The sequence below is a fragment of the Ceratosolen solmsi genome, unplaced genomic scaffold, assembly GCF_000503995.2.
Source record: "Ceratosolen solmsi marchali unplaced genomic scaffold, CerSol_1.0 scaffold16, whole genome shotgun sequence".
Lineage (NCBI taxonomy): Eukaryota > Metazoa > Arthropoda > Insecta > Hymenoptera > Agaonidae > Ceratosolen > Ceratosolen solmsi.
In genome coordinates, this window is record NW_011948451.1 from 694804 (window position 1) to 828351 (window position 133548).

A 133548-nucleotide genomic window follows, 5' to 3' on the forward strand; every position below is an offset into this window, starting at 1 on the left:
ATTTTATATCAATCGATAAATATTCAAATATTATATTTTTCAATTTTAATAATAATGAATAGTTTTCATCGAAATTTGACTATTTATTAATACAAGTATTCACCATTGCACGAAAAAAAATTATTTTTTTATAAAATTGAATAATAAATAAAGTTAAAGTGACGTAGAGAGTACAAAATATTTTATTATATTAAACTATTATGATTAAAATAAAGTTTTCAATAATTATTAATGCTCTCTAAAATTGCAAAGTAATTATCCATCATATAATAACAAAATTTGTAATTCGTAGCTTTAATTTTTTAATCGAAAAATGCCAAAAATCAAACTTATGAGACAAATTTGGAAATAGAGAATCGATTGTATAATTTGCGTTTTTAAACATTACAATTCCACATCCAATCTTCACATATTTAATTTGCAATTCTGTTATGTTTGTATTAGGGGGAACGTATTTGCTTATAATAAACTAAATTGTAGTAACGGCACGCACTCCCTTATATATATATAATTCAAAAAAAAAAAAAAAAAAAAAAAAAAAAAACAACCTTAACGAAGCCTACTGTACAACATCGCTTTTTAGTGTCAATGCGTTTATAAATCTGAAATTAACCAGCCGACTTGAATTTATAAAGACTGTAAGTCAGACTTCAAAAATGAAAAACTCATAATTAGCATTAATTTGCTCGTTGTGACGTACGTCAGTCAGGTATGTAATCCGAATAACTTTATCATCGTATACTTTACTTTTTGTACGTGTTTTTTCTTTCTACGTCAATTGTTTAAGAATATAATATGTACAATATCGTTTACAGTTATTTCTTATTGTTTTTATACGATTAATTTATAAAACCATTTTGTATTTAAGATTTCATTATGTTTTTATTATATTATTTATTATCGTAAGTGGCTATTAAATTTGGTCGATGTATTTGTGTTGTGGCCATATATTGAAGATTATGAAATAAAGATGTTTTGAATGTGCATAAATTCTATTTAACGAGCCTTTTGCGTTTATCTGCTTTTTCCTCAGACTGATATTATTTTATTTTTATGTAATTATACATAAATCTTAATTCCGAAATGTAGTTGCAACGCGATTAAATATCATTAAGAATTTATGTATACTGTGGAAATAAGCTCAATGACCATAATGTATAATTCATCTAATATAATAATAACTGAAATTTTCTTCGTACAGCCAATTAATTAGAACCTTACTTCCTCGTTTAATATCGTCATCACCATACAAGTCCCCTTCAAAATTACTGCAAATATTTATTTTGGACAAATTTATTCAAATCTCCAAGCATCTAATTATACTGTTCTTATTTATTTATTATAAAGCTCAATTAAGTAATTAGTTTATATATATATATATATATATATATATACATCAATTATATCCATCCCACTTCCTCCTTCGATATATATAATAGACATTAATTTAAGCACACGTTACTTTTGTATTTCGATTGCTAGTTAAGACTGATTATTCTGGATCTAGGATAAAGACATATGTCGCATATACAGATGCCAATGGTAGGATTTGCATTGATTGTAAACTTAATTTATAACTAATTTATAACGTAGAATGTCAGCAGTATAATATTGTTATCGCATAATTGTAGTAAGTTTAAAAATCAAAATCAGGACAATTATAATCTAAAATGTTTGCATTTAAAATTTGAAACTTTCACCTTTGCGAGAGTTAATTTGGTATGAAAATTTATACAGTCTAATTTATTAAAGAAAAACCATTGTCCTCGACAAGAAATTTATCTAAATCGAATACATAAATACCGAGTAAGTCTCGGTATTTATAATACTGTTTTACAATCTTTAAACGAATGATATAAATTATACTATTTTTCATATTATTATATGCTTACTATAAAGCTAATAAAGCTAATAAAGCTAATAATTTCCTGCTCCAGCATTAGAAAATTCACAATAGTTTTTAATTAAACTACCAAACCAACTTTAAAAATTGATTAATTGATCAAAACGATAAAAATGTGTGCTTTACAATTAATATTCAAACTAATCAATAGCAGCTGCGCATTTTCTAATCGTTTCTTTATAATTTACAATGAAATTTATAAATTAATTGTTTATATAAAAATGATTAGTAAAATGAAAATTGGATATTCACGATTTTATATTATATTTTAAATGGTATGCATATATAAAATGCATACATTTTTACAATTACAGAAACAAAAATAATGCAGATTATAATAAAGATTTATTCGATAGGCAATTAATTTTTATTAGTAATCCAGAAGCATATTTATAATGTTCGCATCAACATTTCATTCCAATAGCATAATTTTTAATTTATTAACATTTTGTTATGTTCCATTCCTTTAAAATTTCACTTAATATCGCCTTATTATTCAAACATATTTTACTTCTTAGTTTACTTAATAAATCTTCATCTAAGTTTTTTTTATTTTATGCTCTAACGCTATGCTTTATCTATCGTTATGTGCATAATAATTTAATTATTTTATCAAAGGTGCTTTATTATTTATATAATAATACACATATATATATATATATATATATATGCTTTTCTTTTTTTTAACATCTTATTCATGTTATATATACTACGTATTTGCTACTTAATATCTTTATTCTTTATTTTATGTATTCGAAATATAATTTAATACTGTGATTACTTTTCATACTTAAATAATATCAACTGAAGATTTATTTTATTTTATTAAGAAATATTTTGCCTTCGTTTTAACTCTCCACCGCTACTTATTAAATCCTAAATTATTTTATTCCATAGGGCGACTCGAGATAGCATGAAAGTCGTTTATAATTTCTTCGTTAATTACTTCAATATAATTTGCTTATATTATGCTCTCGGCACTTACAATAAATCGTCTTCTTTCGGCATTATCATCTAGATTTATGCGAATATATTTGGCAACGGTATAACTAATGATTATTCAATTAAAATTTTCCATTGATTAAATTAAAGCTTTCCAGCCTATTGCTTAATTTTACAAAACTTGAACTGCATACTTCAAGAGTGAGATTTTTTCAGTCAGACATTCGACGAAATATATTCGTCCGCTACTTTGTATTATTAATTTACATTACTTTTCGTGAAAGATACAATTAATATAAATATTAAAATCTTTGTAATAAGTAATAGAATTATATATAAATTAATCAATGTACTGAAGGATTCGCCTCTAATCCCTAACTGTCAAGAGATATTTTGAAATTTCTATTAATAATCTTGATTCAAACAAATAGTAATTCGAAGAAATAATATCCTATACATTAATAATTCATGCTTGCTTCATTATTTTTAAATTAAACATACTTTTATCAATTATTAACATACTTGTATGATAAATCTTTTAGTATTAATAAGTTAAATAATAATAATAGTCGGCATAACCTGAATATAAGATAAGATATATCTTACGTATAACACAAAACATTATGTATTAAAATTTATTACAACTGCACAACTTAACATCTAAACTCAAATAATTCGTATTCAAATAAAACTGTAATACACTTTAATGTAAATTATTATTTTATACTTCATTATTTATATATATATATATATATATACTTTAATAATTTAATATATTTTTAACAATTTTTTAATAGTTTTATTTATTAATATCGGGACTATTTATATACAAAATTAGTTTTATTAGGAGTAATTTAAATTCCACATTTGCAAATTCAATGACATTGTAAGCAATAATTATTTTGATTAATTTAAGAATATTAACTTGTATTTTAGTCGAAAAAATTGAAATATTGAAATGACGATTTTCAAATACCAAAATCCATTATAGAAAAGAATTTATAGGAAACCAAAAAATAAAAAAATTAATATAAATCTCAGAGCTCTCGGTATACGTTCAATAAATAAATTTATTAATACCATTTTTACATTTATAATAATACTATCGGCAATATTTTTCTTAGTTATTGATTTTGATTCTTAAGAAATAACATATGTTTATTTTAGTACTTTTCTTGTATATATATATAAAGAAGAGAGATGACACGGTGATAAATTTTTATGATAAGGCACTTATATTAGTAAGAAAATTGGAATACTTTAGGATTCGATAACTCGCTCGATATTTATGAAGCCGTTGAGCATGTATATCAAGTGGTAATAGAAATACCGTAGCTTATCAAAAGATTAATTGCCGAATATCCACTAAATGAATTTATGGTTAATTAAATAATTTTTTATTAATATAATTATATCGTAATAAAATTATCAAGAATAATTTGTCTACGTATAATTAAAACAATGTAATATAGATATGTATAATTTGTATAACAAATGAAAGTAGAAACTTATGAATACTATATTTGAAACCTATATGTATGATTTTGAAAGAAGTTTATATTTTTGAAAGTTATAAATAGAAGTAAAATAACATTTAAAATAATGTACAATATGGTTCTCAACATTATGTTTGAAATCAATACTTTTGCCATTATAATTTCATTACTTTTTACTACAAAGATAAAAATATAAACAAAATTACATATTAAGAAATACTATGACTGTTACAAAAATATTTCAATAAACCTATAAATATATATATATATATATATATATATATATATACTTAAATCTATTATTTATATATATTTTTTGTAAAAAAGATTATAAAATAATGATTAAAATAATAGTAGTAAATAACAATTTGTTTTAATTAAAATGAAAAATTTATTCTGCACACGAAGAATCGAATAATATAGAAAATTGTAAGCGCTATTAATCAATTACAATTAATTACAATGGTTAAAATTAAAAGTTAAATAAATAAATATAAAATAATAGTTATAATCATTATTTATTTAAATATATTCGAAATAATATTTAAATAAATTTCGATTCTATTGTCGAAGAATTTGCACTTTAGTATAATTTATTTTCTAAATTATAGTTTTCATAATTATCCCTAAAATATACACGTACAATAATATTATCAAAATCCATTACAAAATATAGAAAAATAAAAAAAATCTATATTTGTAGTTATTTTACTTTAATTGATAATAATATAAAAAGTATCCTGAAAAAGATTTTTCCGATCAAATTTTTATGGATTATAATTAAGATAGAATTGAAGTAAATTATTTACATGTATTATATATATTTTATATTCCGTAATTGTAAATTTAGAGTTTTAAATTTTAAAAATAAACTTTTCAGTTTTTATATCTAAATGGAAGCTAATACGTTACAATATAGTTAACTACAATTCGTTTTTCAAAAATTATATTTATGTTATTATTATAATCTTTATATATAATATATTGCTAAATATTTTACTTTAGTTGTTTAAATTTAAGAAATATGTTATAAACCACAGTAACTCCGTTCGAACGTAATAATAATAGTAAAAATCATTATTTTATGTATTAAATCATTTTCATTTGATGAATACTTTATAAAAATAGTTTATTAATGCATTAACAATCCTTTTATATAATAATTTGAATCAATATTTAAGTACCTCAACATTTTATTTATTCTTATTAAATATTCAATATTATCGATATTCGTATATGCTACCTATTATAATAAATAAATTATATAACCTTCCTTATTGTTTGACTAATTCTCTAAATATTATATAGAATAATTGCAACTATATTAGTTTATTATTACGAACTGCCAGTACCGAATGTTTATATTTAAATATTTAATTGTAAACATAAAATAATAATTTAATAAATTAATTTAATGTCTTCGTATAAGATATACAAACCTGAGTTATAACATATTTACAGAGTAGTAGATAAACATATTAAGAACGATTAAAAAGAAATGTATTTAATTAAATGCGTAATTGTTAATATGAACTATACAATTATATTTAAGATAATTTTACATTATATTAACCATTAAAATTACATATCTTAATTTCTATTCATAATTTGTCTAAAAAAAATTGTTCCTGACATGTATAAGTAAATTACTAAATAAATTACATAGCTATCATAAAGAATTTTTGAACATCACGATATTTTTCTCATTCTCGTACCTATTCAATTTATATAAAATTTGTTGAATATTAAATTATTTGGCATTTTTAAATATGTAACAATAATATAAATTAAGCAGTAACTATAAACAGCTTACTTTAAAATAATATAGAATTTAAAGATTTTTTTAACCAATCATTTGGAATAATTTTTCAACCGTATTAAAATAGCCTTAATTTTATTTATGAACTAATGTGTATAAATCGATCAAACATTAGCAGTGTCTATTAGAGAAAATCCAGATTATAAAATAAAAATGAGAAAATTAATTTATATGAAGGCAACGGATATAAAATAATATGCAAAAAAGAATCTAACAAATATTAAAACTACATCACAATGAGATTGAAAAATAAAAAAAGTTTTTTAAATATTTTTTAAAAATTAATAAATAGTTGAGAAAAAAAATATATTTTTAAATGACTTGACGCAATAGTAACGAAATTTTGAAGAATGTGCAAAAACGTCTTGTGTAAAAAATTAAATAATTAAAAGTTTGTTCAGAAAAATATAATTTATTCTTTCAGTAACAATTAAAATGTAAAATTCGTTGAAATGACAATTACAAAAATTATCTTTGTGAATTTTTTGAAAAAAAAATTCATCTTTATTACCTCGTTCACATTACTCTAAAATTCCTGTTTCGGGTAAGTATTTGATTATTTAATAATTTCGTTAATAAATTATCAACATATTATCAACATGTTAGTTCTCATCATAATCGCCATAAAAATTATTTATAAAGAAAAATCGATAGATAAGGCTAATTAAATAGAGATATATGAAATAAAAATCAATTGATAGCGATGATTTTTAGTAAACAGAAAAAATAGTATTAAAAATGAAGACACGTGTATATTTATTTTTATTTAATCACTGTGACTAAAATAAATAATTTGAAAAGTATAGTCATTGTCAATTGGAGTACTATATTATACATGGCAAGATGTATTGTCCTTTATCTAAGTATAAGAAAGCATTTATGGTATCCATAAGGTAAAAATTTGTAAAAAAAATTCAGTAGTATAAATCGAATGAATCATAATGAAAAATTTTAAATATTGTGTTATTTTTTCAGAAAGTACGTATATAAATTTAAGTATTAAGCAACTTCTAGTACAAGAGATTTTATCTCAAAATTTATTCTGAATTATATTAATCGATCGAATAATTTTAATTTATAAATAAATATTGTAGAAAATAAAAATTTAAATAAAATAATTATAATTGAAAATAAACGATAGCTGAGACTACAATGCTTGTGTATCTATAAGAATTATAAAAAAAATAATTTATATTTTATTAAAAGAAATATGTATATAATTAAATTTCAAAAAATTTTTTTAATAAATCCATTTCAATCGTTATAAAATATTATTTTAAATTAGAGAAAAAAGAAAGATCAATAAGTAGCTATTTCTTATGGCAATTTGACTAGCCAGATGTATCAATTATTTCGTTTGTTTGAAAAAATTCACCAAATCATTTCAAATAACTTACAAAAAAAAAAAAAAAAAAAAAAAAAAAAAAAAAAAAAAAAAAAAAAAAAAAGAAGACCTCCATAGCACAATTGATGTGTATTAAGAATTAATGTTTCAATTCTATTTGTATCATTATATCTAATTCTATATGTATCAAATTCTATTTGTACCAACAATACGTCAGTGATTTAATTACTCGTTTCAGATAAAACAATTGTTTAATTTCGTACTCACATTATTTTAATTGAGATAATTATAGAAATTCTAAATATCGTGGCTCGATGTAACTTGTTAAGAAATTAAAAAACAGTATATTAATAAATTTTGTTATATTTATTATCATTGATTAAATTCGATGATTTTGTTTGATGGAGTTAAAATCCCATGAAAACTATATAGGAACAACGGCATTTGCTAAGCTTAATGAATAAAATACGATTATATATATAATAAAATAGAATTAAAATTGATTTTAGCGATCAGAGTTTATTGACATGTTATTATGAATTTTCTAAATATTATGAAATAATTTAACAGTTGATATATTTATTATTATTCACTTAACGTCGAATAACTACATATTTTATACATATAGGAACTCTGGTAGATGTAAAAATGAATTTATAATTATCTTGATGACATGAATACAATAATGCTTATTCAAAAACTTATTTTATTTGCTTGTCTTCAAAAATTTTTTTCACAAAATTTAAAATAAAATTAATAAATCTAAAATATCTATGAAAAAATATGATCTTTAAATATTTAGATTTGGATCAAATTTAAACAGTTCAATTTTACCATTCGCACAGGTAATGCTTTTAATCTTATAAAAATTCAGTTATTACATTACATCATTATTAAAATGGCATTACACTTGAATTAGGTCATACACTTTAATTAAATATCGAGATATTTATTTAGAGTTTCTACTAACTTTATTATATAATCTTCATTGAAAGTAGCAAAAAGTTACATAGCCTTTATAACAAAACCAAGTGTATGAAACGTCAATAATACATATTATAGAGTATTATTTGAATTTATAATTTTTTTTTTTTTTTATTAAATTATAATATTATATTATTATATTAAATATTTAATTATATTTCTATTGCGATTGGTCAAAATTTTAATAACTGTCGAAAACATAAGAGAACTCACGCTTAAATAAGAAATTGTTATAATTATTTTATAAACGTCTCACATTTTATTGACCACATTGTTTCAAATAATATTTTTAAGTTAGTATCAGACAATTTCAATGACTTCCACTTTGAATACAAAATTACTATCGGTGTTATAATTTTTGTTTAGTGAATTTCAAAACAATATAGATTCAAAGACTATCGAGTTCTAAAGTTAGCTATTTATTGTAATACGAATACTTTATAAAATATAAATTATAATTTAAGAATATACTTTTAATTTCAACTATTTTCAATAATTGTGATGTTAAAGTATACTTTTATCTAAGAGTGTATATATATATATATATATATATATACAGTATTTGCTCAATATTTCATCTCAAAACACTTGACTGTAAATGTAACATACAAAAGAAATTAAATAAATTTAACAATCAATATTTTACATAAGGTAACTTAAGAAAAATCAATATTCATTCACCTTTGGTTATTTTTAACAATTGGTATGTAGAAAAATTGTTCTTGCATTTTACACATGTAGTTTCAATTAGTTTATTGATAAATAATTTACTTTTAAAATACTTGAAGGTTATCTTATATTAATTTGTTCAATACAATTTCATAATTTTAGATTAATTCATCGTGTATAAATATTTATCATTTGTAAATAAGTACAGCATTAAAATAAAACAAAAAAAAAAAAATTAAGAAAAAATTATCTTACAAAAATTAAAATTACAAATTCAATTTTTACATTAAAAACTCGATAGAATATATACTTTTATTGCATTTTTTTTTTTTTTTTTTTACAAAAAATAGACAAAAATAAAATTATAAATTTTTATTTCTTAAAAATGATTGAAAATCTATTAAGAATCTACAACTATATATTATTTCTTAAATTACTTTGATACATGAATATCAGAAAAAATATTGCTTTATACAGTTATTAACTAAAAATCGTAAAATATTTGAGACTTGTAATGCTTTTCTCAAAATTTAATACGAAATTTTATGCAATTAACCTTCTATTGTCGTCGACGTTTTCGTAAAGTAGCACCTGGGCTTGTTGTCTCTTCTACAAATTTTTCCTTCCTTATATTTCGAGGAGTCCTCCTTAGTTTTATTTCAGGTTCGACTGTTGCATGTTCTTCAGACGCCTCATGATTTTCTGAAGATTCTGATACCTGATGTAATTCATTTTGACTGCTTTTCCGTAAAGATTTTCGTTTTTTTAATGTTATATTTTTTTCCGGCTTTTGCTTCTTTGCTGAGCTACTTGACGATCGTTTGATTGGTGTTGAGGGAAGACTAATGTCCCCAAGTCTATAAAATCATATATATATATATATATATATTTTAATTTTTCAAAATATATAATCATAAATTATAATTCTTAACAAAATTTATATTATGTATATTGACATGAATGCATTAATAGAAATATTATTATTATGTAATTAAATTATAATTCATTCGGTGTTTTTTTTTTTTTAACAAATTTATGAAGTTTTTGTTGGTTTATTTAAAATTATGTATAAATAGAAAATTTTTCATTCATTCGCGGTAAAGATAGAAATGGAAAAGTACTTTTAAAATCCATCAAATATAACACATTAATCTAAGTAATTTTTAATCCATTTTTAGTATTATAAAAAATATAATATGAAAATAACCGCGTAATTCGTAATCTTCAAAATTATTTATGAAAATAATGAAAGTAATTAAAAGTTCATGTATTTAATAAATTATGTACCTTAAATTAAAACTGTCTTCGTTCTCATTCGTTTGATTGTTATTCTCATTGCTGCTTTCACCTTCGGTTTCCCTATTAATATTTTCCGGACAAGTAGCTGGTAAATTGACTGTTCGAGATTGTACGGCATCGGTTCTATTTTCACTATTAGCATTGAGCGCACTTATAATCGGATTTGGTTGTGATAAGAATTGCGACCTGATCAAGTTACCGCTATTATTGTTCTGTTCGCTTATACCGACTTTCGAATTGAACTTTCGAACGTCCACGACTGCGCATTTACTACAGTTAAATATTTTGTATACACCGACGAGATAGTCTGCGAGCTCAAACATATCCGATCTATGAGAAATAACAATGAATTGCGCGTTTTTTGTTCTCTCTTTAATATAGCTTGCAACGATAGATACGTTTTTAAAATCTAGAGCCGCATCTATTTCATCCATAAAATAAATAGGCGTCGGTTTGTAATGATGTAAGGCAAAAACCAAGGCCAACGAACTCAATGTTTTTTCACCGCCGCTCAGATTTTGAATATATTTCCAAGATTTTTTAGGTGGTCGAACACTAAATACAATGCCTTCGCTAAATGGATCCAATGAATCTACTAATTCTAATTCAGCATCACCACCTAATGTAATCATTCTATACATTTCCTTTAGCTTTCCAGTAATTAAATTGAAACCAGTGTTGAACTCTTGCATTCTCTTACGCACTGCCACATTATATGTATCTCTCATACTGTTCCTTGTTTCTGTAATTTTTTGCAATTTTTCAGATCTTTTTATATACAAGTCATTTTGCTCTTTAAATTGCTCGATAATCTGCATGTTCGGTATCTCCTTCGGTAATTTTTCTTTAGCCTTCTGAATTGAATTTGTGATGGACTTACTGTCTATTTCATCCAGATCTTCCTTCGTCAATTCTTCTAGTACTTCGTTTTCTTCGTTAGGAATTTCTTGGAGTTTCATACTTTCAATAGATTTCGTCAATTCTGGAATCCGATTCTTTAGTTCCTTAACTACCTTATTCGTATCATTTAATTTCTGATCCAAATCAATCTTTATAGCTTTCATTTTACTTTCACGAGATTGTAATTTTTCCAAATCTGCTTTTAATTTGTCAGCCAATTCAACTTTTTCAGCCAAGTCCTCATTTAATTGCTTTATTTTACTTATTAAATCTTTACCAACTTCTTCAAACTCTGCTTTTTCCGTTTGAATAACACGAATTCTATTTTCACAGTTTTTTATATCCTCTTCTAATGTTGCAATACGTTGCTCTGTTTTTTTCGAATTTCTCTCGGATGTTTTTATAGCAACTTGTAGCCTACAAATTTCTCCTTTGATTTTGTCAATAGACCTAGTCAAACTCAAAATTTTTTTCTGTTGGTCTTTAACGAGACCACCCGATATTTCTTCGATTTCTTGATTTATCGCATCTACTTCTTTCTCCGTTGTCTTAGAATTTTCAGAAACACTTTTCAACTTGTCTTCAGTTTTCTTAACAATCTTTAACAGCTGTTTTACCTGCAAATGAAAATTTTATGTTGTATTTTCACATTTTATAAGATTATAAATAACATTTGTAAACTAAAATTTGAATTGATTTTTATACATCATTAACAGCCCCATTATTCATTATTATAATTCAAATCTGACTGCAAAAAATATAATTTCTTTTAATAATTATCATAATTTTCTAAATTATATGTTATCGACATTATTGTAATTCAATAGAATTTTTTTCAAAGATCAAATAAATGAAAGAAGTAAATTTGAACGGTTAATGTCAAACTAATATTAAATAATTAGTTTTAAGGAAAATGAATATCAAGTTTTGGTATGACCAAATCAATTTTATACTTTAGAAATTTGTATTTTAAACTACTATATCGAACGTTTGTAATCTCTACTCTAAAGAATACTTATAATCAAGTAAACCTTTTCTGGATTGGAAATTGATGATGCAGCTTTCTTCTCTTGTTCCTTAAGCTGTTTAGACAAGTTCGGAATTTCCATATTTAAGTGGTTAATTTCAACCTTTAATTTGTCCTTGTCGATGATCATGTCCTTGAGAGCCGTACTCAAAGTATGTATCTGATTCTCTAGTGGCTGTTGTTTAGCCTTTGCCTTATTGTACTGCCCGAACAATTCATCTAAGTTAAACTGTAGCTTCTCAATATCGTCAACTGTCGGCTCACTTCTAGCGACCCTCTGACCCATACGACCACGTGATACTTGACGACCTCCGCCACTCATCGTACCCGACAACTCAATTAACTCACCCTTGTTAAACAAATAATAAATTTTATTGTTTACCAATTGATTTCTAAAAATTACTTTTAGAAATGAATAAATATTTATTTATTTTATTTTTAGTTATGAATAAATATTCCAACATTATTTTTAATAAAAAAAAAATAGCTATTTATATTAAGTATTCACAATTCGTTTAATATTGCAGTAAATAATTTTTTGATCGATTTTTAAATAATTTGACTTTTTGGTTAAGTACACATAATTCATAAATGCATTAAATTAAAAAATTCTAAATAAAATAATGAAATAGCTTTATATATATATATATATATATATATATATATATATATACATTTTTAATTTGGCTATAAAACTATAGAATAAAATGCTTAAGTTAAAATGTATAACTTACAAAGTAAAATTATAAAAACTTTAATAAATAGAAAGTTTTTTATATGCTGAAAAATGAATTTTGAAAAATCGTATTACTATAAATTATCAAGAATTATCACTTTCATGATAAATAATTTGATAAATTTTATTGCTCTATAGGTCTTTATTACCTTTAATGTAACCACTCGATGACGTCGAGCTCCATAAGCTATTCGAGTTGCTTGGTCTAAATCATTAGCAACTAAAGTATTTTGAATTGCATAATAAAATGCAGGTAAAACTCGTTTGTCTTCCACCTTTATAAGGTCAAAGAGACGATGAACATTTTCCGGGGTACGAATCTTTTCTTGACAATGCCGGATAAATCGTTGCTGTTTCTCCAGGGCAATGAAGGTGGCACGGCCAATATCATTATCTCGAAGAAACTTAATGCACTCGGTTGCTGTATTGACGGTATCCACAACAATATTATCAAGTGGTCCGCAAGCTGTCGATATGGCCACATCAAATTTAACGTCAATTGCACCAAGATCACCCTTAAAACAAATTATATTATTACTTTACACTTTACGGATATTATTTTAATAATTATTTTTAAACATAAAATTTATTTTAATCAAACTATTTCTATAACTATGTTTATAGAAAAAATTACTTACTAATCTACCAAAAATACCAGGTAGTCGTCCTTCCCTTTTCTCCGTCATAAGTGAATTAAGTATATGATTTCTAGATCTACCAGCTTGCATAGCTGATTTTTGTTCGTCATATTTTATTCGAGTATTTCGCAAACGCTCATTTACTTCGTTCTCAACAACTTTAAGATCATCCAACTCCTTTTGTGCATGTTGCAGGCTTTTTTCTGTTGCTGGAACTTTAGTATCTATTGCTGTAAGTTTCTTTTTACATTCAACTAATCTTTCACTACTAGCTGTAAAGGATTCTTGTAATTTATTAAATTTCATTTTTTCATTTTGTTCCTCAGACGTGTAAAGATCTAATTGTGATTTAGCAATTTCGTAATCTGATTTAGCTTCATCTACATTTTTCCTTTCTAATACAAGTTCCTTTTCCAATTTTGAACGTTTTTTCATAAGAGGTTCAGTCTTTTCTTTCAATCCGCTCATTAATGTAACTAAAGCTGCTTCTTCTTTTTCACGGTCAGCCATATACTTGTTCTGAAGATCCTCACATTCCTCTATATCCTTCAAATTTTTCACTGGCACTCTTAGTAAATCTTCTAATTTATTTTTTTCCTAGTTTATAAATCAAAATCAATATCTTAACATTCAATAAAACTTATTGTTTAAAATTATGCTAATAAATAGCGAATAAAGAGGATAATATATCAATATGTTTTTATCTATATATAAAGGAAAATTTTAAAAGAAATTAATTTTTCACTTACCGCTTTTACTGTATTAATATTATCTTTTCTTCGTTTGTTTGTTGCTACTGACTCAGCAAAAAGTCCTTCATCTTTTTTTCTAATTTCTTCAAATTTGACCGAAAGTGTTTCTTTTTCTTGTTGTAACTTATCCCATTTTTTTGATTTTTCTTTGAAATCTTTCGTTTTTTCATCTCTGTTCTTATGAATAGTTTTCATTTCTTCAGTAAGTTTTGTATAATCTGCAACCAATTCACTCTGAACTTTTTCTTCTTTAGCCAGTTGTTCAGAATTTTCATACCTATAATAAATAATTATGTTTTCATTTATTTTATTTAAGAAATATTTTTCAATAAATATTTAATATTGTACCTTTTGCATTGATAATATTTATGTTGCAACTTAATTATATTATTTTCTACTTTTAAATATTGAACAGCTTCTTGCATAGGCTTTTCTAACTCTCCTTTTGCCTTTTCAATTACTTTCAGGCGTCTTAATTTTTTTTCACGCAATTCTGATAGGAATTCCACTCGCTGAAATAATTTTTCTAATGGCTCCTTGTAGCGATTAGTACCAATAATATCTTCGAGAAATTCTAGCATACCAGTGTCACCTTCCGATTGACCTTTAGGTTTCATTAAAGCTATCTGCTCTACTTCACCCTGCAAAATAAATAAATGTATATATATGCATTTGTGCATGTATATATTATAGTATCATTCCACAAGTAAAATAATTAGATTAGTAACAACTGTACCTGAAGAATTAAAAATCGATTGTGATCTAAATCGATACAATGAGATCGCAAAATTTGAGCAATTTGCTTAAACTGGACTTTTTTACCATTAATTTCATAAAATGCTGTACCATCTTTAAATGCAGTTCTTGATATGAAGAATTCACTATTAGCTATAACGTCGTAATCTTGTCCATGCTGTTAATAATAGAATTAATTTGCTTAATAAAAATAAGTAGATTTATATATATATTTAAAATATTAAAGTAATATAGTCCACCTTGTCAATTATTTGCTGAAAATAAACAGAAACAGTACAACTGTTACAATTTGGATGTTCATTGGAATTATGTATCAATTCGGTTATCTTTTTTGATCTTATTTTATTAGCTCGATATCCAAATACAAAAAGCATAGAGTCTATTGCATTACTTTTTCCATTACCATTTGGACCCACTATCGATGAAAAATACTACATAAAATGAAAAAAAAAAAAGTAAATTGATTGCTTCAAACGATACTTTATAGATCAAATGAAAATATTTTATATTTGTATAATATACCTTATGAAAAGGGCCAATTTCTATAGTACCAGCATAACTCTTAAAATTCTTAGCTACTATTCTGTTTATCATTAATCGAGGACCTTTTGCATCGTATGCACCAAACAATTGTGGAGGTGGTGGGATGTAAATATCTTTAGATACTCTCCAACTACCTTCCTCATCATTTTCACAATTTACAACTTGTTGATAACTGTCAATTTCCATATCATCATCCGAGTCTTTATTACTTGAAAGATTTTCAGACGTCATTTTCACGTAAGCTTATTTAAAAAATCTTTAACACTTAATTACTTCCACTATTTAAGTATTTTAAATGAATAGATATATTTATTTATGGTCAAACGGCATAGTAAAGAACGTAAATAATCAAAAAGAAGTTTAGAGGTTAGAAACTTTGACATTTCAAAGTTAAACAGTCAACATAAACAGCACACATTGATTTCAAGAATATTATACGCATAAAAGAGTACAGTAAGCATCTAATGTTAAACAAATGAATTTCTTTTAAGTTTACAAAGTTATGCATTAAAATTAGCGCAACACATGCTATTGTACACGAAACAAACACAAGCGGCGGACAAGCGACGCTTACGGACACATTTTAAAATTAACGTTCATTTCAAGCTATTTATCACAATGGCGTCAGCGCTTGAGCCAAAATTTGAAGTTTTTTGTGATAATTCACCTCCACCCACGCCTTTCTCCAACGTAAATAATCAACGTAAATAATTTGTATTCACAATAAATTAATTTTTACCTAGGTGCTTTATTTATATATATATATATATATATAGATAGATATATATATATAGATATTTGTATGTGTATGTATATGGATGTGTATACATATATATATATATATATATATATATATATATATATATATATATATATGTAGAAATCATTTTTTAATTACCCTGACTTGATTTTTTTTTATTAAAACAACACAGAGTAAAGTCACGTGATGTATTGTTACTTTAAGCGGTTTTAAATTGAAAGCTTTAATACTTAATTTTACTTAAATATTTATTTAATCACAAGTACGCAAAATATATAATTTTAAACAAGTTCGTAAAATCCTATTTAAACATTCATTTATTTTAAATTATTTAAAATCAAGTCTTTAATTAATAAGTATTTCATTCAAGTGTTTATATTCGAGAAAGAGCGAATCAAATTCATAACTTTTTATGTGCGTTATTTCAATTTCGATATACAATTAAGTATTTCATATATCATCGTCAGTGTTACATATCAAATGTTCATGATGATAACTTTGCATACTTTTATATATTGAAAAATTGTATGACATAAATAAATCTTAATGCTACGAATATTTACAAAAAAATGTTAGTGCATATTACAGGAGAAATTTATATAAATATACTAGGGATGGTCTAGGGATTTTCACAAGTGATTAAAATTGGGGTTTACTTTTCTTTTAAATCAATCTAACTTCATTGCCGTACTTCGTTGTAGCAAAGCCATGTAATAGTAAATCTGCCTAGTTCTTTTTAATTTTTGAGTTCATTACATTTATATATGTTTCATTATATTTAAAATATCTCGAATGATCTATGGATTAAATAAGTATCATTTATGATTATGAATGATGTTAAAAAAGAATGGTGTTAAAAAATATTTGAACTTTGTTCTTCTTTCTTAGACGTAATCAATTAATTAATATTGTTTCCAACTATTCGCTTTCAGCATAGTGATATATAAATTAATAGGCACGTTTTCTCTTTTTTTAATATGAATGAAGCCAAATGAATCAATAAGTTTGAAAAATATAAATATAATATATATTACATTTTATATTGGCAATAAAATAATTTAAAAAATTGCTGTATCCAAAAGTTTGGCAAGAGAGGTATTTTAAACAAAATTTTAAAGGTTATGTGTGCTCTTCGTGTTATTCTTAATGACTTTTAGAAATAATATATTCGATTTATAAATATATTGTTCGAAATTCTTTTATTTAATTATTATATCGTATGGTGAAACAATAAAAATTCTTAAATTTTATTAAAAAAACTACCATTTCTTTTATTCGCCTAATTAATAAAATCATTTTGCATTGCTGAAGTAACGTTTTTGAAAAGCACATTGCATTTTTTTTTTTTTCTATTAAAGAATAATATAAATAAATGATAAAATGAAATTTATGTTTCAAGAATTTGCGATCAATCTATGATGTTCGCAAAAGTCTTAACATTTTCTCTTACTCCCCCCCCCCCTTTGTTTTTATTTATCGGTGCCCATGTACACATATACATTTAGATATATTTGTATGGAATAATCTGCGCTCTGAACCTGCATAAATAATCTAAAATTTCTGTCTACATTAAATATGCGACGAAACAATCTCATTGAAATAAATATAAATCGATAAATCATACTAATAAGCGATTATTATAAATTTACAATAAATGATTAATAATAATTAAACTAAATTTAACGAATGGCCTGGTATGTTATAAATTTTATTCAGATAAACATATTTTGAATCATAATACGTTCATAATCGAAATTTATCATCTGAATCGAATATTCAGATAATGTGTTTGCTAAAAAGTGTATATATACTATCTTAGTGATAATATTATAAACAAAAAAAGAGAGAATCCCTATGAATTTAATGTCCCTAAGAGCTTCGCGATACGTACAGTCGTGTTTAAAATTTTGCATGACTAAGCCCAATAAAAAATATTTATTTATTCAATAAAGAATGTAAAACAAAACAAATAGCAAATATTTATCGAGGTCGTATACTGTATCATAAAAGTAGACATACTTATTTTATTTTGATTAAAAACAAAACTCGATGTATTAATCTCGGTATAAATTGAATATAAATAATTTCTTTATGATAAACATTTTTTAATAAATAAATAAATAAATAAATAAATAAATAAATATATATATTATCGATATATATATATTATCCTGCCATTTTTATACTAATGTTAAAAGCTAATATTGAAAATAATACATTTATATTTTATTGAAATTAGTTACATCGGCAGTGATGGACACATCCAATTATTATTACAACACACGATATTTTGAATTATAAAGAAATGACAAATACTTATTGTCTGTATTATCAAAATGCTGATACAATGTAAATATACGAGTAATGCAATCAATTTTAAATATAACTAAAACATAAGAAAACAAAAACAAAACAAAACAAAAATAAAAATAAAAATAATGTCAGCTGTATGCATTTTCCCATAAATATTAAATGGCAATTGTTTACTTTCATGGCCATCGACTTTCCAAATTGAATAAATTCTATATTATAGAAATAGCGATTACGCATTCAAAGCAAATGAAGCAGTATCACATAATCATTGAATAACTAGAATATTTTAGAAATAAAATTAATGTTCCCTGTAAGTGTGCGCATATACAGGCATATACATGTGGATTGCGATATTTTTATACTACATTAAAAATAAAGTTTATACTGTATCGAAATTAGTTTCGCTAGCTGTGAACGGCATACCCAATCATTATTATTATCATTATTATCATTATTATTGTAACACATATAGTTTTGCGAACTACAAAGTACATAAATACTCAAATTGCACAGCATGCATGCACGTACGTACGTGCGTACGTATATGCACGGGCATATGCAATGAACTGGAAAAGGAAGGGCAAGAATTTTTCTTTCAAGACATAATCAATTCGTATCGAGCGACTGCAAAAAATATATCTCGCGGATTCGCAATTTCGCACATACCCCGTGCTCTCGCCGACGAGCGCAAACAAGTGGAGTTGACCTCACGCTCGGGCGCATAATACGCGTCAATGTAAGGCAATCCTTCGTGTATGAACTCACTTTAGCCCGCCACGATTAATCGCTTGCAGGAAGCCAAGGGAAAAGGCGGAGAGAGAACAGATGGAGGCAGCACTGCTGAAAATGGCCGACTGTGAGAAGGAGGAGGCTCACAATCTCGTAAGCAATTTGCCTTTGATCAGCCTTTATCTAATCATTATTTCTCCGGTGCCTTCGCTCTCGTGCGTTGCGAGCGGCCCGCTTTTATCCCCCCCGGGAGATAGTCGGGCGCCCTGTGTCATTATCTCGTGGAACGTACGCTTAAAGAAGGAATTTGGTAAGGCGCGCGCAAAATCCAAAGAGTTATGTCTCGCGAGAGGTTATGTTGATTTGTGTCAATCGGCCATCATCCGTCCACCCGTTATCGATTATCTTTTCTCAAACTCAATTTTAAACTACGCCAAAAGCATTCCCCAGCTGCCGTTTAAAAAAAAAATCGTCTTTTAATCGTACAAAAGATTATTTGATATGCAATGTTTATATAATATATAAACATTTGTATGCATATTTCTGCACAATATATATATATATATATTTATATATTTATATATTTATATATATATATATATACGTGTAGACGTATTTTTTACCTTATTATGCTTTTTAACACAAATCAATCTTTTGTTTATTTTGCCCGAGGCAAACCAACTAATCAATGATCTCTCAAAACTTCGCGTAAATAAATAAAGCTTATCTATTTGTAGTAGCTTTTGCATTTCGCTTATTTCACGATATCAAACGAAGCATTATGTATTAATTTTTCCTTTTATAGCAAATGGAATTCGAATGGGTTTTGCATGAGGAAGTTCATTCGTCGCTATCGCAGTTACGCAATATTTTAATGGTGAGCTGAATAAAAATCTGCTCTGTCCACATCTTGATTGGAACAACAAGGATTTTAAGTATCCGAATAAGATCGAACCTGTTATATGCAATTTCGTTAAATTTCATGAATTTAATTTGATATCCGAACCATTCTGTTTGTTATTCTTCTAATGTCTCTTATGCTTTCATTATTAATCAAAAGAAATAATGATTTTAAAATATATACATTTAAACATCGTATCGATATATCTTGTTTATAATACCATGCTAATATATTTTTAAGAATAGTAGATATCTCTTTTAGGTTTTTCAAACATTTTCGAAAAATAAAAAAAATTTAATAAAATGAAAGACATTCGGTATAAACTAAATAACATTAACAATGCTCAATCGCCATTTTTATATAATAGTTTTTTTTTTTTTTTTTAATGATTGGTAAATTGTCAATTTTAGTATTTAAAAGATTTATTCTTCTGTTTAGGAATGTGCGCAACGATTTCCATTGACTCTCTTTGGAAACGATCAGCAAAATAAGACTGACAGATTTGTATTTGCTGGTCATCACGACCAAGTCAAATGTGTTGTTGTTCTTACTGGTGATAGTATTACAAATGCTGTAAATATTAATCAAACTAATCTATCGATTATACTTCATTAATTATTTATCCCTTTGTATCCTTTTAATAATATCTTTAGGAAGTTAATTTTAAAGTTCAACGACAACAAAATGTAAATATGAGAACAAGTATACAGAATGATCACCCATGGAAATTACAGCAGATTCAAGATGCTGCCAACCACTTACAACAGGCAATTGCGCACATCGATAATGTTGACAGACATTACTCATTTAAGACTTCCGATGAAGTTATGCATGTTTTAGGTAATATTTTAGGCTGTTTACAACGTAGTAGAACAAGTTTAATTGTCCCCAGAAAAAAGAATTTAGATGATCTCATTAAGAGTCGCAATATGGTAAATAAATCTTGTACTTAATTATATTTTAATATATAAAAAGTTTATGGAATCTCAAATTATCTTGTATTCCATAGAAATCTTTGAATCCAAATTTACCCGAAAATTTAGCAATTAGTTTTTATATTCAAAGCTACAAGCTGGTACTTGCGGTTTATCAATTAGAAAATGCACATGGCAGTGTTAAATATGAAACTCAGCAGGCTGAATGTAGTGTGCCATGGCTTAATGAGGGACTTGTATTACTGACAATTGCATTACAATTATGTCAAAGATTAAAAGACAAGGTATTAATCACATTCATTGATTAATATTTTAAGAAATTCATAACAATCAAATTTAATAAACTTTCTTTCAGATCTGTGTATTTTCTCAATATAAAGACTTTACAGTAGGTTCTCGTGTTCCATTGGTAATGGAATTACAAGAGTAAAATGTTTTATAATTAAATTGATCGGAAGCCGATAGAGTTATTCTAATTAAGTAATGATTTGGATTTTAACAAAAGAAAGTGCAAGAGTGTACTTCGCCAATTACGTGCCTAGTTCTATTATTCACTTTATTGTAGTAATTATAACGCAATACTTTGCAAAATCTTATATTCTGTATGGAACGTAATGAAAGACTTACGTAATTAATTTTATGTGCGTACGCAATGGTATACAAATTGCTATATTATGTATTCTTACATAAAAAAGTAAATAACAATAACTAAAAAATAAAAAATAAATGAAGGGTCTCATTCGTTGAAGCAGTTTATTTTTAAATTAAATTATTCAAAATAATTAATAATGACATTATTTACATATTATTTTAAAATGTATATTATAATTTTTATCAATACGCGAAAGTCTTAATTTTATATTTACATAGTTTTGATTTTGATTATTTATATACATGATATTATATATTTATTTTATATTTTAATTGCCTTAATATTATCGGAAAGAACAGAAAATTACTTGATTCGTAAATGTTAGGCTGCTTCAATGGATCAAAGCAGTTTATAGATTTAAATAATTCGGAATTTGATCTCGCAAGAGGTTATTGTTAATTCATTCTTGTTATGCCAAAGAGGCAAATACTAAATAATATAAGATTATAGTGTTTAATAATAGAGAAGCGTCAATTAACTGATTTTTGTTGTTTTATGCTAAAGTTTTTTAAATGTTGGTGGGATGTTCATCTATACAATTTAAAACTTATTGTACTTCGTTTGATGCGACATGCAAACAAGCTCTTGAACTAGACTATGTATCAATTCTAATTAAATACATTTTAACTGAAAATGTTTCGAAAAAGCAACAAAAAAAAAACATATAAATCAAGTACTTATAAAACATGACCTCGTGCGCTGCTTTAATTCTACCGTGTTTGAATAGAGCAGAAAGAAATGGAAGAGTCGGAAGAGTTTTATTTCATTTTCACGTATATTGTAAATACATTTAATCACGATTATTAATCATCAATTATAGTTGAAAGATTTTAAAATTTTCATGAATCATTTTCATAAATTTTCAGAAGAATATGATTAAATTAAAGTCCATTTAATCGAGAAATGAGATTGAATAATATAACTTGAATAAATGCTTTACAAATTATATTGCATCATGCGAATGAAATTTAATTTGAATTCTCCCATGTAATGATTGCATATGTATGTGCACATGTATATATATAAGCATTTGTAAGATTTAATTACTGTTAAACATGCATGTGTGCATGCGTAAATCTGTATACAATTACGTTTGTAGTCGTTGCATGTTAATCAATTTAATAATTAATTAATAAGCTAATGCTGCAAATATATGTACTTTTTGTGATTATTAATTAGCTATGTAGTTTAAAAATTAAATATAAATACATATACTTATTGTTTAACTTATAAAATTATAGGATATATAATGCGTAGGGGTGTATTGATATCTTATTAAGTTTAGCGGCTAGTCACCAAGCACTTATTCGAATGTCGAATATTTCAATATGAAGAAAATACTTCATCATTGGATGCGTATAGATTGTATTTAATGTTTTGAAAAACGAAGAATAATAATTGTAGTTTACGGAAGAAGTGATTTTCTGCACCTGTGCATATTGTAAAATCAGACAATAATGGTGTAGACGTGCATCAAGGGGCTAGAGGCCCTTGCACTCAGTTTTTATTGTTATTTAAAGTATTTCACATATATGTAATAAAATTCTGATAATAAAACATTGCTTATTTATTTATTAAATTTATATTATTAATTAACTGAAACAACGTTTATATGATTGATTATTAAGAAAGTAAGATAAATTCTTAATTTTAAAATTAATTTTACATAAACGTAAAGAAATATTTTCAAACAAATCAAATTGATAAATTAAAGCATTATGTTTTAAATTACAGTATCTTTCTATTGAACAAAAAAGTTATTTAAAACGTATACAACAGAATTATTAAAAATATGCCTGCAAGGGAGCTTATGTAAATTTATTTTACTAATTTTATTATTGTTACGATTTATTATTTGTAATTAAAAGGAAATATAAAGTTTTTATTTAATAAGTAAGAATGTTAATTAATTAATTTTATGTAATGTTTAAGAAATTATATAATTGAAATTCAGTCACCTTTATTTTAATAAAGATAAAATTACAAACAATTGTAAATATAAAAGTAATAAAAAATGAATATGTAAAATTTATCTAATTTGTTGGATTTTATTATTCGACATACAAGTATATTTTTCGAAGAAGTAGCATAAATTTATTACATATATATATATGGGTAAGATGGATTAAAAACCAATACGTTTTAAAAATATTTTTATTTTACAAAATTATCTCTTTTATTGTAGAAATTATTATTTTTCACTGCAGAGTTCACCGTAATACTTGGATGCTATGGCAAATGTCTGGTCATGTGTATATTTTGGCCAATAATTCATGTGGATCGAAGCTCGAGCTCTATTATAGAGAATTATAGAACCTAAAAAAGCAACGAGGCTGCGCGGTGATACCTGTGTATGAACAGTACGAAAATTATTTTCAATTTGGTTGTCGATAAATAAATAAAACGAGTTATAATAACCTCTAATAATCAAATTGTGTAATTTGTAATTTTCTAAGGTAAAAAGGAATTGGTTATTAAAAAAAAAAAAAAAAAAAAAAAAAATAGGCGGCTTACAAAAGAATATGTAATTGATTTTTAACAATTAAGGCGGCAATCATAATAGTATAAAACTAATAATATTATTTTATATTTGATAAAGTAATCACTAATTTTGTATGTAACCGTAATTTCTTATCGTCTATATTTTATTATTATATTTTATCTTAGATAAAAATGTTATATAGATAAATAGAGTAAGTCTTTTATTTCCTTTTTAATTCGTTTTGAATTTCTTCGGAATGATAAACAGCTAAAAAGGATGATTAATTGAATGAATAAATAACTAATGTAAAGTTAAACATTTAACTTTAAAGGGATAAATAGTTTTTATTTTTTGTGCGTATTTTATGCACAGTCTCAATCAATAAGTTTTCCATAAAAAAAAAAAAAAAAAAAAAAAAAAAAAAAAATTGCTTCATCGAATTACTTTAGCCATTTGTTTAATACTCCTAATTTATCGCAAAGCAGAGGCGGCTTCCAACAAACCTGAAATTTCCTGAAAAAGCCGATGTTTAAGAGGAGCTCCAAGAACCAAGCGCCCGCGTATGATATGAGAAAAGGCAGGGGCCAGGTGGAGACTTTTATACAGTTTTTAGCGGATCTTGTTATTCGTTCGCAAAATCGAGTCAAGTCTTCGACCAGCGTGTCGTCAGTTATTGTCACTGGCAATCCAGCGATAGCTTCGGGCGTTTTTTGCAACGTGTCTTTAGCACGGAGGAAGGCCCACGCGGCATTTCCTTAACAAATGGGTTAATTTTAATGTCGCTTCGCCCCGATTATACAGGGAATTTGCGCGAGATTGTTTCACTTGGCATGAGACAATAGGGTTCGTCGAGCGTGTGCGATTAATTCTTAGGGGAACAAATCATTGATTTCTCTTAAAATCGATACTTTACTCATGTAATAGGACGCTCTTTCATTAATCCGAAGCATTTATTGAATAAGAATTATATCTTAATTTTCACGACATTTAGTCTATAACTATATTTCATAAGTTAAATGCATTTTTTAATCTACAATTATGGGTGGTTGCTTGCTGTAATAAATATAATTATTTGGAGAATATTGCCAGTTTAATAGGATTAATATTTTTATTTCAATCAATCAAGTTCTAAAATCAAGGCTAATGGAAATAATGAAATGATTAAATTTCAAGTATAAAGGAAATGTATTTTGATTTAATCGTATAAGCTATTATTACTTAATCTACTCTTTGATACGATATTTTTTCACGCGCTCACATTGTATTTTGTCCGCAGCCGAAACTTACCTACATAAGTTATTTGTTGTTTACCACCGGTTCCTGAAAGTCTGGGCAAACAGTTACCTCGATTCTTTGCCACATGCAGAATTATTGAAAGCAAATGTGGGTCACCTTCCCCGTAAAGTAACGTCGGCCGTAACGCAACCGTACGAAGTTGGCCTTTTCCTATAAAAAATACATGTCATTTACTATTGTTGAATATTTAATTTTTATGCGTTAAAAAAGTATTGCTTATTTTTCATAAATTCTATTTAATTAATATTTCAGGATGGTTCACGATTTATAAAAATCCACACAAAAAATAACATTCGTTGAGTTTTGCAAAAGCATATTGTTATAAAAATTCATCATAAAAATTTCATTTAGTTTATTGAAAAGCAAACAAAAACAAACAAAAACAAACAAAAACAGACAAAAAAAAAAAAAAAAGGAAGAAAAAAAAAATAAATAAAAACATATGCTCATTCGTGCAAGGATCATTAAATCGCTTAAGAGGTTCAATGATAATTTTCTACCATTTTTCAGTAATTTCCCATTAGATTTAATGACAATTTGCTCTGCTTTAAGTTTTGATGCAGCATACTCTCCAAATATTAATCTTTTATCGTTTTCTGGAATTTCTATTTTCGATTCTTGCTTATAAATACTAATAGCAACGATTCCAGCTTTGAAACACGATTGTAATGTCACTTCAGTTGTACTGCAATGTACCAATCGACCAACGTTTTCTTCAATGCACAATTGAGTGACGTTTTCAGTAGCTACGGAAATAATATTGATGTGATAAAAAAAAAAAAAAAAATAACAAAAAAAAAAAACCAAAAAAAGAAAAAAAAAAGCTCTTTTACATAGTTTATTTATGTAATGAATAAATTGTCTTAATTGCTTATTTATAAATGAAATTAAAAGCTTCAAACTCCAAATTGTTTAAAGATAAATCAACTCTTAGAAGTTTTCATCCAACAATTAATATAAACAATCTAATGATTTTATAACTACTGCTTAAATAATAATTGTTTAATCTTATCATTTATTTTATTAATTTTCATTTAATTGATAATTTACATATAATAAATGAAAGTGATTGAATTTGTTAATCAATTCGAAATAAATTAGCACAAACAATTGAATTTATAAATATAAGAAACATCATTTCTATGAGCCTGTGCCAATTATGTCAATAATGAAAACATATTTGTTTAAATCACAATATTTATATGATTAAACATGTAATGAATATCATTACTAAAATGTTACATTAGCCAATTACTATGTGATTATGATTTATGGAACTGTCGATATGCTTTCAGTGCTCTATTGTTATTTAATCGCAATATCATGATTAAAATGAATAAAAATAAATGTACGAATAGAAGGTTCTTTACCTTGAACGTTATTCTTTTGGAGTTCATCTACGTTTGCAGGATAATCGTAGCTTACAAATCCAGCGCAATGCAATACCACGTGGGTGTTTCGAAAAGCTTCCCGACAAGATTCCAAATTCACTAAATCGCACTCGTATAGCTTCAACTTACCCTTCGTGTCATTATAGCTCAAATCGTTATTGTTATTGTTGCATGCCTGCACTTTATCAAGAGCTCTAATTTCTGAGACAACATCGTCCTCCAGTAGGAATTTCAAAATATGCCGTCCCAAAAAACCACTGGAACCTTAAAAATAAATATATGCATGAGAGCAATATATTTAATAATAGGTGAAAGAGGGGCTAGGAGGGCAACCGATTGAATCGTGGAACTTTCAAATATACAAATTAACAAATAGATACTTCGACCGACGATATCCTTTTATTTATCAATTGCACTTTATTTTACTTGCTTAACGGTTTGAATTTCACATACTCTTTTCTTACAAAATAACTAATAAACAATTTGTCGACTTAACGGGGATAGTTTGAAAATCTATTTGAAAATCTATTTTAATACGATAATGTAATAACTTTATTATCATGACCTATTAAATAGAAAAACATGTCTCACCAGTAAGTAAAACGATTTCGCCTGCAACTGGATTCATATTAATACCGACGACTACACTTCATTTCAGTCTATTCGCGCGATTATGCCGATGCGCTAATTTTAAATGACCAACTTACAAACAGCTACAAGTGCATTTTTATATGACGAAATCTATGCACATCAATTATTATCATTGTCAATCATATTTGGATTTTGTGTACATTAATAAAACTGAATTGTAATATTAATTACCAGTTATCGATAGATTAATTTTATTGTTCAAGCTTGGAAGGTTAACTAACTGTAAGCATTTTTATTTATCCACATTAATATTCATGATAAACAATTGATATTTTATACATAAAATATTATTTAATGATTAATGTGCTAAAAAAAATTTCAAATTCTTTAATAAAAGGATTGTATGTAAAATTGAACAATATTTAAATATCATAGACTGCACAGACAGGTTTTTTTTATTATTCAATTAAGTAGTGGACAATGAACTCTGCGAACAACATATTTTTTATTCAATAATATCCCAGGATACCTATCATTAATTACTATCATAGGAATAAACCTAATGCGCAACCTACCTTCAGTTCAAACAAAATAAGGTCACTGTTCATTTAAATTTAGTATAAATACAAATTAATTATTTATGAAATAAAAGTGGCATTCTATTTGCAATTAATCAATTGTAATAAAATTACTATTTTATATGAATTCTTAATATATATTGAAGATTAGATTTCTTATATTAAATTATATTAAATTATAATTAAAATATTGATATTTAAATTTTTGAAAAAATTCTCAAGCCTTCTTTGTAATGTTTCGTTAAAAATGTTCAATTTAATTTTTTGTGGCATCATTTATATTCAATACTTAAGATATATACAATTTATTTAAACAACTTCTTATCAAGGGTGCAAATGATGGAAATAAAAGTGCTTTGAACAAATTTATGCGCCACATATGATCTCTCATAAAGACGTCATTATCATCAATGTAAATGTTCTTCTATAAATTTTTATTATATTATTGTATAGTAATCGAGCCTTGTGCATAAAAAATAAATGTAAACAAAAAAAACTCGTTAAAAACCGACTAAATGAAATGAAAATAGCCGTAAATTTAAAGAGTAAACACGCGAGCACTTGGAAGGTGGAAACGTGATCTCATGTTTCGAAATTTTATAGTTCGACAGGTGATTTATATGACTCCGTGTAAAAATTAAAGTTTTCTAACTGCGTCTCTTGGCCTCAAGACGAAAAGATGCAGCGATTTAATATTCTGCAATTATGCTCTCGAGAGCAACATGCGTTTCTCTTTGGTTTTTATTCACGTTATTGATTTTGGAAGGTACGCATACTAAAAATCAACTTTTTTTTTTTTAACATTTGTTTAAATTATTATTTTTTTAACCTACTTAAAATGAATACAGATGTTTGTAATGATGAATTATTTAAAAAAAAAAAAAAAAAAAAAAAAAAAAAAAAAAAGACATTATTAGCAGACATTATTAAGTAAGAAAAACTTTGAAAATACAGGATTTAATTGTAAAATATATTAATTTTTTTAAATTAATTTTAAATGTTGAACGAATAAAAAAGAAAATTAAAGAATTTTATGATAAGGCATAAATCTTGAAGAATAGCATGTATAAAGTAAGAGATAAACATAAATTCTTTCGAAAAGATGCTTTAGATGTAATAATGATTTTTATTGTGATACGTTCTTTATAAATATAAATAAAATTATTTATAAAAAAATGTATTAATAAATTAATGATTTTAGCTGTAAATAAGATGTATTAAGAATATAAGTATAATAATTTTAAAGCAATTTTACATTAATTTAAAAGGTTTTATCTTTAAAGGCAATTGTTAAATACATCCATTTAACTATCAAATCATAACTATAATTTAAGAAAATTTTCACAATAATTATTATTATATCGTTAAAAAATGCAAAATTATGTTACTTTTCAATCGCTTGAATTTATTATTATAATTTATAAATTTCAATCGTGTATTTCAATTATATAATGTCTGTATAGCTATATTATTTTTATTCTGTGCTTATTATTATTTGTGAAAGTTGAAAGTCGTCAAAATTTTAAAATCAAAAATATTTTATAAAATATACGCCGTTTAACTAGATTGATTTATATAATTTTTTCGCGATCAGTTACATCAGGTATATGCAGTATTTATATATGCCGTATATTAACATGTACTCGAAATATTTGTATATATACTCAGAAGTTTGATGCCGAATGAACGAGATGGGAAAATATCATGTAGATAACATTTAATATGAATTATTTACATTTATAATAAATCAACTATTTCAAATCACGTAATATAATTAAATATATAATACGTTATTTCTTTTTTTGTATCTTAGGTACGACAGATAATCTGCACGATACGGAAATGTATTGCGATGATGCATATCGTTCAAAGTACATCGTGTCAACGTCACTTTTTAGTTTATCTTCAGACACAAATGATACAAATAATATCCAAGGTAAAAGCATGTATATATCACCGTATAAAATGAATGACAACAACGAACAATATAGTGACAGTAGTAATGATAGTAGTGGTGAAAATAGTGTAGAAATTGCTGATGAAGATTTTAAAAAGCCTCAGATGAGTGTCAACAAACATTCATTATCAAGTCAACAGGTCTCTAGTGATGAAATGGTAAGTAACATTTTTAATATTAAAATAATTGAAACGATGGTGTTAATTTATTATAAATTAGCAATTATATCTCAATTCCTTTACAACTGCATATTAGCTGAAACTTTTGTACACACTTTCTTTCGAGCTGCGAAATTTCTCTATAAAAGTTTACAAATCATTATGAAATACTACTGGGATGTTATATTTAATGGTTAATTACTTCATCAATTGCGACTACAAATTTTAATACGAGTAAATAAAATTATGAGAAAAATAATTAAAATCCTAATATTACGTATTGGTAAATTATAATTTGTATTAGTTTTTCTCTATTTTTAATCAATATTCTATTATATTTTTCTAAAGACTATAAAGAATATTTGAAAAGATATTCATACTTGTTAGTATTTTCAAAATCTGTTATAAAAAGGTTTCAAAATACCCAAAAAAATATGATCGGAATGATATTGCATACATCAACATTAACAAATTTATATATATTAAATAAAGTACTCGAAGTTAATTAAAAACAAATATTCAAAGTATAAATTTCTGCTATAAAGAACATCAAACTTTACAAATTCATGTTGATGCTGGCAACTTAATTTACTATATTTGATATTAAAAAAATGTACATAACGGAAGTTCAGATATTCCATTCCATACGGTCACAAATATAATTTAAAATATTATACAATAATTTAATTGGTAAGTATTAAAAATTTTATTTTGGAAATATGATTGATTTCGTATTATTCTTAATGCAAAATTCTACGAATATTACTATCAGTATTTTATTTTCCATTAGTTGAGTGTCTGACGATTTGCATATGCGTCCAAATGTATCGATTTGTTATGTGTATACGTACGCGAATACATGGTGTTGTTTTGTACGTGAGCGCGTGCGTCAGTGCGTGAGTGCGTGCGCGCGCGTGTGTATCAAGGTGGGCTTGCGAGCGGACGCATGTATGTGCGTATATAGATGAAATGAGAAAAAAAAAATAAATGGAATAATTATATGAACTAAATATAATAAGAAAAAGAAGAAAGAAAGAGGAACAGAAAGATTTTAAGCTTACTTTTCATAAATTTTGAAATTTGAAATATATTCCAAATGAAAAACAAATGAAAAAACTGATGAAGGTAATCAAGAAATTGCATTACCATTACACAAATTCAATATAAATGAATATCAAATATATGCAGCTTCTGCGTAATAAAATCCAAAAACAGTTAACTCTAACCGTATAGGCTATTTGAGTAGAGTAGATTCGATATCGAAAAAAAAAAAAAAAAAAAATATATATATATATATATATAAACGCGCGCATACGAATATTACTCATACATATTTTCTCATACGTGATCACTTCTAATGCTCCTCCGATTATTTCTAATAAAATTAATGATATTTTAATACGAATACGATTAAGAATATTCATAAGGTACTCGATCTCATATAATGCAAGGATACTCGCGCAAAAGTCGAACAAAAAGATGTAATAAAGAAAATGTATTAAATTTAATGTACAAGCGCAATTTATTATTTACATAAATTTAAATGGTAAATTTGAACAATTTGAATGAATATTCAATGGTTTATTATTAATTATTAATGTAATAAATCAATGTAATATTTGCTATTAATATCAAATTTTTATAACAGAATATCCGATGTTATATGTCACTGGATGTATTTTCTCTATTAAATATATAATAATAAATAATACGATTATACCTAATAACGGATAGATAATGTTTCAAAACATTAATAGTATCCCGCTCTCCATTATTTGGCAAATGAAATTGAATTTCACATATAAAAGACTAAAAGGTTCAATAAAATATCAAGTGCCTTACAATACGAAATGAATCTACATTCCTCCCAGTTAATTATTTCTTATTTATAAAATAAAACCTAGATAAGCACATGTATAAACAGAGTCATTGCACCTTCAAACTTAATCCAACTAAAGCACAACTACGATAATACAAACGTGAATCCTGAAAGAAAGGTTCTAAAATTTTAAAATTCTAAAATTTATTTAAAAATCTAAATATTCTGTAAAATTATTAATTTTCGAATGAATGCATCAGCCATTCGATACCAACGTAATAATCGCGATGGTCGTTTGGTAATGAAAAACATCGTCTTCTACGCTTCCAAAGCTGTCGAATGAGCTGAAACGCGTTCGCGAAGGGAAACCTTTCTCTCGGGATGGCTGTCATGTAAATAAAAATCTGAATGAAAATTCGTCCGTCCAGCGTGACACATGGGCAGACAAAGTCGTCACGGACCAGCGCCGTCATCCCCTCATTGTCGTCGTGAACACCCAAATAAACGTGAGTCTCAGCGATGACGGCCATGCCGAGACGTCGGTGTCAAAGCGAAGGAAACGCGAGATCTTGGACGGAGGGAATGCGTGCGTCCATACGAGGCGGATCATCGGCGGGGTTTCGGTCGACAACATCGAGGACGTACCCTACATAGTGTTCGTCGACACGGGCTGCGCTGGCACCATTATAAGCAACATATGGATCGTAACCGCTGCCCATTGCATCGGCTTGTGAGACAATTGTTACTTTCATTAATTACTTGTGGTACTTTGCCAATGGGTGGGATATTGGCATTGGGTGTGCTTACGGGTACCATACTGGCACCCATAGCAAGCCAATGTTGCGCTTTAACAGATGGGAAAGGATGAGGTCTTCTTAATTATATTTACATGTATAATGCTTATTGTCCAATATTTTTCTCCAACCTTTATTGAATATTAAAAATTTTATAATCGCTTCTTACGTAGGTTTTTACTATTTCACCCGGTAGTGAGTGAGTGCGTTCATTTTTCTACTAGTCTGCTGTTTTCATTTTGTTTGCTTATCAATATAATGTTAATAATCGATAGTTCCACGCTATATGTGTATGCCAATTCTCATAAAATCAAAACATATTTTTCTTTTATTATAGTAAGAATAAAATCAAGCAATACTATATGTTTAATCTAACATATATTTGCATTAAAATATAGAGCTCCGGTGCTATCTAGCTAAAAGGCCAATAATTTTTTTTACGCTTAACAATTATTAAAATGTTTGTAAAAGAGCATATTTATTGTACATTTATTTATTTTTTTTTTTTTTTTTTTTTTTTTTTTATGTCATTAATTGTCATGTTAGAGCGATCTAAAAGGAAATAGCAATAGTTATCATAATTATATATATATATATATATATATATATATATATATATATAGCAGAAATGAAGTAGTTGAATACTAATGGAAAATCATTATCTGCATTGATTAAGAATTGCCTTCGAACAGATAATCACAATTGAAATTGCTTTAAAAATTAAAATGTAAAAGTATCGTACATTAATTTTATAAATATATATATAATATACTTAGCTCGGCAATTCTTACGAAGCTATTAATATTTAACAAAAGTCATTTTTTTTTTCATATTAAAAATAAAATTAGAGAAATCAAACTTTTTATTCTAACTATATAGCTAACATAAAGATAAAAAGAAGCTAATCAATTACTTAATAATCACATTCGAAATAGTAATATAAGACTCTGAAATAAAAGCTCATATATGTATGATTATAAATCCGAATGTTTAAATGACGGATTTTTAATCTTTTTCGTTACTTCTTCATCGAGAAAAATATAAATTGAAAAAATTAACCTATCTATCATTCACATTATACTATCGATATATATATATATATATATTTTTTATTTTTTATTTTTCTTTTATGTAAAAAAAAAAAGAAAAACAATTTTTTAACATTTAAAAGCAATGATTTATAGAGTAAAAATTATATTAATATACAAATCATCGTATATACATATGTGAATCATATGTACAATTAAAGAAAAGAAAATTACGGTTTCGTCAGTTTTGAAAAATTCAAAATAATTCCATAATCTTAAAGTAATTGCAGACATCGTGTAAATTTAGAAAAATTGGCAATTTTAATTTCCAATGACGAGCTACATTAATCTAAATGAGAAAATATTTTTTTAACCAACAAAGTCGCAAATAATTAGTAGTTTTTAGTCTTCCAGGAGGAACGGTTTTATTTTTCAATACATAAGCTAAATAATTTTATTTGAAATGTTAAGTGGGAGTAAAGATATGACAACGTCGCATTTCCATTCTTTCTCGTATGTAAAAGCTTATAAGCAAGGCAAGCAAACTTTCCAATAAAATTTGCACAATACGGCCAATCTTTAGTGCATTTTCTTTGGCAGAGATAACTTTTATTAATTAATCTAATACAAAAATTTAATGCAAACTGTAAAGTATAAGAATTTTTTATTATTATTATTCATTATGTTTAAAACTTGAGCATTTATCTATGAGAGTTTCAAATATACCGAAAATGGCGAGATAATAGCGTTTACTAAAATAACTGTCTGAAAATAAATTATTATTTTCAAATTTCCTATTATACAAAACATTATGTTTTTATTAATGTTTCAAATGAATTAACTTTAATAAACAATTTAAATGCCAAAAAATATTAATAAAAAAAGAACAAGTTTTGAAGGAGAAACTGTAACGGACATCTCATACGTATGTACGATTAATTAAAGTAATAAATAAAATTCATTATTTTTGTAGTAGATATTTTTAAATATTTAATAGATTTTTTTTTTTTTTTTTTTTTTTTTTTTTTTGTTCATAAAATAAAGAATATTTGTTCAATTGACATTTTTGGTAAATTAATTTTCAAAAATACATATTTTAAAAAATATATATTTTATTTGTTCGGCTTATTGATTCGTTTAATAATATTATTAATTTGTGGTAAATAATATTAAATGCTATTGTATCAATAATACTTTATAGTATAATAGAGGTAATTTATAGTTGGTCAATTATAAGTTTTAACATACATTTTTACTTTTATCCATAATAATTTTATATTTATTTTAGTGCCGTTAACTATTGGATATAATAAACGAACGATATTTGAATATGTGTCAATAAATATAATTAATAAAGAATAAAAAGATATATATATAAAAAAAAAAAAAAACAACTTAATTAGGGGTTATAATATTTATTTTGTTTGTGTATGAAACATTTTTATAATTATTTTTAATTTTTATTCCATTTAGATGAAATTATGTAAAAAGCAAATTTCAATGTACAATGAAATTATTATTTCCATTTATATATTTTGTGCTCGTAAAAGAAAATTGTTCAACATAAATCACAAAACATGTCAATCCGACCAATAAAATATTAATGAAATTTGATAAGATAGATAATATCAATATAATAACAGCATTATTGAGATAATTGTGACATCATAGCGTGTGTATGATTAAATATGATATATATTATTGAGTATCGTTGATCTCTTCATAATCTTAATATATATTTAAAAAAAAAATAGCTAAAAATAATATTATAATTATTGGAGTTCTCTGCTGGTCATACAGATATAATATTACAATTAATATTAATTAAATATTTGTTTATCAACGAGCGCCGTTAATAATTTTTTTTTTTTTTTTTTTTTTTTTTTTTTTTTTTTTTTTTTTAATGAAAATCATGCTAAGTAATCTATTAGATATCTTTTGTAACAACTCGACGAGGATGGGATCTGCGCACGTGTGTATACATATAAATCATGAGCTTATGTGTCACCAGTAAGGAGTTTTATTTCTTACAGAATTGCAGAATGGCTAGTCATATAACATGCCCAAAGAAAATATTATGGCTCTGGTCAATTAGATAAATTTGCTTTATTATTTTCTGAATTTAATATACCTGCATATTAAAAATGATACAAAATAATATTTCGAAAGTGCGAATTTTTTTTCGAAATTATTTCAAAATTCATTATTTAACGATTAATAAAAATATTTTATCTACTAATTGTAATTAATAAGATAAAGCTTTTATATATTACTATTCATTATGAATATAATTTAAAAGCAATACATTTTTTTTTAATTGTCAATATTAATTTGGAAATAACTACTTTTGACTAATCTACATGAATAAAATTAATAGTTTGTTGTGGGCAACAATTTTTGAAAATTAAATCCTATGTTTTAAATAAATAAATTGATATCTATAATACTGATAAAATCGTAAAAATATATAATTTTTTTTTCATTGCTCTATTAAATGCTTTTTTTTTTTTATTGCATACAAGGAAAACAATTTAGTTTGAAATATTATTAAGCGGAAGTAAAGGTATAACAATTCTAGCGTTAGAATATTTAACTAAAAAGGAATCTCTCAACCAATAGAGAAATAGAGACCCGCCGAATAAGGTCAACTTCTTACTAAACTCTGTATAAATGCTTTTCCATTGGTTTTTACAATAGTATGGCAGCCACAAAAAAAAAATCAAATTAAATTAATTGCCTTCTAAATTGCAATTCTATCATAAAACAATTTTTTAATTAAAATTAATTTTATCAAATTTAATTAATGTAAATTGAATTTTGCATTGAATTTAAATTATTTCATTTGCTATTTCTATTTACGAAAATAAAAAAATATATTATGTATTATTATATATTCCTAAATAATTGAATATTTTATGAATATTAAGGTAATATTTTTAACCATTAATTTATTTCTTAACAATTTAAAAAACTACAAATCGTTGTTAAGATTAATTAAATTTTATTGCAGACATATAATATATTTTTATGTATCATATCTAACAGTTAATCATATTTACGCCAGTATTATACAAAGATATATTAAATTTTCATGATGTAAAGAGATATACTTTTAAAGAAAAATAATCTCATAATATTTTAATACAAACAGATTTAATTGTAATTAAATTTTCAGCAAATAATATGTGAATTTATACAGCTGAATTACGATTTAGGTAGCAAGTTTATTAATAATTTAATTGTGTTAAAAATTATTTATTAACAATAAATAGTTACTAATTATTGTGACTTCATTTTTAACTATTATTTTGGTCTAATTTAAAATTATAATAAAGTATCATATGCAAATAAATGTTTTACATTAAAAAACATATAATTATTTTTAATTATATAATTACATTGTCTATTTAATTCTTTGTTTTTTTTTATATTAAATTTTACATATAAAAATAAAATATATATATTCAAATTTGTATTAAAACTCTGATTGATTTGTGTTTTAGTCTACTCACATAAAAGACATGTGTGTATATAATCCAATACGTTTTGTTTTATGACATCAATCATGTAACTCTTTGATTCCACACGTTAACTTTTAATGCCATTAGTCGCAAAATATTGTTATGGAATGTAATTATTTCAAACTAATTTTTATTACTTTCATAACTTACAAACAAATTATATTTAGTAATGATGCTTGAATGGCTAAGTATGAAACAATCATTTAATTCAATACAATCTTAAATGCCTTAAGCATAATATAAAATATAATTTATTTCATAATATTCGTCCATTAGGCTTAACTTCAATCCATACAGGATTATAGGATTATAATTCATATAGGAATATCCATAGAGCTTCTATGTCTAAAATGTCGTGTAAAATATTTTTATCTTGTATTTAAAAATGTACGTATATCTCATGCTTTTTTATTACAATAAATTACTCTTTTAACATGATTCTTTTATAGAAAATTTGTCAATTATTATTTCATTAAAAATTATACAAATTAATTGTACTAAAATTTCAAAATAATATTTTCGTAAATTTTTTCCTTCATAATTATATTGTTTATAAATTATAAATTAACACTGTCTTTTATGGGTTTATCGATATTTAATTCATTTTATATTTTAAATCACACACGCGCGCGCGAACACAATTGTTTATTTTGTATGAGAATTCATGGATAAAAAAAATAATATATATAAAGATTATTATCAAATCTAACGTAGAAAATATATTTATGTTTTCTTTAGTTTTATACGATACCACTTATGAATCCGAAGAAGTTTTAAAATTTTACAATGCTTTGTATAATATAATTTTCTACAACGAATAATATTTATTTCTAAAATAAAAACATAGAAATAAAAAACCGTATAAACATATACATTCAACGAAGCTAAAACTAAATCTTGTTAACATTGATTAAAAATTATTTGATGACTTAAATTATTCATTGATTCATTGAGTCATTCAGATATTAAAAAATCTATATTTATGCTTAGTAAGACTAAGTAATGCATAAGACATTCAAGTGAACGAACAATATATAGTATAATAGAAACCGTGACTTTTATAAATAATTCAGTGACTCATTTTTTTTTTTTTAATGTTGACGTGACTCTAAATAAAATACAATTATCTATTGTATATAAAACACTAAAAGTCTTGTATTTTATAATTAAGTTATTTCAAAAGTTAAAAATTGATCTATTATCATTTTAAAGAAATCATAACGAATAATAGACAAATTAAATATTTTAATTTGTTTTAATGTAATATACATTATTTATATCATAATTTTTACAATTATCACGGATATATAAAATTGAAAATCCTTGTGTTGATAATATATGTATAACATGAAATTTTTAAGGTTTTTTTTTTTGTTTTTTTTTTTTGAATAAAAAAAAATTAAGTTGTACTTTATTTATATTCTTTGTTTTAAATAATTTTCTGGATGTTTTAGAAGCCAGGTTTTTACACTATAATCAGGCTGGATCTGTCTTTTAAAAATTTTTAACTAATTAATTATGAAGTCTGTAGATTTTTTATAAAATAATAAAAATTTTTATATCTTTATTGAATATATATTTTGAAAAATTTATTTTTTCAACATGACAATAAATTACTCAAGTGAATTCGAAGCATTTAATGATACATTTATAAGAATTTTAATAGATCAGGGTTGTATTTTAATTATCAATACATATTTTTTAGTAATATTTTTACAATAAATTTATAAAAATGAAAAATTCATATTAATATATTGTTTCCAGAAAACCTCCGAAATACGTTTATGGTGGTAGCAAAAAACTTTTTACCGGCTGCAAGCATAAGATCGAAAAAATAATTATTCATCCAAATTATTATGCAAAAACATATAAAGCTGACATTACTTTATTAAAATTATACCAGCCATTTACATTCTCACCAGCTATTAAACCAATGTCAATGGAAAGTGAAATGCCAAAACCTGGAATTTGCGGAACTATTTCTGGCTGGGGTAGTACAAAAGTAAGATACGAATAAAAATTTTTTTTTTTTTTAACCACTATTATTCATTTTAATCATTCTGTTTCATTACATTAGCCCAACAAAAGAATATTTTAAGCTAATATTTATTAATAATACGTTGTAAAGTAAAATTATTCTTTATTAATGACAAACTTATAAACAAAATATTTTATTTTAATTTTAAATAAAGCGATTTATTATTTATTATTTACGACGGACAAATATTTTTACATTAAAATAATTATTCTTCAGTTGCTTAATTGTCTTTTGTTCAAAGATACTTATTAAAATCCAATGATTTTGATTGCAACCATGTAATATTTCATTTATTTATTGTTAAATTACTCGATCACGTATAAAACTGTTTGTTTTAAAACTTTTTTATTAAAATAAACATTTTAACTGTTGACAAATTTATGATTACAGTTTAAAAAATTAAAAATATTGAATTGATAAATCAAGATATGCAAATTTGTTATACTCTGACAAAAGTTGCAAAATTTAATAACATTATAGATACAATATTTCTCAATTTAATAATATTTGAGCAATAAAAACTTTTAAGAACTTAATGAAATAATTTTGTTAATTTTATAATTAAAACATCTTTTTATATTATTATTTGGGTTAGATAAATTTTTACATATGTTTTCTCATTGTTCCTTATTAATATTTTATACAAATGTACATTTAGAAACATTTATTTAAGAAAGAAACAGTACATTCTATCATAAGTAAAAGTGAGTAAGTGCAATTAGATTATGTTGTAATATTAACATAAAATCTATAGCATTGAACGAAACACTTTTTATTAAACAACAAAATATTTTATCAATACGGACAAAATGTATTAATACTTTATGTAATAATTAGCCTATTTATATAGATTTTACTTTAATGACTTTGACATTTACAATGGTTAACAAATATTGTACAAATGAATGAATTTAATGTAAAAGTAAATTTTTATAATGCACCTTAAAATTAACATTTCAATAATATATTTTGTGTATGCATTGTATTTAAATCATAACATAAATTATCGTAATAATAAATTGTTTTATCATTATTATTATTAATTAATTAGACATAATTAGTATAATAAATCTTGTTGAATGAATAAACTTAATGTAGATAGTTTATATATTTTAATTTGAAACCCGTAATGATTTACAATTAAGGAAACTATAATAGAAGTATTGAAATTTATTTAAGTACTTAAAAAATTTTATACAAGTACAAATGCAATACTAATATAATAGAAATGCTTTTAATTTCATAAAAACATTTCGAATGAAATATTACATAAATGAAAAAGAAATTATTTAAAAACTAGTTACGTTAAAATTTTTTACCGTTTTATATATTGTCAATGGCTTGATTTAGTACTTATTTAGATTTTATAAGTACTTTACTTTGAATAAATGCTACAGTTCCTAATCATTCGATTCTAAACAATGTACAATAATATTATATGATATACGATCGATAATAATATTATTTAATATACAGGGTTATAATTAAAATTGGAAGTATAACGCTTGTTTATAAATTATCGATAGAAGAAAAAAAAATTGTTCTTTGAAATAAGTTAGAGATGAGTAAAACGAGCTGTTAATCGTGGTGAAAAAAGAAAAAAAAGAAAATTTATGTAAAAAAAAATTTTCGTATATCCATTGATCGTATTGATCTTACTATAAATTTAATGCTAAATAAAATCAATTAATCACTATTTATCTAAACTAAAATAGTAAACAATTTATAAACAATTCAAATCCCGTTAATTTACAATGAAGTAAATTCACGCGGTTAATTATTATAAAAATTCATCTAACGAATACATTTTAATAACTTTACCACACCACTCATCAACGATAATTCTCGATTATTAAATTGTAACGATTATTTGTTACAATTAAATTAGTTCTAAGGTGTGCCTAACGAATGTAACTATAACTATAATTAAGTTATAACGCATCAATTGAAGGTGGGAGCAAGAATGGAGTATTACTTAAGGACGACCATGTTACCGATCATTAGAAAGGAAAAGTGCATGATGTTCCCGGACATCGATGTGGATCAATTCTGTGCTGGTTTCCAAGATGCCCATACGGACAGTTGCCAAGGTGACAGTGGTGGTCCCTTTATTGTAAACAATTTCCTGGTTGGAATCGTCTCGTTTGGCTATAAGTGCGCTTTACGTGAAATTCCTGGAGTCTATACCAACGTGCCCTTCTACCGGAAGTGGATAGAAAACATCACCGGCATCGAATAGTCACAGTGATTTCGAAGAATACGCATTTTTATTTTCTGGTAAATTATTATCTTACTTTAGTTCTGTTAAAACCTTTCCTCGTGTATAAATTTGTGTGAGTAATTTTCAAGAAAAATTGGTTTTGGAAAAAATACGTCACAAGGCATATTTATTATGAATTACATAATTAATTTCTTTCTTTAACGAGCAACTGAATATGTCGATCTAATATTATAAAATGCTATTGTAATAGAATTTCACCATTAAAGCTCTTGTTTTTCTAGTGATCATTCAATTTTAATATATTTGTCAATTATACATTGTAAATTATACAGAGTATTTTTAAAGCGAAGAATGAAACCTGAAATTTAAAATGTGTTTTAACGACTCCATTATAACGCATGTACATTTGATGGGAAGATCTAAATAAAAATTTTAAAATAAAAATGTTCTTCTCTTTTTGTAAAATATCGTAGTTGAACTATTTTAAATAATGTACTTTTTTAAATTAGAGTGTGACTTTGATTATTATTTTATCTTGTAATTAATTTTTTATGTAAGTACAAAACTTTACAAGCCACAGGAACTGATACTATATGAATAGTTAGTTACACGTAAAATGACGTTTATTGAATATCTACGTATAAATAATACAGACTTTTCTAGCGATAATAATAAAAATACTGGTAAAAACATCAACTACAATACTAATGTAATGTAACACTCGAATAAATATCGTTGTTTTATAAATAACGTTATCACCCGTGTTTGGTTGACAAAATGCTAACATTATGATAATTTTACATACATTAGAAAGAGCAAACTGTGCTTGACTGATAACTAAAAAAAAAAAAAAAAAAAAAAAAAAAAAAAAAAAAAAAAATTGTTGTGTGTATATATATATATACAGATGTACAATAAAAATCCGTTTGAATGGCATTTAATGGAAAAAAAAAAATGTAGTGTGGTAAACGTGTTAGTGCATTCGTACGTGTTCTCTTCATGATCAATGCACTTTGCGTAATAACCACGGTCAAAGTCACGGTCAGACCTATTTTTGGCTTTTGGCATATCAAGTGACGAAAGATGATAAGGAATTTGGTTTAAATAAATGATGCAAGCCTTAGCTAAAGTTTAATTAACATATGCATAACTTTTTCCCAAAGATTTTCTAAGAGATTTTAACAAGAAGCATTATCCAAACTAGATATAATAATTTATCCCGACACAAAATAAATTTAACTCGTGTGAATAATTCTATAAATAGAATTCGAGAAAATTGCTGGAATCTATCTCGGATGTTTATTAACAATCATCGTGCATTCAGAACATAAAACGCTTATTACAATGTAATAGCGAATCGAGTGCTTACTCTATTACATTTATATAAAGAATTTCTATTGAATATCTGCTGGAATATGTCAAATAAAGAGTTTACGAGTATTCATCGTAAATTTAAAATTACGGACGTTTTAGATCAGAACAGTGAACTAAATGTGACTCTAATGGAGCATAAAAAATTGTAAGATTGATTGGACAATAAAATTTCGGATTTATAATCGCTCACCGTACGCTTAAAAATGTGTACGATCTTGATCAATAGTGCGAATTGCCAGTTTATTTAGCGAAGTGTATCAGAGTGTAACAAGATTGTAATGAAATAAACGTAATTTAGCACATTGAATAGATATTTCACCTACGTAAGATCCTCGAATATTCTATTGCTTTGAACATTAATTGCAAAATTTTGTTTTCTATCGCCAATCTCAATAGCCCTTTAAATCACTTGCAGATTATAAAATGCGTTAAATGCTCTTTTTATTTTTAATCGTAAGATTTTTATCCTCGCTCAGTGTTTCATAATTAATCTCATATTTTTTTATAATTGAATAATGGATTTACATCTATTGTAATTATAGCAAAATTATATTTCAATATATAAATAGTATTTTTGTTTTTAATTTCATAATCGTCATTACTAATTATTGAATTATCTATTGTAATTTTCTTCATAATTTTAATAGTGGACAATTTTCTGAAATTACGAAAAAATTATTTCTACTATAAACAAATATTTCTTTTATAATTCGTCCCTTGTATTTTTTACAAATAAATTTGAGATGATTTTATAATAAGGCTGTTGGGAATGTTGTCCAAGCGGTAGCGAGTGTTAAACAAAAACAAGCGGGGGTGGTAACAGAAGATAAGCGCATAAGTGCATAAGCGAATAATACAATAGGGAAAGCTTATTCGGCGGCTGTGAGATTAAGCGGATACGTCTTACACTTGGGGATACATTCGCTCCCCCCCGTCCCCCGTCCCCCTCCCCCTCCCCCTCCCCCACACCCTACCCACCAATGCTCCGCCGATCATTTATTAATATTTTATCCACAGCCCCTCCACCCACCCGTATCCCCACCCCACCACGCCTCGTCCCGCCGCCAAACCGCTAATCAATCGATTCCCTCGATACATTAAGAATAACGGGGGATGGAGAAATATAGTCGCGCGAAAAGTAAAGTAACGTATCGACGTTCGTTATTTATTCACAAAGAGCGTCCCTTGAATAGAAAAGGATGAGGAGAGACGAAGGAAATGCGGAATTATTTTCAACACTTCTTCTCCATTATTATATACGAAAAGGACAAAAATCCGTAGCTACGGAATTTTCCACCAGATGCACGAAAGCTACCGTCGGTATTTCGTATTCCAGTACATTAGTCGTGTCTCCCTGCGCACGTGGTAGATTAGACAGCAGCATTATATAAGAGACATTATACGAACGTGATTTGCATCATAAAACTAGCTCAACTTAACAAAAAATTCCGCTCTTCAAATTGTTTCCAAGCTGTGTTAATCCAGTCATTACCGAATTACCGAAAATGAAAATCCTTTTGTTCGTTTTGTGGTGTGTTTTTGAGCCACCGTCACGCTCTTCAATGCGCATGAATAAATTGTTCATCAAATGTAATCATCGACAATTGTTGGATAATATTGCAGAACTTAAAGTAGTGCTAGTTTCACAAGATACACGTAAATACGATGGAACCCAACACCCAATATAACAACATGCCCAAGCTCCTCGTGTTTGCGATAGTTTTCTTGGAACGAACGATCAAATAGTTTAAAATCCATTGTCTCTTCTACTATTGTGAATTCAGTTAGTTTTCCTTCATTGGATTGTGTCCTACCAGCGTTACTATCAGCGTTCCTATCAGCGTTACTATCAGCGTTCCTATCAGCGTTACTATCAGCGTTACTATCAGCGTTCCTATCAGCGTTCCTATCAGCGTTCCTATCAGCGTTCCTACAAGCCCCACCATCGTATCTACAATAATGCTTTAACACCAAAATGGATTTTTATTCGTGCAGTAAAATGTTCTGCAAACTCGATACAATTCGCAAATCGCTGGAAATGCCATGAGCGATCCCAGGTGGAGTCATTCGACACGTTAAGAAGTACACATTCGAGACGTCAACAGACTGTAAAACAGATTATAATAAAGACATTATCGCGTATTTTTCCTACAATAACACACTGGCTAACGGTATCAGAAAAATGAGCTGAGAATGTTGTTCCGTTGGTTTCGATGATTAACGATTACGATGGAGAATGGGAGAAACTATTGTAGTGCTCCTATCGTCGTTACCATCACTGTCAGAATCAAAACAGAAGGGCGCAAAGCGCAATAAGTTCTCATCTGTTTATTCTTTTCGGCACGTGAGCTGGTGAGTTTGTTGACAGCATTGCTGCGGCCGTCGCTCGAAAGTCTTTGAGAGGTTGAAGTTGAGACGGAGAAAGCGATCGTTTTCCCAAGTGTACGACATATCGGCTTAATATCACCGCCACCGAATAAACTTTCCATATTATTATGCGCTTGTGCATGTGTAATAAAGCTTTCAACGAACTTGATGCTCTGACTTTACGTGCATCTTTTGTTATCAGCCCCGCTGTTTTTCTTTCTTTCTTTCTTTCTTTCTTTCTTTCTTTCTTTTTTTCTTTCTTTTTTTCTTTCTTTTTTTTTCTGTTTTTTTTTTTATCTTAACAGTTTACTATTTACCGCTCAGACCGTATTCCCATTCCCATCATAGTTAAAACAAAACTAGACAAATACATATTAAAAATTAAGCTTTTGATATTTAAATAATCTTTTTATTTCCCGCCACACAAGTGTAGACGCAAATGTGCATTTAGTCGACTCATATGATTGAAACTCACGATCATATGATTCAACAAAAACAACAGGTGTGTATCGGATATAATTGCTGCACCTTGAGCATATCGAATTCAGTCGTATTTAATTCATATAAGATTATTAAAGTTTCTTAATATGAAATTATTTTCTAACGATTTAGTTCTATTTATTTAACCACAACCTAAAATACAAAGCTGTCAATCGATTATAAACTATCCAAAGTGTTTATAAATTTGCACAGGTGATTAGTTAGTAATATTTGTAATATTTTCTATTCGATTTTTTACGATAAAGTATCAGTAATTAATAATGTGACAGAATTTGTTTCAACTACATGCACAATTTGTATATTAATTAATATGAAATAACAAAATTAATAAAATCTGATTACATCAAGTAATTTTCTTTCATTTAGTTTCACGCTAAATAAATATAATAATGGTATTTTTATTTATTTATTTATTTTTTCTGTTCAATCAAATAAATATGATCTATTTGTACATGTTTGTTGATAGATTTTCTGAGTATCATATAACTATATAAAAATCACTGGTATTTTATGGGTGCTAAATTAAAAATAATTACATTATCTGTTATTTGAAATATATGCATATATTTAAATACATATATGCACATATATATATATACATGTGTGTGTGTGTGTGTGCGCGCGCGCGTGTGTGTTCATATATGTATTGCTATATATATGTATATATATACACACACACCTTGGGTGATATATCTATCAAGTAAGGTTCTTCCTATCACAGCTATGACTGGTGAGCAGCAGATAAGAAATTGATATAGTATTGGTGCTGTTGTCTTATACCGAAGCTAGAAGTACAGGAGCTATAAGTGCTTAATCATCTATATATTTTATTTGTTGAAAATTAATATTTTCAAAGTAGATAAAGAAGATTTTATAAGAAATAGTAATAATGACAACTTTGAATTTGAATAAAGTTAAAATAATTAAAAGAGAGCTTCATGTTCCAACACTCGATGAAGTTAAGAATGGTAATGATTTGTATTTGGCTTATAATCTTTTCTAAGAGTATTCCTTATTTATCATTTTATAAATACATTACTTACTTGCTAATTAACAAATTGTAGTATTTATAAAGGCATTGAAAGCCAATTTTGAAGAAGTTGAAGTCGAAGTTATTGACTGCCCAGATTTGACTGAAGAGCCATTCACTTTGGCTGCTCCAGGTATTAATTCATATTTGTAAATAATTTACTTTAACAAGTAATTTTTGAAATTTAAAAAGAATTATACTATCACGATAATTGTTTATTGAATAAATCATGAATGCCTGAATTGATGAATTTATTGAATAATTATTTATTAATTGCTTTTTAGGTCTTGGAGGTAGACTGACTATAGTTGATGTTGGTGGTCCACCATATTTACTTCCACTCGCTCAAAAAGACAAAATTTATGACATTCAACCTTTATTAAAGGAGCTTAAGTATGGGGACAGAGCATTTGTTGCCGGTGCAGGTGCAGGACCTTGGCCTTATCTGAATAGCAACTGCGAGGTAATTTTCTAAATCCTTGATTTCTAAATAATTAATATAATACAACAAAGACATTTGCACATTGGGCATAATGTTTTATTCATAAGTTTATCTTGTAAAACAATCAAGCATTCATTCACTTCTTTTATTTAATAATATATTACTGCTTAACTCATACGATAATGAAATTTTGCTTAAATACCATAATATTTTAATGCATGATTTTTAAAATTTTATTTTATTATTTATATTTTTACATTTTTAGCTTATGATGAATGTTATGATTAATTCAAATAAAATAAAAAATGCAACTCATATTGCTTCTGTTGATAAAAACAATGAAACTTGTGTCTTAGAAACTTTGAAGGGAAATGAAACTCGATTTGCAGTTCTGGCAAATTTATTTCTTTGTGAAGGTATTCCTGGAAAAGTATTAAAAGTACACGTTAAAAAGAGGATCGGTAAGAGAGATTTCATAAATACTATGCAACAGGCCCTAACAGAACATTACACAGATAAACTTGTTGGTAAATTATTTTTATACATACAAAAGAAATCTGAGGTTTGAATGATTTTTATATTTAAAAAAAATTAATTTATTGTTTTCTTAACGTAGGTTTAGGAGGATCTTTTGTAATTAAAGAAGGTAAAGTAAAGCAGCATGTTATGCCAGACTTTTCTGATAAACCACTAAATAATCTTCAAGAATTGAATAATTGGCTACATTTTTATGATATGACAGCACCTCTTATAGCAGTTGGCACTTTCATTTCAGCAGAAACAGTGAGCTCATATTGTTTTTAAATTGTGATAAAAATTGAATTCATTTATAAAAAGGAACTTTATTAGCATTTACATTATTGATAATGAAATTAAAAGTTCTTTCTTATCAGCATGAGATAAAAATAGTTTCACAGATAAAGCTGTAAACCTATCCAAATACGGTCGAAATTAAATTTCATTTATTATATTTGTAGGATTTAGATCTACGAGTACAGCACTTTCACAGCTTTTCTCATCATGGGGAAGGTGGGCATTATCATATTGATACAACACCAGATACTGTTGAATATCTAGGTTATTTCAACCTTGGTGAAACATTGTACAAAGTCGATCAACCAACAGTGGCATTGCAATTTGGTAAAGACTAATTTTGTTGTAAACCAAAAACATTGAGATAATTGAATGCTATAAGTGCCTATATACTCGCAAAAATAATTACAACAATTATTGATTTTAATCAGAAAATATATAAAATTGTAATATACCACAATAAAAAATTAAATCCTATATTTTTTAATCAATATACCATTTTTATAAAATTTACAATTTATAAAGTCCTTATTAATAATGACTTTAATCTTGAACTATTTTAATATAAAGTTTACTATAGTTAAGGTATATATGACTTACAATAATAATATAAGTACTATTAATATAATGTAAAGTAATTAAAATTAAACGTCAAAAATGAAAACAACTAATTTTACCATATTTATGCATTATTTTGTTTACTGTAAAAAAAGAATTTAATAATAATTTTAAAACTTACCTCAAATATACTAAATATTTTAGTATTTGTTTTTCATTGTTAGTGATGTATACAACATTGTTTTAGCAGCAGTGAAGTATTGATAATATTTTTGTAGAATGTTATCTATTTAAATAATTACGTAATTGTTATAGTAATGCTTTATCTAATGTAAATGAAATAAAATATATTAAGCCAAACATTATAAAATCGTATTTAATTATTAAATAAGTTTATGAAAAAAATATAATTATAAATTACAAAATACAGTCTTATAATTTATCCATTATTTTTATAATTTATTATGAAAAGATTTTTTATATTTTCTTATTTAAAATTCTCGGACGAAACGTCGTATTTTTATACAACAATAAAAATATATAAATTGGAAGAATATTTGATTTGTAAATAGAAAATTCGTTTTTTTGTAAATCAATTATTTCTTATTTAAATATTTTGATGAAAAATAAAATATTAATAATATATTTTTCGATATAATTCTACAGTTAATTACATTTAAATTTGTAAATTAAAATGATTGACTTTGTAATAAAATATAATTTATAAAATCTTTCTTCAAATATATTCACAATTTAAATCAAATTCATTTATTTAAAATAATTTTTAAATATATATATATATATATATATATATAAGTTTGTATGTCTGATGTCTTTAAATTTGATATAAATTAAATTGAGTGCATATTGATATTTTTAATTATCATCATATAATCATCTTAATCGAATACATTTTTATAAATATAAATGATGCCACAAATTTCGTAAGATCCACGTGCATTTATTTTATATGAATTTAATGTTATTAAACAATGATTATTTAAAAGAAACATTTATAATTAAGTCTAATTATTTACAATAAATTGCTTTTATTCTTGTTATACAGTGCACAAGTTGATTGCTTTCACGGTTCACATTTCACAGCTGAAAAGAAGATTTAATATTTATTAAAATTAGAATTTTATTTTAAAGAAAAATGATAAGCCTGTTCCTAGCACACATTAAATTTTGCATAAAAATAGAATAAATTTGAAAACATGTTTTGTGATATATCTAATAATCATTTATTCAAAGAAAAATACAACTACGGTTAACAGTGAATTACGCCACCATACCATATATCCATAAGATAATATGTACAATGAATATTTTCTTTCTTATCCTCAGCAAATGTTATATTTTTAACTTGCCTCGGCTGAAAGATGATCGATTTAATTCGTAAATATAGTGTATGTATATCTAAATATACTTTATAGCTTAGATTACAACTGAACTGGTACATGTAATTGAAGGTTCTTCCTCGGAGCGACTAAAATTTGCCCATGTTTATGCTACATTACATTCGTTTATGCTATGTGTGAGACTAAATGTATTTCAATTTATAGTTAAACTTAAGACAAAACCACAATTACTTACACATTCATAATTTGTTTCATGAATTAAACAATGGCTGAATTACATAATAATTCTATATTGGTACTCTCCCATTTCTTCAATGCTTACAACGACGTATCTTTTCCATACTCAAGTTTTGTTTTTATACAATTACAAATAATAATTTAAGAAGTCAGATAACGACTTCTTGCAAATGAATACCATTACACAAACAAGGAAAATCTTATGTAAATATATATATATATATATATATATATATATATACACACATATATACTATACACACACACATATATATATATATATATATATATATATATATATATATATATATATTTACTTATTCATAACAGTGCCCACTTTTTTTTTATTTAATATCCTGTCGCTTAAATTTAATTTCTTTTACTTATATCTCCAGAGATTTTCTGACATTATGTACAAGGTAAAGCGTAACTCACGGCAAATTCGCACGTGTCATTGGAATTTGTACCATTAACTTCTTTTATATTCAGAGACGTCACCCACTTAAAATTATTTAAGTTTAAAATCGATTGATCGTGGAGTCGGTTTAATTGGTTTTCCTTTACTTTTTTTTATTTTTATTTTTTTTTTTTTTTTTGATAAATTAAGCTATTTGTACTTATAATATATTATGTTCTACAATAATATGGAGTACATAAATATCAATTATAATTAATAATAACAATGCTATGCATGTCTTCGATAATACAATTCAACATAAAAAAATTTCATTTAACTACATTTTATAAAATTTCAATTAATAATAGTTAACAAATACTTTTAACTACTCTAAATAAATTTATTCTGTTTAATTTCCCTTTGATGTACTCATTTATAAAAATATGTACTTAAAATTATATTTGTTCTGAGTACTAAAAAATTAATATTAAACAATTTTAAGAAAATAACGCCTCTTTGGGTTAAACGTAAATTATCGATGAAGTTACAATTTATATTTGATGTCTTTCTTTCACTATGCTTTTTCTCATTAATAACAAAGTACAAATAGTACAGAGAACTATCTCAACACCTGATAGTTTACTGGAATTTAGCCAACTAATTATTTAAACAGAATTTAGTGTGCTATTACTATTGTTATTATAATTATTATAATTATTATTATTATTATTATTATTATTATTAATAATATTAATAGTATTATTATTATCATTATTACTATTATTTTTTTTTTTAATTATTAATATTATAAAAATTCCTAGCTAAAACTGTACATTGTATTGTACATAAGAAACGTATAAATTTCAAAAAGTAAAAATGGTATTCACTTAATAGACATTCCCAGAATTTATATCAAACTTAAAATTAAACTGTAACTTCAATTATCGTCAACAAATGAAAAAAAATTTCAATTGCTTTGCCATATTGTCAAATTCATATTGTCAAATTTATAATTGATAAATTTAATAATAAGTTCATTTTATAAACCAAGTTTATAAATAGTTGGCGAAAATGCGGAGAGTAACTAATTATTTTGATTTCAATTGTAACATGAATTACTTTATAACACATTTCGTGATAAGAACTAGATATGATTTTCTATTTTTACACTTTTCAATATGAAGGTAAGCTGGTTATTTTTGGCTTGTTGGTGCGTCTCAATATATCGCTTCGTTTGTAAATTCGTAATTTTTAGAATTAAAAAATTTGATCTTCTTATGTACAAGGTTTCTCTTATATAATTTATCAGAATATCTTATGCAATTTACATTTGACATATTAAATATTCTCAAACATTCGTTATGTTCAAAGATAGCAAACGCATCTTATTACAGAGAATGTAAGCTTGTGTATATTACATGTATATAAATATAATTAATGCATCAAAATTTTTTATTTCATTTATAATAAGAAGTGCAGATCGTCTACCATTTTAATGACATTGGATCAAATTTTAATAATCTGCAAAGCTCTAACACTTATAAAATTTGTACAAAATTTTGTCCAAGACAATTGAATCAATGGTACATTTTTCAATTATTCTTACCACTAGAGGATAAAATATAAATTTATTTGAATTTATTGTAATTATCAGTTTTTTGTTTTTTTTTTTTTATGTTAAAATTTCGCAACTGTCATTCTGTGACGATATAAGAGTAATTTTCAGTAAAAAATTTTTTTTGCTTTGTTTTGATATAATAACTTTTTACGCGAGAATGCTTGCAATATATATTTACGATCTAAAAGCTCGAAGCAGTTTTTGTTACATGGGCGATGCTGCATATGTCGTGTATTTCATTGATGTAGTAGTGTACAATGTGCGAGGAAATAGTTTTATTTAATATTCTTTTTTTATTATTTTTTTTTTTTAATTTTTATTTTATTATTATTATTATTTTTTTTTTTTATTTAAATATCCTTTCAGACCTTAGTACGATGTCTGTGCGTGTGTGCATTTGTATTCGTGTGATTGTGTGTGCGCGTGCGTGCGTTTATGGTTTTATGATATTTGAAAAACTTAAAATCTAATAGCGATTAAGCTGATTCAAAAAAATTTACGTCAATAAAATATATCATAATAGAATATACTTCGATCTGCATCGATGCTTTCTTCAATGTAACCGATTTAATGTAAAATGTTACACAAGATTTTGTAAATTCGGCAGCAAAACTGACTGCACGTACTTTCAGATTTGTTCATCGAATCATACAATTGTTTAATACGGCCAATGACGTGATGATTATTCCTTCTCATTTCTACACCTAATCCTATGAACAACTTCGATATGAACACAAAAATTAAAACATTTCTTTCGAAAAAGAAAAAAAAAAAAAAAAACATGAACACAGGCAAAGTACAAAAGGATTGCTAATAGACAATTATTCAAATATAGCAGTAACTTTAATTAAAACATTTTAAAAATAGAAAAATTCTTTGTGAACAAATCAAATATTGTCAAAGTTCGTATAAACGAATAATTAATATTCGGCAATAATAGGAGATCGAACGCCACTTACATAAAAGAGTAACGTGTCGTTAATATGTTTTGGTTCGACACTGAAACCAATTGAGAACTAAATTAAACATGAGCATTCTTTAAGAGCGCAAATAACTTAGTCGGTAATAGCACATCATCAGCTCTTTAAAATGTCCTACGGTATATAATAAATAATCAATTTTAAGAAATTAATCTACATTGCTTATTCGTATACACACATACATATACAAAACAATACCAATGTACACGTACGTGTGTACAGATAATCACGTACGTATGAATCTCCTCGATCGGCGATAATACCTCCAATTCATTCGGTTCTTAAATAGTGCCCATGTCTAACATTATGATGATTTCAAACAAGCCTTAGGTTCCTCTGTTTGTTCGTCGTTTCACTACATTAACTTGTGTATATATAATAATTCGCAATGTGAGGGGAATCGGGTGGCGGATATGAACTGTACTTTCCTTAAAGTAGAACAAACCTCGAGACTCGCTTGGTCCAAGTAGCCGTCGAGCGGAATCAAATGTGTATGGGTACGTGGACGAGAAGTTCAGCGCGCGTCGAGAATACGGCGGCACACATCTCACAGGTGTACTCGATCGTGTCCGGTATAATGGTCTCCGGCACGGACTCTTCGACCGAGCCTATCAGGCTATGCACATCGAGTATGCCGTCCGACGTCGCTTCGACCTTCACGCTCAGCTTGACGCTCCCGGGGCTCGCGCCTATCTCCTCCACGTGATTCACCTTGTCCAGATCGGGAAGTATCGACTCTTGGATTATGTCCTGCTCGGAGACCACGTTAGCCTCAAAGGCAACCTCGAGGTTATTGCCGTCGACCACGGATTCGAACAGTTGAGTCGGCTGTACTTCCTCCTCTACGACCATCGCCCCGGTGTCTTCCTCCAACGTCTCATCCTCTTCGACGGTCACATTATTGTTATTTGGTAGGTCCGGCACCACGATCTGGGCTGTCTTCTCCTTCAGTCGTCTTGCCCCCGTTGTCTGTCTCCGCTTCGTCCTCTTCATGGCCACGCGCCTCTTTACCGTTGGCTTCTCCATCTTATCGATTTTTTCCTGCTTAAACTCGATTATATTGCCATTGTTATTGGTCGCATGATTTTGATTTGCATTAAGCTTTTGCAGCCCGGGCTCGACCTTAATATTGACCGTATCAACATCTGTCGAGGTCTCAGCCTCTACGATTTCACCGTCTCTTGGCTTTGGGAAAGTCGCCGGTGCGAGCTGCTGCCTGCCTTCCACATGGTAGCTCACATTCTTCGTGCGCGGACGATTTCTCTCTCCGCTTGGCAACTGACCGGGCGTCTTCTGTTGCTCGCTCGGTATGACTTTGGGCGTTCGCGTTACCATGGTCTTCGTCTTCTGTCCTTTTTTCACCCCATCGGTGCCAATTTCCACCGGGACGCGCGTCTTCTGCGTGTGAATCATCTTTGGTCTGCCTGGGTGATTGGCCGCTGGTACCTCGGCGTTACTCACCGCGGCTGGGGTTCCAATCTTCTTCTCGTCCTTCTTCACCTTCTTCTTGGGGGTTTTCGTCTTGGTCGGGTACGTTTTAGAGTTGCTCACAATAGAATTTATATTCTGCAGGGAGCTCTCGAAACTTTTGAGAACATTCTGATAGCTCTCTTCGACATTACTGCGGTGCTGTTTGGTCTTCTTGCCAAGCTTGCGCTTCGTGTTTTCGTCAGAGTCCGATGGCCCGTCGAGCATGTCGAAGGACTCGCTCACGCGTGAGCCAAACGACGAACCCTCGTGCTTGAGCTTGCGCCGACGCTTGTACTTACGCGGTCCGGACTGTGGCTGCCTACGCATGGCTGTGTTCTCGTCGCAATGCGCGACTATGTGAGCGACGAGTTCATCCGACGTGGGCAGCGTGTCGCCACAAACCTTGCACATGTACGGCGTCAAACTGTTGTGGCATTTAGGATCGGGGCCCGAATGGTGTGCCCTCACGTGCTCCCTCAGCACAACCTGGAAATTAAATTTTTGAAATTCGCTCTTATTCGTTTCTATTGTCGTTTCCTTTGCATCGAAAGATTTTTAATTTCCGTTCGTTCAGCAATTATTTGAAACTTAGAATTATTATTATCAAAAAAAAAAAAAAAAAAAACTTTCATTAATTTAATATATAATTCAAAATATTAATTGCTCAATGCTCAATGCTCAATGCTTATACATTTCAGGAAAATGAATACTTAACTCAAGGCGTATGAATTAATCGACAATTGCATTTTCCTTTATATAGTCAATTTTTTTTCTCGTCTATCGTATGGCTCAAAAGAAGTTTTAACCCTTAGAAAATACAATATAAATTTGCAACTAGTCTTACTCTCTGATTGAAAGCACGCGGACATATGGCACAACCATATGGTTTCTCTCCCGTGTGTATCCTCTCGTGCTTCCTGAGGGTACCGCCATCGGCGAATGCCTTCCAGCAAAACCGACAACCGTAAGGCCTCTCACCGGTGTGTATTCGGATATGTATCTGTTGCGAGCTGCGACTACCAAATGTTTTACCGCACTCTCTACAAGGAAACGTGCGTCCACCCAAATCTTTATTGTGCGAGTGACGATGACTGACCAAAGCTCGACCATCAGGAAATTCCTCTCCACACTCGTCGCAGGCAACCATTTTATTACGATGCGAGACCATATGCCTAAACAGAGTTATGTTCAGATTTAAAATTTATCATTAACTTATATCACTTGTCTTTATTATCATTATAAGTAATTTGAAAAACATCTTTTTATAAATAATTTTGAATAATCACTTGGGATAATTAAATAAATTTACTGAAAGATTCAAAATTGTCTAGTTAAATTGATAATCCATTTGCTCTCGAAAGTAAATTGTATAGTAATTTTATTTTAATTTTGAATTTTAACCCTTTACAATTGTATTTTTTAATTTTTTTCTTCTTCAAATATAGTCGAATAGCCAATTAAATTGTGACAACAAATTTATGAATTTCGTCATTAAGGAAATAAACAGACAGCTATATTATCTTTATAAAATGTATAAATTTACCTAAATATATATATATATATATATATATATATATATAAAATCTTCGATATCTATATTCCTTAAAAACTATTAACTATTCAGCATGTTAATAACAAATTAATAATACCTTCGCAACCTAGCTTTACTGTGAAAACGTTTTCCACATTTCGTGCAACCAAATGTCTTATCAGTGCTATGTATCCATGAGTGTTTTAATAAACTTCGTTTATCTTTACAAGTTTTTCCACATAGAACGCATGTATTAGGCGGTGCATCTTCCGCGTGCATTTCCCGAACGTGCTCTGCAAGTTCAGCGTCGTCGCGGCATTTTTCGCCACACAATAAACACCTGCGACTAGGCGACCTACTGTATCAGGCAAAATATTTTAATAAATATCATTCAGTTTTAGTTTTTACTCAAATTTTACTTTAAATCACGTTCATTTAATATTAAGATTCGAAAATTTAATATTAAATTTACCTAGCGTGTAGTTCAGCGTGCGCTAACAACGCTAATGCTTCTTCAAACCATTCACCGCAAACATTACAAACGTGATGTTGACTGGAGCCTTCCAGTGTATCTATTTCTTGCTTTATATGAATCCTAAACGAGATTATGAAACATATACAGTATATTTTAAGAAAATTCTTATTAAAAATACAAATATATGTACAAATTAATTTGTTATTTAAAGCATAGTACTTACTTTCTATGTCGTTTTAAAAGATCTAATCTGTGGAAGGGAACGCCACATGTGTCACAGAAAAATTCACCAAACCTTTCGTCGCCTGCGTATGTAGACTCATTTTCTATTTCATCTTGATCAGATTGGACAATGCCAATTCCATGTTTAATTCTCATATGTTCTTGAAGCGTATTAATATCCCAAAACATTTCACCACACGATGTGCATTCAAATGGACTATCTCCACCATGAATACGAGAATGCGATGCTAAAGCTTTTTCCCTTGCAAAACCAACTCCACAAAATTGGCAAACGTATGGTTTTGTAGTATCGGTAATTGGCCAACGAGACACCTGTTGCTCATTGCTTGTTAATTGATCTGTCCACCTATAAAATTTCACAAAATTAATAAAGAATTTAGAAATATTAAATAATTAATTCATTTGCCTTAATAAATAAATTATACATTAATCACTAAGTACTATACAATACAAGATGAGATTATTTCTAATTGATTCTTAGCTACTTATAATGTTTGTAAACAGCTTTCTAGAACATGCAATAATATAATATTAAATGATTTAATTATAATCAATGACTTGATTATAAATTATTTATGACATACATTTTTCTATTAACAATACGAGATTCCAAAATAGTAAAAATAGAACTTTTTTATGTATATAAATATATCATTAAAAGAATTAAATCAACTATTAAAACATTAATAAAATGTAAATAAGATGTAAATTATACGCACTTGCTCATATCTAGTTTTGGTCCATCATCAATAATGCGCTTATTTGCTCCAGGAGGAGCTTTACGCTTCCTAGGAACATTTGTTTGTATTCTCTTCCGACGACCTTTTATGGGATGATTTTCTTCTTCTTCTGTAGCTAACGGATCTTCAAGATCATCTTCCAAACCATCTCGAGATGGAGCATATGCATGAATTTTTAAATGATTCATTAAATCGGACTTTCTTACATAACGAGCACCACATAAATTACAACCATGAGGACGTTCTGTTTGATGCGTCACCATGTGATTCATAAGGTTTGCTTTTTTTCTAAATCTTTTACTACAAAAATCACATGGATAAGGTCGTGTATTAGTATAAGAATCTTGATCAATTGGCAAAGGTATTTCCATATCATCATATTCTAATAAATTATCATGTGAAACTTTTGTTTCCGGCACTTCCATTCTATAATTAAGCAAATAAATAAATAAATAAATAAATAAATAAATAAATAGTTTTGTATAAAATACAAATAATAAATTTAACTATACGCTTCTACAATCTTAATTCTAATAAGAAAAATACAATGTTTTATATATCATTTTGTTCATTAACATAATTAGTTATCAAGTGATATTAAAAGGCAGTTATCAAATGTTTTAAATTATTTGTAAAAAAAAATTGACAAATTCAAGCAAAATTTACCCATCGTCCGGACCGGATCTATCCCAATTATCAGTGATTACTTCTTCAGTAACTTGGATATTAAGATAATCATGACCCTGATCTTGTGGAACAATATAAATCGATTCCATATCGCTTGTCTGAGGAACCATTAAGATCTCTGTATCTGCTATAGGAGTAGAATCCTCTACAACAGATTCCACTGTTTCTTCTACAGTTACTTCTTCGCATGCTCCTACCACCTCCTCCACAGGAGCGTCTAATTCTGCTTCTAGGCCACATATTACTTCTTCGTGAATAACGTTGCCTACCTCCTCTACCCATTGTAGGGTTAAATCACCATTATCATCCATTGTCAATATTTCTTTTGCTACTTTATCACCGACACCACTGCAATACAATAGAAAGTAGACAAGTTAGCATCGTCTTTGGATCAATGCAGTCGTACCTTCTAAATAATCATTAAAACATTCAGTAAGATATAAATTGGCGACTTTCAACACATTTTAGACACAAAATTCTTATATACAGTTCCATGTCATCTCTTTGACAAAACACAATCATACACCCATCCAGCAACTGGGTACCAATCGAAGAAATAACCAACCAAAAATAATTTCAACTCGAAAAAAAATAACGTCGAGAAAATCAAATCCAATAGTCTGGTATGCGCACCTTCAGTTAATCTAGAGCAATCAAGTTCCGTTCTGTTGACATGTAAGGTTATAATTATATAGGTTATGCTCCGGGAAATTCGCGGCGATAGATCCTTTGCGACCCGTTAACATACGAATGTGAGAGGGATATTGCATAACCGGACGGCAGCGGCGAAGCCGCTCCACGAACACGAGGAGACACGTTCACGAAAAATTCGACGCACTAACATTCGGGCTGCGGCCGAGCATCGGCCATAGCCTCTAACTACCACTTTTTCATTCTTGCCATTGCATATACACAAATGAACGAGCAGCCAAACGTTGAAATAAACGCGAGGAGGCTGCTTCTGTCCGCAAAATATACACACGAATAATAACCAAGAGGCGAGACGTTGATCGGGGGAGGGCAAGCGTTGCCTTTTAATCAGCGCTCCATCCGCCGACGACGACGGGAGCCAAGACGCTTTCTCACTTTATCTTTCTCTTCCCCTTTGGTTCTACTTACTTTTAATAACACACAATTCCTTTTTCTCTCTCTCTATCTCTGTCCCTTAGTGATCAGGATATATTGCTGCTTCACAGTCGGCAAAGCGTTTTGTGTCTATCTCGCGCACACACACGTCCGCACAAGATCGGCCGATGAGTGCGAAAGTGAGTGCGAGAGAGAACAATCACGCACCTAACCAAGAATTTTTGATTACGAGGCGATGTTTTTACGGTTATTCGTGCTCCTTATCTATCTATGCTTAACCCAGAAGAAGGCTAGTCTCCAGATGAGAAAATGAAACACAGCAGGCACGACGATAATCCTCGAGCGGCACACACACGGCGTCGATCTTCGCTTGTTTTCAAAATCTGAAGGTGGGGGGACGCAAGCCTCCTTTATACAGCAGAGAAGGAAAGCAAATGTATGATGATGGGTTTCTTGCGTAGGGATTTCACAAAATGGCCGATGCGCGCGATTCTTACTTGGTCTTCCTTCTTTTTCTTTCTCGTGTTAACATTGATGGGACAGCGAAATGACGAAGGCTACGTTGCCACAGCATCTGATAATCTACACCCGCGCCTTCGAACGAACCTTTTTTTGCACACTTTTTGGACAACGCCAATACCATCGTTTATTATAAAATACTTTCAAAATTTATAAATGCACCCGCGAGTCATTATTTGCCACTGTATGTCTTCTTGATCTTATTCATTTAAATACAGGTAAAATTAAATAAAGCTATTTAATAGTAGGCGTTGAAGCATATATTTAATTGTAAATCTTGTTTGATAAATGTTAAAGTATGCGCGCAAAATAATTTCACTTGCACGGCAATGTCGTTTACTCGTATTTCAAATAATATTAAATTATTAATTTCGCTAGCCGATATTGAAGAGACTATAAATAAATAATTGACGATACGAAAAATTATGCCTTCGTAGATAATTAAGGATATTGTTTAAATTTTATTACGGTTTAATTTTTAACTGAAAATGCATTAAAAATTTAAAAAAAAAAAAAAAAAAAAAGAAAAAAAAAAAGGATACATAAATAAGAAATCGTAAACTATGAACGTAAGTTTGGCAACATTGCTCAAAGCTACGGCCAGGCGATTAGGATGCGGGGCATCTTCTTTATTCAATATTGAAAAGAAATCAAAATTTCTATCACCTCCAACGACAATTTACACATTCCCTGAATTATTTACAATGCTTATTTGTGTTTTTCTCTCCCCCCTTTTTTTTTTTTTTTACATAAATAAGAAAAAACAACGAGACTCAGCCCACACACATACATTTTTGTTTTGTTTTTATTGGCTTATTTTCCTATTTGCAATAGCTTGTCAGATAAACCGCTCGCGCCATTACTTTATAAAAAAATAAAAGCCAATTGTATACAATGCATCTTATGCCCTGATGTATGATTGGCCGATTCCAACTTCTAACGGCCTAACAAATGATTGGCCGAATAAATGAAAATGAAAGTACGAATCGACCAAGTATGAGATGTTAGGGGATTATTCAAACTTATTTAAGTAACGCTCGTTAATTTCTGCCTCAAACGGCAACATAAGAAAATTAATATTTTGAAAATAAACGTATTTCTGTCATAAGTTAAGGTTCTTAAGTAAAGTGTGTCCCTTAAAAATTATATGATTATTACCAAGTACGAAAGAAAATTTGGTAAAGAAGAAACTTGTTTTAATTAACCTCGTAACGAAAATCATCCGACATTTGATTTGACGATTTCTTCTGGTTTGGATAATTTTTTCCAAATTTCAAGAATATTTAATAAACAATAGTATAATTTCAGTTTGAAAGATGCTTGAAATTGGATACGACACGAAGTATTTTAACCAATTGTTATTAAATTTAAAGAATTAACGGACAAAAATAGTTTCTAATTACAACAGTAGATGGCGAATGACAGTTGAAAATTTGAAGTTTTGTATTGTAAATAAATCACTGTAAGCAGGTTTGTAAAATTTTAACAAATTACTTTAGCAATGCCTATATTATTATTTATATAAAAAAAATCATTTATCGTAGTATACTTTGTAATAAATAATTTTGAAAAAATACTTGTCAATTTGATTTTCTATATTTTCAATATATTCATACATATATATATATATATACACATATATATATAAGAATATTGTATGAAAATGATAAACAATATAATGTTTTAAAATAAAAACTTAATTAGAAATAAAATTGCACTAATTAATTTTTATACATATGATTTCATTAATTATTATTAAGAAAGTAGATGTATTTATTTTCAAAAAAAAAAAAATATATGTATATATATATATTTTTTTTTATTAAAGTAGTAATAGCATATTGAGAATATTTGTAAGAATTTAAAAATGAATTGTTTTTATGATTGATTTTATTTTGTAGATATAAACTTATATTGGCAAAATGGAGCTTAATAAAAGTAATAAAAGTACACCTAGTTCTCGAAGTGGTTATTTTTGTGATTTGACAGCTTCAGTTGTAAGTTTGGTATTTAAATTTTTATGTAAATTTTTTATTATAAGTTCACAAGTATGTATATATTTTTAGGGAAAGCAAAATAATTTCCTTTTTCCAATAAGAATTAAAACCACACCACATAATACTATGGGCTCATTTTCAGATGGCAAAAAGAACCGTAGGCATAAAATTATAATATTTTCCCTTTTATATTAAATAAAAATTAAAATACATATTTTTTATATAGACACTAAGATGCTACAGCCAATTTTGATTAAGGATCTACTTCAAAGTAATCAAAAAGAAAAACAACATTCTGCAATTATGTCTGGTATTATAATACTTTCGATATTTCTTAAGAAATGTTAATGCACAAAAGTATATTTATTTATAATCGCTTTTCTAGTTTCGACTCAAAAGAAAAAATCTCGTATATCAACACAGTCTTATTTAAATAGACAAAGTTGCTATAGACCTAAATCCGAAGGTTTTTAAATTTTTATAAATTAATAATACATTAATCACATGTAAAAGTATTTCCTAAAATAAATATATGATTGTATTTTTAGTTGAAAACTCCACATTCTTCAATAGAAAGTCATCCGATGGTAATAAAGTCCGCCGTCAATTGTATCAAACCTTGGATTATTCACAAAAGTCAACGGTCGATGGCAAAAGTAACACCACTAGAGCGATAAAGTCAAAGAAAAAAATGATTTTAAATCGTGAAGAACCCACAATTCATAGTAATTCATCAAAAAATTTAAATAGAGAAAGTTTTCTATTACCACTTAATACTATTAAAAATAGTTTCATCAAAAAATCAACTTCAAATTTTACACAAACTAATAAGCAAAGTGTAGAAAGTAGTACAAGTAATATGGATAAACATGGAAAATATCATTCAAATATTACAGGAACAGTAAGATTAAAAAATGATGCACAGAATAATATTTGTCCCGAAAGACAAGATAATATAGATATGGAACTAAATTTTTCATCATCTGAATTTGATATTAAGAATAACAAACAATTACATGTCACTAAGCAAGACAAGTGTACAATGACATGTCCTTCCATTCACAGAACTTTATTTTTAAACAAAAGTTTATCTGATGAAATCGAACAACAATCAATTACAACAAATTGTTCAAAATTAGCATCTAAAACAAATCATTCACATAATAGGTTGAAAATAACGAAGTTCCTAATATTTGTTTAGAAAATATAATGGTTCATAATCCAGCTATTAATTTCACAAATATGGATAGTTTACATTGTAGTGGTTTTGTAAAACTAAAATCTTTTTTAGAGCAATCTATTCAAGCTTGTGAAAATCAAACTCGCGTATTAAAACAAGCATTAAATGCTGTTAATAATATGCTGAGCAATACAATAACAGAAACAACAGATGCTCCATCTAATATTGAACTTGAAGTTGATGAAAAATCTAATGTATCTAATGTAATTGTAAATAATAACGGTAATTCAAATACAACAAATATTGTTGATAATTATTTGAAAAATATAAGTATTAGTGATAAGGAAAGTACATTAACTACAAATATATGTAAAGAAGAATGTACGGACAAAAATATTTCTAAAGTTGAAGAAAATTCGCAGGTTGGTATGAATATTTTGATTGATAATAAAGACATAAATAGGAAAACAAATAATTCGCCAGAAATCTTGAATGATCTCGTACGTTTATCGACGATTGGTGAAGTTTCCTACGAAGGTGACACATTAAATAAAAATGGTAAAGACGATGAAGAAAACAAGGAAAATGTATATCATAGAGAAAGCGTTAGTCCAAGGACACCAAAGAGTTTACCTAATATATCCAATGAAGATAGTTTTATTCTCTTAGAAAATGAATTAAATGTTCAACACAGTACGTTCCCATCAAAGTCTTTACCAGCATCACCAATAAAATATATGACTCCTGCAACAGTTAAGTTATGGGACAAAAAGGTACAGCGTCCTTTAAAAGAATACATGGATTTAAAAATGAATGGTACATTTTTGATAACACCAGATGTAACGAGATTTCAATCACGCTTAGAGTCAACCGATACCCCTCACTCTAGAAAATCACTTTCACGAAAAATATTTATGGAATTATGTGACCTTTATGCCGAATCTCCTGAATCTAAGTAAAATAATTATTAATGTACATTATTTTAATGTTTAAGATAATTTTATTTATTAAAACTTGAATCATATTATATATATATATACTATGTACATTTTTGTATAGTTTATATTAAATCATACATGCTGGCTATGTTAAACTTACTTAGAATATAGTAAATATAATTTGATAATGATTACAATATGCTTAATGTCTTTGTATATATTATTAATAAATAATGTCTTAGATTTTCAAAAGTTTGATATTTATTGATAAAATATTTATCAAAATATTGAAACATTAAAGATAAAATTTTTAAGTTTGTTATCGGTTGTAAAAATCAGTTTGAATCGTCAATATTAATAAATTCGTGTTCCGATTCAAACTCATCGTCGTCGTTGCTTTGGTTATCTTCTTCTAATACATTTAATGTAAATTCAGAGCGCATAACCATACTGGATAATTTTGACGTTAGATAAACTTTTTTCAATAATGCTTTTGTATTCAAATCATGAATATACAAATACCTATCTAAATTAGCACTAACTATATACTGATCTGTTTTATTAACAGCGACACCAGTTACTGCACCGACTGGACCCTTGTATGTATTTAACACTCTACCACACTTTCGTAAATCTACCATATTTATTCTGCCTTTACCACTTCCACAAATAATTTGTTTATCTTGCGAACAAGTTGATATTTTTGTTAAAGATTCTTCTTTAATTTCTAAATTAATAACAGGCCTTCTCTGAGCTTTTGTATCATACACACGTATGAAACCGTATTTACCAACCGTAACTATTTCCTTATTATTAGATAGAAAATGTAAATCGTTAATACTAATTGGAACTCTCAATTGCAACCAATCGTGAGAGACATTTTTTGCAGTAAAAATGCTGATTTTTTTCTCCAAGTCAAATAATTTTAGAGGATTTTCTAGACCTCCAGTGCCAATAATATTTGAACGAACATTAGCTTTTTTCATACAAAGCAAATTTTCACCAGCATTCAATATATATTCCTTATCTTCTTCATTATTTCTCCATAATTTAATATGACCAGATTGAACTGCAGTTAAGATTTCTTCTTTATACCTTGATATTCCAGTAATATTTCCTTCGCCAATATCACAAACAAATGACAATTTAAATGTTTCATTTACTGTATCATACACCTTGACACTTCTAATTCCTTTAGATCCACATGCTAAAAGAATGTCCTTTTCTTCACTGTTTCCCCAAGTCATGTAGGTTACTTCATGATTATCGGTTATGGATAGTAAGTTTTGTATATTTTTCATCACACATGATTTAGATGTTACTTTAACACCTTTAAATGTACCTGATTTGGCACCGACAAAAACATTAAAATTGTCTTTGTAAGACATTTTGTAATAATAAAAAACAAAATATTCCACCAAGAATAGGTTATAACAAGTTCAAAACGTGATTCAAAAACATCGTGTTCGCATGGTCAATGGCTACAAGTGTTGTTATCATACAGTATGATCCATCTATGCTGTGTAGATATATATATATATATATATATATATATCTATATGTGTGTGGGCGTGTGTGCGCGTGCGTGCGGGTGTGTGTGTTCGCGCGTGCGTTCGTACGTGTGCTTAACTTCATGTAAAAAATCTCAAAGCAGGCCGTAAGCTTGTCGGCAACATTAATAATTAAATTTATTTAATTAAAAAGATGGATTTAATCATGTCTTTCGGACATCATGCTTGATTTTATAAAAATTCACATCAATTAATTCAACTAATTCAATCTCAATGTCATATAAATCCTTGTATTATTTTTTAGATTTACAATTTATATTTGCGTTATTATATTTTGATTCTATATAATACTGATTAAATGAAACAATATATAATCTTTGCTTTGGAAATTTAATCTTTTACATAGAATAATGCTGTTAGAAGAAATATTTATAAATCAAAAAACTTTATATTTTATTTATATTGCAAGAATATGGCGGTTAAAGTAGATACTTTAAATCATAAAGTTTATGTTAATTTTTATATTAACGTTAAATATATTATTTAATTATATAAAATTATATTTAAAAATAATGCAAATAAAATTTTTTTTTTTAATTATTTCATTGTATTTTAATAAATATAAGAAACTTTATTATAAGTTTTTTTCTGTTTTTTTTTTTTTTTTTTTTTTTTTTCAAATAGACATTGGTAAAAACATAGTTTGGAAATTACATTAAAGCTGATTATAGTCTGGAATTAGTATTGAAGTATATACAGTTTAATAAAAAATAATCCAACCTCGGAATCTATAATAATATCCGATTCCATGTTTATTAATGATGGGTGAATAAATGATTTATATTGGAAATATTTGTTATGTGGTTTTGTAGCTCAACATATTTATATTTAAAATTTATAAAGATGAGATCTTAAATAAATATAGGTCGTTTGAAATAATCGAATACGATAAATTCTTTCCATATGATTAATATAGAATAGTCAATGAAAGTAAAATAGAAAATGGTAAAATTATTTTTATCGATTTTTATTGGAAAGTGATTATTTATGATTTAAAGTGTCATAAGTGATAATTGTTGTTAATAAAATGAAAGAATCATTGTTATGGTTTCGACTTAAAAGAAAAAAGAAAAAAGAAAAAAATAGTAATCTGTAGTTACCTCTAAGTCTATATATAAAATTTGTGAAAAGGTATAATTTTAACGGTAAACAATATTAGCATAAAAATAAAACTATAAAAATAAAAATGACGATACAATGTTTAAAAGAAGAAATAACGGAAAATGCCGTATTTTTAATGTTTAAAGAAATGCTGAAAATAACTTAATGTTGGTCAAATGTAACAATTAATTAAATATATTATTTAAAATAGTCATTTAATCTCTAAATATATTTGAAACTGATAAATTCTGGCATTACCCGCGTTAACATATTTTAGTGTGTTTTACGGAACAAATATATCAGCGACTAACCTCACCTCCATTCGCGTCGTACAATTTATTAATACATTCGGTCGTTATATTACATATGCATATATTTATATATATATATATATATATATATATATATATATACCTGCGCACAGTTGACCTTTCAACGTAACGTGACGGGTATCCATGTTTATATATATATATATATAGAGAGAGAGAGAGAGAGAGAGAGAGAGAGAGGGGCTCTGCTAATACACGCAAACGCGCGCGCGCGCGCGCGCAAGGATAAACGCATATGCCTATTTATCTATACACATGCGTGCGTGCAGACATAGTAGTAGAAAAAGGCGAGGGCGGAGAATACAGTGCGTGTGCGTGTTTTTATTTCGATCCGATTCATTAAGTTCGCTGTGTGCGGTGGCGTCGCCCGTACAATTGGCCCTGTTATTATGTGAACGCGAGTATTATGCGTATAATTTTAAGTAAAAGTTTGTTTCGCGAGACGCATAACCGTGTATAATCGTGCGTGACCCTCTCAAAAGGTGTTGCGCCTTCGCCGAGAGGAACAATCTGAAAATAATAATAATGGCACGTTCGAAACATCGCGCGAGCGTCGACGTCTGTGCCGATTGCGGCTCTCCTGGTGAGTCTTTTTTTTTCGTCCGATATCAATGATTTTAAACTTTACCGAGAGTGGGTAGGCGATGAAAATGAAAGTGACTTAAGTGGCCTTTTAAATGAGAGCTCAAACCACAATGATTCATCTCCTACCGATGGCTGATGGAAATAGCTTTCAGTTTTTGTTTCATATCTTTAAAATTTAAGCACTGGCTTCTTATTCATAAACATAATTCCAATTTATCCTAATAATATTTTGCCGATAATGCGTTTATTAAAGTTGTGGGGCAATCAAAGGAGTCTTAATGTGTTTTTTTTTCCTTTTGTTTTTTTAATGATTTTATTTAGAGCCAGCATGGGCTTCTGTAAACAGAGCTATTTTACTTTGTGACGAGTGCTGCAGTATACATAGAAGCTTAGGAAGACATGTTTCATATATCAAATCATTGACAAAAGGAGTTTGGAGCACAAATATGTTAAACGTATGTAATTGTCATTTTATGCGATTAAAGTGAGAAATTAATGTTATAATTAATTTTATAAATCTTATATATTATAAGCCTCATTAATCATGCTTATCTCTCTTTATTTTCAATCGAGCATTTTAAATAATGTACAAGTTATGTTTATATTATGTATAATGTTATTTGTAATATAAATCTTTATTATTGAATGAAGATTAGTTTAAAAATACTAAAGTTTAAATGTACATCTATCTACCTTTGAGATTTAATCAATAATTGATAAAACTTATGGAATCAATACATTAAACAGACTTGTATAATAATTCATGGTTAAATATTTAATTTCATAATTAATTTTTTATTTTGTATTACGTAAAATGTTTGGATCAGTTTAACATTGACATTTACTAGGATTACAAAATAATATTCATTTTTTAACCCGAATATAACAATAATATATATTATGTTAATCAATTTGTTAAAAAAAAAAAAAAAAAAACACAATTCTTTTCTCATTTTTTTCTTCTTTCTATTATTTTTCAAGTTATTGATTTAATTTTTATAGATGGTTCGAACTTTAAATGATAATGGAGCCAACAGTATTTGGGAGCATTCTCTTTTAGATCCCAGTAATTCTAAATTTAGCAGAAGAAAACCTCAGCCAAAAGATCCATTACAGTTAGTAATTTATATTTTTTATCTGAATTATATCATTTTGCTAGTTAAAGTAAATTTTTGGCACATGCACGATTACTTGTATGTTTCTATAAATTTTAGTCCCGTAAAAGCAGATTTCATTAAAACAAAACATCAAGAATTAAAATTTGTTTTACGGTCGTGTAAGGAAGAGTCTTGTAGCGAAGAGGAACTAAGCAGACAATTGCACAGCAGCGTTCGCACAGGAAATTTAGAAACATCTTTACGCCTTCTTGCACAGGGGGCCAATGCAAATTATTTTTATAAGGTACTGCAATAATTTTTCTTAACGAAGTAATATTAAATATCATACAATTGCATTAAAATTACATATGCAGGCTAGTGTCCATTTATGATCGGATGTATAGAAATTTTATATAGCTTATGGACGATGTAAAAATAACGATAAATTAATTTTGGTCCATTGAAACGAATGATTCGTGCCAGAAGTATGGATCGGGTGTGAGATTGAAATAATTTCAATTTTACAATTTTTCTGATTTTCATAACTATTATGAAAAGCTTATTTCTTTTTTGTTAATGCAAGAATGGAGATTACAATTGGTTTTTTAAATTGAAGGAAAAAGGCACTATGCCCCTGCACGTTGCGGCCAGAGCGGGTCAAGCTCTTCAGTTGGAGCTACTCGTAGCCAACGGAGGCAATCCAAGTATAGTAGACTCAAATGGACAGACTCCGGCTGAAGTGGCAAAGTAAATTAGCTAATTTTCATACAATTATTCGTTTAATTGATAAGAATCAATTACTTCGATGAAAATGAATATTGTGTTTCTTTTAGGCTGGCAGGCCATTTAGATTTGGCAGAAAGACTTATAGAGTGCATGTACGAAGTTACGGATAAGTTGACCTACTTTCTCTGTAATCAAAAACCTGATCATAAGTCTGGTGAGCATCTGATCATTCCTGAGTGGGCCGCTACTTTGGAGAGAAGCGAATTAGCTTTTGAAGCAAGAAACAAATTACAAATGGTAATAACCAGCTTATTTTATTCCATAAGCGGAACGAATAAAATATCTAGCCTACAATCTTTCATTAATAATTTCACGAATTCAATTATTATATAATTTAATAAATTATTAAATATACTTTCAGTTGTCAAATCATTTATTGGAAGAGCTCGCATCCGATGTTTATGATGAAGTTGATCGTAGAGAAACGGATGCCAGTAAGTAAAGCTCTCATAGTACTAATCTTGTAGGAGCGAAGATGAAAATCTAAAGTAAAATTTTTTATCTCAATTCATTTAAGAAAATGCGCAATTCAATATGTGAAATGTCGTTCTTTGCTTTACCCATGTACATATCAATTTCACTTATAAAATGAGATTTATTTTATTTCATTGTCATTATCATTAAAACTCATTAGAAACTTTGTTAGGATAAAGATCGTGCTACCTAGTGATCATGTTTAAATGTTATTAATGTGCATGAACTTTTCCAAATGCTATTCTTAAGGAGAGGTAAGTAAAAAATTTGAATTTCGCCAATGCGAGCATTTGATTGTTTAGCTTTGTTGTTAGCTACGTGCGATGTAGAAAGAGAGTATCAGCAACATGCAATCATTTCAATAATCAATCAGTCATTGAAAATTCAGCTTTAAATAGAAATTATCAAATTATTATGAAGCACCATTAATGCGAATGTCTCACGCAGAATTTATTGCATTCATATTGACTTTTATTTTCACTTTTATTTTTATATTTTATTTTATATTTTTATTTTACGATAGCATGACGTGATTAATTTTCATCACAAAACTTTATTAGCGCCTTAAAGTGTAACTGCACTGAATCTGTAAAAATTTAAGCATACATGAAATTAATAGAAATTTATTATTAGTTTGGCTATCATCCGCAACTCTTCCCGAAAGGTGTATAGTACCATTTCTACCCATTCACCCTCAACTTTCTTCTACGCGCAATCAAGGCCGTCAGAAATTAGCAAGATTCACTCCCAAAGAATTCGCCACACTCATTATTGATATTCTCACCGAAGTTGGTCACAGGCACACCGTGGCTAATAGTACGCCTTTACAGGGTAAATAATATGGCATTACAGATTATAGATCACAATAAATATCAAAACGAACTCTAATAATCATTTTTATTTATATCATTTAGATCCCGTCGTCTCCACATTGCGTAAAGAGCAAGTAGGAAAGTATGGATCGCAGATGTCGGATGATGAACCTCTGTACGACAGCGTTGCCTCGGACGATGATTACGCGGCTCTCGCAACGGATAGCACAGCTCGATTACCTTCCTCAATGATGACCGATAACGAAGTAAGCTAATGATCGTAATATAACTTTTTATAAAAGAGATAGAGCATTAACATTCGAGTACGAAGAAGACCAGTCGTTTGATCATTGACATTACGCTTGATTACGCTTGATAACATGAACTTGAAGGTGCCAACGTTTAAACAACGATTAAGGAGTCTACCCAGGGTGTGGCTTCTCTGTAAGCGGTGTTTCTAGGCAAGTTTGACCGATTCAAAATGTCTGTGCATGAGCCACTATGAGACGGGAATTAATTTACCAAATATCGTTTAAAAGATAGTTTAAAATATATCTTTCATACGTGCCAGTCCTATTTATTATAATTTTTTTAAATCATTGTCCCACCGATGGCCATATGTAAATTTTCAACGCACAATGCTAGAGCTGTACAAGAATTTTATAAACAGTAGCTATTGTGTCGATTATGCGTTAAAGTTAAATTTAATTTATATTATCCCCTAAATGTGAATAATTGTAAGATAAAAAATTTGCCAAGAAATTAACTTATTATGTATATTGAAATACGATTTTTTTTTTTTTTTTTTTTTTTTTTTTTTTTTTTTTTTTTTTTATTCATTTACATGTTTATCGTAAATAATGAATAATTTGTTGTTTTATTTGTTTTAGATGCATTTAATCGTTTCAAGCATTAAATTCAAATAAAATTTATATTAAGAGTTATTCTAAAATACTTCAATCTTTGAATAATTGTCAAACATTTTCACTCGCTATAAAAATTCTTTCGTACAACATGTTGAAGCTCATTTGATACACATATATGTATATATCGAATCCGATCGTTTCTACATTACATTGAAGTAAAATACACCTTTATTAATCTCCAAAATACGTAATTAGTAAAAGTTTGCGGGAAACCCTTGATGCTTTTTGCAGAAGGCATTGGCCCCAATGGCAAAAGGCTTGCCATCGGTTGTCGAAGTCTTAAAGAAACAACTGACATTATCCGAATCAACAGCAAGAGATCTCAGGGAGGAAGTTCGACGCCTTCAAACAACTGTTGAACAGTTAATGCTAGAAAATCGAGAATTAAAAAGCACGATTCAAGTAAATATGTCTACAAGCATTTCGCGAAAATGATTCAGATTTAATGATATATCGCGCGTGTGTTTATTCAAATGTTTGCTTTAGGCTCAAACCAAAGTCAAAGCACCGCCAGAAAGAATAATAAATGGTCATATCGAGGAGCATGACCCTGAATTAGAACCAGTTCTAGATATTAAGGCTTATTCGACGCCGATCAAAAACTGTCAACGACCAGCATCAATGTACGAAACTCGAGAGGGTCTCAGAAAACCACCAAGCTTTATGAATCAAGTAGGTTTTTTAGTTTGTTCGTGAATATTTAAAAGAAAAATTAATTATCTATAAGTTGTTAATAAACGATGCTTGCACTTAGCTGGATAACTAATGAAAAATCTACGAAAGCGCCGAGCCTTTCGTTGTAAGCTTAACTTTTATAGAGAGTACTGGATGCAGCAGGATGTGAAAAAGAAATTATGAAAGGCATTTGTAAGTCATGTAGAAAGGGCTTTGTTAAAATTCAAAGAGTACTTTTTACATTCCAGACGAAAAGAGAGTCGGAAGGACTGCCGCGACCTTGCACGACGCAGGGTTTGTGGGAATGCGGAGCGTCTAGTCTGCCGCCGAGCGAGGAAGTGACGAGGCGAACCGAGCAGGTCACGAGGCGTATACAGGAGTTGTGGATGGCAATGCAGGATCCGGCCCATAGGGAGGCCTTCGTCCCCTGTGCTGAGCGCATTCGCGTTGCCGTCGCCGAGCTCGCCGCCATTTTCCCCCAGGTACGTTATTTCTTCATAGATGCGGCTCATCAGCATCAGCATAATACTTATGTACGACTACCTTTTGCAACTATGGCCGATATAATACATAATTTATTCTTAATAATTTTATCGGCACGTTTGTATTTTATATATCAGTTAAAAATAGAAAATAATAGGCTATGAAAAAAAAAAAAAAAAAAAGAAATCATTTTATTCTATAATTCGTATATTTAACCAAAAAAAATTAACAATAACATAATTTATTATTATTATAACGCTTGGAGTCCCTTTTATAATATCAGCGAATACCGAAAAAAAAAAAAAAAATTTTCATATACATACAAATATTGATATAAGTAATCATATATTAATAATATATTTACTAAAAATTTTATCTTGTAAAATTTACGATACATCTGTTGTACCACCTTTTCTACTTTTAATAATAAATTAAAATGATAAATTGATTTAACATTGCAATTTATGTTTAAAATTCGTCGCAATTTTAAACGTTTATATTAACAAATAAAAAAAAAAGAAGAAAAAAAAAATGAAAATAAATTCAAGTCAATTAGAACTGCTTTGTATTTGCTTTATACTTAAATTTGTTATTTATTCAAAATCACTTAATTCATAATTATTTTTCTTTATCATTTATAGATAATTAAAATCTCTTATATATATATATATATATATATATATATATATTTAAAAAATTATATTATAAAATATTTCTTTTTAACTCGAAACGTTCAAAAACTATATAAAATTTCCTGTTTACTGTTAATTTATAAAATCTTTTTTCAGAACTCTATCGTTGATTAATAATGCTCTATAATTAAAAAACAATAAATTAGGTTAATTTAAATATTAAAAATATTTTAATAGAATTGTTAATAGAAAATAGCTTTTAAAGTCTTGCAATAAGTAAATTTAATGTATATGCACACACTATATACATATATACACATATACTTTTGAATATTCGTAGAAAAATTTATACTTTTTATTTATAATTAGATATTTAATTCAATGAATTAATGTAAAAAATTTTCCCATATAATAAGAAAGTTGACTTCTGCAAAATATAAACTCCGTACGATAAGGCTTTTTTTAACATTTCTATATTATTTTTAAGCTATAACATGAAAATATATATACTAAATTTTGAAGCTAATTAAAAAAAAAAAATAATAATAAATAAAAAATAAATAATTAATAAATAAAAGGAAAGTCGTAAGGATTTTTATCCTCGATTTGTCGATTGAACTGTTGTTCCTGGAAATCCTGGAAAACTGGCGTGAAGTATGAAATATTTCAAATTTACAAAAGTTTCGAGTCGAATTACCTTTAGTTTATTTGGCTCGATATGTTTCTCAGGCATTTTCTACGAACAATACGTCATTCGGGTTTTCACAGATTTTCTTGCGTAAATGTATATTCTTAATTCATTCCGACCTACATACATTTTGCTGTATAATAATTATAGATAAAATAACAAGCCCACGGTGAATATGAAATTTAAGATCAATGATATTATGAGCATATTTAATAAATAATTCTAAGAAACTGAAAATATAATTTTACGTCTCGGAAAATTTTTTACAGTTTCACTGTAAATATTAAAATTAATTCATTAAATAAAATAAAATCTGTAGGATAGAAAAATTAAATAAAAGCATAATTTTATTAATATTATTGGGATTTATCTTTTAGAATAAGTTGGAAAAAAAAATTTTTTTTAATTATGTAACGCCTAATCGATTAATTAAGAGTATTTGTTATTTCATTGGCTATTAGCAATCGATCGTGTATGGATAAAAAATTAATAAAATACGATTTACCCGGATTAGCCAAACATTGATATTATCAATACCTGGCAGGCATCGAGGATAATCGATATCGTAGATATTATTCGTGAAACGAGTGTACGCAAACTTAGAGGAATGAATTTTTTTTTTTTTTTTTTTTTTTTTTTTTTTTTTTGCAGAATCCAGTCGATGACAACATTAGATCCGCATTACGGCAACTCAATGGTAATACGGGTAGATTACAAGCGGAGTGCACTGCCCTTCAAAGATGTACCAGTGATATAGATCATATGGATCTCTGCCTTCAACAAGTTCGTTCCAGTGCCTACGACATTGCCAAAGCCACCAAGCTCCTTGTCACGCAGTTTCAAATATCATAATTATTAATGGATTACTCGCATTATAATCGGCATTATTGTCTCCTACACACTGCCACGGTCTCGCAATGAAGTTTACAATTTTATTTTGAATCGGATTTAATTTATAGAAGTTTTACGGTTGTCGAACTCCATTGCGCATCGTATGTATTGTTACAATGCGCGTAGGTGCCTATGTACTTACGCGCGCAGATATTAATCGGGAGGATTGTACGAAGCTTTACCGAGTCGTTAATATTAATGTAATACAGTACCCGTGCTTCAATAGAACATTTTATGGCTTTTATCCACTATAGAATCATTAAAGTGGACGAGTTTCCAAATTATTACTCTATTGGACTAACTGTATTCTGTAAATATTTGTGTATATTCATTGAGAGAAATATTTTTTATTAGGATCAAAGACGACTTATTGATCGTAATTTGTTATAACCAGTTGCCTGCTGAAGGTATCACCAAGACTGAATCAATATTTTCTTAATCATCATTTTCGTATTGTTTTTCTCATTATCTCCGCCTTCAATGCCAAGATTATCGAGATTTTCGATGGAGTATTTAAACAAAAACAAAAAGAAAAAAGAAAAAAAAAAAATTAAAATCGATTTGTTTCGAATTTTATATTACTTTTTTTTTTTATTTTAATTATTAAATATAATTATTTGTGCAATATAAAGCGTACCGCGTTCCATTAATACTCTGTGTCGGCGTTTTTCAATATTTCTTTTTTTTCTCTCGCGACCAATCAATTGTACCATAATTACTAGCAAATTATTTTACTGATTATTGCATTTGATATGCAAAACTACGTATCTCTTTAATTGGTGCTATATCGACCAAATTGGTCCCTGTAAAAATGTTAATCGTTAATTGTTGAAAGTTTAATCGAACACCCAAAAAAATCTGCCATTTAACGCGAACCTTAAAAAGTATGTACGTTTGCATGACAAATAAAATCATCTAACGATTTACAATAAACATACTGATATTATTAACATAATGTTCAAATAATATTGTATGAAATATTTATCACGTGTGTGCATCGTGTTTTTATTATATTAACTTGCATTATATTCGGTATATCATTTTATTTGTACAGTTATATATTTAAACAAGTTAATGCTATCTACTTTAATACCAAATTAAACAAACCTTAGTTATAATTTCAATCGTTTTATGTATTTACATTCGTTTTACTCACACTTATATGTACTTGTACGTACAAAATAATATACAGTATATTATGACAATAAAAAAAAAAAAAAAAAAAAAAATAAAAAAAAATTTCTTCAATATATGGCGTTTATTTAATTTTATTTATTTTAATTATAAACAAATGAACGATGGTTTTACAGTAACCTAAAAATTGATTTTTCGAGTATCCCAATTTTCGAAATAACTAGCTATTAAAATAATTTTATTATCTAACCGACGATCATATTTGTTGCATTAATTTCATCAAGAGGCAAGTATGGCAAATAATGAAGGGCGCGAAGAGACAGAAAATATGTTCACTTACGCTTACTGTAAGGTAAGCGAGGGACAAAAAATTGTTTAAAATAAAACTTTTTTTTTTTTTATGATTATTTTAATAACAATGTAGGGATTATTTAATTTCCTCGGGTCTTATGGGCCTCCATTAATATTAACGCAACTATTTATTTCTAATTTGCTACATACCATTTCAACTTGATAACAAAATTAAATAAATAAATAAATAATTCCAACTAATAATGGTACTTTGAATTTTTCGGCAACGATTACTAATTATTAATTGCATTTGAATGTAATGTAATGTAATGTATGAATAGTCCAGCTCATCCAGATAAAAGTATGTATTAATTATCATTGGCGTTAGAAAACTGACATGCAAGATGATTTGAAGTATGAAGCTATGGAAGTGACAGTGACCGCAGTGGAGAAATACGCGGACAGTTACGAGACCGCCGCGCGCATGGTTAAAGATAACTTGGACAAGAAATTCGGCGCACCTTTCAACGTCATCATCGGCGAGGCCTACAGCTTCTGCGTCACGTATCAGGAAAAGTCAATGTTGCTTATGTACACAAACGGGAATGTCGCGGCGCTCATCTGGCGTACAGTCAGCAGCTTCGGTTGAAGATATTATTAAGCGTTCTTATTGTCATGAGATAAAGCAGAAAAACAAAAATAAAACAAACAAACAAAAATGGTGTATGAAATACGAGATTTATTGAATAATTATGTTTATATACACACACTCTTTGTACGATTAGCTTTATGCACTCGTTTAGTTGTTGAATTATTGTTGTTTCATATAGATTTCATATAGATTTTTATGTTACATGAAATTTCCCGAAAGTTTTTAATAATTTTATTGACAATATGTTATATCGTTGGGTTCCCCTCAATGTATCATTTAAGAATAAGGAGAATAATCGTTACTGAGTTTAATGATACAAGTTATGCTTACTTGTACATAAAAAAAAGATCCATTTGAGATTCGTTTATCTCTTAAATTGTTTATACCTTCTAAATTTAAAAAAAAAAAAAAAATTTTATCTCCTATTTTTTCTTCAGTCCACTTGAAATAATTTATTTTATTAAGGCATTCATTTTTTTTTTTTTTTATTTGTCCGAACGATTTGGTAATTACTATAATTTACCTCTTTTTCTTCTTCTTTTTATATGTTTTTATCATTATTTAATCTGTGTAGTAAAATGTTGTATCGTTCATTTTTATTTATCATAAATAAAAGAAGGTTATTTTAAAAAAATTATTAGCGTAATTTTCAATCTTCGAAACGGAACTCTTTTGCAAACATATTTGCGAATATTAAAATTAAATGAAAGATTTACATTTTGTTATTGAATTATTATAATTATTTTCAAAATTATTATTTAATTCATCTTTTAATACTATTATTGTAGCGAATCAAATGACTATTTGAGATTATTTGAGATATTTGACAGTAAGTTGCAATTATGAATAGCACATAACTTTAAAACGTATCGTTTATAATTCTTCAATTCGGAGCAAATAAATAAATAAATAAATAAATCATTGTTTTAGCAATATAATAATCGATAATACTATATAATAGTGTGTTTAACAGTTGGTAATAACGATTTAACTATTTACTTTACAAGATAGGTATAAAATAATCTCGTTTCACGTTAATATGTGATTATTATTTTTCAACGATATACGCGTATCTGTGCCATTTTTACTATTATATTGTTTAATTAATTATTAATTTTTCTACTCAAACAAACATTGTCACCAAGATTTTGAATATTTAAATATCAATTAGTTTAAGTAACGAGTATTCAGTAATTGCCGAATGCAATGTAAACGGAGATGGATTTTTATCTATAATCATTCATATGGAATTACATTAATATTCTTGTCATATCGTCAATGGTGACATAAAAAATCTGAACAAAAAACTCGCCCATCAGATTGAAAAATTATTAATGCAAAACTATATGGACATTTAGCCGTAGGAGCACCGAAGCAAAATATTCATTTGAATTTTTAATATTCCTCCTGAAATCAAAACTTGAGACGAACATATAGAATTAAAGTCATCGCTCTATTTATATCATCGCTACTTCTCCCCTTACTTTCTCGTTGTTTTTTTTTTTTTTTTTTTTTTTTTTTTTTTTTTTTATATCTATTTTAAAAGTTGCATTATATAGAGAATGTCAAGGCCTTGTTATAAAGTTAAAAACCATCAAATTTGGTTTTAGTTTCATACGAATCTACGTATTTCTTAAAAGCTATTCTTGTCATATTAGTATGCGTAATCATTAACAGGATAAAAAAAAATATTCAAATGCAAACAATAACAATATAGAAATATCCGTTACGCGAATAAAAAGTTATCGTCTCAATACTGATAGGTTTGTCAATTTTCGGCTTATTGAAATATACCAGTTGGTCAGGTTGTTCCGCTTACGCGGATTTCCATATGCAGATGGCAAGATTGCCAGCGCAGTACATGTAAAGGAGGTGCTTGAGTTGATAGGTTATCTCGAAACCGTAGCCTTCGCCGACGACGGTGTGCCAGGAGGCGCCGAATCTCTTATCCATCGTCTCCTTGATCATGCGGGAGACGGATTCGTAGTTGTCCGCGTATTTTTCCGCTGCCGTTACGCAAAGCTCCATCGCTTCCTGCTTCATCTCGTCCGTCATGTCGCATTTCTGCAGTTTAAAAATATATATATATATATATGCGTTACTTTATTAGAATTAATTTCCCATTATTGTAATCGATATTTTATCTACACAAGCAACACATTCGACAGTTCGACATTTTTTTTGTAATCATCAGAACCATGAACGCTTTTTTTTTTTTTTTTTTTTTTTTTTTTTTTTTTTTTTGTCCATTTTAAGTGAATTTTATATATGAAATGTAAATATGCAAAACATGGCCAATATAAAATGATCGAGTCGATATAATAATCATATGATTTATATCCATAGTATTCGATTTGATTTTTGTTCATCATATAACTATTATGATTCTCACGCAACGACAAACTTTATTTGTTTTTCATTTCAAATTGAAAAATAATAAAAATCATCCAAAACGATATATTATTAAATAATAATATAGTTTCTTAACTTTTCACTTCTGGAAATCATACATACAAGATTTCTTATTATTTCAATAATTACAAAATAATAAAATTTTCAATATTATTATAATTTGAGAATATGTATTCGATCGTTTTAGATTAATTCTTCGACAATTTTACTTTTACAGTTTGATAATTTTATAACATTAAACGTCATTGTAACTTTCGTTGTAAAAATTCAACGATTAATTTGCAAATGTTATAGTGTCTTGTTCCAAATAAAATTCTTTTAATGTTAAAGTATAAAGTTTTAGCTTTGCTATTAACTCTGCTCATACAGATTAAAAGCCGTCTTTTTACTAATATTATTCGATAATTTATTTATAAATTCGCTGACTATTGTTACTTTAACGCTCTCAAATAAAATGAAAAGTATTTGTAATTTAAATTCTTATTATTCTATATTTATAATATTCCAAAACATTATTGCACCTTAAAATTATGTTAATTCATTAATGTTTCTAAGCAGATCTAAAATTACACATAATTATATTGTGAAAGGGATAATCTTTTAATCGAATTGGATACAATTTGTAGCTAAAAATTACAGAAGAAAATTTAACGATACATTATTCGATCAATTATTCTATAGTAACGTATCCAAACTTCTTACAACATCAATGACTATTCCGTGAAATACTAATTAATTAAACATTCTATAAAACAACACGATTGAATAAACGATGATTTAAATAAAATCAGATCGATTGTAATGTTTACGTGCCACTATTTCGATCCTATTTAATCCCTTGATTTCATTAGCTTTATCATTTTCAAAGTTAGTTAAATTGTTAATTGAAGATAAAAACAAAACAAAACAAAAAAAAAAAAAAAAACAAGAACAAAATAAATACAACTGATCGTTCGATTGTAATACAACACATAAGAATGATTATTCTTATTATGCTTAAAATTCCATATTTATTTTGATAATAATTATGGCGCGGCAGGTGGTCGAGTAGCTTCTCACATAATTGCCATTCGTATCGATTAAACAAATGCACGTGACTATAATGGATAAAATGGATAAAAACGAAAAAAAAAACAAAAAATAATTCGCATCCGCCCGATACGCTCTAACGCAATTACAAATCAATTTACCATTTCCTTTTTTTTTTTTTTTTTTTTCATATCCCTAATCGCGTACCCTCATCATCGACTCTAATCGTCGCAATCATTACGCTCGCTACCTTACGCATCCTACGCGCATCTCCAATCAAAATTTAATTCCCAAAGTGCATCTCTCCGTCAATGAGGAAAGCGCGTCTATTTATTGAATCGATAGGGCGGTTAACCGATGACTTGTCACGTCGCCACAACCACCGGAACAGGTAAGGACGTCGCGTTAAGGACCAAGTTCGCGCGCCATGTCCATCGATGCCCGTTAATGCTCGTCAACCCGAAGTGAAACACCTCGACGTTAAAACACACCCGAGACAGGACACACGCCGGACGTACGACTCGCGCGCACTCGACTCAGTGGTGTAAGCGCATCCTCGAGGACTCTCCCCCCCCCCTCTCTCTCTCTCTCTCTCTGAACTTTGTCAAACAGTAAATGGGACTCACCCGGCAGAGAGGATACGTGTGCAGAATCTTGATTACGTCGTCCTTCTTCACCTCGGCCATGGTCGCCTCGGGGACTCCTCTCCTCGTGGACCCGCCAGTCAGGAATAATCCCACTAGGTTGACCTAGCGGTTGCCCGTCCGCAGGCGCCGCGCGCGCCACCCACTCATAGCGGCCGCCACCATGGCGGGGTGAGAGGGTGTATCGGTATCCGAGGGGTGGCGAATTGATGACGGGGCTGATACGGGGGATGCGAGGCGCCGGCCGTGCCCTTATCGGGGTGGCAGTGAGTTTGGGGGTTCGATGCTTTTGTTGGCTTCCACGAATTACGCGTCTCTCGTCGGGACGAATTGTTGTTAGGGGTAGTGGAGTCATGTGGGCGACGATGATCAGCACTTTGTGCTCGCAGTGCGGGTTAGATGTATCGAATGTTTTATCGCTGGATATCGAAACTCGTCACTTAACTTCGACGATTGACGAGCAAGTTCCATTATTCGTATTTTCTCGTATTTTCGCGTTGCATAGCTCGGGAAACATTGATATACTGAAACACGATCTTGTTTACTGAGGTAAACAAAAAAAAAAAAAAAATCTAATATTTAAAATTGTATTCAAATCTCCAAACGCGATATTTGGGCTTAAAATCATCGCAAGGTTGGACTGAATTAGAGATGTTTTTGTTTTATTCTATTTATGTTGTTAGCGTGATATTCCTTACTCGTGTCTTAGCATAAGTATGACGTCAAAGATTAAGATACATTAATATTGTATTGTTATAAAAGCCTAATATCGCGTAATACGATTGAGAAAAGTAATTGGCGATGCAGCAAAATTATTATAGTCATCTACATTGTTAATTGGACTTGCTCTCGTATTTCCTGGATTCGATTACGCATACGCAGATCCTTATTCCTTGGTTCTCACGAAACGTTAACTGGCGAATATTTCTCGGCCGCTTCTTGCTCGAGAATAGTGTAGAATAACGGATTCGTTAATTATTCATTGTACGTCATTCGTCGTGTCGTGTTTAAGCTTTATTATTATGAGAGACGATTATATATAAATAGAAGAGTCTTTATAATTGTATGAAAATATATCAACAAACTACTCCTCGATTAATCCACATTAAAGTATAAAGTTTATTCTTATTATTCAATTTGCATATTATTTACAACGTCAATATCGATCCTCTGAAAATATAAAAAAAAAAAATAAAATATTTTGAAATCTTATATATTATGCAATTTATTATGCATTTAATATTTTTTAAATATATATTATGCACATGATATTAAAAAGTTGTGTAAATTTATCAATTTTATAAATAAGATATGTCACAATGACATACACATAGTTTCAAAACAAAATTAATTAAAGCTTATTCTTCAAAATATTTCACAATATTCACCCTTAAATTGGTGGATAAATTGCAATTAAAATTAAAATTAAAATTAAAATTCGAACGTAGTACACATTTTGTTTATACTTATTTACTTATATTATATTATTCTAATAAATTAATATCTATAAATCTTATATCAATGATATATGTATATAAAATCTCACAATATTCCGAAGAAAGTGTGAATTTTATACGTTTCACAACTTTTTCTCTAATCACATTTCAAAATACTTCGAATCAATCCATTCATCCGCAAAATTCTTCTCTTATAAAATATTTTCATTATTATAAAACAACTGTAGAAATTTTACATAAATCTATCTAAAAAATGCTTCATTTTACAATATATCTTACTTGTAAGTATAAGTGTATTTTGATAAAAAAAAAAAAAAAAAAAAAAAAAAAAAAAAATCAAAGAAAAGTTTTTTACTAATGTTCAATTATAATAACAAATGTATTTAATATAAAAGATTTTAAAATTTTTATAATGTAAAATAAATTTATAATACAAAGGCTTACATTTTATGAATAAATAATATATTGTTATTATCAATAATTTATGTATAAATAAGAAGGAGACAATTATTCTTCATAAATGAAACATCTGTTAAATTTATAAAAATTTCACATTAAAAATATAGTACGAATATTAAATAAAAAATTGTAAAATAAATTTAAATTATACGATAGGATATTTTTTTTATTTTTAAATAATATACTCTGAATATAATATATTATAAGAGTAAAGAGACTATTATCGATCATCAATGTAATCTCGATATTACGACTAATTACTTTCACGGAGAATATAGTAAAAAATAAATTTTTTTTTTTTTTTTTTTTTTTTTTTTTTAAATAAAAACACCCAATGAAACAACAATAGTCATCTATATCTCATTTGCATATTAATTATGATGAATAAAAAGAATGATAAAACACGAAATGATGAATATTCGAATAAAACTATTTATTAATTATTGAATTATTAAAATTAGTTTAATGATGTTCCTTTTTTTTTTTCCTTTTAATTTAAATACGTTACATTTTAAAATCTTCAATAACTCGTATATATAATAATGTGCATATTTCTTATAATATTCTTTTAATATTGAATTTTGTATAAATACGCAAAATGGTTTAGTAAATATATTTAATCTAATATGTAATATATAACAGTATAATTTTCAGTTAATAGTAATGATTAAAATTATGATTAATGTATTCTAACTGAAGTATTGAAATAAACAATTAATTAACACTTTTTTAAACGATTGATGCGGCTGCCGCACAATACGTACACGATCAAGTACACACAGGCATTTACGCGAATAGATTAATTGTTTATTAAAATACATTTATTGCTCTTTTAAAAATATGAATATCAATTATTTTTCCGTTATAATTAAATGCGTTGGTCAGTAATCAAATATAAAAAAGAACATAAGAGCGGGATTTTTTCGTAATAACTACGTTACTGCGCAATCCCTTCCACTCTACAGCTTAACGAGTCAATATAATTATTAAGTCGCTAACAAGTATTAAAGAACAATAACAAACTTTTGTACGATAAAATATAATTATTAATTTGTATATATTTGTATTTACATGGTATAAATAAATATTTACCAACTATTCAAACAATAATAATAATACGCAATGATGTTTACACGATAGTAAAAGAAATAAAGTAATATAATATTAAATGCGACGTTTAATAGCTTATAATAGAAAACAATAATAAGTTTATGTTCATTTCTTATTTAAAAAATTAATTATTCATTTTATTGGTAAACATGGCATCTAGATTTAGCGGGGCATTACAATTGACAAATTTAGATGATTTTATTATACCGTCGCAGGTTAGAAAATATTAAGTATGATTCGACTTTGTTACAGTTATAATAGTTAGATAATCGTTTTTATTTGCAGGAATGCATTAAGCCCGTAGAAATTCAGAAAATTAAAAATAAAGTAGGATCCAAGATTAAAGTTGAAGATGATGGATCTTATGTAGAAATGACCCAAGTATTTATATATTTTCTTATATAGGAAATTTTTATGTGCATTTTTGTATAAACTAAGAAGTTTATTATCGTATAGAGTGACCATTATTTTCAATTTTTTAGGATGGTCCTTTAACTAAATTACAAAAAGTAGAAATTACGTTATCCGATTGTCTGGCTTGTAGTGGCTGTATTACTTCTGCGGAAAGCGTTCTTGTAACGCAACAAAGTCAAGAGGAACTATTGAAAGTATTTCAAGAGAAAATAGAAAATTTACAGGTTACTGAAATCATAATCAATTTTCATTCATTATTGTCTTACATATAGTATTAATAATTTACGAATTAACTATTACATTTACAGCATAGTAAAGATAATGTAAAATTTATTGTAGTTAGTTTATCGATACAACCTATACTCTCTTTAGCAGAAAGGTATAAATTAACAGCAAAAGATGCGGCGTTAAAATTAAGTGGTTTCTTCAAAAGCATGGGTGCTGATATGGTTTTGGATATGAGCGTAGCCGATGATTTTTCATTGCTCGAGTCTGCAAAAGAATTTGTTGAAAGATATAAATGTTCCAAAGAGGGCTTAAATAATAAACTGCCTATGCTTGCGTGCTCTTGCCCAGGTTTGCCGTTAAACAACATTTTTAAGTGAATGTTTATAGCTTTCGTTTATCCTTCATTCTTAATTCTTTAATACTTTCTAGGATGGGTTTGTTATGCTGAAAAAACGCATGGAAATTTTATACTCCCTTATTTAAGTAAAACAAAATCACCGCAACAAATTATGGGATCTCTAGTTAAATATCATCTTGCTAGTAGTAAAGGTTTATCTCCGGAGCAAGTCTATCACATAACACTTATGCCCTGTTACGATAAGAAACTTGAAGCTTCAAGGGAAGATTTTTATAATAGCCTTAAGAAAACTAGAGACGTTGATTGTGTCATTACTGCAAGTATGTAGTACCATAATAATTACTCCAACGGGTGTTAATGTAATAAAACCGTAATTCTTTATTAGCTATTCATTTATATTTTTATAGTTGAATTGGAACAGATGTTAACGCAACAAGAGAAAAATCTCGAAGATTTTGATAAAGGAGAGATCGAAAAACCTTTTCAAGTGCCTGAGCAGCTGACCGATGTTTTGTTAGGTCATCAAGGCTCTGGTTCAGGTGGATATGCAGACTTCATATTTCATTACGCAGCAAAGCATTTGTTTGAAGAAAGTGATGCTAAATTAGAATATAAGAGCTTAAAAAATCCAGATTTTCAAGAAGCAGTTTTAGAAAGAAATGGTAAAGTCATTCTCAGATTTGCCATTGCTAATGGCTTCAGAAATATACAAAATCTTGTTCAAAAATTAAAACGTGGAAAAAGTCCTTATGATTATGTCGAAGTAATGGCATGTCCAATGGGTAAATATAATGTTTTTATATTTATCATAAGTACTTTACGCTTTTTTTTCTTTTTTCTTTTTTTTTTTAATTATGTTGAATTAGTAAGCCATTAAATTAATATTATAATATAAAATTCTATTTCTAATTTAATTATCTTAGGTTGTTTGAATGGTGGAGCTCAAATAAGATCACAAGATGGTATGCAACCTCGGGAATTAGCTTCAAAACTTGAAATTGAATATCACAAACTTCCAAAAAGTGATCCTAAACAGAATATGTTACTTAAGCATTTGTATGATGTTTGGCTTGAAGGAGAAAATTCTGAAAAAGCTTCAGCCTTCCTTCAAACTGAGTACCATGAAATAGAAAAGATGAATACTGCAATTTCTATAAAGTGGTAATCACTGTCACAGTGATTATTATTAATTTAAGATACTTTCAGTCTGTAAATATGTATTTAAAAAAAGGAAATTGGTATAAATATTTTGGGTAATAATGAATATTAGATCTGTAAATATATTTCACGATGTATATTCTTAATAAAAGTATTTACAAATAAATATTAATTTGTATGAAAATAATATATATCACAATAATAACTTATATTTATGAAGTACATTCTAACATGGCAAAAATCAATATTTTGAAGAATTTTGTAAAATTGTGAAATAAATTAATGTAGCTTCCGTTGATGAAACATTCAATGTTTTAACGTAAATAGTTTGCATAAGGATTTTTTTTAATTCATCGCACACATTGAAAAGCATAATTTTAAAACAAATCCTTAAAGAAAAAGTATTTATTTTTAAAGCTTATTCCACTATATAGTTATATTTATCGTAAAGATGCTTTGATCCGGATAAAAAATACTTATGCATGAATAACGCTTGACATTATCGCCTCAGTTCGTTCAATTGTTCGTTAATTTACATTTCATGTATTTAATTAATGATAAATTTATAATATCCATAATAATAATAATATTACTTAACTGTAATTCGTATTTTTTTTTTTATTTTTTTTTTTTTTTTTTGTAATAATAAATAAGAATAACATTGATACAGAGAAAAGTTTTTTGTTTGTAAATTAGGAAAACGAACTGTTGCATTCGTGAATTTGACAGTATGAAAATATTTTACTACAGTATTTATGTATCATAAAGAAATCATTTCTAAACAATAGTATGAACTCTGCCAAATAATACTATTACAATTTCTCTTAATTTTTTTCCCTACACATTACAATAATATATTTAAATGGTTTATTTGAATAATTTAACGGATTTTACGCTTGCTCACCATAATTTCTTAATCATTTATAATGAAATTCATTACTAATTATAGAGGGTATATTCAAATAGTAAAATTGACCTTTTTGAAAGTTCAAGATATTGTCTCTGAATAAATTTGTACATTGTAATGTACTTGAACATCTAGTCCTTTAGTTTATACATACATACGACTGCTATTAAAATGAATATCGACTATTACAGATATTTTAGTATATTAAAATGTCTTCAACATCACTTAAAAGTTTTAGATCCTAACGAAGAGATACAATATACTCTTAATTATATATTATACTCTTAATTTTACTTTTGTAAAAAATGTAATGTAAATTTTTTATTCATTCGTTTCAAATTAGAATTTATTCTTTATGAAAAACATATGTTAACGAATGCACAATACATTATAAATAAATTGTATTACGAATTTTGTTTTCCTTTACTAATTTAACAAAAAGTTTTTTGTTGAACATTAAGATAATTACATTTATAAAAGTATTGAAATTTGTAAATATTAAATAAATGTCCTTAGCATATTGTACTAAATATCACATTGTAATATATTGCAAGTTTTATGTAATTTAAAAACTATTACCGTATATATTAATCAATAAATAACATTCTTAAATAATTAAGAGTTTAAATAATTATACGCATATATAAAACGTAATTTGTCAAAACATTTATAAACTTCATTTATATCATGACTTATGTTAGATATGCAAATTATCTTTTATAAGAACACCATTCTCATTACGTATCGAATATTTGTTTCTTCTGGTAAGATGATAATATTACACATTATATGGATAAAGTAATTTAATTAATATGTTAATTAGTTAATATTCATATAAAGACTTTAGACAGCTTTTCAAACATTAAAATTTTAAAATTCATAAATAGATTGCTTTTGGTATTTATGATATTTTTAAATTTCTAATGCATATTTGAATATGCAGTATTATAATGAACATCAAAATGATAGTATAAATGGATTTAGTTACACTTAGACTATCTAGAACTTTGGTTATTGCAAAAGTTACCATTTTCATTCATTGTATCGTTAGAATTGTTTAAATTCAAGTCAATATTGGCATTTTGGACTTGGTTGTCATTAATAAATTCATTCAACGTTTCAGTTTTTTCATTTGAATTTTTCTCAGTCGACTCTATTAGCCAACCTTGATTATTTTCCACTTCCTGAGTTACGACAAGAAAAAGTTCTTTTTCTTTACTCTCCATTTGTTCTTTTAAGTAAGCCAGTATATCGCTATCCTAGTAATTGGATTAATCTTACGTATATCTTAATGATTTCTTAACAAATAAGTAAAATTATTTTATTTACCGTTCCAATTAGTTGAGGAGTATCTAGCTTGGAATCCAAATTATAAAAGGCACCGTCGATCCTTTTTAATGCAATCCAATGACGTCGTTTCAATGGTAAAAGCACAAAACCTAATTTATATTCAGTTGGTACATTCAAGATAAAGCCTTCGATATTATTAAGGTATAAACAATTGGTATCCCTATTTAAATATATTATTACAAAATATTTATTTTATTTACTTGAGAACTACTAAAAATAAATGATCATTGTACAAAAACTGTTTTACCTTCGTTTGTCAAACCAAACTGCTTCGCAGCCTCTTCTTTGTAACGCCGTCATAATAACATTTATATCATAATTACCGCAACCGAGCAGCGACTTGTGCGGATTTATCCAGACATCGGGACTCAAATTATAGCAAATTTGATCTAATTCCTGTTTACTAAATCCCCTTTCTTGAAATAAGTTATTTAGTGCATGTAACGCACAAAGTTCTTTTATCTTGAAAGTAGAAGTAAATTTTTGTTTAAATTGTTTATATAGAATGTACATTAGAAAACATAAAAACTTAATATTAAAGGGGAAAAAAAAGGCTTTATTATATATACATAGAGAATATTTTCAATTTGTATTTGATTATATTATAAATTTAATTCATCAAATCATTAAATGCACTTATATGTTCCATGTACATCTACATGTTATTATCCATATTTCTACTATAATCTATTATAATAACTTTTTAGTATAAATATTTTATCAGATCAAGTCTAATTGATTTAATCGACTGTAGCATAAAATTCTAGATATAAATGAATAATGATAATAGAAGATTATCTCTACGAAGAGATTAGCTTATGAACACATGTCTATTATAAATTTCCTTTTATCACTAAAATTATTATTACATAAAAACAGATTTTCTATTCATTATAGAATATATGAATCTCTGTATTAAAACCATCATAAAAATACAGTAACACCATAAAGCATTAAGTAATTTAAATTTAAGTACAGCAAAGCCAATAGTAATTACCTGACGTTCATGATAGATAGAGACAGTCATACCAGATGCTATATCTGCGACCATCGTACCCACTTACTACATAACTCGTTATTCGGCGAAAATTTTACTAATGTTTGTGTACCAATGACTAAGAATTGCAATATAACAAAACTTTACAACGAAGATTTACATGCAAGAGCTGAGCTGCTAACTAATAAAAACAATCTTAACCCCTCCAGTCGTCACGATTAAGATTTTATACCAGTTTTTATAGTTTATACTTTCCCACTTCCTTCTGAATTCTACAGAATCTAATCAATTAACACGGATCGACTTCAAGTTCGGCATTTCGTACAATCGTTTGCAGCTTCCCACCTTCACTGCCACCACACATCTTATTGTCACTCGCGTGAAGAGTTTATTACGTGACGTCAGCTTCCCTACCCGTCAAACGTAATAAATTTACAATAATTATAATTGTATGAAATCCGGGCGTAAAAAATGCATTTAAATTATGGCCAAAGGATCGTCAATTTCCTCTTTATGGACTTGATTCTAAAGAATTTTATAATGTAAAGTGAATAAGAGTACAAGCTAATTATTGTGTACAACGTGAGAATTATTATCGAGTATATTATCGAGCATATTATAAATCTCAATAGTTTGATAAACAAAATTTTATATCAATTGTTATCATTAATTTATACTATTTCTATTGTGTTAAGAATTATGAGTAAGTAATGTAAGAAATTTCTAATAATAATTACGATGAATCTTCAGCTAAAATAAATGTATATTTAAGTATTTATAAGTATTGTAGATAATTGCCTAATATTATATATGTATATATATATATATATATATATATATAAGGTGCAGTTTCGAAGAAAATTTAATTCTAAGACTTTTGTGTTTTACGCTCTTGAATAAGAATGACAAATTTGCATTTATGCAATATAAAATAACTGCTACCCGAGCATGAATTAATTAATTTCAATACTATTAAACAAAACAATATTGTATTATTCATGTTTTTCCATGAAATTGAAATTTTAATTTTCTATCATGTATATCTCATATTTTTAGATACTATGATGCATGATGCATCTGCAAAAATTTTCTTATGCAAGAATTTTGGCTTAGTATGGTAAGTGTCTCGCTATGATATATGAATATAATTCATTTATAATATTTACTCAATAATTATTACTCAAATTTCTTTTTAATTGTATTTAATTCAAATTCCAAAACAGAATTTATTTTACTTTTAGAGAATTTTTAAATATAGAACCTAAATGTTTTATTTATAATTGATAACAAAAATATTATTGAAATATCAAAAAAAAAAAAAAAAAAAAAAATATATATATATATATATATATATATATTCTTACTAAAAAATTTGTTTGATACGAGAAAGTTATAAATGGAATTTCCCATTAGATAAATCAATTTGAATTAATACAATTTCGTTTGAAATTCATGTTTCTTCTCTCTTTTTACCCGAAGTTGTACATTTATGCATACCATATACTCATACACATCGACTATTATATTAATATTTAATTGACTATACAATGCAGATATAATAAAAGTTTCTTCTGCATTTTATTTAAAGCAAAAAAAAAAAAAAAATTATTTTACAAATTGTATCTTAAAAAAATCTACTATTATTTATGAAATAATAGTACTCTTACATTTTTTTTACTTTTATTTATGAAATAATTATCTTTAATTGATGAGATTTCTATAAAGAATATAATATTCTTTAAGATTTACTCGACAAGATGCAATCAAATAATTCAAGAAGCATAAAGAATGGTTGACAATTCCTATAATTTCACGACGTGAACTGTGAAATTCATGAAATTGTTTGATTTTATCTGTTTGCTTTATTTTTTAAAAATATATTTAAAATTATTTTAAAACTTCAGTATATGAAGAACATTGAAATTAATAAATAGCTAAAATTTTCAAACAAATCACCTTGTTAAAAGCGATTAGATACTACTTTATAGATGTTGCAGTTTTTGCTGCAAAACTCGTTATTAGATTCACGTTATGTTTTTCCATATTAATCTTAACAATTATGACGAAAAATGTTCTCATAACACATACACACACACACACACACACACACACACACACACACACACACACATATCATCGGAAAAATGTCTGAATTATTTGTATAAATTTTAAATACTAATAATATATTTATTTTGGATATAAAATTTACTTTTGTTAATTTAATTAATAATACATTTTATAATTATATTAATTTAAATTAATATTACATATTAGCAAAAGTATGTTATAACAAATAGTTAGGCTATTAGTTAAATAATTCTTAACAATAAATAGTTTAGAAATTATCCTTTAAAATAAATTAAATAGTAACTTAATGTTTTAATAAGTAAGAAGTTTAAACAGTAAAATTTAAAATGATATTCGTCACCTTTTGCTAATAAATTTTATAATTTTTCAAAAATAAATTAATGAATAATTAGAAACTTTTGGGGATTATGAGTAAAATTTTCTTAATAATTACTCATGCACATTATTAAAACTGTTTATATAAAAATGTCGTTTCATCTGTATTGTAAAATAATAAAAAGATTTTAATATTACATATAGATACTATAGTTTACACATTTTTAATTGCAATGGTCTTTTAATTATATTTGGTATCTATTTTTAAGAAATAAAAGAATAAATCTTGAACAAACAATCTTTGGTAATGTTTTTCACTCGTTAGAATGTCTAAAATATATTTATGTAAAAAAGCATGAAATTTTCCTTTTATTTGAAAGATGGATCTATCTATCTATGTCTCACAATCTTATACATTTACAATTTCAAAGTGGCTAAACGTATTTCATAGAATTATAAAAAAATTTGTTCTAATTTTATAATTATCATTACTTATAAAAGTATTGTAATTTTTATTAGTTTTATTATTATTATATTTTTTATTTAATTTAAATATTAGTTTAATTGTCTCAGTCTGTGAGGTAGATTATATTCATTATTATTATTATTATTATTATTATTATTATTATTATTATTATTATTATTATTATCATCAGTACTAGTAGTATTAGTATTACTAGATGATTTCTGATAGCGAACATAACGAAGGATATTTCTCTTACAAAAATTTAATGTATCCATAGGGTTATTATTTTCTATTATCGCTTAATAACATAAAAGTTTGTCAGAATATGTTTCCGTTTACTTATGCTAATGTAATATATTCATCAATTTCCCTTCCTGTCAATTGTATCACGTCACATGGTAATTGCCGTACGAAAAAATCTTAGTAGGCACATACATTTGCCGTGCGTGAGATAAAGAGCGTAAGAGTAATTAATTACATTACAATGGTAAATGGCGAGAATAGCGAGGTAAGGGAAAGCACGCACACCTAAATAGTGAGAAAAGCAGCGTCCCAAACCATCGGTTAGTCAATCATTTCTGACTAATCAGCTTTTTTATCTTCTTGGGTGAATTCCTTCAGTCTTTAATATTCAATGTCGGATAATCGTCGTTATTTGCCGGCTCTATCAGAAAATAATGCGATTGAAAATACATTCTTGGATGCGTCGCTTATGGGATTTGGGTTCGATGGGTTCGACTTTGCCAAATCAGACACAAGTCGTCGGTCGTTAGTAGGGATATTCGCGACTCGTTAATAACACTCGAAAGCCAACTATATCTTCAAACGTAGGAAGATTCGTTAATTCGCCGTGCTCGGATTCATGCTAAATCCGTCATTCGGTGGGAAAGACTACCGGAGCGCGATATCCGGTTCTATCTACTTCATTTAACGCTCCTCCGAGCTCCTGTTTATTCCCTCAATTTTACTTCTCTTCTACTCGGCCATTAAATCCCCCTCACATTTAGTTATAGTGTGATACAGGACAATGAATAAGTGAAATTTTCATAATATAATAAATAGTTATATCGACCGATTGATTTCTTACTTACTCGAGCTAGTTCGATCTCATTAATTTTTTTGCTATTCTTTTTCTTTTTTGTATGTGGGATTTAATCGGGTGCTCGTGCCGTTGAAAGATAATTATTTTTAGAATTATAAAGAATTAAAAGAAGTCGACTCGTATGCAACGATAAGAAATTTTATTATAAAAGTTATTTAGATGAGATATCGATGCTACGAAAATTATGATAAAATCATGAGCGGAACAAGAGATTTTTTTTTTTTTTTTTTTTTTTTGTATAATTAACTTTTTTCCGTAATTGTTGTTGCGTGTCGTTAAGGCGGCAGCATCGGAAGATTTGAGATTGCGGTTGTTTATAATTTTCTTATATACTTATGTTGTATCCTTTGCCCACCATCTTATTCCACGTGGATAAGAATTACTCTGCGCCTTAAGCGTATAGTATGAGTACTTTTTAATCGATTAAACTATTCAAGAGTACAATTTATTTTCTTTTTTTTTTTCTTTCAAACAATTCAACGTCATTTTAAAAATTACTTACAACTTGTTATTCTTTAATATCTACAAATGCTTTTATTATTTTAGTTATTCAATGTTTCTCGGGTCGTCCCGTTTAATTAAAAATTCAATTGGCAATCGTTTTTCGAGTGTAAAACAAAAAAGTTAAAACAAGTCTATAAAGCATTTTGGACAAGAAGTCTAAGTAAGTGCAGGAGTGCTTTATATTTGCATACAAATACTCTATTATCGTTTTAATTACAATTGTTCCTTTATATCCATAATCAGTATTAAGAGTAGCGAATGCTCTTTGGTTCGATTATATATTCCATTGTATTAACGCGCACATTATGTAGTAAATATTATAATTGTGCAAATTTGAATAAAATGTGCATCTGATTATTGAATTTTCTGTGATAACTTTATAGTTGTCTTCTTTTCTTTTTTTTTTTTCTGTCCGCAAGATATGCATAAAAGTACTTTTATCGATATAAATACTTTTATCAAGTTCTTCATACAAAGATTTTTTAAGATCATTTAAAAATTCATTTTCGTTATCAGCGGTACATTATCTGTTTTTCTTTTTCGTATACATGCCGATCTTCTCTATGATATAAAATTGTCTTTTCATCCATTACTGTGTTACTTTTCCTTATTTACGGATACACCATATACTACATATTTTGAAGAAGCAACATTTTTTACTGCGTGAAATCTAAATCTTGTTAATTTATTTATTCACGTTGATCAATGAAACAATTGACTATAAGGAATTATTATTATCCATTAAAAAATTGTTTTACATAGATTTTTCACCGTTATAGGAAAATCATTCATAACTGACGTATAAAAAACGTTTACAATACAAAAAATATCTTACAATTATTTAGCGCGCTTATTCAATAAAACAAGTGATAAATAAAATGTTATACATTATACTATTGAAATTTGTACTACAATACAATTTGTAAATTATGCTTAAATACATGATTTATCACAGATATAATACTTTTCAATAATATTTAGGTAGGTAGCTTATATAGTCACTTGATCGTGATATTTCTGAAAATAGCGCAAATCAAAGCAATCTGTATAAAAACTCAATTTGCTATTTTATTTCTTTATCGTGCCTGAGTGATGAATTGAAATTGGAGTAAAATTAAACCAGATGGCGCTATTAAAAACCGGAATGCCTAAGAGGGATATTCGAACGTCAATATTGTTAGTGAAATATTATTAATCAAAGCTCTCGAATTTTTCTCTCTTTTCTCTCTCGTTTCATTTCAACCTGTCTTTCGTTCAAAGCCTAAATAGGACGATAACATCGGAATTTAAGCAAGTGTTGGATATTCGTGTGGGCATCATCGACGATGCCGTAAATTTTATCGATAAATATAAAATCGGTTTCCGTGACAATAGATCGAGCTCACGGAGGCCAGTGCACGAGGCATGCAAATCTCCGTAATCATTGCAGTCATTGTGAAATAATGACAATAAGTGTTAGAGTTTAAGTGTTAGAAACGAAGGAATCGCCGAGCATTAACGCATAAACAATTTGTATCTGGAAGAAATTGCTGAATTAGAGCGGCGACCAATTATTATTCTCGTGGCAGGTCCGTCGGGGTGTTCTTTATCGCTTTTCTCGGGAATTCTTTCCTCGGCGCGCCAAGCGAGAATTAAGAACCTGATCCTCTCCTCTCCCCCTCTCCCTTCGCTACCGACGATACTACGGTCACAGCCACAGCCACAGCCGCCAACGCTGCCGCCGCTGCAGTCGCTGCCGCAGTCCCTCCACCCCCGTACGCCATCACGGCCGCAGCCCCATTCCCCGCTCGCCCAATCCCGAAGAACACCATCGATGGGCGCACATGCGGCTTTACGTCTCCGCTCCCAGTTCCACCTAATGGCGAGTGACGTCACTGAGCGCCGATCGCCAAAGGAATGGAAACGCACCGAGCGAGCGCCGCCGTCGCTGCCGTCGCTGCCGCCGTCGTTGCCGCCGTCGTTGCCGCCGTCGTTGCCGCCGTCCTCGTGCATTCCGTCTCTGACTCGTGAGGCTGCGTTTCCTTCGCTCTTACCCCTCGGCGACTCGTCGTCCGTTAGCCCCGACGTGAAAGGGAGCGTCGCGAGTCTCTGCGCGGAAGGACTCGGGCACGCAAGACCAAGGACGAGAGGCCACGGGCAGGAGAATTCGCGCGTATATCGTCCTTCATGGTTATCCGAATGAACATTTGGAACTCGTCACGTACAATTTGCTGCAGCTCTTTCACCACAGGTTTGAAGTCTTGTTTTCAACTTTTTATGGCTCGTACGCACACGCTCTCTCTCTCTCTCTCTCTCTCTCTCTCTCTCTCTCTATTACAAATAGCCGATTACTTTCGATCGATCAGGTTATGCAGACAAATTGTGCAATCGTTAGGATTACATTAGGATTCTTGAATATGTTTACTCGAGTGACGCGGTATCGCTTATCCTAATATGATTGGAATAGGGAGCTAATAGGCCTCGATAATAATTATTTACACGACAAGGTGATGCATTGGAAACATTCGATTAAGTAAATCACAGACATACATATTTTAGTGGCTTGCAAGGGAACATTTGTATCCAAGTATCGTAATTTTATCGCGTAATTTGGGTGGTGGGGTTGGGGGGGGGGGGGGTAGGGGATGCTTTGGTGATGCTTTTCTAAAAGTTAATCACCTTCGATAATAAATTATTACGATAATTTATGAATTTTCTTGTAAATCAATTAAGCCAAGCTCTAATACCTTTCCCCTCTTTTGTCATAAAATAAGAGAGCTAATTTATTCGCAATTTAGTGCAGCAATAGCTTTATGACTAATGATATTTATTACCATTTTTAACCAGTCTGTAATTTATAATTCATATAAATAATAATTTGTGGCATATTTATGTTGTGTATAGACGTAGTAAAAAAAAAACAAAACGAGGCTTTATAATGAAATATCTTGGTATTAGAGTGAAATTGAGGTTCATTAATACGAAGCACCAAACATTTCTCGTTACACTTGACAAAGATTATTTAAAGAATAATTATTCTACGTAATTATTCTAGAAGAATATAAAATGCAGACAGTGAATTTCTGATGTAAAACGAGCAGTGATTTTACAAGTGCGATATAATTAGAACTTGGCGACATATATTTTAGAATTTATATATTCTTATAAATATCATCGGCAACGAGATATGTATCTAAATATAAGGATTTGTTATTAGATAAAAAATAATTTCATTAATTGTATCAGCGTTTGTTTCTAAATTGATTTCAAACATAAAGCCCATAAGCTGTCCATATCGTTAAATAATTCAAATCGATAATATAATTCAATCTTCAATCTTAAATTATTATTATGGCGATTATGCACAATTTATTAATAATATCGTCATAATTATATACATAAAATATTTCATTATTGAAAAGGTAAAAAAAGTAAGATATATTTTGTATGGATAGGACAATTGGTCAAAATAAAATTACACTATTACACATCGGATTTCTATAATTTTATAATTTATATAATCGAAATCTTAATAATATAGTTTTTTTTTTTCTTCGAATTATTGCTCATGCTATCTAAAAGGTTTAATTATCTACAATAATCGTCCTTACTATTCATTATCATTAATATCATGGCTATATTTATTATTTTGCTTAACAACATTACTTATCATGCATTGATTTGTCAAAGTTTTAATGCAAATTAACTGCTTCGTCGTAATGTGACACGCGTTGGACATCTGAAACTCCAATTCATAAATATTTATATATTCAAGAGTAAAGTGTTTAAAAGACATTCTCAAAAATATTATACCAATATTAGCATGGAGTTAAAAATAAATAATAATATTAACAATTTATATGAAACTTGATGCTTAATATATATATATATATACATATATATTGATTAAATATGTTTAAGAGGTTATATCTTAAAGAATCGTGGATAAAAATTGAAACAGTTTTTATTTTAATTATTGAAATAGTTTCGTGGAAAATGCTCCTTGAATGTATAGTTCTAAGAAAAGTGAAGATATAATGACGTACATTACAATGTATTGAATATAATCTTCGCCATTCATTACGAAGAGGAGGCTGTTTTTTTTTTTTTTTTTTTTTTCTACTACATTGTGCTTCTCCGTATACACTGTTTTTGTGTTAACCACAAAAGTGTTTTCATATTTATTTGCTTCTTTTTTTTTTTTTTTTAAATTCTTAGCAGTTCCGATATTTGATTAGAATAGAGAATACTGTTTTTGGCTGCCTTTTATAGTTATGAATCTACGTCTTTTCAATAATTGATTTACATATGCTAATGTGTAATCGGTGGCTTTGTTTAAATCTCTTATACCACGTATTTATATAAATTTATCATTTTCAGCTTTTCTCTCTCTCTTTATTTTCTTCGTGACGTGAGCATAACGTGTTAAACATTATTCTATTTTACGACAGTAAGAAAGTCCATTTTAAAAAATAGTTTTTGTAACGAATTACTTTACATGAGAAGCGTAATAAATTTCTGTTGCTAGATGTTGTATAAATTTTCATACACTTTAAAGCCTATAACGATCTTCTGGAGTATGTAAATAATATTTCATAATTAAGTGGCCAAAATAATTATAATAATAAAGGTATTCATTAAAATATTACATAAATATATCAAGTTACTGGTCATATGCATTGGAATAACGTGAAATATAATTTTTAATTATAACGTGAAATGTAATTTTCTACCAATTCTTATTTTTCTTTTTTTCTTTTCTTTTTTTATAATATATGTAAATACAATTTGTGTGTATTGGCCATGGCCCACTTTTACAATCTTTGTACCTCATGTACACTTGCCTTTCGAAGCAAAGTAATACGATTGTCTCTTGCCGTTTTGCAGATTCTGCATTCTCATTAATTTTAGGCTTAATTAAAAAAAAAAAAAAAATTTATATTTTAAAAGTTTCATTGCATTATAAGCAAACGTAATTGGTAAAAAAAAAAAAAAAAAAAAAAAAAAAAAAAAAAAAAAAAATAAAAAAATTACAAACATTTATTATTATGTATGTACGTAATTAGTTTACTAATCACATCCTAAAATCACAAGTATTACGGATGAAAGATAACGAGGATTATCAGCGATGTTGTTGAAATTAAAAATAAGTGCAATATTATCAATTCTATCATTAACATTTTAACATTTTAACATTTTACAATCCACGTCCCCCCCCCCTCCCACACATAACAAATGTATTCTTAAACGAAATTTTAATATCTTTATGTTTCTTCATTAAACTTTTAATTTTAATTTAACATTTATTTATTTATTTATTTTTTTTTTTTTTGTTAAATACAATGAAATACGAATATTAAAGCGAATTTTTTAAAAGTTCCACCTCAAGAGTTTTAAAAACATGACATAGTGTTATGCAAGTGTGAATCAAAACAAAAGGACATGGAAATATTTTATATCTGAGAACAATAGTTTATTAGTTTTAAAACGGTAAATTTTATTGCATGAAAAATATTTATAAAGTGTCTATAAATTAACACACCATATAATTTACACACGTTATTTACACACAATTACAGTTATAAAGGAATTATTCTTTTATTATTTGTTTACACAAATTAAATAATGTACTTTAAAGTATACGCATAAGCCTTATATTATTCTACGCCATAAGTACTGTCATTTTCATTCGAAAGTGAGTTAATACCTGCAATCTGTCCCTTTCTTTAACTCAAATAAATAATTATATTCCAAATAATTTCGCAACAAAATGATCTTTAGTTATAATGTTTTATTACATTGATCCTATAAAAAATTCACAGTCTTCTTCTTACTTTTAATGAAAAACAATATTGAAAAAGAACCTTCGTCTCACGCGACAATACGATCTGTCCCATAACGAAACACTAAGAAATCTCTGCTTTTACAAGGACACATGCAACAACGTAAGAACAAAGTATAACAATATCATGCAAATCTTCGCACTACCTTATATTATATTGTTAAATGTCAAATAAGGAAATATTATATTTACACGTATAATATGATATAAATACTATATGTTAAAATATTCAATATTAAACTATCTGGAGATTTAATCCCTCTGGTGAAAAAGCGATCACCGCTATCACTTTAAATTGCTACGCTGGCCAGGACTACGATGCATCGGCAGCTCATCCGGAGGATGTTCTTTGTTGTGATTGCAGGCGAGGAGGCGGCGATGCGTGCGCGAGGATTGGCCTAGGCCAATTGTATTGTCCCGGTGCAGGATGCGCGGATGCGCCGGAAGAGGCGAATCGCTGGCACCCTGAGCCTCGACTAATTTGCATCCGGTTGTAGGGAAGGATTGGAGGCCGACACGCGACTCCGCCTCGTAGGTATTTCCCTGGAATGCGGTTAATGGCGCGACGACTTGCGCCTCATTGCGAGCGCAGCCCGGAAAATCCGTTAGGTGCACGACGCCGGGGGTAGTTTTCCAAGGCCCGAGTGCGAATGCGCAGGCTCGTTGACTTGCTAAATAAGCTGCCACTGTTACAGCCTGTTGATTGTGAATGTACTTCTTATTACATACGATTCGCTACGTTTTCGCTATTCGCTACGGGCAATGAGGAATCGTTGCGTTTGGACGAAACTCAGGACTACCGATAATCAAGCTTCGAAAGTTATGGCTCTTGTGTTAAATGAATAATTCTGAGAAAATACACACGCACACGCGCCCATTACGTTAATAATGGTTTTCGATTTTTCATATCACTAATTTCATAAAAAAAGCATATTTTTATTCAAACGAATCTTGCTATTTAATTTTTAACAAGATCGAGGCTCAATCATTTCTACAATAAAACGATCTTGTTTAATTCTCTTTAATTAATTAAAATTATTATTTCTTATTATTCAATCCTCTTACTAATTACTAGTTTGTTTACCTGTACTCTTTTTTATATAAAATTATCCATTTAGATCTTATATTTACACTGTACAGTATTTTAAGCTTCGAAATATAAGAGCTTAAAATTAAAAAAAATATAAATAAAAAAAAGAAAGAAAGATGTTTTCTGAAGTATTCATTAATTTGATCGATTAATAGTGGCAGGAACTTGTAAATTATAAGAGGAGAGGTGACGGGAGAAAGAAAGGAGACTATATTTATAACTCAATTATAGTTCATATATATATATATATATATTGAATGAAGTAAAAATTAAAAAATCTTAAGTATTACAATTAATTTAAACTCGATTAATTTAAAGAGTTACGGTAATATTCTACTATTAGAACAGGCTAACCTGATTTAATGTTTATAATTATCATGTAAATTTACTTATGTCTTGCTAAGAAATAAGTGTATCTACTTTGATAATAAGGCAAATAATTATCATCGATACAATTAAATTGCTTATTACGTATAAATATCATGTGCATTGATTATTGCGTAACTATAAATGAATAAATAAATTAAAATTATGAACTTTTATCTTTTTAATTCTCTCCATTATTGGAATAATGGAAACTTCAATAATATAATATATAAATTTTGTTTCTTCATAGGCTTAATATTCGGAGTTGTTAAAATTTAGTTAAAAGTTAGTAGTTAAAAGCTACCGCCAATAGGAGTATATCAATAATCTTTTCATAATCATATTTCTCGGTACGCTTTTTTCCTTTCTACTTAGCATAATGAACTACCCGAAGCTTATCTAGTCGCAATGAAAGCGAAGGAATACAAATTTACAAGAGTGATAACGTACTATCCGTAATTAAATGAAATATTCATACAATTCTCAAATATGTGAATCCTGAATTACCGCGAGACTTCGGTTAAAGAATAGATTCGCGAAGCGACCAACGTAATACTCTCACTGTCATTATCTATCGCTACAATGTCCGTTGCGAGGTTTTCTCCTTATCTCTGAAGCTAACTGTTACTCATCTTGTCAAAGGGATATGAGAATTCGGCAACTCATTGCGTAAGACTTCTGGCGCAGTAGCGATGTGCTGCACTGGTGCGTCAATGGCGTGTCCTGAGTCCTCGTAGCAGCGATAGAGACCAATGCCAAGTGTCGACGAGGAACGTGACGTGTCATCGGCCAAGAGGACGATGCGTCAATGGTACGTCGAGTTCTGAGAGCGAGCCCCCACGATGTGGCCGAGGCCAACGAGGATATGCCGAGTATGGCAGATGCTGCTACTCGTTATCCTCATTACCGGCATCCTCGTCTTCTACACGAGGAGCCCCCAGGGTAACGGAGTTCGTCATGATCTCGTACACTTGCAGTAAGCACGGAATATTTGGATTTGTTTTTTTTGTTTTTTTTTGTTTTTAAACGGTATCTCCTCGCTCTTTACATGCCAAGATTAAGTTTAAGATCCTATAAATGTTTTTGAGGACTTGGATTAGTCGCCGGTCAAATCCATGTCATTGATTCCTTGCTCTGGCTTTTCGCGACGCGAATTGATTTACAATAATGGATATGGAGATTTAAAAAATTCAATAACATAGATCTTCGCTCCACATTAATCGATAGTTTATGTATCAACGAGTAAAAGCGAAGAACATTAAGGGACAAAGTTTTAAGGCAATGCGAATTAAAACCACGCGATGATTTGAAATATAAGCACGCGATTCCGTTTAAATTCTTTTTTATATACATTTTTACAAAATTCACCTTAGCCTCGCATAAAGTAGGTATCGCTTTAAGATTAATTGCTGTTAAATTATAATTGGCGTTCGTATTCCGACTGTATCGGAAGTTGCGAATGAAGTATTAGCATGAAAGTATTATCGACATACAATTACAATAAAATTAAGCTTCCCATCGATACTAATAACAGTATCGTTCATTTTTTTTGAAGACGATAATGTGATATAATGAATATTTAGATTATCGGAAGGTCAAAAAGAGTACATCGACAAACGTGGAGTGCATGTCGTCGTTGGCCATTACGTTGGCAATTCAATGGACTCCCTGCAAATTCCTAACATAACAAAAGGTTCTCGAATAACGAAATTAATTAGCAACTACATTTTGTAAGATCAATGACTATTGTGTTTTTCTTTTAGAAATAATCAATAAGAACATGTTCGATCCCCGATCTTACGAAGGAAAGAACGGCGATCCCGTTCAGATACCGGCGAAAGACTTTCAGCTGATGCAACAGCTCTTTCAAATCAATAGATACAATTTGCTGGCAAGCGACAGAATTCCTTTGAATAGATCATTGCCGGATGTGCGAAAGAAGAAGTATGAATCACAAACGCATTAACTTTACTCGATACTTGAAAATACGGTTTAAGAGGCCACGTTTCCGTTATTTCAGATGCATTTACAGATACGCAAATTTAGGAAATTTGCCCACTACTTCTGTTATAATTGTCTTCCATAACGAAGCCTGGAGTACGCTCTTACGAACCGTGCATAGTGTCATTAATCGATCCCCTAAGTATTTACTACGAGAGATAATCCTTGTCGATGATAATAGCGATAGAGGTAAGCCGCTCGTTTTTTCCTAATAATGAAGCTCGTTGACGGGAAGGTAAGTCTGTGGGACGTAATACGTGATATAATAGTACGACGGTCTTTAGCTTTCGTTGGGTAAAAAGAGTGACAAATGAAATTGTAAATGCACAAGGGTTCGAAAGATCATGCAACGACATAATTATCAATTCTCTGTTTGTTTAGATTTTTTAAGAGAGCCATTAGATGAATACGTAACGCAATTGAATGTGCCAACGCGAGTTCTCAGATCGGAGAACCGCGTTGGTCTAGTGAACGCGAGGCTCATGGGGGCTAAGGAGGCTGTAGGGGACGTCTTGACCTTTTTGGATGCTCACTGCGAATGTACGGCCGGTAGGTAAGCTCTTACTTACTTTACTGTATGTCTCTCTCTCTCTCTCTCTCTCTCTCTCTCTCTCTCTCTCTCTGTGTGTATACATGTGTGCGCGCGCGCGCGCGTGTGTGTGCGCGCATGTGTGGCTGGTAGATTGCTGTTAATGACTCCATGGCGCGATTACTCAGATAATTAGAATTCCCGATGAAAATAAGTAATTTTCTTTGAAAAAGCGACGTTAAAATTGTATTTCATCGTTCGAGCGTGTATGTGAGCAAAGTTTGTATGCACAGAACATTTTACGCTAAGATCCAAGCGAATGCACTAAACTCCCAAAAGTTATTTTAATCAAAGCATTTATTTGAAGTGATTTGTCGATCTTTCAGGATGGCTGGAGCCTCTTTTAGAAGCCATATCTAAAAATCGAACGAGAGTTATCTCTCCGGTTATAGATATTATTAACGACGATACGTTCAGTTACACAAGGTAGGTACGTCTAGTAGTAGAAGGTAAGCCTTCAGTATCATTGCAATCGTCGTACGCGCATTACACGCTTGTCTTTTAAGCGTTTATTATAATCGTAATCATAATTTTTTTTTTAGAATGATGTAACTCTAGAGCATAAATAAAGCGTTAAGATATAATTTACCCGCGAAAATGTGTCTATAAATAATGAAAACTGTGATCTCAATTCGTACAATTTGTCAACTTGATTGCAATGAGGTAGATATTATTAGTAGAAAAAAATAATACCATATTATAATTATTATTCATAAATAATTTCTAATATTTGTACGTTAAAGAAAATTTTTTTTTTTTTTTTTTTTTTTTGACTTATCTCAGTTACCTTCAATATCAATTAAAATAAAAGCGATTCAAATAAATTATTCATATATTCATAATAGAGATATAGTTGAATGTAGATATTTGCCAATTTTAATATCTTATCGTTATTATATCATTATTTTATAACAAAATTAATTATAAGTTTCAAATTCTAACAAGCATAATTAATTTATTATAGTACATTATAGCTTTCAATTAGCCTTTTACTATTGAAACTCGTTTCATATATATACACATATATCTTGTCATTTATGTCATGTCCAATCTGTAGAGTAAATATCTTTTATTCCAAGAAATTTTTATTCTTCGGATTATTTGATTATACGCTTGTGCGTTAAAAATTTAATATCTACAATTAATGTCTATGCGAATAATGTAATTGGTAGCGATTATTGAAAACTATTTTTAAAACTTTATTCATGTATTTTATACTGTATAGGACATTAAGTTACACGCACTAATAGATAAAAATGTTTTAATAATCGACAATGGGAATGCATTCATTGCCTAGTATATTCGGATGACTGTTTGACGTACAAACACTGAGCATCAAAAGGCGTCGTTAAATGTATTTTAATTTCCGTGTGACAATTGCAATCAGATCGTTCGAGTTGCACTGGGGTGCATTCAACTGGGATTTGCATTTCCGATGGTTGATGCTAAACGGGGCACTGCTACGTGGACGTCGTGAGAATGTCGTCGATCCGTTCAAGACGCCGGCGATGGCCGGTGGCCTCTTCTCCATGGACCGCAGTTACTTCTTCGAGCTCGGGAGCTACGACGAGCGCATGCGCATTTGGGGCGGAGAAAACCTCGAGCTATCGTTTCGTGTCTGGCAGTGCGGAGGCAGCGTGGAAATAGCACCGTGTTCCCACGTCGGTCACATATTTCGCAAGTCTTCGCCCTATACCTTTCCCGGGGGCGTCGACGAGGTCCTCTATGGGAACCTCGCGAGAGTCGCTCTCGTCTGGATGGATGACTGGGGCCGCTTCTACTTCAAATTCAATCCACGTAACTGACATTTTCTTCGTAATGCAATCAAATTATTGTCTCGGCATTGTCTCTTCAGCGTCAATGTTTAAATTTACTTGAAATTATTGCATTAAATTTGTTTATTACGATCGGTAATGGAAAGTGCCGATGTACCTACTCAGTACATTGCCGTTGATTTTGGTAGAGTAATATTAAGAAATATCGAGACTATTGAATGACATGATTAATCTATACACTATTAAATCTTCAATTATCAATTTACATTATCATCATAATGCCATTTGTCGAACTGATGCCAATTTATTTTAGAGGCAGAAAGAGTCCGAGATAAGCAACATATTAAATTGAGACTTGACTTACGAGAGCGATTGGGCTGCAAAAGCTTCGAGTGGTATTTGGATAACGTGTGGCCGGATCACTTCTTTCCAAAAGATGATCGATTTTTCGGCCAGGTACATCATCGACATCGACTGTAATGACGCAAGTTAAAACTAAGCTTTGGCTTTGCAGATCGTTCACGCGTCATCGAAGAAATGTCTGATGAGGCCGATGACGAAGGGCGTGTTCTCCCAGCCCTCGGGCTTCGTAGCCTATCAAGACTGCATATTACCGCCAAATCTTGGCCAGATGTTCGTTATGACAAAAGACGGGGTAATAATGACCGACGAGAGTGTGTGTCTCGATGCTCCGGAAAGAGATAACAGGCATGAGAAACCGAAGGTGAAATTAATGGCCTGCAGTGGCTTCGCGAGCCAAAAGTGGAAGTACCATAAGGAGGTATATAAAGTTGAGACTTGGTTATTATGAGTCTTGATCATTGTAATACTGATTGAATACTGATCGACGAATGTGCTTGAAATTTCGTAGGAAAAAGTTATGCAGCATATATCGTCTGGTATGTGTCTTGAGAAGTCTCCGAGCGATAACGAGAGTCCGGTAATATCTGCGTGCACATATAACGACGAACAGAATTGGGAACTTGTTAGCATTCCATGGAAATAGTCGATTTGATGGCTTGGTAGAAGAGAAATTTTTTATTTGTAAACGGGCTTACATAAGCTGAACACTTCAAAATAATTTTATCTTGTAAATCCTATGTTTTTATACCTCTAAAGTAGCGAGCTGAAAAATAAGAAGATTTTAAAGACTGAACTAGGTAGAATAGATTTAACGTATTTTATACAATTTGTTGAAGTATATAAGAAATAAAATATATTTCTCAATTATTATTATATTAATTATGTTTACAATTCTGTACAATACAGTATGGACAATACGATCCATAGATTTAGAGAATTGAAAATAATGGCTAGAATGTATGTACATAGAATTTACTTTGGTTTCATGAGAATCTTCTTTTTTTTTTCCTTTTTTTTTCCTTTGTTTTTTTTTTTTTTTTTTTAAACTACTATTTCATTTATCTTACATATAATTTATAATGTACAGGTTGAATCACTAAAGTTCGCATCCATTGTTTCTACAGTATATATAAATAATAGTACTATAAAGATGTACAAAACGTCTTTCTACAATAAATACAATAAATATTATTTTCAAAATACATATTAGATTATAGGAAGAACTTTTTAAATCAATACTTGATAATTCATAGATTTTTCATTGTCTTCGTCGTAGTGATATTTAATCTATACGGTTAAATTCAATTAAAAAAAAATAAAATAAAAAAAAAAAGACGATAATGCATTATTAGTAATCTACGCTTTAAACGTAATTGAACAATGATAATTTCATTATAATTTCTTTTAAGTAAATTTTTTAATTACTTTTTTAAATATCAACAAAGAACCGAATTCTTTCAAGATTTATAAATATATTATTTTTTTTTAATTATTCTGTCTCCGTTGCCTCTTTTTCTAGTTTCTTAATTTGCTATATACAGTGTGAAATGTAACGCATTTCACATTTGACTTAACTTCACAATTTTTGTTATTTTTTAGTTTTTTATCCTCGCAGAATTCATTAATGGAAATAAATTAAAACACACACGAACACGCACGTACACAAACGCAAACACAAACAAATGCACTACTCCCATTGTTCATTAAACTTAAGAACTATAAAGGAATTATTTTTGAGGTACTTTGCGTTGTAATTCTAATGTTACCCATCCAGTGGAGGTCCTAAATATACCATTGATACTTCAGTATTTCCATAGACTGCAGACACTGACGGATATAGCCTTTTATCCGGTAAACCTAAATATTTTATGGTAAATATTATTTATTTACATATACACTGTATTGTATACAAATTTTTAATTAAAGTACAATTTAAAAGCTAGAGTTGTATTGTATATTGAAGAGCAAAACTGTTCTATTATTTATTTCCATTATGAATGAATAATAAGGAGTAAGTTCGTATAAATTTCAATAAAATGAAAGATTGTCGTAAAGAAAAAAAAAAGAAAAAAAAAAGTAAAAAAATTATTCATAAATTAATAATTTATAGCAAGTAAAAGTAATACCTCTGAATGCTACACCCAGAAATTCATAATTCTTTTCAAATGACAAAGTGTTATCGTCGCAATCTAATATAACTCTTATTCTTTCTCCTACCTAAAAATAAATACACAAGAATATATTGCTTAACTTATGTAATACAAAGTCTATTGGAGCGAAAGGTTAATTAATCTTACAATAGGACGACATAAACGAAGGTAATATTAGCTATATTGTATCAGTTGTATTTATTTTAAATCTCAGCGTTTGAAATAATTCAAGCAGATACTTACTTGATATTTTGGTGCATTATTTGGAAGAGGATAGTTTCCTTGAGCGTCGCCGTTATGCAGTAGATTATTATCAACGAGGTTCCAACCCCATGAATGTTCATCCGATCCAAGTAAGGCAACATAACCCGGAGAAACTAGAGCGGCTTCTTTAGTTGCTATTCCTATAACCGCAACAGTTCCAAGTGGACCTTCCCATATGACTTCCCACGCATGTCGTCCATGACGAAATCCAATTTTCCCTCTACAAGCATCGGTACTCTGTGCAATTGGATTTCTGTCGAATAAAAATAGAGGATAAAGCTTATAAATCATAGCGATACAATGACATTGTTATGTTAATTCTCCTTACAAAATAGTAAGCATTCACCTTACGAGAATTCTTAAAAACGTTCTTTACCAATGGTTTAAAAACAAAGCCATAACTATCAACACAATAATTAAAATTCTTTTGTAAATTTACAATTCTTTACAATACCACATTACTTTTAAGCTTTTAAATAAATCTGTCGAGTAATTTAATAATAAATATCTCTTAGAAGAGGTAGATGGAGGAAACAGCATTGTTATTGCTTACGCTAAATTTTTGCATACACTTTTTAATAAACAGGCAGTATTATGGAAAGTAAGGCTCTTGCAAACAATCCTGCGGTCTCTCTGACAAGATCACAGAAAACTGAAAATAGGAACGCTAATTCAATGCTTCCAACATTAATTCTTATCTGTTTGAATTCATACGATAGAAAAGTAGAGTCTGTCCAATCTAACCTATGCAGTGTCAAGTCATTAAATTTTGTGTATATATTCCTGGAGCAATCGTTCGGATTCCAGGCGTAAAAGTGGGCTCTCAGCTTAGCCTTGTAACTCGGCACCGTCGACAATAGATCCGAACTGATCGTCTCCTCGGTTAACTTCTTTTTGCAATGCACCCGCCATATCTCGTTGTTCTCGTCATTATTGAGAAACCTTTGCCACTTCTTGCAAACGAGCAGGCAATTCCCAAGGGTGTAGAGGTCCAGGTGCGAGAATATCATCTCGAGAATGTGATCGGGGAAGCTGGTTATGCAGCCGTCCATATTGCCGGGGCTGGCTGACAGCAGCTACGACGAAGCCTCCCTCGGGTGCTGAGGGCGGCGGAGCCATCGGTGGAGGAATGCCACCCGATGAGAAGCGACGACTCTTCTCAAAGGGGCCCACGAGCAGGACCGGTAACGAGGCAGTGCGAGGCCGGACTTCCGTCTCACCTACCACTTCCCTCCTGGCTTCGGCGACTCGCTTCCCGTTCCCATGGACGTGTGCGGCCCTTTCGTCAAATCCGACGCTGCTCGGCTCGCGTGCGCGCGTCAATCGGAAAATTATGAAAGTGCGCTATCGGCCGCCGCTGACGACGACGACGACGACGACGACGACGACGACGACGACAACGACAACGACAACGAATCCCACGAAACAATTCACCCCTCGAGAAGTTGGGGACGCGTCGTAGGGGAGGTTCCCCGCGGTGGTAGGAGGGTAGTAGAGCGAACGGGACAAACGGGACGAACGGGAACGCGAATGCGCTCTTGGATGGCTGTTATTAGCTTAAAGGCAAATGCATTTAAGCGTCGTATTATTGGTTTTGCAGCTGTTGTGCGGCTAATGGCGATATTGGCATTAATTATATAATGAGTAATAAACTTGGTGGGAATGCTTACGGAAAAATCGATAAGTTCTTACAATGTAGAAAGGCGTTATTCGAAAGTTTGTGAAGATATTGCGCTTTAGTACGTATGACGGCGCGATACCTCTGAGATTTTACGTTTGCTCTTTTTTTTCCTGCCGCGTGCAAATGTTTCTAATTATCAACTAATTATAAGCAGCTGGAAGACGTGCGTTTGTATTTTTTTTTGTTCGTTACCACCCTCCCTGCATCTCTGTACGATAGCTGACCCGATGTTTTTGATTTTTGCCGAGATATGCGCGATACAAATGATCTATCGATGCATCCTAAGACTAATGGAAGCAATCACCGCACGCCGTTTGAACATAAATTCATATACCGACTTCATGGAATAAACGTTATGTTTTATTTTATTTACTGCCAATTCCACGTACTTGCTCTGTACTGTACGTAAAGAAGATACTTGTCAACTGATATATTTTTAAAACTCTATTTCAATTGAATGTCCAATTAACAATAAGCGTAAGTGGCCATTATATATATATGTTCGTGCGAGTGTGCGCGCGCGCGTGTGTGTGTATAGTGTACAACGAACGAAAACTTTAAAAATAATAATTTACGTTTGGTTATAAAGACTAAAGTGTTTTAAAGCATTTCCTTGATATTTATCAACTTTGAATATCGAAGGTTTCAACTATGTTCGACAATCAAGACAATATCAGAGCTATGTAAAATAGAATTAACTATTTTCTAATCATGAATTTGTCGTTGGAAGTTTTTTTTCTTTTAATTTACACACAGATCTTACACGGTATCTAAACAATGTTGATACAACAAATTTGAACGTAAAAGTTAACGGTAAATCATCTAAAACAATAAATAAATTTTATTTATATATTATAGATATATATACACACATATATTTATATACACTTATATATATATATATATATATATATAATCATATATTTATATATAAGCATAAATATAACGATTATATTCAATATAAATAGAAATGCCAAATTTAGAAGAATGATAGAATTTAAAATAATTGTCATTTAACTCCAAATAATCTACAAAATACTTATATATTAAATACTTCATCAAAATGTATTTCAATTCATGCTTTTTAATGAAAAAATAATTTATTAATTAATTCGACTAAATATTATTTTAGAAAATAAATCGTTTTTTATATTTTATTTTAATGTTATTTTAATATCATATATCATATAAATAAAATTATTGTATGAATACACTTTCAAATTAAAAAAAAAAATATATTACCATATTTACTATAATAATTTTATTTGACTCGATATAAATAATTTGCTACCATTTTTCTTCAAAGTACATTCATTTTTATTTCAGCATTTGTGCTTATTCGCTTATGCTATTTTCTGTTATATTGAAATTTTTAAAGCAAACACGATTCTTCAACACTACATCAATAACAGGATATTTAAATTTTATTTAAAATTGTTTATTATAAGCAAGGGTATTCGATGTTAATTTGAGATTTTTTTTTTTTAATAGAAATCGGTTTATATTAAATTGTTTTACTCAAAAATCAATATTTCAGTCAGATAGCGAAGATATTTTGAAGACTGCTCAACTGTTTTCAAATACTAGTATCATTAATTATAACGTAAAATGAAAAATAATAATTTATTTATACCAATTTGAATATATGTTTGATATAATCACAGTTGTTATAACATAGCGATAAGATTTAAATAATGTAACAATTTTGTGCTTGTAAATTTACATTTGTTGTGAAATAATAAATAATATAATGACAAATTGATCAACGAGCATAATCATAAGTATATCTGATATTTTATTTCTAGTTATTAAGAAACGTCGGACATTATTATTATATGTCTGATATTAAATTCACGGAGGTACGAAGTTGCTTAAAATGATTACAAAATATATACAAAGTCATTCAATTGTGAAGAAAAATTTATTAACGTTTAAGCTTAATTAATTAAGATTTAATTTAATTCAATTTGACTAAAGATTATTGTCATTCGATCGTATATATGTGTATTATGTTGAATAATGATTATTATTCGATTGATACAATTATGTTACATACGTATGCGTGTATCTAAAATTTTATCTGTTCTATTTGTTAAAGTTAATTTTATAAATATTTTAAATAATAGAAATTTGGAATTTTTTTGTCTAGCTTATTGATAAATTATTATAATGCGAATTATTTTATAAATTATTATTATTAGATGAAAATCAGATAAACACTCTTATTCCAGTGCTATATTATAAAAGAATAAAATTAGACTTGTGGATTATTAAACATATAAATGAAAGCAAAATATCGATAAATTAAAAGAAATATATAGGTTTTATAATATATAATATATAATATAAATAATCCATTTATAATATATTTCGTTAACAAGTCATCGTATAAGAATATATTTAAATTCCGAAAATGGAATTTTGGAAATGGAAAATGAAAATTTTTATCTAAAGCATAATACAATGTTCGAACACTAAATTATCAGACGTAATGCGCTTATTCAATAATATTTCATGTACTTATTATTTAAGAAAAATAAATAAAATTTTCAAAGAGCCCACACATAGTTTAATTAAAAACAATGTTATTATTAGAAAATTAATAGATTAAAATAATACGTAAATAAAAATAGAATATAAAACAAATGTATATGACGCGATGGAATTAAAAATAAATAAATAAAGCAAAAAAGCGGTACTACAAATAGTTTTTTTATAAAATATATGTCTGATATAAATTACGATATATATATATATATATTTTACATTATTACATAACACGAGTTGCTTTTCAATGAAATTTCCATTGACTTTAGAAGGCATTAGGATTTATTATTATAACAGTTTCTAGAATATAGGGTTAAGACATTAAGAAGATCCTTTTATAAAATATTCTAACAGGCTAATATTTTAGTAAATAAATTATTAAATACTTGACCTTTGTATATTGGTAAAAAATGTACATAAAATATTCAATAGTGTTTAAAAATTAACTATTTTGAAAGTTGCAAGAATGATGGAATGTTGATAACCGAAAACTTCTGCTGTTAGCTTAAGATAATTATCTTTAAAAGTTTGAAAATAATTACTTGCAAAGTATTTAAACATCAAATGAAGCGTGTTAAAGCAATTATATCCATTAAAGTAATTACACTAAATATTTAAAATTTTGATCTAGAATTTTATTTATTTCTTTGTTATGGGCTGAACGAATAAAAAATCCAATACAACAATTTCAATGTTTAAATATCAATATCGTCGTTCTTGCTCCCTATGAAAACTTTTACTTTTATATCGCATATATGGTCGAGATACTTTGTAAAGCCGACTATAATATTTCATGATATATTTATATAAATATATAAATTATTAAAATCCATTAATAACATTAAATAAATATGATTCATTTAAATAAATTAATGTACCCTATTATCCACCAATCCAACATATAAACAATAATTTATGTACATTCACTTTCTAATAGGGACATACTTCACATTGTCAGATTGTTATTATACTTATATAACGGATAATAAACAATTGCTTAAAATGGTGGCCTAGAAAAAATCTATACTCGAGAATAGTTAGATATAATTCTAATTGAAATTACCATCAGTCATTAAAATTGGAACAATCGCTTGCTTCAAAAGACATTAGCACAAAATACTTTCAATGCCCACTTTAGAATTAAGCAAAACATTTTCCAGGGACGACGAAATAGTTTGAGTAGTGACCAGGGACATTCGGACGAGGATTTACAAAATAAATATAATTAAAATAATTATTTTGCAAAGACTTGATAATTACGATTAATCAATATGTCTATTGCAGAATTAATTATCATTATATCTTACTTAAATCAGTATTCACAATACAATATATATTATATATGGTAAAAAAATTTCTATTTTTCTAAATGGAAATAATTATTGTGTGTGTGTTTACTTAATATATATTGTTGATTTGACGGGGAAAAATTTTACAATTGTTTCTTACTTAAGAAATAAATAATAAGAAATGAATGTTGAATGTACCGATATCAATATAATGGCTACATTGTTTTAAAAATACAAAGTGACCTTTATATTTATATTTTTGAAACTCGAACTCTTTAAAATAGTTTTAGTTCACTATATAAATCGTTAAATCATTTTGAATGTTTTTAAACTAAATGCAAATAAGCATATTTGAATTTTTTTCTTCTATTCTGCTTACTGTTGTTATTAAAATAACGTTACAAAGTTTTTTCATTTTATTCTAAAAAGACGGAATTTAATTTTGATATTACTAAATTTATAATACTTTGACTTATAGTATGATATATACTAATATTATGATATAATTATAATATATATATATATATATATATATATATATATCACAGTATAATTTAACATTTATTAAAAGCAAAGGATAAATTTATATTGGAATTTTGTTTTTGAACATTACTAATTTTTAATCAATAAAATATTGTAAAATTTATAATAAAAAAAATTTGCATTCTTGACTTTCCATTGTATTTCATTGTACAATAGAAAGTTTCGAAATGTATTAGAAAAAGAATTGATTTCATCGCAAACTGTGTTTTTACTAGAAACGTATTTTTCTTTCTGTTTGTTAACGTCACTTAAACTTCTATTAATAATTTAACTATACATATTATATCCTCAATTATAATTTTAAAGAAGATATTTTTCATACAGTGTTTTAGTAAAAAAATTGCCCTTTTATCAATAAAGAAATGCTTAGGACTGGGCGAAAACTGTCTATCAATAAACTATAATAAACTAAATGAAAATTTTAGTATTTAAAACAGTATTTCCTATATGTGTTATAATTAATTAAATACATTAGATTTTATAATTCTTATTTATGAAATTCCGATTTATTATTTATAATTAATCGGCGCCATTAATTATGCTTATCGGCTTATAGTTCTATTTATAAATGCTTCTCACCTACAGACTGAACTACCTATTCAGAATCTTGAGAATGCATGGTGAACTAATAATTATAATACTAAGATAATATTCATGAGATACATAGGAAGAATTTTTTAACATAATTAAAAAAAAAAAAAAAAAAAAATTTACAAAGTATATTGTAATTGAGATAAATTTTTTAAAATTTTTTATATTATGATTCGATAAATTTGATATTATGCTGATATTTAATATTCTAGAGCTCGCAAAGATTTGTTTGCGCGAATAATGAAATTTATTTCTTCAATTGTTTAAAAAAACTTATATCATGGTTTTATAAAAGTGTTTAAAATCGTAAGATATTCTAATAATATAAATATTCTTTTTAACGTAACTTGAATATTCTTATTTATTCGTAAAAGAATAATTAAATCTTATCGACGATCCATTATTATTAAAATTATTATAACAAAAATTGTAGCAGGAAATATAATGGTGAAAAACAAATCTTAATCAGTTGTTTTTTAGAATTTCAGAAGATGAAACTCGCTTAATTCTAAGGTCGAAGTTTGATCTTCTAGTTCTACATAATCAAATGAACTCATTGCACTTTAAGATTATAATGCTATAATATACAAATATATTTTTAATTGATAAATTGTGATATCTTTATCGACAGCAATTACTTTACAACTATTTATATTAGCCTCTTGTTAAATATAAATTAAATTAGATATTATATTAGTTATAAAGTTTATTTTCAATATTATTATAAATATAAGTAGATTATAAATATGCCAGAATACAGAAGCCGCAAAAATAGAACTTAATATTGTAATTTTTAAATCGTAATGTTATGATGATGTATTATCGATGTATTAATGAGTGAGGTAAATTTTAAAATAAATAGACCTTGGGCAATAAATTTTCATATAACGATAAATTATTGTTAATTTTATGCTGTAAATTAGCATTTTATGCTAATAGTAGCATTTTATGCTATTACTGTACATAGTTGTTTTTTTTTTTTTTTTTTTTTTTTTTTTTTTTTTTTTTTTTGTAACGATAATAATAATTCTTAGACTTAATTTTCAAATAAATCATTCATAAAGATCCTTTATACATGGTATAAAATATGGCTTTTTGTTAAAGATTCGACGCTCCTCTTTTCATCGAATAAAAATGATAACGATATCTGGCCTCAATTAAGACATAATGTTATTGTAAACGAAATGCACTTTGAGGAATATTTTTCTCCGTCGGTCTCTATAAAGCAGGGAGATTGGTAATTAAATACAGAAAGTGCCTATCTCAATTGCCGGTATTCGCACACCACATAACGTGTGATTATGAATTTATAAGAGACATCGGTATAGAGCCTTAGAGGCATTATAATGTCATGTGACTTTTAAATAATATGAATTAAAAAAAAATGAATTTATTTTGATGTGCGAGTGATCGAAGAGTTCGAAAATGTATATAAATAAGAAGATTGCTTTGAGTTGTAAAATAAGCTTCATTTATTTAAGACGATTAAATATTTCAAATGCAGCTCTCCTTGGTAAAAGTGTAAACATTAAAATGCAATTCTTATCGTGAAAGAGTACAAAATTTACGTTACTAATGACTCACAGCAAGTAATACAAATAAATAAAGTAATAATGAAACATTTATTCTGCTGACGTGATGTGATACAAAGAATTCTCCTTTTTAGCTATAAGCGAGGGCAAGGAATAACAAGACAAGATACACTCGTACTGTATCGCGTCACTCTAATGTATTAATAGACTACAATAACTCATCCAGCATCCATGTAAATTATCGCGCGTTACGACTCGGACGCGCCACAAGTCGCAGATAAGTCGCGGCTCCGTCCTGGGCCCCCGTCCCTCGGGCAACTGGCCCGAATCAGCGGCCGCCGATCCCGGGGCCCTCCCCGACAACGGCCCCCCAGGTCCCGGCCAGCAGGCTCGGCTCATTGGCGTCGATCTTCTTGAAGTTGTGCACCGAGTAACGATTGTACAGGCCCCAGATGCTGTTCATCAGCTTGCTATTGTATTTTAGCGGTGTCGGCTCTCTTCCTGCAGAGTGCAATAGTTTTTCCCTCGTGAGAGTCCTTACTTTCGTCCGCCGCTTCGTCTTTCGGAGACGACATTTTTTCTTTTTTGTTTTTTTTTTTTTTTTACTTCACATTTCGCGTTTTCACTCTCTTCTCTCCTTTTATCTCTCTCTCTCTCTCTCTCTCTCTCTGTCTCTCTCTCTCTCTCTCTCTATTTGTTTTATTTATTTGTTTATGCAGTTTTTATAAGGAAGAAGCAAGATACGTGTTGATGTAAGGAGCCGTAGTAGCGCAGTTGTGACATTATCGTTTGTAATCAATCATGTGGTGGAAATTGCGGAGGCAAGGCAATTTTAATAAACATTTTATTCTTATAGAAGCCTTAAAATTTGCCGAATTTTTTACTTTAGTTTTCTCGAAGAAAGAACATTTGGACAATGGTCTTTTGCATTTTCAAGATATAGGAGGTTTTAATCGAACGTATTGCTCGATCTTGATGCTGATGATTTAGCCATCGGAGATACAAAATAATTTTAATTTCTTGTAAGCAATAGAAATTAAATGGCTTTAAACGATTTTGATAAAGCATGTGTCTTGCTTCTTCCGTATAAAAATGTAGATAATGTGGTACACGTTGATTTTAACAATGGCATTCTTACATTAAACTCTTAACAAACTTTGATTATTAAACATTGTTAAGTTCCGAATTCTTTAAAGTTTTCGACTTTATTGGATCGTGATATTCCACTTAAGAATTAGCAATTTATGAAAGAAATCACATCGGTATTGGCAAAGAATTATATCTTTCAATCTTTACAATTTCATCAAAGTATATATTCTATTTTAATATAATAGAATTTGTAAATTTCTTTAGTTTATACTCATACGTTTAATAAATTTATAAATTTTGTTATTAAATTACTTGATCAATAGCATACTAAATATAATGATGTTGGTAAGATTGTAAATAATATTATTGAATATTATTATTGATTGTTAAAATTTTCTACTCAATTTTCACAGACGTTGACTTCATATTGCAATATTTCTCGTCATGCCAAATAAGTTCTATAGACTAATGAAAGCCAAATAATTTCTCATTAATTCAATAAAAAATTAACTTCAATAATCTAATAATTTATTATCTTTAATAATAGAAGTAGATGTAGTTATTTTTAAAGAAATTTACATATATATTGTTAATTAAGGATATTCTTGATATTGAAATTGATTCTTGGATTATTCACGAGTAATGAATAATTTGCCAATTAGTCGTCGAAAATTAAATTATTTTAAACTCATCATGGCATTAATGATTATTTATTAATTATTTTTAAAAGATGCGTAATATTTTATATTTTATTGGAGCTAATATTTCTTGATAAATGTGCAAGTTAATAGGTTTATTGTAAATATTTCATGAAACTTAAAAGCACCAACTTTGCCGAGAGTTAACATCAAAAAGCATTGTAATTGGATTTATATAAAAATGATAAATGATTACTTTAACTAAAATGAAGATAAATTTATATAGAATAAATTCGAATTTTATGTTAACTATTTTTATAATTTATTTAATAATAAAGAAACCACCCAATTGGTATGTTATATAAATAAAATTGAACTTTTTCATTGTTTATGTGAACCGTCATTATAATAAACTTACTTACTTATAATAAAATTACATATATTAATATTCATATACCAATATAAAATACTTTTGCCTTATTATTGTTGTTGTTGTTATTGTTGTTGTTGTTGTTGTTGTTATTATTATTATTTATTATTTATTATTTATTATTTATTATTTATTATTATTATTATTATTATTATTTCATAATTTATTATTTGTAATAATGAACGGATGTAATATAAAGTTTGGAATAGTATTAAATAATTTAATGAAATTATTTATAAATTTACTAAGATAAATTTCTAACCCAAGTAAACGAAGCGTATATAAAAATTCGTTATGTATACCTTAATTAACATTTTAAAGTGTCGCGTAAATATGTTTGATGGACTCATTTTAGTTAAGTAAAGCAGGGCTTGTTAGTGGAATAGATGATAATTTATCGCGTATAAGTGGATGTTAATGAGCATTGCCGTAGCTTTTTGTCCCGGATTAACATTTCTGAAATATCTATTTTTTTTTTTTTTTGTTCGCTTTCGTTACGAGGCTACGCACACCGACATCTTTTATCGCACGTCAAAGTCACTCATTTTTACGCCCAAATACGTATGTAAATACATATTGGATTAATAAACAATAATACGATACATTTCCAGACTACATATATTTACCTTCTTGGAGAACTTGAGAGTTGAATTCATAATTCTTCTCGCCCTTCGTCTTATCCTCATCCTCCTCTCCGTATTTCGTATTGGACAAGCGTTTAAAATTTTTACGGACTTGGATCGCTGCAAATGCTCCCTGTGGAATCGCGGCCATCTTATTGCATTCTATACAAAATAAATAAACAAAAATAAAATAAATAAATAAATGATAAATGGAAATTTTTTTTTTAAAATAAATAATAATATTAACATGAACTATAATTAACGTTAAATTAATTTATCATTAATAAACTAAATATTCTGCTCGAAAGAGCGAAAGGTTTCTTCTTTACCAGTTAACAATGATTCAACTTTTTATACCAACAATATAATACTGGATTTATGGATTATGAATTATCAACGAATTGAATTGCGTCTCGAGTTTCTTTTATTAATTATTGAGTAATTATTATTTTCTCGTATCGAAAAGCATTTTTCATTGTATCAAATATTAGCCCAGTTTTCACGCATAAGGATCGACGATTATCTAGCATGAATTTTGCATAAACGAAGTAAATCGTTCGATGATTTGTCCAAGTGTACGAGCTTCTTTTATAACTCTGTACGATGAAAGGGGTTCTGAACCACGCCCGATCGCCACATCAATCATTATGTTTTCTTAAACCATAAATCCGCAATTATTATCATTATTATTAACAAATGTCGAAGCATCTTCGTGCGCTGATTTTTAAAAACTGTTTCGCCATCCCTGAACAACGTCGTCAAATCGGCACGTCGTTTATCTCTCGCGATATTTTACAAAAGCGAATATTTTTTATCGTGCGGCTGGATTGCTGGGTGGGGTGTGTGAGGTGGCGCGAGGGGCGTTGAGAAGCGGACGTTGAATGGGGCGGGAAGGGGATAGGGTTTGGGTTTAGACAAGAGACGAGGCGCATCCTCGCAGCCGCATTCTCAGACACCGTGCGAATAAAAAATAATTATCATCCGCACGTAACGACGAGTTAAGAACAAAATGTCTTTGTTGCTGAGTGATCGACGGATGAGTTTTCTCCATACCGTCGCAGCCCACGTCGAAGAGCAACTCCCGTAGTAGCCGCCTTCTCTCCCGGTCGACGCACTGCCTCTTATCGGCGAGCCTCTCGGGCTCGCTGCGAGCTTCCCCTCGAGCTGGTTCCACGAGCCTCATACAGGCTCGATCTCGGGCTCGGCAAATCGAAAATCTCGCGCACTCGAGCACTGCTTACTTCGCCGGAACAAAGCACCCGTGTATGAGAAACGGTGGGAAGTGTGAACGTCGTCGTGGACGCTGCACGACTGTCGGTTGGTACGCACTGACCGGAGCCTCGGGGAGTCCCGACGATTTATAACTTCATGCTTGATATCGCCGTGGCCTCTCGCTCTCTCGGTCCCTTTCTCCGATAAACGGCAGCTTCTCGCACCCCGACGACGGCTCCGCGGGGAGTCGATACACGTTTTTAGCCGACACATGCTGCGGAATCTAATCTGAGTTGCGGTACCCATAACTCTTATCAGTCTGGCTGCCGTACGTAACTCTGCTATTGTCTAATACGGGCGAAGCTGTCGTCATACACTGGGTGGCTCGATTAGACCGAGCGATCGCAGGCGGCGAGTAGTGGCGCGTTTACCAATGATGAGCGAGGCATTTTAAGCGGAAATTCTCACTCTGCAATTAAATAGACATATAGCGTGATCATAGCGCTTCGATGGATGAAAATTCATTATTGTGCCGATTACATTTTATAAAATACATAGTCTAGATTAATCAGTAGCGATGAAAAGTAGAGTGTGTTTACAGCGCTGAAAACATTCGCTATCTGTGACATTAATGCTTCAGCATAATCGAGATTATGCCTTTATGAAATTTATATTCGTTAATTTATTCGTAAAAATTACGTGCGTTGGTCATTATTACGATCTACGTGCATTCTCATTTTTCGTTAAGTTATTTTTCGTTAACTCTGAATCTCGTTGTTATTATTATTATTGTTATTGTTATTTTGTTTATTATAATATATTATTTGAATTACGTAGCTAATGGGGAAATGAATAGAATCTTTATGACTTATAGTATTGAATTTTAACGTAATTGCAAAGTTTCTTTATATCAAGAATATGGAGATTAAATTTTGTAAATAATATAATGATCACGTATAATCGAATCGTAGCATCGATTACACATTGCATCATCTGACTCTTTACCACTAATACATTTATTGTTGTATAAATAAAATATGATTTGTTCACTCACATATGCACATATACTTATTCCTTTTAGCTGAAGATTCTTGATTACGCATTGTGTTAATTCTTGTTACAAGAAATCAATTTATCATTTTATATTATAATTCTTTTTTTGCTTATTTCAAATGACTGAACTTTGTATAATAACGGCGTATATTAATATTATATTTTCTTTATTTGTAATCATATCAAATTCTTAATTCTATGAAGTATTTAAAATTAATAGAATATTATCGATGGTAATGGGATTGTTTTAGTGGTTTTTAATCTTCCGATCCCTCTTACATCTTCGATATTTTTAACAAGATTTATAGTTTGAAGCTTAATATTTCATCAATAAAGTTTTTTAAGATAATTATTATTATTCCTTGAAAGCTTTTAAAATCACATATTAGCAACAATTTAGTAATACATACACACACGTACATGCATACACGCATCTGTATGTGGGTACATATCATCCATATGAACACGCATATATGTATGCGTGTGTATGTACCTGACATGCGTATGTATATTTATCAAAATTAAAGAAAGCAAAAGATACGCGAAAGCAAAAATAAATGAACAGATTATGTAAAGTAAATGGATATTGTCACAATCATAATTAAGATGAATTTTATTTATTAAAGGATCATTATATAATAAGATCGTTCTAAATTATTTATTCCACTAGTGAAAATAATATTACATTACCATTAATTTTACATATTATATCTATGATTATATTAAAGCATTATATTAATATATTATCATAGGAATAATGAATTATCATTGGAATTTAATTACATAATTATTATAAATCATGAAAATATACTAAAAATTGTAAATAACGGAATAAATATTTCTAACGAAAATTAATAATAATATTTTGATTACAAAAATCTTTTAATAGAAGCGTTAGATTAAGCACGAACTTTATGAAAATAAACTGTGTAAAAGTAGAAAGATTTAAATATCGCTGAAATGCTTAATATTAAAAATGAATTTATCTTCTTTCGCAATAATAAAGCATATGCGTTTATATATACATAAGATTTCTAAAATGATAATAAGGAAATGGAAGAGCAGAAACATGAGCTTGAGCACGTCTACGTGAGCGTCTCTTTTGATAAACATGGTAAACAAGAATTTTTATTTTATATTCAAAGGGTAATTTTTACGTTCATACAAAATATAGTAAACAATAAATTATCAACTAGATATCATAAAATAAATTTATAATATCCCAATTTTAAATAAAGAAAAATATCTAGAATTTATGTTATATGATACTTCGTCTATATTTCTAATTTTCATAGCTCTAACATATTCTATTACATTTTGAAAATCCATTAAAATACATTAAGTAAATAAGATGTTTATGCATAATCACAGTCGGAATAATATACTATTTATATTATTTAGAGATTAGTGATTTATTCTATTAGTACAGAAGCTTATAATATGGATACGTATTGTTGTTTACAAATAGCTAAATACTTTCCATGATTTGCGCAAACAATATTTATTTAGTATTTTATAAGCCCAGTTTCCTTTATAGAAGAAAACCATGATTTTTTCAGTTTTTTTTTTAATGTATAATTTTTCACTTTATTCACACGAATAAAATTTGCCTTTTTTATTATTTGATTTTTTTTAAGAATATTATAAACCGCACGACTATTATAAAAAGAAAAATATATATAAGTAATTTGGTAATAGCATAATATTTATTATTTAATACACATTTTATTATGTTGAGTGTTTCCATTTTGGCCAATATCAAATTTTTTTATGAGACAAGCTTGAGCGAAAAACTCTTTAAGAGCAGACGTTTGCTAAATTTTTACAAATACAGTTGTTTAAACTCAGGGTTATCACAGTGAGACGCGTTATACTTTATCCTGTACTCTGTACACGGAGATACATCGATTGAAATAATGAGTGAATAGTTTATTTACATGCATATTTGAATATTTAAAAGAGAAAAGGCGCAAGGGAGCAGAAAAAGGAGACAGAGAGAGACAATAAAAGAGTGTCAATGTTAGAGTAGGAGTGGGGATGTAAGCTAGATTGAGAAGTAGAGAGAGAGAGAGAGAGAGAGAGAGAGAAAGAGGATAAAAGAAAGATTGATAAAGAGATCGAAGTAGTGGTCCCAATACTTCTTATAATCTTTATAGATTTTTACTGTAATCCAAAATGTTTTATTTGTATTCTATAATATACGTATAGTTAATGTTGTCTTATCCAATATATCATAAATGTTTTTAATAGTTTATTATTTAACTAAAGCGAACCATAATTTAAACATTTTGCTTTTAGCATTTTATTTCTTTAAATATTGTGTCCAACCTCTTGAATTTCTAGATTTAATTTTCTGTTCTATATAACAAATCTAATATAAAACAATGTTATCAATTAAAACATAATTCGCTTACATTACCATTGTGACCATAAAAATATTTTATTCCATAATTTTAATAATAGTTAAAACTAGTGAATTTGGATTTTACTAATAATATTGTACTTTATATACATTTTACCACAAGTTAATGAACAATTAAATTTTAAATAGAAGATGTTTAAGTACATTAAAATAATAGCATTATAACGGATTGTTTTAATAAAAAAACATCTAAATTACTATATAATGATAAGTATATTATTATGTTTCAAAATTAATATATTATTGTCACATTATTATTAATATCGTTAAAGTTGTATTCTCATTTCAATATATATATATATATATATATATATATATATATATATATATATATATATAATTGCATGTTACAATGTTAGAATAGATAGAGCACTATAGTAAATTATAATTTGTTGTACAAGGACATATTCATATGTCTGAACAAAATATGTAATGTGTAAACTAATATTAACTCTGACATACACACAACTATTAGATTGATTAAACAATAAATGATTTTGGCCAATAATGGCAAGCAATAAATAAGATTCTAAACTTATAAACTGTTCTTACAAATTTAATTGCTACCAATGTTATATAGATAAATATTTATATGATATATTTATATATATATATATATATATATACATAATCTACCAACACAAACAAAAGAAAATTGATAAACAATGCAAACAATTAAAATACAAACTAATTATTTAAGAATTTAAAAAATATGTTCAATGGAATCTACTACAGAAAATATAATATTTTTCGATTTCAGAAATTGTAAGTCTACTTATAAATCAGACAAAATGTTAAATTATAATCACATACTCAAAATATTTAGCAACTTATTATTAAATATATTAAGAAAAACTATTGATATCAAAAAAGGTATTAACAGCATTGTAAAATTATAGCAATATTATTATAATAGTAGAATAAGATATAATAAGATAGGGAGATATAATAATATGTATAATGAAATAATATCAACAAATTTTATAATATTGAAACTGACAGTTAAAAATGGTAATATATTCTTGACATATAATCGACGAAGCTTAATTTTTATTTTATTCGTCAAATTGTATTCATAAGTATTAAAATAAAATTTTATATTATTCAAAGTATATTTCGAAAATATTTGTAACAATTTTAATGGTAAAATGTTGAAAATTTTATTTTAAAATCCTGTATAGATATACTTTTGACAAATAAATATATATAGTTCATATATGCCAGAGTTTGCCATTTGCGTAGAGTTAAATTATACGACGTTAAATCAAAAGAAATTCAATTAAATTCTTGTTTAAATTTTAGAAAAATACTGTATAAAAGGTTATAATAAGCATAAATGTAAAAGTTTGTCCTTGTAAATATGAATACAAAGAAAATTATAGTAGAAATCGTTATTGAAGATAAAACTGTGAATTAAAATGTATTGAAAAAGGTTTTAATTACGGTAAAAAAAAGAAGCTTCGTCAGTGATTTTAATTAGTAAGTATATAAATTACTTGAATTCTAGTAACGACTTATTAAAACTTTAATCTCATTAATCGGTCATGAGTTTTGGTGATAAAAATTCATGAAATGTGCGCTAATTAAATGATATACATATAATGTTGTTAACTATCTTATATTGTATAGAATCAATAATTATATTATTAAAAATTTATTTATTAATGAATAATCAAGACTAATAAGTTATATAGAAGTTTAACAATTATATAATAAATTATTATTATAAATATTCCATATAAAATATAATAATAATATAGCATACAAAATTCTTACAGAATAAACAAATGATTAAAATTACCTTGAGAATCTGTTTTCTACATTATTAGTTGATTTTCTCTTTTAATAAATAAATATATCATTAAATAAAGTATTTATTAATACATATTTTACTCTTTATACATACATAATGAATATGAATAATGACATATAGATTAAACCTGTCAATATATAGTATATAAAATAATAATATAAACTATGTATATTTATAATTACAGAATATTATACAGACTTTCTTTATTAATTACATTATTTTAAGTAGGATTATACAATATAATACCTTCAATACAGTAATTCGAAATAATAACTATTAGAATTTCATCTTTCTAATACATCCGGATTTAGTAAATTTTAACTATCGAAATACAATTTAAAACAATTTCAATTATGTTCTTGTCAGTTCGACAAAGGACTTTTTAGATCCTTCTGTAAATACACAGATAGATTGATATATAGGAAAGCAAAGAAACATGGAGCCAATATATATTACTGTCAACCTACTCTTCTTTAGAAATATCAATGTAGCACATAAATATATTAAAACTTACTATATCTATCAATCGAAAAATTCGGTTGTGAATTGTTTTTCTTTATGTAACTATGATCGATTTTATTAGCTGCGTAGATTGATTCAGCCTATGTAGATACTTCAACGGAAAAAAATAATTTTATCCTCATCTAGGGTAATTCTATACGTGAGTGTTTGGCCTCAAATATATTGTAAATAATAGACAATTCATATATATATATATATATACATAATAGTAAATAAATAAATAATGAAGAATAAGTATTTATATTGGAGAAAACTTATAATTCAAAATATAGTTGATCAAATTTGAAATTTTTTATTATACTCAAGCTGCAAATGTACAAATAAATTTGACTTTATAACGACTCTTAGAATATTGCAATAAAAAATAACAATGATATATTTACTCATAGTTTCTTTAATATTTAAAATTTAACTTATTTAAACAATTCATAAGCATATTTGTAACTTATATAACAAGCATTAATTCACATGTGCTCAATAATTTTATCAAACATTTTCATCAACATTTTTATCAACAATTTCATCAACATTTTATCAACAATTACATCAACAAGTTAGCCAAAAAGTTTATGAATAATATTATGATTTATAACAGATTTCATTTTATATTAATTTAATTTTAATATTGCAACTTATCTATATAATTTTTTAACATAATCTATTATTAAAATTAATTTACTAGGCTTTTACTATTATAGGTAGAAAAGATATGGCTGGTAAAAGTTTCACGGTTGAAATTTATCTGAATTTACTCGTTATGTTATTTGATTAACTATATATATTTATAACAATTTGACAATAATATTTCAACAATATATAAAGATAAACAGCAAATAATATATCAAACAATATATAAATAAATGTAATATTTTTAATAATACGTTTAATTTTTGAAGTAGTAAGTTTACCAGAAACAAGAAAATGGTGTTGCTAAGAAAATAGGTTTATACTTCCTTTTTTATTATTTTTAGTTCTATAAATTAATATTCTTGTTTATTGCATAAATTATGTTATTTGCAATTTACGCTTTTAAAATTTTTTTTTTTTTTTTTAAATCAGTGTAATATTTACATATTGACGACGAAAATTATACATAATGTTTATAAAAGATATTTGAATATGGATTGATATATGAATTATAATTTACAGTAATATTATTTTAAACATATACAAAAATAATGAGAAAACCAATATAAATATCTAAATATATTAATAAATGAATAAAAAAAAAAGTATGCATGTATGAAGATAATTACTTTAAAATATGTAAGTAATATATTCATTATATATTGATTTATTCATTTAATTTAATAATAATATCAATTGATACTGTTTAATATATACGATTTTTAATTTAGAAATATACAATGGTTATGAAATATTATTTTGGAAAATATTATTTACAGAATTTAAATATTCTTCCGTCTCAATCACATTTCATTTTTTCATACTAAGTAGTGATAATGAAATTAGTCACTGACTGAAATTATATACTGTCAAACTGACAAATTCATTCACAAGGAAAAATGCTATTAATAATAACGGATCTCCCTGTTAAATCAAGATTTATATTTAATTGCTAAGGAATTATGTTTCTGACACGAAGAGAAATGCGACGATATTGTATAATGAAGTAAGTGCAACAAGGGAAACGATAATCTTTTAGAAATCGTTGCGATTTTCTTGTACTCGAAAACTCGACTAGTGAAAGAGAAAAGCGGTAAGTCTATACGTGAGCGCGCCGTTGTCGACTAATACAATGAAGAGATAAAGAAAAGAGGGACATTAAGGGCATGGAATGTAGGACAGAAGATTAAGAGCATTTTTCGATAGGCAAGCACGTCGCCATAAATTTCAATTAGAATCGGACAATAACGGCGTTGCTGGTGGTTTAGGCGCACTGATTGCCGTTTACTCATCTACCCCCCCCCCCCCCCCCACCCCCCCCCCCCCCCCCCCCCCCCCACGATCTCGGTACACTCGGAAGCATCTACCAAAGTCTGTAGGGTCCATGTCTCGTCGAATCAAGGGATTCCCACCAGAGTTGCGACTCTTTCTGAAAACTTTCAGAAGAGGTGTTGGGGGGAGGGGGGGGAGAAGTACTGGCCAGGTGTCGAAGGAGCCACTCGATTGACGAGAAAAACTTGCGCTCGTCACTATGGGAGTGCCGAGAGATTCGAGACATAAACCTCAACTTCATAGCTTTTTACGAGGCCAACAGTTGCTACTTGGTAAACAATCCAATATTACTAAGCGCTGATTCTCGTAACGTAGCATTAGAGAGAGAAAAAAATTTATTATGATGTTATAAAATCGGTAGTAAATTTTTCATTTAAAAGAAGTTGGATAAAAAATATTTAATTATGTCTATTATTAAATCGAGTATAAAAAACATTACTTAATTATATTATGCCGATACTTGAAAAATTATTCAATTCACTGTAAGTCAACAAATATGAAATAATTTATTTTTCAAAATTAATAAATATTCCACTAGAAATAACATTGTTCAAGTATTGTTATGAAGTTACCAAGTGTCTGATATGTCGTCATATTATTTAATGATCAATTAATTTATTTTTTATGACCTTTTGTTTTTTAATTTGTATTCGCTTAAATTGAAAATCATTACATTATTATTCAACTAGAACTAAAAAAAATTGGAATTAATATGCACATTTGTGGTGTTTACGGTGCTAAATATATAATTCGCTAAACAAATGTGAAATTGATTCAGAGATGGATAGATAAAAAGAGAAAGAGAGAGAGAGAGAGAGAGAGAGAGAGAGAGAGAGAGAGAGATTGATGAGAGATTGATTTTCCTAAATGTTAAGGAGCAAAAATCATATGTAGAAGGATATACAAAAATGAAGTGACATTATTTTCATAAAGTGTATAATATTTCACATGAAAGGATAGAATGGATCGTATTGAACAAGGATTTCGTAGTCGAATTACCGAAGGTCTATGAGTTTCAAGCATACGATTTCTTATACTTGAAATAGTATAGAATAACTTTAATACTTTAACTCTTATCAAATTCAGAGCTTTTAACATCCGTCTCAGATCTACTGTTGTCTCACACCGACACACAAGCGAATTGGTACTTGGCAATCAATATTGATCATTTGAAGAAGTAACAAATTATGAAAATGCACGATATACGCTTTCTTTCTATTATCTAGTTTTCTAATCAATAAAAAACTCAGTAAAGTACAATTATTTTTTCTAAATGTATTTGTCTTAAATATTTATATTTAAATGTCGTAATAAGAAAAACCTCATTTTTTTAAGGCGATAGAATTTTTTTCAGAAGTTTTTAGTAAAGTTTACTAGAGGGTTTACGTATGAATTTACTGTATAGCAACTATTAAATAATCTTTCATATAAGGTAGTCGCAAAATTTCTAACAAATTTTATCGAACAAAACAAATTAGGCAATTCAATTGCTCTATGATATAATTCAGGTTTCTTAACAAAAACAGTATTACAAAAATGGGTTATTTCAATATTCTGTTTTCAATTAAAAACTTTGTAAGTTGTTTTATCTGACATTTTTTCAGTTCAGAATTTATTTTTATAGAATGTATTTGATAACGAAAATAGTAAACAATTTAAAATGTACGTTTACGGAGTAATATGTCATTTATAATGTTAAAATTCAATTTTAAAGAAAAATGTTTAATTAAAAAAGTTTATTTTAATAATAATATAACAATAATTAATACATACATACATACATATATATATATATATATATATATATATATATATATATATATATGCATTTAATTTATTTTTGTTTAATTAATTTATGTGAACAATTTCATTAAATAAATAATCAATTTAATTTAGAAAGCACATAAAATCGGAATTTCAATGTATTTATAATTCAAATTATTTAAAAAATTCTAATAAATGAATGGGAAGTAATTATAAGACAAAGTTCACACAATTAATTTAAAATTGCTGCAACAGTATTTATGCACGTATGTGCAGCGATATCGTTGTTGTTAAACGATTGTTTTTAAATAAACTATTTCTCCGCTAGTTCTCCTTCTTGAGTAACTAAGATTTTAAATTACATGGATTATAACGACATTTGAAAACACAATAAATTTACTAATAATTAGTTTTTACTATTTAAACGTATTTAAGATATGGCAATTAAAATAGAGTGAAATGGAGAAACAAAGACTTCAAGTGATAAATGATTTCATTTACGGAAAATTATTGCAATCTTATCATCCTTTCTTTTTCTTCAATTCACGAGGTTTGAACTTTTCAAATTTTTTTATACTTATATAGTAGTTTTACATTTACTTAAAATGGTTACACAAGGTATGCATTTGTATTTAGTGATTTTCAATGGTGCTATGGTATAGTGGTGCTTCTACAATTTTATAAGATCAACAAATTTTCAAAACTTACGAAACCTTTATTGACACTTCTAAATACCAGTATATCATGATTTTTCTATAACAAACTGATAATTCAATAGCAATTGAATAATAAGTTTAAAAGAGCAATATGTTTATAAGTTGAAAAATGTGATATATTATATAATTTTAGTATAATTCGTTTTCTTTATATTTTATATTAAAACTAAAAGATAAAAGATTTACGTAGAGAAACGTTTATATCAATTTATACGTATTTTCAACCGGTATTTTTAGGCATATAACATAATAAAATATAAATTATAAATTTATAAACTAAATTCTTATATAAATGATATTAAGATTTTTCATTTAAAAATAACTATTTTACTTACAAATGTATATAGTTCAATTATTTCAATATCAAAAATTCTTTCAAGTCATTTAATACATTTAATACACGATAAATTTATGTAAAAAGATGAGAAAAGCTTATATGTAAAATTGATAAGATTATTCATTATAATTGTATTAATGTTATTGTACTTTATGTATTTAATTATTGTGTCTATTTTACATTGCATGTCCTCATGTTCATTAATTTCTATTATTCATAAACAAACTTTTCAGCTATACACAGACATATTCATGCACTTCCATGTTTAGTATTATTAAATTTAAAAAATATAAAAAAGTCTAATATCACTTGTTTCGCAAATACTACAATGTAGTGTAGATATACGAAAAATATTCAAGAAGGAAAGCTTAGAGCATTTTATATAGGGGCACTACTTCCAATAGTATTTAGATACATTGTATAATTAAAAACACGACCTGAATCATCAGCAATTATATGATCTAATACATGTAGCTGAATCCTGTAAAATCAATAATGCACAATTAATATCACTAGCCACTTTAAGCATACTGTTAAACAGGAACAGGTAATGTTTTTTAAAGTTATTGTCACCATTCTTTAAGATTGTAGACAATTTTACGTGCGTATACATATATGCATACATGCATACATACATACATACATATATATATATATATATATATATATGTATGTATATAATTTTATGAATTTTAAGCGAAGTAATATGAGTAATATAATTTCGAGTCGGTAATTCAGTAGTGATATTAGTTTTTTGTCCTGGTATTACTTAATTACTGTCTTTCCTCATTGAAAAACAATAATGTCTTCTCAACTACAAGCATTGAGATACAAGCAACCTAAGACTTACGGGAGTCGTGAGGTGGATACATTGGAGCGGGAAAACGACCCCTAATCATCGGTCCCATAATCGGTGGCACCATTCGGGGCCCAAACATCATCGGCCTTCCAATTGGCGGCATCGGTGGTCCCGTCAGCATTGGCCTTGGAACGTAACCCTTGGAAATTTATTTATTTAAATAGCTTTGGGATTTGGTTTTCGGATTAAAATGTTTTGCGGGCTTATTATTAGGTTGCGGTCGTCCTCGTGACGACGTGATCATTTCGGGCCGGAAAATTCGGATAATTTGGAGCATCGTTCGTGAATTTGTCATTTGTTAACATTAGCGTAGCTTTAAGGTTGGCACTTGGCTTTTTAAGGTTCTTTTTCCATATACAAATTGTCTAAAAGAAATTACCCAATAATGGCCGGGGAATGGCATTCGCTCGAAATAAGTTGGAGAAAGCCGACGCTCCCTCGAAGAATCCCGTCTTTCTCGCCGATCATGCGAACGACCTTTCCTTCTCTCTCGAGACTCTCTATACTCTTTTGTACTGCAATCAAGTTTCAAATCATTCGAGTTATATAAATTAATTAGAAAATCACATCAGACGATTTTTTACCAATGGACATTTGATTTAGATTTGTAATCTTCGGATGATGTGCGCCTCCTCGTTTCGCGGCTCATACTTTTTCGGGTATCGGAGTGGCGCCTTAAACAATAAAGTTATCTCCAAAATTCACATTTGACTTTGATTTCGTTTCAATGATTCAGCTTTTGAAGGTCAGCCAAAATTAATGATAATATTTACAAATAATATCCTGTTACAGACCTTGACTCAAGTGCGCCTGACCGTGAGCTTGTGCGCTTGCCGGGACTAGGACTGCGTCGTCTTCGAGAACTCG

The 133548-nt window shown here is 28.2% G+C and overlaps 15 protein-coding genes across 18 annotated transcripts in view; 7 read left to right on the plus strand and 8 right to left on the minus strand.

Moving 5' to 3' along the window:
* Positions 1-9659: 9659 nt before the first annotated feature.
* Positions 9660-16104, minus strand: glu (structural maintenance of chromosomes 4-like protein gluon). Its single transcript, XM_011505096.1, has 10 exons — positions 15789-16104; positions 15506-15697; positions 15247-15423; positions 14859-15151; positions 14508-14787; positions 13759-14355; positions 13270-13635; positions 12389-12733; positions 10446-11974; positions 9660-10015 (listed from the first exon to the last, which is right to left on the minus strand). The coding sequence occupies exons 1-10, from the start codon at positions 16038-16040 to the stop codon at positions 9718-9720; spliced, it is 4329 nt and encodes a 1442-aa protein (XP_011503398.1). The 5' UTR covers positions 16041-16104; the 3' UTR covers positions 9660-9717.
* Positions 16105-19432: 3328 nt separating this feature from the next.
* On the plus strand, positions 19433-22178 carry rogdi (rogdi atypical leucine zipper). Of its 2 annotated transcripts, none has more exons than XM_011505097.1 (6): positions 19433-19764; positions 20417-20488; positions 20951-21085; positions 21166-21444; positions 21522-21731; positions 21803-22178. In XM_011505097.1, exons 1-6 carry the CDS (start codon positions 19708-19710, stop codon positions 21875-21877), a joined length of 828 nt encoding a protein of 275 aa, XP_011503399.1. In that variant the 5' UTR covers positions 19433-19707; the 3' UTR covers positions 21878-22178. The 2 variants fall into 2 exon arrangements, with proteins under 2 accessions (XP_011503399.1, XP_011503400.1); XM_011505098.1 differs by lacking the exon at positions 19433-19764 and adding an exon at positions 19778-19921.
* A 2112-nt stretch (positions 22179-24290) lies between these two features.
* LOC105366624 (3 beta-hydroxysteroid dehydrogenase/Delta 5-->4-isomerase type 1) lies at positions 24291-27946 on the minus strand. Its single transcript, XM_011505124.1, has 6 exons — positions 27860-27946; positions 27248-27532; positions 26378-26623; positions 25869-26027; positions 25085-25335; positions 24291-24446 (listed from the first exon to the last, which is right to left on the minus strand). The coding sequence occupies exons 1-6, from the start codon at positions 27894-27896 to the stop codon at positions 24291-24293; spliced, it is 1134 nt and encodes a 377-aa protein (XP_011503426.1). The 5' UTR covers positions 27897-27946.
* Positions 27947-29102: 1156 nt separating this feature from the next.
* On the plus strand, positions 29103-48954 carry LOC105366625 (uncharacterized). The gene is made up of 13 exons (XM_011505125.1): positions 29103-29203; positions 30251-30552; positions 32704-33101; positions 39479-39716; positions 41704-41960; positions 43404-43430; positions 44687-44709; positions 47100-47183; positions 47280-47378; positions 47530-47708; positions 47953-48214; positions 48304-48470; positions 48665-48954. Exons 1-13 carry the CDS (start codon positions 29143-29145, stop codon positions 48836-48838), a joined length of 2271 nt encoding a protein of 756 aa, XP_011503427.1. The 5' UTR covers positions 29103-29142; the 3' UTR covers positions 48839-48954.
* A 5085-nt stretch (positions 48955-54039) lies between these two features.
* On the minus strand, positions 54040-60286 carry LOC105366601 (zinc finger protein 850). Of its 3 annotated transcripts, none has more exons than XM_011505101.1 (8): positions 59917-60286; positions 58777-59145; positions 58090-58536; positions 57351-57716; positions 57125-57247; positions 56771-57010; positions 55966-56293; positions 54040-55607 (listed from the first exon to the last, which is right to left on the minus strand). In XM_011505101.1, exons 2-8 carry the CDS (start codon positions 59106-59108, stop codon positions 54135-54137), a joined length of 3309 nt encoding a protein of 1102 aa, XP_011503403.1. In that variant the 5' UTR covers positions 59109-59145; positions 59917-60286; the 3' UTR covers positions 54040-54134. The 3 variants fall into 3 exon arrangements, with proteins under 3 accessions (XP_011503403.1, XP_011503404.1, XP_011503402.1); XM_011505102.1 differs by lacking the exon at positions 59917-60286 and adding an exon at positions 59431-59896; XM_011505100.1 differs by lacking the exon at positions 59917-60286 and having other exon boundaries at positions 58777-59348.
* A 1146-nt stretch (positions 60287-61432) lies between these two features.
* Positions 61433-64538, plus strand: LOC105366626 (nuclear transcription factor Y subunit alpha). Its single transcript, XM_011505126.1, is given in 6 exon segments — positions 61433-61872; positions 62304-62399; positions 62469-62556; positions 62626-62709; positions 62948-63564; positions 63567-64538. Coding segments are annotated over 5 exon segments (1836 nt in total). The 5' UTR covers positions 61433-61872; positions 62304-62324.
* A 281-nt stretch (positions 64539-64819) lies between these two features.
* l(2)k09848 (WD repeat domain 74 lethal (2) k09848) lies at positions 64820-65978 on the minus strand. Its single transcript, XM_011505103.1, has one exon. The coding sequence runs from the start codon at positions 65903-65905 to the stop codon at positions 64853-64855; it is 1053 nt and encodes a 350-aa protein (XP_011503405.1). The 5' UTR covers positions 65906-65978; the 3' UTR covers positions 64820-64852.
* Positions 65979-67783: 1805 nt separating this feature from the next.
* On the plus strand, positions 67784-76080 carry Git (ARF GTPase-activating protein GIT1). Its single transcript, XM_011505104.1, has 13 exons — positions 67784-68101; positions 68425-68558; positions 69106-69218; positions 69318-69504; positions 69817-69947; positions 70034-70223; positions 70348-70420; positions 71094-71291; positions 71375-71538; positions 72430-72600; positions 72685-72870; positions 73122-73355; positions 75328-76080. The coding sequence occupies exons 1-13, from the start codon at positions 68044-68046 to the stop codon at positions 75526-75528; spliced, it is 2040 nt and encodes a 679-aa protein (XP_011503406.1). The 5' UTR covers positions 67784-68043; the 3' UTR covers positions 75529-76080.
* An 883-nt stretch (positions 76081-76963) lies between these two features.
* LOC105366604 (dynein light chain 4, axonemal-like) lies at positions 76964-77686 on the plus strand. The gene is made up of 2 exons (XM_011505105.1): positions 76964-77053; positions 77381-77686. The coding sequence occupies exons 1-2, from the start codon at positions 76994-76996 to the stop codon at positions 77639-77641; spliced, it is 321 nt and encodes a 106-aa protein (XP_011503407.1). The 5' UTR covers positions 76964-76993; the 3' UTR covers positions 77642-77686.
* A 1478-nt stretch (positions 77687-79164) lies between these two features.
* On the minus strand, positions 79165-82156 carry LOC105366607 (dynein light chain 4, axonemal-like). The gene is made up of 2 exons (XM_011505108.1): positions 81712-82156; positions 79165-79708 (listed from the first exon to the last, which is right to left on the minus strand). Exons 1-2 carry the CDS (start codon positions 81769-81771, stop codon positions 79460-79462), a joined length of 309 nt encoding a protein of 102 aa, XP_011503410.1. The 5' UTR covers positions 81772-82156; the 3' UTR covers positions 79165-79459.
* Positions 82157-84835: 2679 nt separating this feature from the next.
* On the plus strand, positions 84836-86995 carry LOC105366606 (probable cytosolic Fe-S cluster assembly factor CPIJ010948). The gene is made up of 7 exons (XM_011505107.1): positions 84836-84970; positions 85041-85136; positions 85238-85393; positions 85478-85745; positions 85827-86075; positions 86163-86537; positions 86679-86995. The coding sequence occupies exons 1-7, from the start codon at positions 84905-84907 to the stop codon at positions 86918-86920; spliced, it is 1452 nt and encodes a 483-aa protein (XP_011503409.1). The 5' UTR covers positions 84836-84904; the 3' UTR covers positions 86921-86995.
* Positions 86996-88719: 1724 nt separating this feature from the next.
* On the minus strand, positions 88720-90553 carry Josd (Josephin domain containing). The gene is made up of 4 exons (XM_011505106.1): positions 90168-90553; positions 89418-89632; positions 89150-89330; positions 88720-89079 (listed from the first exon to the last, which is right to left on the minus strand). The coding sequence occupies exons 1-4, from the start codon at positions 90219-90221 to the stop codon at positions 88816-88818; spliced, it is 714 nt and encodes a 237-aa protein (XP_011503408.1). The 5' UTR covers positions 90222-90553; the 3' UTR covers positions 88720-88815.
* A 12051-nt stretch (positions 90554-102604) lies between these two features.
* Positions 102605-107612, plus strand: LOC105366608 (Polypeptide N-Acetylgalactosaminyltransferase 3). The gene is made up of 10 exons (XM_011505109.1): positions 102605-102895; positions 103503-103612; positions 103683-103863; positions 103940-104109; positions 104302-104469; positions 104836-104935; positions 105897-106306; positions 106598-106740; positions 106799-107065; positions 107156-107612. The coding sequence occupies exons 1-10, from the start codon at positions 102762-102764 to the stop codon at positions 107288-107290; spliced, it is 1818 nt and encodes a 605-aa protein (XP_011503411.1). The 5' UTR covers positions 102605-102761; the 3' UTR covers positions 107291-107612.
* Positions 107613-108155: 543 nt separating this feature from the next.
* Positions 108156-110447, minus strand: LOC105366610 (F-box synaptic protein). Its single transcript, XM_011505111.1, has 4 exons — positions 109806-110447; positions 109041-109314; positions 108774-108864; positions 108156-108504 (listed from the first exon to the last, which is right to left on the minus strand). Exons 1-4 carry the CDS (start codon positions 110111-110113, stop codon positions 108410-108412), a joined length of 768 nt encoding a protein of 255 aa, XP_011503413.1. The 5' UTR covers positions 110114-110447; the 3' UTR covers positions 108156-108409.
* Positions 110448-117315: 6868 nt separating this feature from the next.
* Positions 117316-133548, minus strand: part of LOC105366609 (uncharacterized) — a 21075-nt gene continuing 4842 nt past the window's right edge. Inside the window, exons 6-8 of the mRNA XM_011505110.1 lie at positions 132673-132820; positions 120028-120186; positions 117316-117745 (exon numbers count right to left, since the gene is read on the minus strand). Coding sequence (XP_011503412.1) covers positions 117573-117745; positions 120028-120186; positions 132673-132820 — 480 coding nt within the window. The 3' untranslated portion in view covers positions 117316-117572. The remainder of the gene's footprint in view (positions 117746-120027; positions 120187-132672; positions 132821-133548) is intronic.

What these genes read in the sequence shown, in the direction of transcription:
- Josd (XM_011505106.1), bottom strand. Translation starts at nt 90,221, where the DNA reads ATGGTCGCAGATATAGCATCTGGTATGACTGTCTCTATCTATCATGAA. An exon ending in CTATCTATCATGAACGTCAG is followed by an intron (nt 89,633 to 90,167) that starts GTAATTACTATT and finishes TCTACTTTCAAG; the next exon opens with ATAAAAGAACTTTGTGCGTT. An exon ending in CTCCTCAACTAATTGGAACG is followed by an intron (nt 89,080 to 89,149) that starts GTAAATAAAATA and finishes TCCAATTACTAG; the next exon opens with GATAGCGATATACTGGCTTA.
- LOC105366604 (XM_011505105.1), top strand. Translation starts at nt 76,994, where the DNA reads ATGGCAAATAATGAAGGGCGCGAAGAGACAGAAAATATGTTCACTTAC. An exon ending in TCACTTACGCTTACTGTAAG is followed by an intron (nt 77,054 to 77,380) that starts GTAAGCGAGGGA and finishes CATTGGCGTTAG; the next exon opens with AAAACTGACATGCAAGATGA.
- LOC105366601 (XM_011505101.1), bottom strand. Translation starts at nt 59,108, where the DNA reads ATGGATGATAATGGTGATTTAACCCTACAATGGGTAGAGGAGGTAGGC. An exon ending in AGATCCGGTCCGGACGATGG is followed by an intron (nt 58,537 to 58,776) that starts GTAAATTTTGCT and finishes GCTTAATTATAG; the next exon opens with AATGGAAGTGCCGGAAACAA. An exon ending in CTTTTAAAACGACATAGAAA is followed by an intron (nt 57,248 to 57,350) that starts GTAAGTACTATG and finishes AATCTCGTTTAG; the next exon opens with GATTCATATAAAGCAAGAAA.
- LOC105366625 (XM_011505125.1), top strand. Translation starts at nt 29,143, where the DNA reads ATGCTCTCGAGAGCAACATGCGTTTCTCTTTGGTTTTTATTCACGTTA. An exon ending in CTGGCTGGGGTAGTACAAAA is followed by an intron (nt 39,717 to 41,703) that starts GTAAGATACGAA and finishes CATCAATTGAAG; the next exon opens with GTGGGAGCAAGAATGGAGTA. An exon ending in ACTCGATGAAGTTAAGAATG is followed by an intron (nt 47,184 to 47,279) that starts GTAATGATTTGT and finishes AACAAATTGTAG; the next exon opens with TATTTATAAAGGCATTGAAA.
- Git (XM_011505104.1), top strand. Translation starts at nt 68,044, where the DNA reads ATGGCACGTTCGAAACATCGCGCGAGCGTCGACGTCTGTGCCGATTGC. An exon ending in GGAGCACAAATATGTTAAAC is followed by an intron (nt 68,559 to 69,105) that starts GTATGTAATTGT and finishes TAATTTTTATAG; the next exon opens with ATGGTTCGAACTTTAAATGA. An exon ending in TAATAGTACGCCTTTACAGG is followed by an intron (nt 71,292 to 71,374) that starts GTAAATAATATG and finishes TATATCATTTAG; the next exon opens with ATCCCGTCGTCTCCACATTG.
- glu (XM_011505096.1), bottom strand. Translation starts at nt 16,040, where the DNA reads ATGACGTCTGAAAATCTTTCAAGTAATAAAGACTCGGATGATGATATG. An exon ending in AAATTGGCCCTTTTCATAAG is followed by an intron (nt 15,698 to 15,788) that starts GTATATTATACA and finishes CATTTTATGTAG; the next exon opens with TATTTTTCATCGATAGTGGG. An exon ending in ATCGAGTGGTTACATTAAAG is followed by an intron (nt 12,734 to 13,269) that starts GTAATAAAGACC and finishes TTGTTTAACAAG; the next exon opens with GGTGAGTTAATTGAGTTGTC.
- LOC105366610 (XM_011505111.1), bottom strand. Translation starts at nt 110,113, where the DNA reads ATGGACGGCTGCATAACCAGCTTCCCCGATCACATTCTCGAGATGATA. An exon ending in ATAATGCACCAAAATATCAA is followed by an intron (nt 108,865 to 109,040) that starts GTAAGTATCTGC and finishes ATTTATTTTTAG; the next exon opens with GTAGGAGAAAGAATAAGAGT. An exon ending in TCTGGGTGTAGCATTCAGAG is followed by an intron (nt 108,505 to 108,773) that starts GTATTACTTTTA and finishes TAAAATATTTAG; the next exon opens with GTTTACCGGATAAAAGGCTA.
- LOC105366608 (XM_011505109.1), top strand. Translation starts at nt 102,762, where the DNA reads ATGTGGCCGAGGCCAACGAGGATATGCCGAGTATGGCAGATGCTGCTA. An exon ending in CATGATCTCGTACACTTGCA is followed by an intron (nt 102,896 to 103,502) that starts GTAAGCACGGAA and finishes ATGAATATTTAG; the next exon opens with ATTATCGGAAGGTCAAAAAG. An exon ending in GATACGTTCAGTTACACAAG is followed by an intron (nt 104,936 to 105,896) that starts GTAGGTACGTCT and finishes AATTGCAATCAG; the next exon opens with ATCGTTCGAGTTGCACTGGG.
- rogdi (XM_011505097.1), top strand. Translation starts at nt 19,708, where the DNA reads ATGGAGGCAGCACTGCTGAAAATGGCCGACTGTGAGAAGGAGGAGGCT. An exon ending in AGTTACGCAATATTTTAATG is followed by an intron (nt 20,489 to 20,950) that starts GTGAGCTGAATA and finishes TCTTCTGTTTAG; the next exon opens with GAATGTGCGCAACGATTTCC. An exon ending in GTGATAGTATTACAAATGCT is followed by an intron (nt 21,086 to 21,165) that starts GTAAATATTAAT and finishes TAATATCTTTAG; the next exon opens with GAAGTTAATTTTAAAGTTCA.
- LOC105366606 (XM_011505107.1), top strand. Translation starts at nt 84,905, where the DNA reads ATGGCATCTAGATTTAGCGGGGCATTACAATTGACAAATTTAGATGAT. An exon ending in CTTATGTAGAAATGACCCAA is followed by an intron (nt 85,137 to 85,237) that starts GTATTTATATAT and finishes TCAATTTTTTAG; the next exon opens with GATGGTCCTTTAACTAAATT. An exon ending in AGAAAATAGAAAATTTACAG is followed by an intron (nt 85,394 to 85,477) that starts GTTACTGAAATC and finishes TTACATTTACAG; the next exon opens with CATAGTAAAGATAATGTAAA.
- LOC105366624 (XM_011505124.1), bottom strand. Translation starts at nt 27,896, where the DNA reads ATGAATCCAGTTGCAGGCGAAATCGTTTTACTTACTG. An exon ending in CGAAATCGTTTTACTTACTG is followed by an intron (nt 27,533 to 27,859) that starts GTGAGACATGTT and finishes TTTATTTTTAAG; the next exon opens with GTTCCAGTGGTTTTTTGGGA. An exon ending in GCTTTTTCAGGAAATTTCAG is followed by an intron (nt 24,447 to 25,084) that starts GTTTGTTGGAAG and finishes GTTCATACACAG; the next exon opens with GTATCACCGCGCAGCCTCGT.
- LOC105366607 (XM_011505108.1), bottom strand. Translation starts at nt 81,771, where the DNA reads ATGGCCGAGGTGAAGAAGGACGACGTAATCAAGATTCTGCACACGTAT. An exon ending in ACACGTATCCTCTCTGCCGG is followed by an intron (nt 79,709 to 81,711) that starts GTGAGTCCCATT and finishes TTTAAACTGCAG; the next exon opens with AAATGCGACATGACGGACGA.